Below are 144,179 nucleotides of genomic sequence, written 5' to 3'. Positions count from 1 at the left end.
GAGGAATGCGTCTAACACGGCCTTGGGGATACTCGGAGCGTAGTTCCTCAGCTCGCTCCTTAAACCGAACATCAATTCGAGTGGCCAAGGTGATGAGGTCACTCAGAGTAGATGGAAGATCCCGAGCTGCCAGTGCGTCCTTGACCTGCGCAGAGAGCCCTTTCTTAAATGTAGCGATGAGGGCTGCATCGTTCCACGCAAGTTCAGAAGCCAGGGTGCGGAATTGAACTGCGTACTCTCCCACCGATGAGTTGCCCTGACGCAAGTTCAACAATGCAGACTCCGCAGAGGAGGCTCGTGCTGGTTCCTCGAAGACTGACCGGAACTCTGACAGAAACGCAGTGAGGTTAGACATAACCGGGTCATCTCTGTCCCAAAGCGGAGTAGCCCAGGCCAGGGCTTTCCCGGAAAGAAGGCTGAGGACAAATGCCACCTTGGACCGCTCTGTGGCAAATTGCGACGGCATCAGTTCTATGTGCAAGGAGCACTGGGTTATGAAGCCCCTGCACATCTTTGGATCTCCATCATACTTGCCGGGCAAAGAGAGGCGTAGCCTGGGTTCAGCAGCAGGAAGATAAGCCGGGGCAGCAGGGGTCGCAGCGGCCGCTTCAGGAGACTGTTGCTGATGTTGGGTAGCAAGTAGTTGTTGGAGCATGGCGGTGACTTGCTCTAGCTGATTCCGCTGTGCTGCAATCTGCCGGGACTGGTGGATCACGATGGTGGCGAGATCAGGCTGACTGGGAGAAGGAGCCTCGGCGGGATCCATGGCCGGATCTTACTGTTAGGATCAGTGGATCCTCTGGACCACCGCGGGAGATGTAACTAGCCAACACCCGGAACCGGAGCCTAGCGGCACCTGGTTTTCACCGGAGCCCGCCGCAAAGCGGGTTGGACTTGCTGCGGCAGGATACCACTAGGTCGTTCCCAGGTGTGACTAGCCCACGGTGGCAGCCGAGGTCGAGGTACCTTAACGGATGACAAACTCGTAGTCGGGTCCAGGCACAGGGTCAGGGCAGGCGGCAGAGATGCAACGTCAGGTTCAAGTCCGGGGTCAGCAACAGGAGGTCCAGGCAGGAGGGAACGGGAACACAGGCACACAGCAACAGGGAGGAACACAGGTAACACGGCAACACAGGACTCAGGAACGGGAACACACAGGAATACACTGGAACGCAGGAATACAGGAATACGCAGGAACACAGCAATACTCGCTAGGAAGCTTTCTCTAAGGCTAAGAGGCACAAAGATCCGGCAGGGAATGATGGGAAACAAAGGGTTATATACAAAACAGGAAATGACCAATACTAATCACCTGTGCGCTGGCCCTTTAAATCTTGAGGCAGTGCCGCGCGCGCGCCCTAGGGAGCGGGGCCGCGCGCGAGACCCAGTCCGGACGGGAGCGGGAGCCAGGAGAGGTGAGTGCACCGGAGCAGCACTGGGGCAGCGGAGGGAGGCACGGGTGCACCCGCGATCCGCGATATGGATCGCGGGGGTGCCCGCAACGGAGGCACGGGTGCACCCGCGATCCGTGGTATGGATCGCGGGGGTGCCCGTGACAATATCATTGTGCCACTCTGTGGCCTACCATGTTCCCGCCTCCTCCACACCTCTGACCTCATACTGCTGCTGCTGGAGCCACCTTTGGAGTTCTTTTTTGTCAAAGACCTGATATTTTCAGGAAAAGTGTATTGTATTATGGATGTGGTGTCTCTAATCTACACATTAAAATGGAAAATTTCAACTTCTGATTAATTTCAAACTTCATCATTGTGCCACAATGTGGCCTCCTCTGCTGTTGGCTATATGGGTTCCTGCTGCCGCCACCTCCAGACTCTATCATTGTGCCACCCTGCGGGCACCTGCTGCTACTGATGCCACCTCCACTCTGTGGCCTACCATGTTGCCACCAGCTTCATACCTCTGACCTCATGCTGCTGCTGCTGGAGCCACCTTTAGAGTTCTTTTTTGTCAAAGACCTGATATTTTCAGGAAAAGTGTAATGTATTATGGATGTGGCGTCTCTAATCTACAAATTAAAATAAAAAATTTTTAACTTCTAACTCATTTCAAACATCATCATTGTGCCACAATGTGGCCTCCTCTGCTTTTAGCTATATGAGCTTCTGCTGCCGCCACCTCCAGACTCTATCATTGTTCCACCCTGCTGGCTCCTGCTGCTACTGATGCCACCTCCACACTATATCATTGTGCCACTCTGTGGCCTACCATGTTCCCGCCTCCTCCACACCTCTGACCTCATACTGCTGCTGCTGGAGCCACCTTTGGAGTTCTTTTTTGTCAAAGACCTGATATTTTCAGGAAAAGTGTAATGTATTATGGATGTGGCGTCTCTAATCTACACATTAAAATGGAAAATTTCAACTTCTGATTAATTTCAAACTTCATCATTGTGCCACAATGTGGCCTCCTCTGCTGTTGGCTATATGGGTTCCTGCTGCCGCCACCTCCAGACTCTATCATTGTGCCACCCTGTGGGCACCTGCTGCTACTGATGCCACCTCCACTCTGTGGCCTACCATGTTGCCACCAGCTTCACACCTCTGACCTCATGCTGCTGCTGCTGGAGCCACCTTTAGAGTTCTTTTTTGTCAAAGACCTGATATTTTCAGGAAAAGTGTAATGTATTATGGATGTGGCGTCTCTAATCTACAAATTAAAATAAAAAATTTCAACTTCTAACTCATTTCAAACTTCGTCATTGTGCCACAATGTGGCCTCCTCTGCTGTTGGCTATATGGGCTCCTGCTGCCGCCATCTCCAGACTCTATCATTGTCCCACCCTGCTGGCTCCTGCTGCTACTGATGCCTGCTCCACACTATATCATTGTGCCACTCTGTGGCCTACCATGTTGCCGCCACCTCCACACCTCTGACCTCATGCTGCTGGAGCCAGCCCCCCTCCTGTTATCCCGGTGATATCTTTTCATTTATTTTGCCATTTCACAGCATATAAAACTTTGATTGTATTTATTTATGCTTTATATCATACTAGGAAATTGATTGCATCGTGCGGGCATTACAGGGGAGAGGGTTTTACAGCAACCACTGCTTATTCTCTGCACATATCTACGTGGCTGCTATTGTAATCCTTGCATCATTTTGCACATATTTGACTAATTACATAGGACATGAATTTGCACATGTTGGTGCTTTTAAATGTTTTTAACTTGTCTGTATTATGAATTTAAATAAAGATATTTGATATTTTTTCAAAAACTATATATTGAGTCGGTACCTTTAACATGTCACTCTGTTTGTTTGCACTGAAATGCTTGTTTTTCACATGTGGTACCAACATTGGCTATTAACTGGTTTCATGGCTGTCATGTGCTTGTCATACTAAAACACAGCATTGTTTGAAGACCAAACCATGCTCCCCATGAATATTTAAGCATGGCACAATGTTCTACAACACCCTAGAGCAGTTATGGCGAACCTTTTAGCGCCCAAACTACAACCTTATTTATTGTGAGGTGCCAACCAAAAGTTAAAGCAGTAAGCAGCTCCCTGTTCTTCAACAACTTTCAATCTTATTGGCCTCCTGAGGACAGCAACACAGTAGAAAGATGAAAAATTTGCTTCATTTTAGCTTATATCTAGTGTCCCTCTGTACACAGAGAAACGTGGGTCCAGCAGGAGGTCCTCCAAAGATAATTCGGCCCTGTCTACTCATCTCTCCCTCTTCCTACAGTTCTAAGTAGAGAAGTAACTATCAAAATATGTCTGAAAGTAGCATCTTTTAAGTTGCTTGGAACTGCAGGAAGATTCTTTGAGTCCTGTCTGTTGTGCTGGGGCGATGGCCCGGGTGCCCACAGGAAGGGCTCTGAGTGCCACCTCTGGCACCCGTGCCATAGGTTCGCCATCGCTGCCCTAGAGGCTCTCTGCAGCCAGGAAATACCTGTTTTTAATGTGATTCGTCATGATTTGATTCGGACCGAATCAAAATTTTTGAAAAAATTAGGCGAATCGGGACAAATGGAATTTTAACAAATTCGCCCATCTCTAGTAATGACAAAAGCATGTCGTGTAACTGCAGCATAGGTACTGGACACTCTCTCCCAAAAGGACTTTATCTTATCATACACCCGGGGCTAGTTCTAGACAAAGTGGGGCCCTGGGAAAAACCAAAAGTGGGGCCCCAAAATAAAACTGTTATGACCAGTCATAGTCAGCAAGAGGCTCCCTTTAGTATGGTAAAACAAACTGTAATATGGGCAAATTTTATAGGAGATAGATAGATGGTAGGGAATTAGATGGGCAGCATGGTGGCTCAGTGGCTCAGCACTACAGTCTTGCAGCACTGGTCAACATCTGCAAAGAGTTTGTATGTTCTCTCTGTGTTTGCGTGGGTTTCCTCCAGGTCCTCCAGTTTCTTCCCACACTCAAAAAAATGACTGGTAGGTTGAATAGATTGTGGGCCCCATGGGGACAGGGACTGATCTGGCAGCTCTGTGCAGCACTGCGTAATCTGTGTGCACTATATAAATAAAGAATTATTCATTATAATTATTATGATAGAAGATAAATATGAACGATGAGAGATTTCTAGATGCAGAACTATAAAGTAGAAGAGAGATAAAAGAATGATCCATAAATAGAGAAAAAGCGAGATATATAAATGGTCAGATTACAGGAAATTGATAACTAGACAGATGTGAAGCATCTTCACCCGGGAATCCAACCTAGGGGTATTAACCCTTTCACTATCAGGCATTTATGGATATTTTGTCGCGTTATTGACCAGAGCAATTTTTACAATTTTGACGTTTAAAATATCAAATCAAAATTTCAGCAAAAAGAATTAAAGTAAACCCAACAAACCATATATTTTCTGACAGCAGACACTTGCCCCGTCTTCAAAAATGCATTAAACAGTTTATAGACATAGATGCCTTCATGCAATTTTGATTCAAACTGAAACATTTTATAAAAAATACTTATTAATATTATTAATACTTATTAATATTGACTTTGGTGCTCAAACAGAAAATATTTACCTTCACATCTCCTAAATGTAATAGATGGACATGTGTAGAGTTCACAAATGCATTTGGCAATTAACATTAAAATTTCCTCTAAAATATGTATCAAATCCAGAATATTTATATAAAGAATATATACTTTCCTAAAACAGCAAGATATGAGGAGATCATACAGACCCCACCCCAATATATTCACCAAAATATGCAGCAAAGGGAACGTTCAATCCACAGGAACACCAAACTATTTTTGCAGAAAATTGCACTGATCATTATATGCTTCCTTACACAATGCTAACCCCAATAAATGACTATATATCCATAAACCAAGCTAATGAGATAATAATAGTCACGTTTAAATGTGCGCCAATGTATTATCCGCACAATAACAGAACCCTCCGCGCTTCATAAGAATGAGAGTGAGAACGTCATAACATGGGTGTAAATAATGGAGGATGGTGGGAAATAAAAACTTTATTCCAGAACATGTGTGTGTTTTTGGTGTTACATATAACTTTATGGACATGTTCTGGGTCGCTGTCGCCACATTAGGCGAAGAGGATCGAATGTTCATCGTATCAGTCAATTTGCTCAAAAAAAAAAAAATCTATCACATATTAAAAGGCAATAAGAGAGAAAGTGTGTTCTTAGAAAGTCCTTCATAGAGAAGGGTTAAAAACATGAATATTAGTTGATATTATTCCTTCTCAAAATGTCGCAACATATAAAGTGAATATTTCCATTATCTGTGAGGTGCAGCAGCTCCTGTGTGCAGCAAATTCTCCCTGTAGCCTGATGGCTAAGAATCTGGAGGGGGCTACACTTCAGGGGGCTGTATCTCTGTGACACATAGAACCTCACTTCTTTTTCAATTTCACATCTTTATATGAATCTAAATTTGTGTTTCTAAGTGTCAGGAAAGCGGAGATATTAACTGTTAAACTTCAGTCGGGAGTGAATTTTATATATAAAAATGGCACCTGATATTCTTACTTTAAACCTCAATATCTCTGGCTTTATGGCACCTAAAAACAAAATTCAAGATTCATTTGAAAGAAGAGATCTCCCCTTTCAGGGGGGGGGCACTTTGCCTACCCATAGCGCAGGCCCTGCACACTCCCACCATATATAAATCATTGATCCACCAGATGCTCCGCAGCGCCAGCAAATGTCCGGGATCTGGTTCATTTATTGATCAATTATTTTGTCCTGTTCATGTGTTATACTACATGTTGTTATGTGCATTAAAAGAGTATTCTAAATTTTAAATGAATTACAGCTTTTGGGGTTTATTAGATGGGGTATTTTGGGGTTTATTAGATTGGTGGATCTATCTGTGAAGTCTTAATTGCAGTCCACCTTGATAACCCTGCTTTTCCACATGTTATAAAACAAAAACAATATTGACAATTTAATTTTTTTTAAAAAAACAATTAAAAATATATTCAATTCACTTCTGGGTACTAGTCCATAAAAAGGATGCCAAGGGGTTATAAAGGTATAAAAATGAGTCACATATCTTGTACAACCTGCACCATCGCTATTTCTTTTTAGCACAAAAGCCTAATGCAGTTTAAAGATATGGTTCTAGTTGCTATAGTGTCCAAAATGGGGGTGAAGCTCCCCTATAGCCTCTAACCATTACTAATTGTTTTCACCTAATTTCTTTATTTTAACATAAAAGAAGGAGTGCTAAAAATGATATTACATGTCCTATATAAGGGTGATGTTGGTTTATTGGTATGAAATCTTGTGGAAGGTTCCCTTTAAACGTCCTTCTTGAAGTGATTTTCCCAACTTCACACTTCAGTACATGGGCACTGTATTATATTATAGTTATTATAGTTCTGTCATATTACTAATAGTGAGTACAATTTCCATAATTTGTTGCCGTTTGTACCTATAGCTTTGTAGCATCGAATCCTGTGGACTTAGGCATTAGTATTTGATCAATATTTGTCACCAGTTTCACCCATAGATCCTACAGAGAAAAAGAATAATGAAAAGTTTTCCATGTCTCTCTGTTTCTGCCCCATTTATACTTTAGGCTTTAAAATGCTTCCAAATCCAAAATATTTATCAAATACTGACCATATGAAACTGCCCTAAATATATAAAAAAAGATTTATTTAGATGAAACTTTAACGAAATTGAGTTTGACAAATGCTATATTTTATTTAAATGCATCTTTTATAGAATTTTGAAAATTTGCATAGCATTATATACTGTAGAAATAGCATTAGTCTTGATTAAAAAATACGTTTTTTAACCACTTCTGGTAAGTCAACCAGTGGTTCACCGGGACAGGTTTTCAGATTTGAATGCTCACTTGGGAATTCAATATTATCATGCTTTCCATCCTTTCCATGTTTTCCAGGATGCTGTGGTGGAGGTAGACGGACAATGGTTGGAACTGGCACTGTTTCCTCATCAGAAAGCTCATGCATCTGAACTGACCCTTTAGATCTTTTCTGGAATGGTTTGTGATCAGAATGTTCTTCAGATGAACTGCCATCTTTAGACGAGGTATGATTGTGATGATGATGATGATGATGGTGATGATGTGATGGGTCATGTCCATGGTGATGATGTCTATGACCTCTGTGGTGTGGGCCGTGCCTATGCTTATGATGCCCACACTTGCCAGGTGCATCTGCAGAACCTCCCTGTTGTACTTCTGCCTCATCTACATTAGGTTTTTCTTGCCCTTGTTCAGTTTTTGCATCATCTGATCCATGATGACAGTGTCCGTGTCCATGATGGTCATCTTGGTCATCCTAAAAAGGGACAACAATATAAATTTATTTCTCTACCTCATAAGGAACTTTAAAGTTATGTAAACACATTAGGAAATTAATTAATTTTCTGGGTTTATTCCAATATTGAGTAAAGAGGCTGTCCTGTAATGAAAACATGTTATTTATGGCTGAGGGGCCATAAAAAAATAAACCTCTTATATTTCTCCCTCACTGTAGTGACACCCATTACTGGTCTCTGTTTGTATACAAAGGCCGGCAGTGGAGTCCCGACCACAGCCACGTGCCTGCTGCAGACTGCACGTGCCTCCAGCTGTTACAGGCAGTTCATGGCAGCGGTCAGGGAGCGCCGGAAGAAGTTAGTAAAAAAGGTTTCTTTTTTTAATAGCCCCCTTCCCCCCGAGCGATATATTTAATTATTTTTCATTCCCAGAAACCCCTTTAACTTATTAAAATTAAACAGTATGGTAATGTCTTATATGCCTGGAAATTCCTTACAATCTTGAAACCTTCTAGTTTTTGTCAGTGAATGGAAATATTCTAGTTTACATTTTGAGACGAAAAATTTGTGAAAATCTTCTGACATAGTTCACTGACTCCATCTTATGTTTTTATTGTAAGGCCAGGAACACACTTGGCAAAGATTAAAGGTTGATGGCTGCAAATTTGCTGGCAGCTAACTCACCCATTTTACCAAAGCAACTGTTTCAATAAGCTCCATTCTTATGCTCTTTAGGCTATCTGCACGTGATGTGTGATGGCTAATCCTAAATATGTAATCCTTAAAACAGAAAGTAATGCCAGCTCACCATCACTCCAGTACTGTAATTCTGACAATGGGCCGGTTATACAACAAAGAAAAAGTATCATCACTTTCTCTGTGACTACAGAGGGAGATTTATCAAGCACAGGCGCATTGTCCCTGCCTCTGTAATCCTTTCAGATATAGCAAGAGGCTCCAGCCTCTTAATATTTTTGGCTCCCGACTGCACGTCCGGACAGTTCTGCCTGATGTAGAATCATGTAATAATATGTGCCAGGAATGAGGGCAGCCTATACCTAATGCGCTGGCACAGGATATCCCTCTCATAGACCACTTGGCATGGAGGTGGCATAAGGGGGTGAAAGTCAAAATTTATGGCCTTGCTATAGGAATTGAGACTTTATCAAGGCTTGTACATATATATCAAGTATTCTATGACTATAAATCTATTAATAGTATAAAGTATGTTTGGAGCTTACCCTAGGATTGTAGATTTCACAGGTCACATGTAAACCTTCTGTTTTGTCTATATTGGTGAAAGTACTACCTTTGCAGAAACCAATATGCTGTGGAAAAGAACACTGCAGTTATGTATGCTGTTTATTATGAAGAAAACAAAGCAAAGCCCTCATGTAAAACCATAGCATGCAACGTGAATATATATGTAGAGCATATCTATATATCTACTTATATACACAAATATCCCATGCTGGTACTTAATTGAGGGTTGACATTAATGGTGCCAAAAATCACACAAATCTCTGCAAAATAAATCTGTTGCTTGTGTGAAGATGGCCATTGAGTTAACAGTTTCAGGTGGATATGTCATAAATATTCCCTGAAACCTTTTTAATTTTATGAGTATTTTTAAGAAAAAAAGGTGTTTCTGGTGGTTTACAATGTGTTCAACTGCAATAGAAGATGCTCCAATGGTTTGCTGACTTACTGTTACTCAGTTATCGGTGGAAAAAAGCTACAGACCTAGAAATGCTATGGGGGAAAGGGGTGTTACCTGTACTATGTGCTATGTCTTCACAGGCTGTTACACTGTGTAATAGCAAGTCCTAACCACCTGCACTGCTTATTCAGCACTTCCCCCTCCCTCTGCCTGTTGTAATCTCATGCCAACAGCACACAGAAGGAGAGGGGAGGCGCTCCTGCACATTTTAACAGCCTGTGAAGACATAGCACTTATGGCTTATTAACATAATTGTAAAAAGTGATTTGAAATGAAAGGAGGTCATGCATAACAAATATAAGAGGATTTAAAGGTCTCGGTACCTTGAGCTATGAGTATATGCCCCTGGTTTATCATACGTGATGATAAATTTCCTTTAAATACAAGCTAAGATGTCATCAATGGTGTAACAAGTGTTATGTTATTCACATTTTTCTGTTGTCTTAAACAAACATGTTGAAAGTGACATGGGAATTGCTAGAACTTACTGCTTCATGGTCTTTGAGGTAATTGCAGTTGGCAAGATTTACTTCAGTTTGTGTTTTTAAACACTCTGTTTCCTTAATAGTAAACTGAAAGAAGTAAGATTGTCCAAACACATACTGTAAAATAAGCAGAAAAGAAACATGAGCTCATGGGGAACAATGCAGGCCCAATTGGGGTTGTTCAGGATTGGCTTTGTTGTAATGACTTTCGGTATATTTACTGTTCAGCTTTCATCTCTTATTTTCTCATTACAGACATTTTCATTCACAGTATGGGTGAAACCCACTGCGAGCTTCAGAACGTGGGTCCTCACTCTGCACTTGTGACTTGTTTGGTTTACTTTTATGGGAGTTACAGAGAGCCATGCTTTTGGCATCATGTGAACTGGAACTACAGAACTAGAGATACAGGAAGTTAAAGACATAGAATGAGAGCAACAGATAAAGGTCCAGTTCCTGTTATTGTCTTTATCTGCTTGTATCTCTGGTACTGTAGCTCCCAGAGCAACAATCTGATTGTGGTTGGAAAGATGAAATTCTCTTCTTTAAAATTATGCTACATAGCCCAAAAGTGATGCCCCCTTCAGCCTTTCAGCGTGTCTCATCTCAAAAAGTAACTCAGTTTTTCTCATTTGCATATTCCAAACAGGCAAAATTTTACATTAAAGAGAGAATACCAGAAAGGAGATTTCATACCTCAACTAAGGGGGCTTTCTAGTGCTCCAAAATATACAATACTCCTTCCCATTATGAGATGTGTCATTGTAGACTAAGCACAAATATCCTGTCTCAATGATTGCAGTGTACACTATATTATCTGCTTTGTTTGCATGGCATTCTACTTCCTATCACATTTCATTGCATTACACTTCATAGTATAGGTAGATAGATAATGGCTAGTAACTGACCAATAAAGTTTTATGTGTATTGTTCATCATTATATAGATGATGACTAATGCATACCTCCCAACATTTGTGAAAGGGAAAGAGGGACAAAATGGCGGCACGCTACGCGTGCCGCGGCGATCCCCCTAAGCCACACCCCCAATCACTCCCTGGCCATGCCCTAAATTTTAGCCATATTATAATAATAAAAATCATCTCAATAAAAAAAAAATAATCATCCTCATTGGGATTTGAACCCAGAACCTGCAGTGTCCATGTACAATAATGTCACAGCACCCCAACCAACTGAGCTATAACCTCTGTGATTATCTAGGTGTAGAATTTTTGTAACTAAGAACTATGACTACTGTTACATTGTGACACAGATTTAATGCTTTGGTATATAGGGAGGGATCTTCTCAGAGATTATTGTAATTATTGAGACTATTATTATTATTATGGAGATTATTATTATTATTGAGATGATTATTATTATTTTTACTATTATTAATAATCGTCTCCATAATAATAAAAATAATAAAATTTATAATAATAATAATAGTCTCAATAATTACAATAATAATCTCTGAGAAGATTCCTCTCTATATATCAGGGCAGTAAGTCTGTGTCACAATGTGAAAACAACAGTGGCAGATAACACTTCTTAGTTACCAGAAATCCAGAGCTCTGTATCACTGGGCTTATAGCTCAGTTAGTTAAGCTGCTATCTACAGTGCAGAGGGTCCCAAGTTCAAATCTCAGCCTGGGCAAAACTTTACTTAATTTAATTACATAAAGAGCTTGTGTCTGGGGAAGCCCTGGAGACCATATACACTGGAGACAGACGCTGATCCGACCTGATGATGTGGTCCCTGCTCTCTCCCCTAAGCTGACACTTCTCTGAAAAGGATTCCCTGCCCGATGTCTGCTCTGGGGAACCCTAGGAGATGCAGTGACCATATATGGACAGATGGTGATCTGAAGCTGATCACGTGGTCCCTGCTCTCTGCTAAGCCTGACACTTCTCTGAAAAGGATTCCCTCCCGATGTCTGTAGAAGCCATTCTGTACTATCAGTTCTGGCTTTCAAAGTATTTACTATGCGGACACAGCGGGACCTGGGGGGAAAATCTGTGACAATCTCATAGCTGCCCGTGACACGGGGCAAAGGTAAGAAAAACGGGACTTTCCTTGCAAAATCGGGACGGTTGGGAGCTATGCTAATGAATTGTATCTCTTGTGTGGATTGTGTGAGTAGGGCCCTTTCCCTTATAGAAAATAAGGTGCTAGCAATGTGAGATTTTTTCTGTAGATGTACTTATGTAAAAGAATGCATATTATGGTGGTGCTATATATAAAAGATAAGATTTAAATAATCCGTACATTTCTGCATAGTACATAGTAAGAGCCAGTGTATTAAACTGTACACAGATCCCATCTTACCTGTGTTCTCACTCTTGCGATATTATCCACCTTGAAATGATGCGTCTGGTTGCTCTCTTTGTTAAACTGTTCAATTAGGCGATCAGCTTTTTCTTGAATTTTAGGGCTGATGTCCCTCACTAGAGCAGGACAGTCTGGACAAATCATATGAACTGCCCTGGCGGGAACTAATAATAATAGGGTCAGTAAAAGACTTTATTGATTAAACATAACTGCATCCCATTAAGGCATACTGTTTATACAATACCTTCTATCTCATGTTGCTCTTACCTGTACCAAGGGTGCAGTTGTAATTCACAAGTTTCAGAATTCTCCATGGCCTGGATATGAAAATGGTGGCTTTACAGTGGCCAAATACCTTTGGCAGAAAAATAAGTTCTAAGTAAGGAGAAATCAACTTGCTGCACAAACATTTCATGAACATGTGAAGTGTGTATAAGGCTGTACATTATTTTTGAAACAATGACCCCTGAGTGCCAAGTAAGTATATCAAAGGGATATAATCCCATGAATCTTTTGAGCAGAGCCAGTGGCGTAACTAGAAGCTGATGGGCCCCAGTGCAAAGTGTGTGCCAGGCCCCCGACTATAATGTATGGTTTATAGTAATAGTCTTCTCATATGGGAAAGTGACACTATAAGGGCCCCCTAAACCTCTTGGGCCCAGGTGAACCGCAACCTCTGCACCCCCTATAGTTACGCCCCTGAGCAGACCCCTTTCTTTTGTTTTCTCATTGATTTCCTTAATGCATGCTCTGAATGTAAAGTGATGTGAAGTTAGATCCTGAGACAAAACCAGCTGTGGAGACCAGACAGAAATTAGGCGTAATGAAAAGATTTTTTGGGGCTTGACCAGTTCACAGTGGTCAAAAAATTTATGAAATAAATGGGGTTCGTTTAAATTGATTAACTTGTAAAATATTGTAACTATGATAAAGACAATAATGGTTAGTCCACATGGGTTGCATTGTATGGTCTTGGTGGATATAAACTGCAAATTGCATCTGTGTACTCCCTCTACTTGTGCTCCTGGTGTCCCTGGTAGCTGCAGAGTCTTCTAGCACTTCAGATGATTTCCATATGACCAGGAGATATGCACATGAGTGCTTTTCAAAAGACATTGGTTAGAGTACTAATGGTAATACCCATTTATACAGACAATAAGATGTCTATGACCACATTGGGTGTTTTTTATAATATTATATGCCATATACTAGTCAGTGAATTTAACTTTTGAAAAGCGGATCACTATTAGTTACATGGCCCAATTGTAGGATCTGTAACAAATGATTCTCATGTTATTTCTATTACAATCAATTCATCTTCAATGTGAAATCAAGATAATACTTACCATTTCATGAAATGGAATATCAATGGAACAGTCTTTCCATGATTTTCCACTCACAACAGGGCATTCTGTTTCTATGACATCCAAATCCAAGTAGTAGATAAAAGCTCCTCGCAGTTTCACAGACTAAAATGTAAAAATAGGAAAATAAGCAAATACAACTATCCTGTAAATAATAAACATTTCTTCTTGACCAAACAACATTAAGTTATCATCATTCCAGGGAACTATGGAAAAATGTTGCTTTTGGCTTATACATTTCTATTTTAGATCTTTGAGTTTCTAATGGCATGTCTTTGGGTGTTAAACTGATATTTCTGTAACAATCTCTACTACTTCTAAAGAACTAGATTAAGGTAAAATAAATTGTTAGACCTAAGACATGCATGACTTGTATGATCAATTTTGCCCAACTATCCAAGTTCTGCTTCTGTCTATAGGCTGTCAATAGGCTGCTTTAAGGCTAGGGCTACACATGGGTAATGTTCATTTAAATTTCAGTCACAAAGATTTCTGCAGTGTTATGCAAAGCTGACATGTTGAAGATGTAACAAAGGAGATCATTCTATCATATAATCTCAATATATGCCATAACAATTGATAAAATCAATTATATACCATATATATTTGTGTATATGCCGAGTTTTTCAGAACAAAAAATTTGCTCAAATACCTCACCATGGCTTATACACGAGTCAATAAAAAAAAAATAAACTTACATACTCACCCTCCGGCTCCCCCGGTGCTCGGCACGGCTCCCGATCCTTGGTACGGCTCCTGGTGGCTCCTCTTCTTTCATCTCTATGCTGTATTAGCTGGCAGAGGCATTTTCATGCGATCTGCCGACTGGCGCACATCATGATGCAGCAGTGTCGCCACTGATGACGTCATAGTGTGCGCCGGCCAGCAGAGAGGAGCCGCATGGACCGGAACATCGGGGAGCTGCGCAGGGCATCAGGATTGCCCGAAGGTGAGTATGTAAGTTTTTTTTTTTATGTGCTCGGCGGGCTGGCTGTATACTACATGGGGCTGGCTGTATACTACTGGGGGCTGGCTGTATACTACTCGGGGCTGGTTGGCTGTATAATACTCGGGGCTGGCTGGCTGTATACTACTGGGGGCTGGCAGGCTATATACTACTGGGGGCTGGCCTGCTATATACCCTGTTTGCCCTAAAATAAGACATCCCCCCAAAATAAGACCTAGTACAATTTTGTTCAGGCTTAGAAATATAAGGCCTCCCCTGAAAATAAGACCTACTAGCAGCCATTGCAGCAGCTCCCTCCATGCCATTCATTCTTATTAGGAAATCTTTTAGATGCTGCAGAAGGTTGTGACATGGAGAAGAATTCATGGCATTAAATCACTGACAGTTGTGCTGCAAATGTGATACCAGCAGCTACCAGGATAAGAAGGGTCATTTATGGAAAGTGCTTTTACTAAACATGAGAGATTGGGGCCAATGATTCTAATAGAATTGGAGTCACAAGAAATACAGCATGAAATTCAGAGTTTGGAGAGTCATAAGGATGTTAGAGAAGTTGATTTTTTGTTCAACAATAATTGTAAATTTTTGTTCATGGAAAAATAAGACATCCCCTGAAAATAAGACCTAGTGCCTCTTTAGGAGTAAAATTTAATATAAGACACTGTCTTATTTTTGGTGAAACAGGGTAGTACTGGGGGCTGGCTATTTACTACTGGGGGCAGGCAGGCTATATAATACTGAGGGCTGTCTGTCTGTATTCTACTGGGGGATGGCAGGCTATATACTACTGGGGGCTGGCAGGCTATATACTGTTGGGGGCTGGCTATATACTACTGGGGGCTGGCTGTATACTACTGGGGGCTGGCTGGCTATATACTACTGGGGGCTGGCTATATATTACAGGGGCTGGCAGGCTATATACTACAGGGGCTGTAAGGCTATATACTACAGGGGATGGCTGGCTATATACTACTGGGGGCTGGCTAGCTATATACTACTGGGGGCTGGCAGGCTGTATACTACTGGGGGCTGGCTATATACTACTGGGGTTGGCCGGCTATATAGTACAGGGGGCTTGCAGGCTATATACTACAGGGGGCTGGCAGACTATATACTACAGGGGGCTGGCAAGCTATATACTACAGGGGCTGTAACCTCAGGGAGCTGCGCTGGGCATCAGGACCGCCCGAATGTGAGTATGTAAGTGGGATGGCTGTATGCGGTAGGCTGGCTGTATACTACAGGGGGCTGGCTGTATACTACATGGGGCTGGCTGCATACTACTGGGGCATGGTTGGCTGTATACTTTTGGGGGCTGGTTGGCTGTATAATACTGGGGGCTGGCTGGTTGTATACTACATGGGGCTGGCTGCCTGCATACTACTGTGGGGCTGGCAGTTTGTATACTACTAGGGGCTGGCAGGCTATATACTACTGGGGGCTGGCTGGCTATGTAGTACCGGGGGCTTGCTATATACTACTGGAGGCTGGCAGGCTATATACTACAGGGGCTTGCAGGCTATATACTACTGGGGGCTGTCAGGCTGTATACTACTAGGGGATGGCTGGCTATATACTACTGGGGGCTGTCAGGCTGTATACTACTGGGGGATGGCTGGCTATATACTACTGGGGGCTGGCTATATACTACAGGGGGCTGGCTATATACTACAGGGGGCTGTCTGTCTATATACTACAGGGGCTGGCAGGCTATATACTACAGGGGGCTTGCAGGCTATCTACTACAGGGTTGGCAGGCTATATACTACTTGGGCTGGCAGGCTATATACTACAGGGGGCTGGCAGGCTATATACTACAGGGAGCTGGCAGGCTATATACTGAGGGGGCAGTGACCAATGCATTTCCCACCCTAAAATTAGGGGTCTCGGCTTATACTCAGGTCAGCTTATATTTGAGTATATACGGTATGTATCTACTTAATAGTGTAATATTTATTCATTAATATTATTAATTATTTGCCATGCATTTCAATGTCCCTATCTCTATGAGGTGAAACAATACAATGAAATCATCATTAAGGAAGGTCACTTACCTCCTGCTGAAAAACGGATTCAACTCGAACTGGTCTCAACACAAAGCCCTCATTTCTTTCTTTATTAATGAGGTCCACTGCCAGATCTGTTTGTATCTGTGTTGCATTGCAGTCTAAAGGGATTATATTTGGAAATGGAGGGCTTGTGGCAGTACACACCGTAACCAATAAGGCTACTACAAGTATCCGCTCCATATTGATCAAGCACTGCAAATTAAATGCTTGGCCTGATATAGCATTAATGCTGAATGTCTTCTATTATATAGCCTTTTAATACAGACCCTTGCTTTTTCCTTGACCTTACTATTGGCAAACTACAAATAAAAGGTAAATGATTATGAGGCTGTTTGATTTCCAAATACTCACTATGCAGAATGGGTCATTGTCCACCTCATTATCTATTGTAAACTGACTTGCTCAACTGAATGACTTTTATCTTAACAGGTCAATAAGGTAGAAATCAGAATGTTGTACTAAAAATTAGGCAAAGGTGCATTTTATGTACAAATGAATTCTTATCACATATATCATTTATTAAAAAATACATTATTTGTATATACACATATTAACAATTAATTTTTTATCATAGGAACAGAAAAACCCGGAGCAGACTAGGGATACTTCTCATATCTTATGGATTCCAACTGAGTTATACAGATCGCTTCTAACTATAGGAGGCTTGGCTGGTTTTCCATTATGTTTTCCATTATTTTGCCAAACACAATAACACAGCTGTTAAGGTGGTTTTCATCCATCAGGCATTTTTTGTATATGCACCTCTTGGATTGCAACTATTTGCAAGGTGACTTTTGACTCTTGACTCTTGGACTTTTGACTCTTGACTCTTGGATTGCAACTATTTGCAAGGTGACTTTCAAATTAACTCTTTCATGGCTGCCCGGTACCGGGACGAGAGCACAAAACCAAGACACACCAGTCTCTTAGTAAATGTAGAATCTCCAATCTTTATTAGCGCTCAGCTGCATATATCAAATACAGAATCATCACAATAGGGGGCATGACAAGGAAATAGAATACTGTAATGCTATTGGCCTTAATGAATTTACCAGGGCAATCCTCAAAAAGGTTAATAAATTGTGCACTGTATTGTCAGAGACCTTTCTCACAGATATGTTTATATTATCCCAGCTACAGAATTTACTGAGAATGACTCACACTCAAATCACATAACTGAGCTTCTATAGTTCACAGGCTGGTTCTCCAACAGGCAGCATCATCCTCCACTCAGGGCACTTCTCCTTTGGTGGTTCTTACCCTTCCAATTCCCCAACCACATAGTGAAGGACAAATGGTCCACTCCAGAGTTTCTCTTGAGTTCCCTGGACAGTCCTCAAATCTTTTAAAGAGCTTGGATCCATACGGGGTGATGTCATCTGGGATGTACATGCAACATCTTACAGACACTATACAGGCTTTCAGTAGTCTAGTGACAGGAGTAGTAATGCCCGAGGAAAACCACTGGCGGTTTATGAGCACTAGCATGGCCATTTCGGATATGTGTGTGTGTCCGTGGGCTTCTTGACTTACTGTCGGGTACCGGGCTCCAGGCGGGCACACCCTCTCTCACAGCATCCAGGTCCCATCGGCATCTGGGCTCTAGCTTTCCTCCACACCTTCTCTTCTGATGACACTCGGGCCACCAGGGACTGGAACACCTGTGGATCAAACTTTTAAACTCAGAACTCACAGTTGAGACTTCAGGACAGTCTCTGGGTTCCATCTGTGCAGCTGCCTTCGCCACCCTGTCAGCCACATGCTTGCCCTGTCGGCCACACACTGTGCAAGTCATGTGGGGTTTGCACAGTAACTCAGTGATCTAGAATCAACTCACTGGTCTTGCTAAGCAGATTGCTAGCTGCAGCTACTGACGCACGAGAGGCTCCCCCCATGACTGGCCAAACTGCAGCGCCTCAAACAGAAGTCAGGTACACTTAAATGAAGTGTTGGTGTTTGGTCAAAAAAGAAAACAAATTTGGAGCCCCCCCCCCATCTCCATTTTTTTACGCTACAAACTCCCAAAAGCATTTACCAGAGATATTGCAACACTTTTCATAGTAATTTTTCTGTAATGGTTAGGATCAAATAAGTTTTACCTGGACAATAATAAACCAACCAACTTCCCACTCCAAGAATTCTCTAAGCAAAGATCTGGAATTGGTGAAAACCTTCACCTCAGCCGGCTTGTATGTAAGATATCTGTCAAGACTCACCAGTTTTTTCTACAACTATTATCCTCAACCAACCTTTATGGCTGCCAACAGAGTAGAGTCATGGGCAATTAACTGCAGGGACTTGAAAAAATAATAAAATGTTCTAAGATGGCCGCCGCTGAAGGATGGTAGGGCGTGTCATCCTCTCTAACCACCAGGTACAGGGGTGGAGTCTAAGAGGGTGCTGGTCTGGATCCTAGGCGCCATTTTTTTTTCCTTTTTCCAGGGAGGAAAATATAATAAAAGCTCTTTTTTTCTCAAATTCTCTCCACAGAGAGACCTTACACAATCCATTCAGCCACTGAAACAGAAGTGACTGTCAAGGCAGACAATAAAGTAGACCTACTCCGAGCCCTAATTGTAAATTGCAAGGTGACTTTCAAATTAACTCTTTCATGGCAGCCCAGTATCGGGACAAGAGCACAAAACCAAGACACACCTATACAATCTCCAATCTTTATCAGCACTCAGCTGCATATATCAAATACAGAATCATCAGCATTGGGGGGCGTGCCAATGAGATAGAATACTGCAATGCTATTGTCCATAATGAATTCACCAGTGGGGGGTGGGCTTCATAAAATATGGAGGGGAGTGGGGCCTTAATGCATTGTGGATGGGAGGGAGGGGGGTGGCCCTACTAAAATATGGAGAGTAGGAGGGACCTTAATAAAATATGGAGGGGAGAGGGGCCTTAATAAAAAATGTAGGGTTAGGGGGGGCTTATTAAATATGGAGGGGAGGGGGGGCCTTAATAAAATATGGAAGGGGGGAGATGGCAATCTGTTTGGGGTGGGGGCTTTAATAGAATATGAAGGGGGGGGTGGTAGCGTGCATGTGGGGGCCTTAATAAAATCTGGAGGGGGGATGGTAGTGTGCATGGAATTGTTTTAGCCATTATACTGTAAGTAACTGTGGTATTTTTAGGGACACATTGAGGGGGATCTGCTTCCCAGAGCTGAACACATCTGACAGAAAATTCTGCAACCATGCTTTACGATGATTCTGAACGTGAAGGAGAAGACATGACACCTGTGAGGTACTAGATCCTACTTCTTCCTGTTTCAGATCAGTGTTCCCTGACTAACCTTCTAGTGTGAGACAGCTCTCAGAGTATGTACTGTTATATCTATAGGGTCAGAGAGACAGGTGTGACTTGTCTATGTGGTGCGGGACGCCAGAGTAGGGTTGATGTCATCAGTTCCTTTAAAGGTTGTAAGCATTTCCTTATTGGAAGGTTGGTGCAGTGCAACCACTTACATCCCTAACCACAGCCCAGCCACCAGCAGAAAGCCCGGGACACCAGGGGTAACTCTTATACTATCCCTAACATTAATGCCCTGAGGTAACATAACCACTGCAGCCCCTGTACACAAACCAAGAGACGAGCTCTAGCAAAGAGGGAGGGAGAAAGGGATTAGCATATCCTCTGCTTCACTGCCCCCGCTAGTGCTTACAAATTTCCTCATCCCATAATATTTATATGTAGTAGTAGGTGGGCCCCCAAAATCAATTTCACTGGTTAGCCCCAGATACCCCAGTCCGACCCTGGTGCTAGGGTTTGACTCAGATATTAAAGTGAACACTTGGAATTAGCTGCTGTTTGCATTAGGGAATGGGTGCAATAGAGTCCAATTTAAAAGTTGCACATTCCCTTCTCTAAAGCGGACTCTGATTAGATCCCTTCATTTTTAAACCTTTTTATGCTGGTCCATTTTTTATAAAAAAATTTCCAAAGTAACTAAATACAAGGATAAATATCGCTAAATGGAAAAGAATTATCATGCACGTAACACTATAGTTAACACTCTGTTATGTATGTGAATTACACAGATGTGTATATGCGAGATGGTGCAGGATTTCAGGCAAAAAAAACTGAAGGTCATGAGGCCCTTACCACCACACTTCATCCCAATAGTGGAAATGGTCTTGACCCACACGGCATTAATAAGCATGTAAACATATGAAAAATGAAGAAGGGGGGGACAGAGGGAGGGAATGCAGAGGCAAGGAGGGGGGTGGGGGACACACAGTTTGGCAAGAGGATTGACCATAAGACCCCTCTGTTAACTGAATAAATTGTTGTAATCCGGGGTATCCTTAACAAAGGAACCAGGGCTGCTATGGGCTAACAAACTTTTCGGTTGTCTTGTTCACCTCCGCAGCGAGCTCCTCTATACGACATATGTGGCTCATATCTTGTACCCAGAGGGCAAACGGAGGGTTGAGGGAGAACCTCCAAAAACGGGGGATAACCATGCAGGCTGCCCTTAAGAAAAAGTGCAGGATTCCCTTTTTGTGATCGATATGTGCCTGGGAGCATGGACCATAGACCTATTTTAGGAGTAATGACAACAGCACGTCTTGTAACTGCAGCATAGGTGCTGGAGACTCTATCCAAAAAGGACTTGATCTTATCACACTCCCACCATATGTGAAGCCTCCATCCAGCAGATTCTCCGCAGCGCCAGAAGATGTCCAGGATCTGGTTCATTTTTCAATTTTTTTTGTCTTGTTCATGTGTTATACTACGTGTTGTTATGTGCATATATCCGTGTAGTCTTAAATTGCTTTTGTGGAATTTTTTAGTTGGTCAAAATATCTAATGGTTTTGTGACTGTCCTTTTACAGGAAGGCAGACCACCTTCATAACCCTTCCGGACGTTATAAAACAAAAATCACATTGACTTTTCTTGTAAAGACAATTAAAAATATATTCAATTCACTTCAATGCACTACTCTGTTTGTAGTGGAAATGCTTGGCTATAAGACGTAAAAGCATTGGGCAAGTTGCCCTAAAACAAAATGACGTGGCATGATTGATCACATGATCGTGACCCGGGTTTACTGCTTTGTAATGAATGAGATGACTAAAGTATGCGCCGGAATGATGCAAGCGCCAAAAAATGGCGCATGCGCCTAAAAGATGGCGCATGCGCAAAAAATGGCACAGCTTGCTCTGGTGGTGGTGGTTTAATACAATGTGGGGTATATGATTGGTGGATGGCTCCCTGATGTCATAGGGCACACAAGCGCCCTTTGTATTTCTGAAAGCCGAGGGTGATAATAATACTGTCACCAAGTAACTAGAGGTAAATAATGGGGTTATAACACATGGCCATTTACTGATATTTTGTGATACACTAATGGATGTTGTTCACTGTGTTATATTTATGGATGTATTGTTATGTAATTTTTTTGTAAAGATGTACCTGATATGATCACATGACTTATGATGTTGTCCATATACCCTCACTGGCCACTTTATTAGGTACACCATGCTAGGAACGGGTTGGACCCCCCTTCAGAACCGCCTCAATTCTTCGTGGCATAGATTCAACAAGGTGCTGGAAGCATTCCTCAGAGATTTTGGTCCATATTGACATGATGGCATCACACAGTTGCCCCTGTTTTTGTCGGCTGCACATCCATGATGCGAATCTCCCGTTCCACCACATCCCAAAGATGCTCTATTGGATTGAGATCTGTTGACTGTGGAGGCCATTTGAGTACAGTGAACTCATTGTCATGTTCAAGAAACCAGTCTGAGATGATTCCAGCTTTATGACACGGCGCATTATCCTGCTGAAAGTAGCCATCAGATGTTAGGTACATTGTGGTCATAAAGGGATGGAAATGGTCAGCAACAATACTCAGGTAGGCTGTGGCGTTGCAACGATGCTCAATTGGTACCAAGGGGCCCAAAGAGTGCCAAGAAAATATTCCCCACACCATGACACCACCACAACCAGCCTGAACCGTTGATACAAGGCAGGATGGATCCATGCTTTCATGTTGTTGACGCCATATTCTGACCCTACCATCCGAATGTCGCAGCAGAAATCGAGACTCATCAGACCAGGCAATGTTTTTCCAATCTTCTACTGTCCAATTTTGATGAGCTTGTGCAAATTGTAGCCTCAGTTACCTGTTCTTAGCTGAAAGTAGTGGCACCCGGTGTGGTCTTCTGCTGCTGTAGCCCATCTGCCTCAAAGTTCGACATACTGTGTGTTCAGAGATGCTCTTCTGCCTACCTTGGTTGTAACGGGGGCGATTTGAGTCACTGTTGCCTTTCTATCAGCTCGAACCAGTCTGCCCATTCTCCTCTGACCTCTGGCATCAACAAGGCATTTCCGCCCACAGAACTGCCGCTCACTGGATGTGTTTTCTTTTTCGGACCATTCTCTGTAAACCCTAGAGATGGTTGTGTGTGAAAATCCCAGTAGATCAGCAGTTTCTGAAATACTCAGACCAGCCCTTCTGGCACCAACAACCATGCCACGTTCAAAGGCACTCAAATCACCTTTCTTCCCCATACTGATGCTCGGTTTGAACTGCAGGAGATTGTCTTGACCATGTCTACATGCCTAAATGCACTGAGTTGCCGCCATGTGATTGGCTGATTAGAAATTAAGTGTTAACGAGCAGTTGGACAGGTGTACCTAAAAAAGTGGCCGGTGAGTGTATATGGAGTGTTGGATTTATCACATTGCTTGAAAAAGAATCCTGAACAGGATGTGGATTATTATTGTCTGGTATGTTAACACCAGTATTTTTGGGATCTGCACCCACAGTTTTTTCATGCGTTTTGGTGCTGCTGGACTTCTAATGTTTTTCAATTCACTTCTGGGCACAAGTTCATAAGAAGGATGCCAAGGGGTTAGAAAGGTATAAAAATGAGTCACAGATCTTATACAGCCTGCACCCTTCTTCCCGCTCTCACTATCTAACATCCCGAACCCCTTATGTCCCCTCTTCCTCACACTGCCTTCACCAAAAGTTTCCCTCCTATTCACAATGCCTAAGCCTCGACATCTCTCTTCTATTCATACAGCCCACCCAACCCCAGTTCCTAAGTTCCTACTTTCTTGCAAAGCTTCCACCCCCATGTACCCTCCTTATTACACAACCTGAATGCCCATGTACAGAGACGTAATGATCTCAGCCGCAAGGTGTGCGACCACAACCGGGCCCACATCAAGACAAGGCATGGACAATCAATTCTATGTGTGTCATTAAGAGGGTTGTCCACTTTCAGCAAATAATTGATATTGTTTGTGTTAAGAAAATCTATACAACTTTCCAATATACTTTCTGTATCAATTTCTCAAGGTTGTTTAGATCTCTGCTTGCTGTAAGTCTATGAAACGCGTCACAGGAAATTGTACATGATCACATGATATGACACAGGTACACAGCTAGTTGGTCTCAACCGGCTCTGATTACTCTCTGTCATACTCTCTGTGTAACATCATATGACCATGGACAGAGCTCTATCCACTGAAAGTAAACTATGACGCTTAACTATAAACTAACAGCAAGCAGAGATCTATAAATCAGTGAGGAATTGATACAGAAAGTACGTTGGAAAGCCGTAAAACTCTTCATTACACAAAAAATATCAATTATTTGCTGAAAGTGGACAGCCCCTTTCGTCGGGTTTCCTGAATTTTTCCGTTTTGCGCCGAATTCCGCCGGGATTTTGGAGCACGTGATCGGATTGTGGTGCATCGGCGCTGGCTTTCACGCGACAGAAATCGGGGGTGTGGCTGTCGGACAACGCGACAGATTTGTGAAAAACCACAGAATTTAAAAAACGAAAAATGTCGCAAGATCAAGCACTTACATGCACCGAGAAGAAGCAGGTGAACTCTGGCAGACCTCGGCGCAGCAGCGACACCTGGAGTATATCGGGCGCACGGACCTTAGTGAATCCTGGCAGAACCCGAATTCTCGCCAGAGAATGCGCTGCTGGATCGCGACTGGACCAGGTAAGTAAATGAGCCCCATAGAATTGATTCAGCTACACTGGCAGAGACAGTGGGGCACATTTACTAAGGCTTCGCGGACCACATTTCCGCCGGGTTTCCCGACTATTTCCGTTTTGCACCACATTTAACAGGGGTTTTTGTTGCACATGATCGGATTTTTGCACAATCGTGCCTACTTTCATGTGACAAAATCGAGGGCCTTGGCCGTCAGACAACCCAACTGATTCGGACTAAGCGGGGGATTTAAAATTCAAATTGTGTCGCAGGACATGCACTTACATACACCGGGAAAAAGAAGGTGAACTCCGGCGGACCTGATCGGGGAAGTGACACATGCAGGAAATTGGAGCCACAATCTTAGTGACTTCATCCTCGTTGGACAACGCACCTCGGGGATCACGCAGGGTCCGGGTAAGTAAATGTGCCCCAGTGTTCTTGGGCAGAGCGTAGGTACGTGTCTCTGCCTGCTGCTTTAATGGCGAAAAGAAGACTAGAGAGGTAAGTTTTTTTTAATTTGCTGCTACTCGACTGATTTATACACTAAGTGATATCTATATCTGCCTTAGGGCAGCCCTGGTGTGCAATAAATTTTGGCACTATGTAGTAATGTACAGTTTATCCCCAGCTTTATCATGGTGTATTCATTACTGCAACATATTATTATTGTACCAGTATGTATTGTGTCACATACGAAAGTTACTGAGAGTCAGCTCACCTGGACATCAAGATTTGTGCAGAGTCCTGAAGGTGGTTTGCAGTGGATAACCCGGGTCATGGGCAGGTAACGTTAAATATGAAAAGGAAAGAACTCCAGCTCTCGCTTTTGGTAAAAATACTTATCTTCCAGCTTTACCTCTCAATTTAAAAAGCAGATACATGATAGGCAGAAACATCAGGAAAAATAGGAAACAGAGTTCAAGACCACTGCTAGCCTACGCGTTTCGAAAGAAATATCTTAGTCATGGCTTAGTGTACTTTACACCTGGCAGACATTTAAAAGACCCACCTATAGGAACACGTGAGATCCATACCCAATCAACTTGGATCATCGGGTTATCACAATATTACCAATATATACAGGTGATATTAGGAACAACACATACGATAATGCGCATGAATACGACTTAACATATCTAATAAAAACCAATCACATCTTGTTTTCTGTTTAAACCACGTGGGATACAAGTTTTCAAAGAAAAAATTCAAAAAGTTTCTCTATTTAAGAGTTTTCTTTTGTGATTGCCTCCTCAATTTGGTTTTAATACTCAATAGCACAAACTGTAAGTGAGCTGGTATCATTATTGTATATTGCGAAAATGTTTTGAAACTGCCAAAATATTGACTGAATTTTGATTTATAATATCCGATAAATGTCGCCTAATTCTTGTCTTTAGGGAGTTAGTGGAATTAAATAAACCACATATGTTGTGTTACAATTGATATATTATTTGATATTAAATTGCTGACTTGTAACAAATGATGTAAAAGTTTTGGTTGGAACAACATATTTGCAACACTTACAAGTATTGTGTCCACATTTAAATGAACTTATAGTGCTAAGCCAAGTATGGTTTCGGATTTCACCACTACAAAAATGACTAGGGGATAATTGTGTTCTTAGTGTTGGGACTTTTCTTGCAACACACTGCATTTTATTTTGCAAAATTTTAGATATGGTTTCATCTGTTTTAAGAAGAGGTAAGTGCAGAATTATTGTTTTTCTTTTTAATTGTATTTCTTTCGGAATGTTCGTGAATCAGGCTATTTCTTAGAATTTTTGAAACTATTTTATCTGCCCTGTCTACCATCCAAAACGGATAGTCTTTTTGTTCGTTTATTAAGGACTTTATTTTTTTCTTTTTGAAAAGTATCCACGCTAGAACAGTTTCTTTTATGCCGTATTAATTCCCCAGTAGGAATGTTTTTAATTACATGTTTCAAATGGCAGGAATATCTGCTCTTAGAATGGAATTAGTGGCTGTAGGTTTGGTGTATGGGCTGCTGGATATTTTATCATTACCTTCCATAGTGATATCTAGATAATTGATTTTATTTTTTTGGAGGGATGAGGCAAATTTTAAATTCATGTTGTTACAATTAAGATATTGTACAAAATTGATCGCTTCTGACTCCGTTCCCCCCCACACCAGGAGGAGATTGTCTATGAAACGTCCATACCACTTGATGTGGGGGAGGAAGGGATTGTCAGGAGAGAATAGCATGCACTCTTCCCATTATGCCATATAGATGTTTGCCAGATATGGTGAGCATTTGCCCCCCATCGAGGCTCCGCACTTTTGGAGAAAAAATTCTCAGTCAAATTCAAAGTAGTTGTACTTCAACAGACATCATAATAAATTCTTTTTGTTGCATCATCATAGCTACTATATGTATGTAAATGTTCACCCAGTGCTTATAATGCAATGTCGTGCACCAAAGATGGATACAGTCCTATTACATCACATGTAAGCCAAAATTCTTCACCATTCCATTCCTTGTCATCTAACATGCTGATGAAATGTTTAGTGTCCCTGAGGAATCCCGGTAGTGCAGTGACCAGTGGCTGCAAATGGACATCCACCCACTCACCCAAGTGTTCACTGACCCAATACCTGCAACTATTGGTCTAAATGGAGGGGAGAAAAATTTTTTGTGAATCTTGGGGAGCGATTGGAATATCGGAACCACCGGGCACCAGGTAATCAGCAATTTATTTATCAATGATTCCTAAATGAAAACCTTCTTCAACCAACTTATTAAGAATGGAAGAAAAGCACTTAATAGGGTCATTTTTTATTTTGCATGTGTGGTGTCTAATTGGCGCTGGCTAATCCGACTTGCCTTTATAATCCGGCACTTCCCTTCACTCTCTGCCGAATCTGTTCCTGTGGCATGCCTGTGTTCCTGTGGCGGTCCTGTACTCCTGTGGTGGTCATGTGTTCCTGTGGCGGTGCTGTGTTCCCTTGGTGGTCCTGTGTTCCTGTGGCAGTCCTATGTTACTGTGGGGGTTCTGTGTTCCTGTGGCAGTCCTGTGTTCCTGTGGCGGTCCTGTACTCCTGTGGTGGTCCAGTACTCCTGTGGCTGTCCTGTATCCCAGTGGCCATCCTGAGGTACTGCCATCCCGAGGTCCTGTCATCCAAAGGTCCTGCCTAGCCTGCTTCCCTACCTGGGCTGCCACCGCGGGCCTAGTCGCACCTGTGGAACGACCTGGTGGCTTCCTGCCGCAGCAAGACCATACCGCTTTGCGGCAGGCTCTGGCAAAGACCCATCACATGACTTGCAGGCTGAAAACAGCAGGAGGAGCTGCAGGAGGAAGTCCCTGCCCCCCAGTGCCCATTAAAGGCATCGGTACTCAATCGAGTACCAGTGAAAGGTTTCAGCGCTAAGGAGAGGGGGCCCCGGGCCTTAATCCCCTAGTGTTGTGATCAGTGTCCACACCGTAGTGAGCCGATGCGGGTCCCTCCCTCTAAAGGGCCCAGTCAAGGTCGCACCTCTTGCGACCGGGATTGTTACTTCCCTGCCAGTAATACATCTATATGGAGCCGCTTCACCCCCAGTAATATATCTACATACAGCCGCCTCACCCCCAGTAATACATCTATATAAAGGTGCCTCACCCCCAGTAATACATCTATATACAGTCGCCTCACCCCAGGCCAGTAATACATCTAAATACAGCCGCCAACCCCCTAGTAATACATATACATACAGTTGTCTCACCCCTAGTAATACATCTATATACAGATGCCTCACCCTCAGTAATAAATGTATATATAAAGCTGCCTGACCTCCAGTAATACATGTACATACAGCCACCTCACCCCCAGTAATGCATCTACCACAGTAATACATCTTCATACAGCCACCAACACCTCCAGTAAAAAAAAACCCCTGCCCAGTAAAATCAATCAACCCCCCCCTACCTACCTAGTAACATCAATTACCCCCCTCACAGTACAATCAACCCCCCTACCTTGTAACATCAATCACCTCCTAGCCCAATATAATCACTCTGTGCCCAGTAACACCAATCATCCCCCCCCCCCTGCCCAGGAACATCAATTACCCCCCCCCCCCATCCCTCGTCTAGTACAATCACCCTCCTTGCCCAGCAACATCAATCACAAACCTCCACCAAGTACAATCTAGCCCCCTGCCCAATAACATTAATCACCCCCCATCCAGTAACATCAATCAGCCCGTGCCCAGTAACATCTTTAATCCCCCACCCAGTAACATCACCCACCCTGCCCAGTAACATCACCACTCTGCCAAGTAACATCAACCCCCCTGCCTAGTAACATCAACCGCCTGCAAACATTTTACTCAGCCTCCCGCGTTCCCCCAATGAGTACTGTTCCCCGCTCTGCCTCAGACACACCATTTAATACAGCCCTGCACTTAGCCTCCAATTGGCTGCAGTGGTGCCATGACTTTTCTTGACTCCCTACCCAACAAATTGTAATGTGGTGAAGCTCTATATCAGTGGTGGTGAACCTACGGCACTGGTGCCAGAGGCGGCACTCGGAGCCCTTTCTGTGGGCACCCAGGCCATCACCCCAGCATGAAGTTCACCAGACAGGACTCAAAGAATCTTCCTATAGAATCTTCCTACAATGATAGGTGAATTTGCCCTCCTCCTTTTAAATGCATTGGTGTCTTTAGGAGGCTGAACAATTAAAAGTTGTCAAAGAACGAGGAGAAATAAATTACTGCTTAAATTGCTGCCCTGGCACTTTGCACTGCACTGGCACTTTTGGTTGAAGTTTGGGCACTCAGGCTCTAAAAGGTTCGCCATCACTGCTCTATATGGTACAAATTTATTTTAATTTTGTGTTTATTTTTATAGAAAAAAATTGTTTTGTTTATCATCTGAGTGCTGGTTCAATACTGTATACTGCAATAATGATATAAAGGCTGTCACCCAATGTATGCACATAAAGATACAGGGTACCTGTCATAAGGATTTCTGGTCCTTCTATTTAATGGGAGATTTAACTTGATTTAACTTTAAGCAAGAATAGATCTTTGAACACTCTATTTACATGACTAGTAATGTGTCAAGGGGATGGAGTAGAGACATGCTGAGATGTTCCCTCCTGGCTTAATTCATGTTCCACAATCCAGGTCATCATTATAAATCTGGGTGGGTCTGCTAAAGGTCCCTTATGATGATGCACTTGTCCTACAGGAGACTAAGGAAGCATTACTCTCCTTTTCTGTTTTTCTGTTAAAGGGGTATTCCAGGAATAAGCAAAATTCATATTCAAATGGGTCATTAAAAAAAAACCTAATGTGTTATTTATAATTTTAGTCCTGTTAGCATACAAATGTTGTGGACATAGACTATGATGATGAATTAAAATCGTACTGGCTCTTTAATCGGTCCATTGATTTTGCCCCTGTGGAGAAGACATAGGAAGAAGATGGGCGCTGGTCACATGTTCATATCACATGTCCTGTGAAGACAGCTTAGTTTGGCTGTAGGTACAGTACTTGCTTGCAGTGCAGCCAGTATGGCCAGTGTTGTGGTGAAACTCATCTCGATGAGGTAATTTGCAATGGCAGTTAGACATCATTACTAGAGATGAGCGAGCACTAAAATGCTCGGGTGCTCGTTATTCGAGACGAACTTTTCCCGATGCTCGAGTGCTCGTCTCGAATAACGAGCCCCATTGAAGTCAATGGGAGACCCGAGCATTTTTTAAATAAAACTGAACAGTAAAAGAACAGTGCAAAAAAAAAATTTTCAGATGTTTGCAGATGTTTTACTTGTAAGAACACATTGAAATAACACTATTCTTCACTTTGCAGGTGTTCGCGCGTGTCTCCCGCTAAGTTAGGAGATGTGCACGAACATCTGGAATGTGAAGAATAGTGTTCTTTCAAGGTGTTCTGCACTTAAATGGTCCTGTATTCACAGTTTTTAATGTTTTAATTCTATTCTTCACTTTGCAGATGTTAGCGCGTGTCTTCCGATAATGTCGGAGATGTGCGCGCACATCAGCAATGTGAAGAATAGTGTTATTTAAATGTGTTCTGCACTTAAATGCTCCTGTATTCACTGTTTTTAATGTTTTAATTCTATTCTTCACATTGCAGGTGTGCGTGCGTATCTCCCAATAGGTTCGGAGATACGCGTGCACAGCTGCAAAGTGAAGAATAGAATTAAAACATTAAAAACAGTGAATACAGGACCATTTAAGTGCAGAACACATTGAAAGAACAATATTCTTCACATTCCAGATGTTCCGAACATCTCCGAACCTAGCGGGAGACACGCGCGAACACCTGGAAAGTGAAGAATAGTGTTATTTCAATGTGTTCTTACAAGTAAAACATCTGCAAACATGTGTAATATTTTTTTTTTTACAATAAAAATACTTTTATTCAATTTATTTTATTAATTTACTGCTCGATCTCGAGCCGGCGAGATACTCGTCCGAGTAACGAGCCGGTCCGAGTATGCTAATACTCGACCGAGCAGTATACTCGCTCATCTCTAATCATTACCATACCTCCCAACATTTGTGAAAGGGAAAGAGGGACAAAATGGCGGCATGCGTAGCGTGCCGCGGCGATCCCCCTAAGCCACACCCCCAATCACTCCCTGGCCACGCCCCAAATTTTAGCCATATTATAATAATAAAAATCATCTTAATAAAAAAAAAAAAAATTATCCTCATTGGGATTTGAACCCAGAACCTACAGTGTCCATGTACAATAATGACACAGTGCCCCAACCAACTGAGCTATAATCTCAGCAATTAACAAGGTGTAGAATTTTGGTAACTAAGAACTATGACTATTGTTACACTGTGACACAGATTAATGCCTTGGTATATAGAGAGGGATCTTCTCAGAGATTATTGTAATTATTGAGACTATTATTATTATTATGGAGATGATTATTATTATTATTATTGAGATGATTATTATTATTTTTACTATTATTAATAATCATCTCCATAATAATAAAAATAATAAAATTTATAGTCTCAATAATGATAATAATAATCTCTGAGAAGATCCCTCTCTATAGATCAGTGCATTAGTTTGTGTCACAGTGTAAATGGCAGATAACACTTCTTAGTTACCAGAAATCCTCAGCTCTGTATCACTGGGCTTAAAGCTCAGTTAGTTAAGCTCCTGTCTGCAGTGCAGAGGGTCCCAGGTTCGAATCTCAGCCTGAGCAAAACTTTATTTAATTTAATTAAATAAAGAGCTTGTGTCTGGGGAAGCCCTGGAGACCATATATGGACAGATACTGATCTGACCTGATGACGTGGTCCCTGCTCTCTCCGCTAACCGACACTTCTCTGAAAAGGATTCCCTGCCCGATGTCTGTAGAAGCCATTCTGTACTGTGAGTTCAGACTTTCAAAGTATTTACTATGCGGACACAGCGCCGGGACCTGGGGGGGAAATCCTTGACAATCTCATAGCTGCCCGTGACGCGGGGCAGAGGTAAGAAAAACGGGAAAGTCCCGTCAAAATCGGGACGGTTGGGAGCTATGTCATTACTATGGTAACATAGCAGGCCTGTCTATTATATCATTAATGGGAGCAAAGCATGAGAGGGAAGAGCTGTTACAGAGAAATGAGGGATCATAGGACTTGTAGTTTCCAGTGGCGGCCATCTTGGTGATAACTGTAACTACTTGTCAAAGCCCATAAAATTTTCTGAATCATAAAAACAAACCATTTAAGCTCCATTTTCTGATTAATGACATTGAGATGTATTCACTTATTTATAACATTATGGGTTTTTGTAGCAGATGTGGATATTCTCAGAATACCCCTTTAAAGAGAACCCGTCATGCAAAATAACCCCCCTAAACTAAATATATTTTCATAAACTGCAATTAGAGAGCATTGCCTCTATCCCTTCATTGTCCCTCTACATGCCTGTAAACCTAAGCAATGAGGTCCTAAAGCTGTATGCAAATGACCTGTGAAATGTCCAATGAAGCATTAGCATATTCAAGCTGTCCACTCTATTCATGAGTGGGAGGCACAGCCACACCCCCAGTGCATGACTGACAGCCTGTATAATGATGTGAGGCTGTATAATGATGTGCTTCCTGGTGCTGGTGGCCACGCCCCCTGCAGCCTGTGTGTGCATGTGTGTGTGTTTAGGAGAGATACAGCAGCTCCAGGCAGCCATGTTACAGCAGAACATGTCAGATTCATGTGTAGCTGATGTTTGTGTCTCTCACCTGTGTATTAGGAGGATGCAGCATGTCAGCAGATAAAGTACAGACACTAGCCATGCTTTACTATACATTACACACAGACATGAGCAGGGGGAGGAGAGGGGAGGGGTAACAGGGGTGACATCACTGCCTCTGACCATGTGACCAGCCTCATTTACATGATAAAGAATAGATGATTTTGCAATGATTAATGTATGAATTGACTACATAAAGGCTGGGATGGATCCTTGTGATCTGCTCCAACAGGTAGTAGTGACAGGACAAGTGACACAGACCTGATGACAGGTGTCCTTTAAGCTTGTGAGATAGTTCTTTTAGTTCTACTGTGCCTGGTAAGAAAACTCTCTACTACTGTTGAGTGAGGCAATGTATCACTCTATAGCTGACAACAGACTCTTCTTCCCCTGCCCTCTGAATAGAACTCTGTGGGGGAGAAGTATCAGGCAGTAGCGCATGTACTGCCACCCTGTGATGTTCCCTCCTGCCCCTACCGCCATGCTGCATATTTAAAGAGGCCCCCGTCTCCGGATAAATCTGGTGGGCGGCAGTACTGACCTTAAATTCTACACTAGGTCCTCCCTGTAGTTGAATTGTGCTCTATGTCTTTTCCCACTCCGCCAACTCCCACGTTCACTTAGAAAGGAGTTGGTGTAAGGGGGGGAATCCTAGCCGTGCACCAGGAATTATTTCAGGGCTTGTAAAAATATACACCACAAGGTTTCTTATATTCACCTTCACTATTCAGTTATACAAAGTTGAAAATGCAAGCTGTTATTCTATAAATGAATAACATTTCCCATATAAGTGATGTATTTCATGAATCATACAAATTGGATTTAATTACCGTATTTTTTGGACTATAAGGCGCACTAAAAATACTTTGATTTTCTCAGAAATCAAAGGTGCGCCTTATAGTCTAGTGCGCCTTGTATATGAACCATACGTACAGACAACAGCTGCCTTGAACTGTGCACAGGTCTGCCGCCTACTGGTCATTCACCCTTATAATCAGGTGCGCCTTATACTCCGGTGCGCCTTATATGAACCTAGACGTTTTAGCAGGCATTTATTGATGGTGTGCCTTATACTCAGGTGCGCCTTATAGTCCGAAAAATACTGCAATATGCATTGCAGAATCAACCTTAATTCATGCCGAACTTCTGTTTCCATTTATCAAAAAATTAGCAAATGCTTAAGTTGTGTAATTCAAATATGACTCCATTATATCCCTTTTTATACATTTATTTTTTACCTAAAACACAAACTAACAGGTATTATTTCACAAAAATAGGATACATGAGATAGTTTTATCATGTGGAGAGATCATATCTACTTTGGAAGTGGTGTGGTTTTTGGAACTACTTCTACATTGGGAATGTTTTCAGTAACTGGAATATTCTTGGCGGGTCCAGGGCATTGGTTTGATGTTGAAGCCTTCTCAGGGAAAGGGAGAATAAATGATTTTGATGGTTTGTCTTGTCCTTTCTTGCCTGGTTTTGCTCCTTTATTCTGTTTATCTTGCTCTATAGGAGAAGCTGTTGTTGGTGCCTGATCTGGAGAAAGATATGTAATGGTGCCAACTGTTTTAGGTGGATCTGAGGGAGGACCATGAGGCTGTTGTGGTTGACCGTGATGATGCTCATAATTGTGAAGATGCTCATGTTCATGTTCATGATCATGCTCATGCTCATGACTTCCACTGTCATGGTCATGATCATGTTTGTGGTCATGTTTGTGGCCATGTTTGTGGCCATGCTTAGAGTGACCATGTCCATGTCTGTGGCCATGCTTTTTTCCTTTTCCCTTGTCTCCTTTCTTTCCATGATCTTTTTTGTCATTTCTTGGATGATCAGCACTGTGGCCTTCATTATGCCTCTGCTCCTCCACATTGGCCGCCTAAATATAAAGGCAATATCATTTTTAAGTAAAACTACTCTTCTAAGATCATTGTAAAATATGTGTATTGTTTTTAATTTTGAAAATCAATGCATAAAAGCAAAATGAAAAAGTGCTAGTGATTAGTAATAAATAGCTGCCACATATATGCAGTTCCAAATGCCTGAACGAAAATCTTGCTACAAAGCTAATGTTTTTGGAAGTGATCATTTCACCACTATACCCACAGCTATAGTACAGCTATAAGTAGCAGCAATAAGTAAAGAGTAATGACTGTAAGCAACCATGTATTGATGTATCTTTGACCTCTGATATGTGCAGCCAATAGCTTAGAGTATTCCACTAAATTACCAAGGTCTTTCCTATACAGACCATCATGGAAAAGCATTTACTGCCAACTATGACAATTTAAACGAAATCTACAATCAAAATCAAGCATGTTAAACTTGGGGTTTTCACTCATTGATCAAGGCACTGTGACTGTGGTAATCATTTTATATTTGTTATGCATGGCCCTATTTCTTATAAAATCAACTTTTAAAATTATGACCAGAGATGGGCTCTGGGGGTGTTTTTAGAGCCATCCTGTGTTGTAGCTTCATAGGCTATTACACTGCACTTCCCCCTCCTACTTTGTGCTGAAACTTCCACTGCGGTCTTGAGATTACAGTAGGCATAGTGGTAATAAATAAGAAGATTACCACAGTCACAGTGCCTGGATCTATGAGTGAGTGTTTCTGGTTTATCATGCTTGATTTTGATGGTAGATTTCCTTTAACAGCACATGCAAAGCAATATGCAGGGGGATTGGGGGTAGTGAGACATTGCAAAAAATATCTCATACAGAAGTATAAAGTGGAGAGTACTGATAGGCCAATTATCCTTTAACATGTAATATAATCATATTTTTTTTACCTTATGTAGTGTAATTGTAATGTGGTCTTGTTAACTTGTACTGTCCTGTAACCGTTTGTTTGCAACTGAAGAACTAGCAACATGTAAGAACCCATCTGTCGTAGTGTATGTATGTAACTGTAACGTTAAGCCTGTCTCTGTGTGTAAGAACTGCCGAAACACTGTGTACAAAACAATTTCCCCCAGGGGATCAACAAAGTACTATAGTATTGTATTGTATAAAATTTTTGTCATACCTCTGGTTCAAATATGTCACAGGTGACATTTAGAACATTCTTCTCATCTGGAGTGCTCCAATGTGATACTGCTTTACTCTTGCAGTAGCCAGTATGCTAGTGAAATAAATAAATTGAAATGTTACATCTAATATACAGTAAGTTTGTGGCATTAATATACAGATGGAACTCCGTTATACAACATCAGGGCTTAGACAATACCACAAAACAAATAGATAACACCCATGCTGACCACAATATAGAGAGAAGGAATATTACTGGGTTCAGCATTGTGCACCGTCCTACTCAGCTTTCCTATCTTATTACATGCAGAAAAGGCAAACATTAATAACCAATAATATTTTCATATACTTACTGCAAATTCACAGTCCAAAGGCTCACACAGAGATACATCTTCAGCTGATTTGTTACAAGTAGACTCATGAACTGTAAATTCCACATGGTAAGCTCTTCCTGCTACCACCTAAACAAAAAAACGGTGATCATAATGAGTTAATGTGTGTATGTCAGAGATTGCCACATGCAAAGTCAGTCATTTGTAGATGTACCTAGCACCACCACTATCACCCAAAATTTAAAGAAGGTTTTCATTTCAGTCCACTTAAAGTCTTCATTTGCCCTACAAAGGATGAATGGAGTAGTAGTGCCTATGCTTGAATGCTGCTACATTTACATAGCTCAGCACTGTGGTTGTGAGATAAATAGGGGACTACTGAGTGATTGTGTGGGTCCTAGCAGTTTGGAATGAAGATAAATATATTTTGTTAGAAACCCACCCCCTAAAAAATGTCAGCAAATTAAACTTTTCTCAAAATATAAAAAATTATGTGCACATTACACAAAGACTGAAGCAAAGTGGAACCTTGGCTTTCTCCTGTGGACAGCTATTTACAAATTCATTACAATTCATTATAGGGGAGGATTACTGTATGACTAGACCAGTGATGGCCAACATTTTGGTAGCTGCTTTAAGATAATGACCAGGGTGTAAGAAGCACACACCGCAGATGATTTTCCTATCCCTCCTATAGTCTCTGAAATGGACCTTTCTCTGCCGCTGACAGGACAAGAATGGGACACAGTTCTAGTGTTACCAGCTGTCTAGGTGCATGTCAGCAATAAATTTAGTGCCGGTGGGAGCTCCCACTCCACTGCCAAACTAACTATCTTTACTAATGAAGATAAGATGGCCATTGTTCGCACCACTCTCTCAGATGGAAAATTACCTTAACTCTGGGTGCTTATGCCAAAAAAACGAGATGCTTAAAGGCAGAGCAGCAAGTAGACAGTGTCAGCATCCAGAGGGAACAGGGGCTCTTTTACCTCCATTAGTGAAGGGGCTGAGTGGCTCTCTCAGCATGAGCATTGCTCCACTTATGGATGCTGTCAGCAAAAATGTTTCGGCATGTCATAGGTTAGCCAACACTGGATTAGACACATGCACTTTAAAGGAAATCTACCATTTGTTTTCAAACATTGTGAACTAAACATACCTTGAGATTGCTGTAGCTACACTGTTGCAGAAACACATTGTTTAATCCCTGATCCAAGTGGTTCTGCTCAAAAAACAATTATAAAATTCAGGATGTTGGGAAAGCTGGGTTGCATGCAAAGAGAAATAACGTAGCTTCCTAAACTGTCCAGACAGCACTAATCAACGTGAGCAGGATGACTCATACCCAGCAGCTGGGGGAGGGTGCACCGATTGATTACTTCTGACTGTCAGGGACAACACAGTGAATACAGCATTCTCTGGAGCAGTGCATAATTAGGGGAGAAGAGCCTGGGCAGCCACAGGAGCGACAGAGCCTCATTATCATAATATTATAATTGTAAAATCAGTAAAACACTCAGTTGAGGGATTAAACAAGATATGTTTCTGTGTAGCTTGAGTGTAGCTACAGCAGTCTCAAGGTAGGTTTGGTTCATAATGCATAAAATCAAATGGTAGATTTCCTTTGAGGAATAAATTATGAATTATTTCCTGATTTTATTCTTTCTTTACCTGCTTAGCTCCTTTTGTAACATTTCCAAGGCTAAAATATTTGTTGTAGTTACTCTCTTTATTAAATTTCTCCAGGCTCTTCTTTGCAACCTCCTGGATATCACTATCATTTAGCGGACTGTAAAAATGGCAGCCGGCACAACCAAAATCCAACCGAGCAGCTACAGTATAAAACAGATAAAATGTCAGATGATACATTTCAAAAATGTTTATGAATTTCAGGACTTACATAACTTTTCCTTATGTTAAATATGCTATGTTAAATAAATTAAATTAAATTAAATGTAAATGCCCTGATGGGAAGGCAGAACATAAACAGTTGATTTAAACAATTGAATTAAATGAGATCATTACAAAAACAGGGGATCAGTCAGTCATAGAGTCACTGTTTAAAACAACCCCAGATAATACCAGAATAAAAATTAAAGGGGTGTTCCCATTTCAGCAAATTAATGTTATTGTTTGTTTTAAAAAACATTATACAGCTTTCCAATATGCTTTCTGTATCAAATTCTTACGGTTTTCTATATCTCTGCTTGCTGTCATTCTAAAGAAAGCTTCTGCGTATACTTCCAGTGGACAGGAATCTGACCATGGTCACACAGGTGCACAGCTTGTTATATCATAGAGAGTAATCAGAGCTGTGTGTTATAACGAGCCATGCACCTGTGTAACCATGGTCAGATTTCTATGCACTAGAAGTAAACATAGAAGCTTTCTATAGAATGACAGCAAGCAGAGATATAGAAAAATGCAAGAAATTGATACAGAAAGTATATTGGAAAGATGTATAACTTTTTATAATACAAACAATACCATTAATTTGTTGAAATGGGTACACCCCTTTAAGTTCAGTTTAAAAACAAGGATGTGACAAGGGATGATGATAGCTGTATAGTATTTTTCCAAAGTGTATAGATATGAGTTTTGTATCATCTGAAGGGACCTTACCTGGACTCAGTGTGCAATCATAGCTGTGGAGGTGAGCAATTCTTTTTGGTTTATTTAATTGAAATATTACTTTGCACTGTCCAAAAACCTGCAACAACAAATGCAAATTTAGAAATTATCAGTGACATGAATGCAATATTTTTCACCACAAAATATCATTCACTGTATGTTGTATTACAAGGGTTGTAGCATTATTAAAAAAATAATAAGCCATATCACAAATGATAATATTATAAACAGGGTGAATGCCTTAGATTGTAAGCTTAATTGTCTTGCAAGGAGTGTAACATTAAACATATAATAAGCAATATTCTAGGACAGTGATGGCGAACCTTTTAGAGATCGAGTGCCCAAACTAGAACCAGACCTAATTATTTAAATGCAAAGTGCCAACATAGCAATTTAAGTGGTAACATCTCACTACCTGTTTTGTCAAGGCTTTTTAATTGTATCATCGCCCTGATGACACCAAAACAGTTGCAAGAAAGAGGAGAAATTCAGATTCATTGTAGCTTCCTTCCAGGGTCCCCTGAACAGGATGAGTTGCTGGGCCCAGAGCAGGAACTACAATTATAACACAGCCTTGTCTGCACCTCCTTGCTCCTCCTGTAGTTCCAGGCTGCTTTAGGATATGTAGCTTTAAAATAGACCTGATCACAGCATGTCCTAGGTGGCCAGGGACTGCAGGAGGAGGTTTGAGTCCTGTCTAGGGTGATGGCCTGGGTGCCCACAGAGAGTGCTCCGAGTTCCACCTCTTGCACCCATGCCATAGGTTCGCCACCACTGTTCTAGGATAATATTATAAAGAGGGTGCATTCCTTAGTTTGTAAGATTTATTGGAGCACAGAGGCAGTAATTATAACTGCCTACCCATTTTCTTGGTGCTAAGTCATCCATATATATATGGATATATATACAGTATGTTTTGTTTCCATTTGATTAGCATGGACAGCGGTGTAATGTCTTGTCTCTTACATCTGAATAAAAAAGCTATTTGCTTGGTCAAGTCTAGAATTTATTGGGAGGTCAAGAGACGTATCAACACACGTCAATTGGCATGGCAAACATTTAATCTCCAATTCCTAGGCAATAGATACAAGAATATAGGAGGAGTTTAATAAACAGTTAAATGTTGTCTACTTACGGCTTCATGACGGGGTTTGGCTTGACAGTCTGTCCACAGACGTCGACTCAGGACATGGCATTCAGTTTCTAAAACATCCAATGTCAGGTAAAATACAGAGCCATTCTCCTCCTGTGAATCAAAAACAATGTATCATAGTAAATAAGGTTACAAGAAGCCCATGAAGTCCAATATATTAATTGATCCATAGGAAGGGAAAAAAACACTGCAAGGCTGATGCCAATTGTCCCAAAACAATTCTTTCCAATTATTGATCAACAGAATCAATAAGTTTTGCCATACAATGTTATATTATTGCTCTCTAGAAAGGCATCCAGGCACCTGTTGAACACATCCCAATTATCAGCCATTACAACATCTTGTGGCAGAGAGTTCCATAGTCTCTCTGCTCTTACAGTAAAGAATCTCTGTCTATGGAACCACCTCTATTCTAGGTGTAGAGGATACCCCCTTGTCTTGGCCTAGGTCAGTGATGGCAAACCTTTTAGAGGCCAAGTGCCTAAATAACAACAAGGACCCACTTATTTATCGCAAACTGCCAACACAGAAATTTAATTTGTGATTTATACTCCCTTCTCTGTCACAGTTTTCATTGATACGAGCACCTGAGGACACCAATAAAGCAGGAAATAGTCCCAGGTAGAGCTGTCACTGTAAAATACCTCAGTGCACAGCAAGTCCTGGGCTGTCTGGGACTGCAGGAAGATACCTGGAGTCCTCTCTGGTGATGGCCTGAGTGCCCACAGAAAGGGCTCTGAGTGCCACCTCTGGCACCAGTGCCATAGGTTAGCCATCACTGGCCTAGGTAATAAAATGTCTCCCCTTAGTTGTCATAGCCCTAATCTTTGTAATCTGTCAATTTATTCTAGTCGTGTGTCACTTTCTCAAATTATCCATCAATATCTAAAACATACTAGATTTCACTAAATCCACCCTTCCTTATCTACCCAAAAATGTCTTACCAGTGATTTGGCAACATTTACAACAGATAATCATAATTGGGGATATTTATAAAATTTTCAAGAAGAAAAGGATTTCTTTGTTACTCATGGCAACCAGCTGAAGCTCAGCTTTTATTTCCTATAATGCTCTTGAAAAATTAAAGAAGTGCTTTGAATGGTTGCTATGAGCATCATATGAACAGTTTATTTTGGGATAATTGTAAATACAGCACTCAGGCAAATGATGTCATATGTATATTAGATACTATCATAGATGAGCGATAGAACTATGTAGGTTTCTACTAATGAAGGTATTTTATTTTCATTGCATTGCTTAACCACATAAAGCATAGGCTACAAATACTATAAAATACGGATACCAGCAGTGAGTGGATAGTATTAAAAAGTTAAAAAGTCTGTGCCTACTATAAAGACTACATTGCCCCCTAGTAGTCATCAACATGAGGAATAATGAAACTATAACTGAACTTGTGGAACTAGGGGTTTGGTATGATTTTGACAATTATTCTTCAAATCATTCATAATTAAAGCTGATTGATATTATTGTATGTGTGCACTTTATGTAATTGTCTATACAATTATATTGTCTATAATCTGTCTCAGCTTCTGCACAAATGATTATGGCGATTTCCAGTAAAATAAGAACAATATTTGATATGAATCACGTGTACATCATACTTACATCAAACTGTTCTTGCACATTGGAAATTCGTTTGAGTCCAAAGACAAAACCTTGTCTTCGGTTGGCATTTAGCTGGCGCAGAGACAAATCAGCAGCGGCTTCTGCTGCATGGTCATTACAGGCAATTGAAGTTAACACAGGTTCTTTAGCCCCCCGGGATGGTCCAGCAGTAGCTAAGAACACCTGGGCAGAAATCAGCAGTAATGTAGCAACCTTCATCCTTCCTAGAAGAAGGAGAAAGAGCAAGACTTGGTCAGTCTGAGTGCCACAGTATGCACTATGGTCACTGTACCCAGCTAATAAGTCATGTTACCAGCTCACTTATATACTTAGTTAACTTCTGAGAGGGTATATCACCTTTAACCCTTTCAAACCTTCAGCAAACAGGAGAGTCAATGATTAGGCAAATGTCTAACACTATATTGCAAACTTAGTATGAAACCTTAAGCAAAAAATCAATGTTTTTACCATGAATGACCTTGCCACAAGATACAAAGTGTACTTCCACTTGCTTAGGCTTCTACTGCACTATTCAGATCAGCTATAGTCACCAAGAACTCACCTGCTGCAAATCACTGAGAAAACCAACAAAATTCACCAATAAAAATGCACAAAAGCAAAAATTACACAATTCTTCAGAAAGATCAAGACAAGACTATCAGGATGGCGCAGGGGAAACAAAGAAAAAAAAAAAAGAATGAGCCAGTGAGGGAGGATAACAGACTAAGTGTTCCATTCATTACTGACTACACAAAAGATTTGCATGTCATCAGGAAAGTTATCAAACAAAACTGGCATATTTTGAGACACGATCCAGCCATAGGACATCTTTTAACAGAACCAAAGATTGTCCATCGGAAATCAAAGAGTCTTAGGGATTACCTAGTACAGAGCAGTATTAGCGTGGACAATCATTTGGGGGAGGAAGCACATAAAGGTTTCTATAGATGCACACAATGCAAAGCATGTAGAAGCACGGGAGAATCACCCATGGGGGGGTATACAAAGTTTCACTTCATCTGATAATTCACAAGTATATAATTTAAAGCACTTCGCCACTTGTGATGCCATAAGGGTAATATATATGGTTATCTGTCCTTGTGGCTTAAAATATGTGGGGAGGACTATAAGAAATTTAAAAACCAGGATTGGTGAACACTTTAGAAATATCAAAAATGGAAAATTAGACCACTCTCTGTCTCCTCATTATGCTAGATACCATCAGAAAAACCCTAAAGGTGCCATTTTCCTTAGTCTAGAACAAGTGTCCCCACATTGGAGAGGAGAGGATTTGGAGAGAAAAATGAGCCAGAGAGAATCCTTTTGGATTTTTAAATTAAAGACCTTGATCCCACTGGGACTCAATTCCGATTTTGAAATTAAATGTTTCCTTTGAAAAATATTCCTTGAATATAGACCTCCACATTATAATATATTTCCCTTTATTAAATAATTTTGTTACTTTTTCTTACTCACAGTAACCTAAAAGAAGTCAAATTATAGCACTTTTCAGCACTGAGCACTTTACTTATCAAAAGATTAACGTTCACTCGTTTTATGTGTATCTCTGTATCATAAATGGAAATTCATCTACGGTTTTAGAAAATAACCTGTTTTTCAGGATATTTTAATGTCCCACGATATTTTAATATGTGACATAATGTATCTTATTTTAAAATTGTCTCTTGAATTGTACCAATTACGGTAGCATAGTGATACATATTGATATATTGTTAACTCTGTGATAGACCAATTGCTATAAATAGTTAACCATATACGCACGCCAGCAAGCCCTGGAAGAAGCTGTGAAGGCGAAACTGTCAGGCAAGGAGGACTGAACGTGCGTTTTTATATCTATACTATTGAAGGCCTTTTTATTTTTATGTTTGTAAGTAGATCGATTAAATTGTTTTTACTCAATTACAAAAACTTGCTACACTATTGCGTGTCATTTCCTCTATGGGAACGGAGCCGGAATCAGTCGGAGCTTGGCGGAACTAACAGTAAGGAGGTGTGGGTTGCAAGTCTGAAGACTGAAGATGTACACTCGGAATTAACCGCTTTCCAAGTAATCCATCTACCGGTGATGAAACGCTAACGCGGGGACACGAAGTGACGGGAGTACGCCCCCTTAACCCCGTTTTGGATATAAAGCACTAGAGGTACTGTGTAAATTAGTTTAGCACTTTTTAAAGTGTGTCTGCCTTATATACACGTCAGAGCTGACAGAGACGTTGATGCGGTGAATGATTATTATCTTGGACTATTCAGATCACAATGCAATATATACAAAACAAATATTAGAATAATGCCTAATATATTCAACAATGTAAACAAATATTTATAAATATGGAACAATACAAAATTATTCTAACTGGAAAACAGTTCTTCTAGAGAATTGGTGTCAAATACAAGGCCTTGTGTTATCTGGCCCGGCTCTTGTTTCCCTTCCCCTATGTTGTGTTCCCAGGAAAGAGGCAGGGTCTGATGCTCACCTTTCCTTACTTCCACAGAGCAGCATTCCACACTTTTTGGGCCTGCTTTACCGGGGAGCACTGAAACAAGACCACAGCTGCCGATGAGTACATTTTTCCCCAATATTGGAACAGGGGAGGGGAAAGATTTACTGGGGGCAGTGTGGTGCTCTGGCTACTCAAGGGTAGTGTGAGGGCTCTGGCTGCTGGGGGCAGTGTGGCTACTGGGGGGGTACTGTGGCTGCTTGGAGGAAGTGGGGGGCTGTGGCTGCTAGGGGCAGTGTGGCTACTGGGGACACAATGGCTGCTGGAAATATTATGGCTGCGGGAGGGGAACTGACCCTTCCATTTGCTGATTAACCCTATGATGAGCAACAGGCTCTCTTAAAATGTATCTGCTATTTGAAATGGGGTCTGGACATGTGACCCTGCTCTTATACTGCAGATTCACATGTCCAGCACAGCCAATCACAGGCATGCCTACAGGCTGGTCAAAAGCAAGTCCATTTGTCATAGCAACATCTTGCTGACAAATTATAAGGAAAAAAGAGATGCGTTTTCCTCACATCCATTCATGCAGACTGCAGCACCCATGTCTCTGTTAGAGGAACCAATACCACAGTACTGAAGTCGGTGTGCATACAAGAGTACAACACATCGGGGAGGGGGGGGGGTTGATCTCGCTGATCAAATGCTACAGCCATATAAAGCGATTCTAAAGTCCCACAGAAACTGCAATGTTTAACCCATTAAGGACGCAGCCATTTTGCAGGTTAAGGCTCAGCCCGATTTTTTGGATTCTGACCTGCGTCTCTTTATATGGTTATAACTTTTGAACACTGTTACTTATCAAAACGATTCTGAGATTGTTTTTTCCCCACATGTTGTACTTCATTTTAGTGGTAAATTTTGGCTGATAAGTTTTGCGTTTATTTACAAAAAAAAAGAAAATATGATAAATTTTTTGAAAAATTTGCCATTTTCGAAATTCAAAATCATTGCGTTTCCAGGCAGATAGATTTGCCACCTAAATAAGTTGCTGAATAACATTTCCCATTTGTCTACTTTACATTTTCATAATTTTTGATATGTCTGGATAATTTATTTTGATGTCACGCGGCTTACAAAAAGAATAGCGCTTTTCCGGATTTTCAGAATTGACTATTTTGGGGATAAATACAGTTTGGAATGAAATTTTACATATTTAGCATCAAAACCCCTATATAACCAACCCATTTTCAAATCTGCACCCCTCAAGCTATCAGAAACAGCTTTTACGAAGATTGTTAACCCCTTGAGATCTTCATAGTAATTGAATCAAAATGGAGGTGAAATTTAGAATGGTCAAATTGTTCCCTTATACGTTCATTTAGCACTAAAATTTACACATTTCCAAAATATAAAAAGAGAAAACCCACCATACAATTTGTTCTGCAATTTCTCCTGAGTACAAAGACCCCCCACTTGTGGCTGTGACTTGTTTTATGGGCGCACAGCGAGACGCAGAAGGGAAGGAGCGCCCTGCAGCTGCCAGGATTTTAGTTTCCTCATTGGCCCCTTTTGAAGGCTATAAAATTTTCGCTTTTGCGTTATTGGGGCCATGTGATGCCATTTTTTTTGCGCGATGAGATGCTTTTTCCATTGTTACCATTTTGGGGTTGGTATCACCTATTGTTGAAAATTTAGGAACTTTTTTTGAGGGCAGGAGTAGAAAAGCATACAGCCATGAGGAAGGACGCATTGTGCGTCTGAAACGCTGATGTATATATATATTTTTTAAACAATTACGCTGGAAAGAGCTTTGTATATTTGTGACCAAGGTCCGCCAATAAAGACATGAAGTTTTTAACTTACGAGCATTGATGTCTGAAATCCTGTAGCTGGGTCCGGAACCGAATAAATAGCTTTCAGCAAGATCTCCCCGTCCAGGAGTGGACCTACAGCACGGACAGGACACCTACATGCAATATTCGGTGAGCAGACTATATATAATTTTTTTTTCTTCTATCTAGTAGAAAAGCATCAATTCTGTACTGGATGTTTTACTCTTTTTTTTTTTGGTGTTCACCGTATAGACTAATAATCATGTTATCTTTATTCTATGGGTTGATACGATTACGGGGATACCAGACTTGAATATATTTTCTTACGTTTTACTAAATTTGTCAAACAAAACCCTAATGTGGGGAAAAATCTATCATTTATGTATTGCCGTCTTCCAAGTGGCATAACATTGTTACTTTTTTGGCTACGGAGCTGGTTGATGGCTTGTTTTTTGCGGGACATGTTGTACTTTGCACCAGTATCATGTCGGAGTACACATGGTTTTTTGATCGCATTTTATAGCATTTTTTGTGGGATTGAATAGCTAAAAATCATAATTTTTGGAAGGTTTATAGCAGTTTTTTTTTACGGCGTTTATCGTGGGGGTTCAATAATGATTTACTTTTATTCTACGGGTTGTTACGGACGCGGTGATACTATATATGTGGGGTTTGTGTTATGATTTAGACTTTTTTTTTAGTTATATGTCTCTTTATATGTTTTGGGGGTTTGGGGCATTTTTAGTGATTTATTACTTTATTTTTTTATTGAATAACATTTTTTTTTTTTACTTTTTCACTTTTATACCATGGTACATGAACAAGAAATCCTCTGATTGCTTGTTCATGATAATATTCCGCAATACTCATGTATTGCAGAGTATTATCAGTGTCAGCCTATACACTTGCATAGGCTGGCACTGTGCCAGTAAGATGACGTCACAGACGCCATCTTACTGGCAATTCTTGCAGGTAACTCTGGGGTCCAGATCGGACCCCAGAGTTACTATAGCAACGATCGGCGCACCCCGAAAACGGTTCGGGGGGGCCGATCGTGGGGGAAAGACCCCCCAGATACATGTTAGATGCCGCGGTCGCGCTGACCGCGGCATTTAACGGGTTAAGCACCCGCGATCGGAGACAACTCCGATCGCGGGTGTTACACTGGGGTGCCGGCTATCAGTCACAGCCGGCACCCCGTCTTTCCCGATGCCGGTTCGGCTCAGATCTTGAGCCAAACCGGCATCAGCTCCGATATATCGGACGCTGAGCGCTAAGTCACTGAGCTCAGCGTCCGATATATCGGACGCTGAGCGGGAAGAGGTTAATTAATTAATCATTTACTGCAAGACTAGGCATCAAGTAACTTATCTGGAATACCAAGAAGTAATTACTTTTAGCAATTACTGTTCTAAGAGGGTCCTACCACACCCCTTGCTATTGGGGCCAGCAGAATTGTGCTGCTACAGCATTTTCCATCCAACATTCCCCCACAGAAAAAGAAGGCCATACAAAAATTTCTGTGTGTGCTACAAATACATAACATGCAAAGATTCAGCATAACCCCTTTTGTCATTTTTATATAATCCCAAACTACATTTCAATGTTGGTCATTTATAAATCCCATTTAGTTTCATTATACCTCTATGAATACTGAAGAAAAATGATTTCTTCACAACATATGCAAATACATTTTGCCCGGATTTCATTTTACTAGGCCCCAAAACTTTTTTTATTATACCCCTAAATTAATACTTTCTGCTATCATTTCAATAAGGGTCACTTATGGTAGTCTTGCATCATTCTGTTGCTATAAGTCACTAAAGCTATGTCCTGAAAGCCTTAAGAAGTGTAATTTTCAAAATGGAGTCACTGGTTGGGGTTTCCACTGTTGTGATACATTAGGGGCCCATCCAATCCATCATGAGAACTAAAATGAATCCAACAAAAATCTTCTCTTCAACCCCTTGTGAAAACAAAAAAATTGGGACTGACATCATTTTGTAATAAAATGTAATTTTTCATTTTCACGATTCAATTCTATAAAGCAGATGGGGGTCAAAATGCCCACTACAGCTCTATAAAATCCTCAAGGGATATAGTTTCCAAAATGTGGTCACTTAGTTGGGTTTTCTATTGTACTCATAACAAAGGGGCTCATGAAGTGTGAAATAGAACCTGTAAATGTTTCCATAAAAATGTATGCAAACTTTTGAATTGGTACTGCAGTTTATGATCACAAAAAATTGTGGGGTGTGTTTTTCCCTTTAACGCTTTGTAAATTATAGGGCCAAATTAATGTATTGATGAAATAATGAAATTTTTAATAATTTAAAAAGGAATAGGTAAAAAGGTAATAGCCCAAGGTAGTGCACTCTCCTTTGTGTTCCCTAAAAGCAGTTTACTACCAGATATGGGGTATTTTTATGCTCAGTATACATTGTCCAATATGTTGAGGGAAGAAGGTTCTTTTAACCCATTTATATATTTAAAAAAATATATTATATATAGTATTATATATTGTTTTAATTCCTGTGAAACACTTTAAGGGTTAACAAACTTTCTAAAAGTGGTTTTAAAAAGCTGGAGGGGTACGTTTTTGAGAATGGAGATTTTGATGGGAGTTAATTGAAAAATCTTTTTAAAAGCCCGTTCATAATTACAGTGCTCTATAAACATGGTTTTTATAATTTTGCTAAAATGGCTACTACTATTGTACTACTACTATTATAAGCCTTCTAAAGTCTTAAAAACATTCAAGGATGTTTACAAAGTGAAGCCAATATAAAGCATATCTGTGGTAAGTGTTAGTTTTTAACTAATTTGAATGGCAAGATGGATTTGTCTAAAAATCAGAGCATATTAAAGAAGGAAAATTGAACATTATAAATATTTTTTGCAACATTTTCTTTTTTTTCATAAAAAATCTTTAATCACATCAACTAAAATGTACTACTTACAAAAAGCACAATGGCTCAGATTTCCGAGGTGAATGTAGAATGAGTATGAATGAATGAAGTAGAGGAGCTGTGCTGTGCGTATTTGCATACTGGGAAGTATGCAAATATGTTTAAAAATGGAAAACAATGTCTCCTTTTGCTACCTTGAAAGGCAGCCCCTTTAACACCAAGTATGACCTACAAGAAGTCTAATAAAATGGTGTGGGATTAAGACAAACCAGTATATCTATTCCAGAAGGAACAGACTCTCAGCTGTAAACAGCACTGTTTTGACCTGGTTGGGTCTCATCAGTAGAGCGTAGGGAACTGGATTGGCTGTGTGAGAGGCTATTGACTAGGGTCAGAAATTAGGTGTTCTCCTTATGGGGAGATTGCCAATTGTCAATTAAAGCCAACTTAAATGACTCCATGAAAATACCACAGTTATTGACAGTGTGGTGTTCTCTGTTTAGGCACACTTAGAACATGTGCAACACCCTTGCCAATGTGTAGGCAGGTGAGAAGTTGCGTATAGCGCCCTCTCTAGGTTAGGAGCTGTTAGTGAGACTGATCACCTCTCTTGAAAGGTTCTAGAATATAGACATTGTGTAATTGCAGCTGTGGGTCCTGCCTGGAAAGGCCACAGTTAATGCTGTTATTTGTATTGTCCAATTTGATACCTGTAAAGCAAGCTGGAAGCTGCTTGGAGGAGTGCTACAACCTGACCAGGGGAGTATAAAAACATCTGCTGGGTGGAAGCACATGGTGTTGGAATCCAGTAGAAAGAGAAGCAAGTCCCTCCAGAGCTGCTGTCCAGGCCCACTACAAGGAAGAAGAGGTATCTCAGGCCGCTGCCTGATACCTGAGGGCGAGTAAAAAGACTCAAGCCCAGAACTGCAGCTTCCACTATTGGACACAGTTCCCCCTACATCAACCCAGCCTGCATCTTCTACCAGGTTGAGAGTAACCTTCCTGCGGACCAGCTACCTCCCACTAGCTCACCAGCTTGCGGAATCTACTGCTGTTAAGTTTGGCTGTTGTCTGCTGTTCAATAAAGAACTGTAAGTTGATTTTCACAATGTTGCCTCTGTCTGATCCCTGGATACAGCTGTCTACCACCATACATTACTCAGGGACCTATCTTACAGACACTCAGGGGTTGCCCCAGGGAGAACTAGTACATCAGCCTCTCCCTCCATATTTTTTTCACACACCACCTGCTGGAGACCTCCCATGCTGTAGTACAGCCCTCCTATCCCCATACCAAGCACCGTGACATCTACGTGCCCTAGGCCGCAACTGCCAGCCACTACGGTATTCTGAGCCCCGGCTCAGTTTCTTGTTGACATAGGGGCACATTTATTGTGGCATCTACACCTGAAAACATATGTACAAGCCATGATTTGCAATCCCCAGCATAGTGCCGTAAATTCGCCGGTTGGGTAGAGGGGGGACAGTTCTGCACCGTGCAGTGGGCCAGCGCCAGGTCAGACCTGGTGTAGAAGAGCCCTGTAGGAGCCGGAGCCTCCTGATTGATCTGGCGAGTGCCCAGGGGCATCATCATTTACTGGAATACTTAGCACCAGTGCATGATAAACGTTCCCCATAGTCCTCAAGCACTCTGGCTGTATCAAATACTATAGCAGTTGGTTACAACACTAAGAAAAAGGAGCGTGGCAATAGGCTCCCTTTTCTTATCACTGTGACTAGGCTCGTGACAACAGTACTGCTAGTATTGCCCTGATGGCAGCCCATGGAGTGGGTATAACTTTTTCTATTTTCCAACAAATGCAATCCTTTAATACACTTTTCTGCAAAAATAGTAAAGCATTTTAAAATCTATCAGTGCAAAAATAAACTCCACCCATAAAGGAATACTCCAGGAAAAATAAGTATTTCTAAGGGCACCTCAAGACAAGTGCATGACTTTAAGCTTTGATTTTTTTAATAACTACGTCATTATAGTAGTACGTCACATGTCGGGTCCCGGTACATGGAGAGGGCTCGCGAGCCGATCCCTCTCCATAACCGGTAAGTCTTTGCTGCATATTGCAGCAAAGGCTTACAGGTAACACCCGCGACCGGTGCCGCCACCATCTTTCCGTGGATCGTCGCTCCCTGTGACGTCATCGGGGAGCGGCGATCCTTCGCGATGGTAGCTTCGGGTTAACCCATTCATTACAATGTGCTGTCAGCACATTGTAATGTATGAGTAGTAAAATCCCCATATACTGCCATACTGTAGTATGGTAGTATATGATAGGATCGTACAGACACCCTAGGGTTAAAGTACCCTAGGGAGTCTGAAAAATAGTAAAAATAAAAATAAAAAAAAAGTTAAAATAAAAAAATTATAATAAAAAAACCTAAAAATTCAAATCACCCCCCTTTCCCTAGAATTGATCTAAATCTAAATAAATAGTAAAAATCATAAACACATTAAGTATTGCCGCATCCGAAAATGCCCGATCTATCAAAATATGATAACGTTTTTTCACTGCCGTAACCCCGTAATGGAAAATCACGCCCAAAGTCGAAAATTGCACTTTTTTGCCATTTAAAAAAATTTAAAATTCTATAAAAAGTGATCAAAAGGTAGTACAGTCCTAAAAATGATAACATTGTAAATGTCATCAAAATCCGCAAAAAACGACACCACCCACAGCTCCGTACACCAAAGTTATTAGCGCCAGAAGATGGCAAAATCCCCCAAAAAAAATTTTGTACAGGAGGTTTTAATTTTTTTAAATGTATGAAAACATTATAAAACCTATTCCCGTAATTGTACAGACCCAAAGAATAAATTAGACATGTCATTTGGGGTGCACAGTGAAATCCGTAAAATCCAAGCCCACAAGAATACGGCACAAATGCGTTTTTTTACCAATTTCACTGCATTTGGAATTTTTTCCCCGCTTCCCGGTACACGCATGGAATATTCAATACCACCATTTTAAAGTGTAATTTGTTACGCAGATAATAAGCCATCACACAGCTCTGTACATGGAAAAATAAAAAAGTTACAGATTTTTGAATGTGGGGAGTGAAAAATGAAAAATGAAAAATGAAAATGCTAAATCGGCCGCGGCGGGAAGGGGTTAAGCAATGCCCATAAAACGCTCTACGCACATCAGACTATTGCCGAAGCCACAGATCTCACCAGGACCAGCTAATCGTATAGGTATGGTTGCTTTCCAATTCTCCCCCAAAAGGTGGATGTTTGCTAAGATAAGAAAATGGGCTATTGATTTCATCTGCCTTTTGCTTCTTTTTCTTAAAGGAGACAAATTATGGCCAGTGCATGCAAATTTATGCACGTAGTGGTGATTGATAGTTTGGCCAACAGTTCCCTGATGTGTATAACTAGCCTAAGATTTTTCACACAGTTGCTATAACTACATTATTCCAGTATACACACAAACAAATGCAACATCAATAACTATACCTTTCGAGAAAACAATAAGATATTTCTACTTAAGAACATTATCTGGTTGGACAGTATAACAATCCAATCCAAGCTAGTGCACGCTTTATTCTACATCTATTTAATACTACACTTTGAGTAGTAGGATTACAAACTTCCCATAAGATTTGGTTTTGTAGATTTTGTCAGAAACCCTCAACCTCAGACAACATTTTTATCATTTAAATCAATATTAAACATGACTTGCAGATGTGCACACTGATATGTGACCTTTCAGCTTTTGTAAAACTAACATAATGGTTATCTATTAACAGAATGTTCTAGGAAAATGTCCAGTCTGGAGGCAAGCCATTAGTAGGGTAGAATAAACACAACATCCAGGTAAATGGCTAGGTGTATGTCCGTCTTTATGCTGATATAACTTCTCATAAGCTCAGATAGTAAGTATAGATCCATCATCATAGAGGTCAGCGTGACAACAAATTACTTATTGAAATGCTGACCTTATACGGCCCTCACTTCTTCTAGATCAGATTTGGTTCTATGGCAACTCAAATATAGTCAGCACATAGAGAAGGGTAGAGCAGTACAGTGAAAATGGATTATCTGGTCCTCAAAGGTGGGTGCATTCCTAAAGAAGACCCAAATTCTTGTTTAAATCCAGAAAAACGTAACAAAAGGTAATTTAATCTGTTTATTCACTGATGGTGCAAAATACAATGTGGAGTGTCCTAAGTGTAAAACACCAGAGACATACCACTACCAAGGATTGTGGGATTGTCCTAGATCAAAAGACTATTGGGAGGAAATATAGCCAATGGGAAATAGGATGTGGGGTTATGTGATCCCGATATTACACCTATTTTATTACACAGGGGGGAGAGGAGGAGGAAGAACACACCTCACCAACAGTGATACCGAGATTCCCTCACACCCTATGCCTGATAGTAGAACGATGTCTGCTGCAGAACTGGCTAGAACCTCAGACCCCAACACTATTCAGAGTTCTAGAGCAATTGAAAAACTCTTCTACCTGGAGAGACTGGATGCAGAAAGACAGAAATCTATATTGACTCAGAAACCATTCCTTAAATGGAGATGGGTTTTCCCCACCTACTTTACACAGGCTGAGAGATCCTACTGGGTGCAACCCTTCGCCCTTAACCAGTGGTACTTAACAGAAAGCATTAGGTAGATTTGGTTTAAATTGTTATCGAATTGCCAACAATTGTGATTATTATTATCACATTTACGTTCCTGTCGGGCGCCTGTACGCTCACTGCAGCTAGCTAACTTTCACAAAGTGCTGGTGCTATGCCACGTGGCGTAGAAATATATGCTTTGTACCTCCCCCATTAGATACATCAGAAGGCCTAAAAGCCTGTTGATGTATCCTGTGGCACCGAAGGGGCAGGGATTTAATCATATACCAGCGCATGAATTCACAGATGAAATAAAGCTAATCTATATCAGACCGCCCCACCCCTACCCCACTGTGATTCACTTGCTTGCATATTTCAGGAGTGGTAGTGACACCCCTCATTACAGGAATGTCAATCAGAAGGGGCGTGACACTCACCTCGCCGCGATCCAGTGTCAACTCCAGGTGCGTGCTATTTTTCTGTGTTTTGTATATAGTTCCTTAATGTCTAGGAACCAAAGATCATATAACATAATACAAACTCTGTGAAGGAAGGTTTATCATGACTGGGCCCGTCGTTCATCAGTCATGATTTTCCCCAAACGGCACGTGATGCGCCAGTTATACTGAGAGGTTGCAGTTATGTTAAGATGCTTAGGCTTCTAGCCGGGGCGCTGGCAGGACCTTGGGTACAACTATGTTTGTGTTGTAACTATTTATTGTGTTATAACTATTGTTATTGTGTATTGTGTTATAACCATGCGCAGGCTATAGTTTCTGCACCGGGCCAAGACTTTCCCATACACCATTCCCTGAAAACTAGTGCACAAGGCATAGGAACTTACATAAATGCCCCCCCCCCCCCTGCCATTTATTTACTGTGTATTTGATTTAGAGTAGAGGTAAAAATTTAGTATTATTGACCCTTATTTACTAAGGGTCCCGCGGCAGCATTTTCGGTGTGTTTCCCGATTTTTCGGGGATCGCACGGGGGATTGTGTTGCACGCAATCGGATTGTGTCGCAATTGCAACGGCTTTCACGCAACACAAATTGGGGGACAGGCCGTCGGACGATCCGACGGTTTCGGACTAAGCGTGGGATTTGACATTCAAATTTGTGTCACTTACATTTACTGGGAAGAAGAAGGTCAACTTTGGCGGACCTGAGAGGGGAGCGACACATGCAGGATATCGGGCGCAGGATCTATGTAGATTGCGGCAGATGTGCATTCCAGCGGACATTCCGGATCGGTGATCGCGACTCGGACTGGTAAGTAAATTTGCCCCATTGTGTTTCAACCCTGCACCCTGAAGGCCACATTGCATTTACCGTATTTTTCAGACTATAAGGCGCACAAAGATCAAAGGTGCGCCTTATAGTCCAGTGCACCTTATATATGAACCGTACTTACAGACAACAGTGCACAGGTCTGCCACCTGCTGGTCACTCATCCTTATAATCAGGTGCGCCTTATAATCCAGTGCGCCTTATATATGAACCTAGATGTTTTAGCAGGCATTTATTGATGGTCTGCCTTATAATCCGGTACGCCTTATATTCCGAAAAATTTGGTACATCACATTTACATTGTGTTTATGCTACATGTAATGTTAAGGCAATATCAATGCAATGCAAGTGCAGCCTTACCCTAAAATACTTTTGTATGGAATCCTGATTATCACATGCCTTTTTGTTTTTGAATTTCTATTTTATACTCCCCACCTTCAAAAGGCCATAACTTTTTTCTGTTTACAGAGACGTGTAAGTGCTTGTTATCTGCCGAACACATACCATTTTTAAAATGTACTGGGAAGTCAGAAAAAATGGGATAAAATTGACATAAAAATACAATTTCACAATTTTCTTGAGGGTTTTATTCTTACAACATTCAATGTACAGTCAAAATGACACATCCCCTTTATCCCTTGGCTCAGTACAATTACATAAATGAATTTATATACTATTGTTATCTATTTATGCCATTAAAATAAGGTAAAAATCTTTGCAAATAAAAAAAAAATCCTTGTAATGCCATTCTCTGAGACCCATAACTTTTTTGTACTTTGGTGTACAGAGCTGAAAGGTGTAATTTTTTGCGGGATACCAGATTAAATATTTTGCGCTAATCTTGAGTTTGGAGCCCGTGGTTTTGACAATAATTATCTATAAGACCTCATGCAGATGGGCTGGAACCTGGGCAAGCACATAGTTGGGAGGAAGGAGGAGGAAAGGTGATAGCTCCTCACCCCTCCCCTCTTCATAGAAAGTCGCCCGGCTCTGTCAGTATGCGGAGAGACACAGTTGCCCTACTTTGCCAAAGGTGAGGCAAGCTGCCTGGGTTTGTCTAACGAATGTGCAGGGTGTGCTAGATAATTGAATATTGGTCAATTATCTGGCGCACCCTGCACTGTTTGGGAAATGTGCACCATTTATGTAATAAATGTTTTGCAAACTCTGACTAAGCACTGGCATACCCTTTTAGGTGCACATTTTTCTAAAGTGTCGTAAACCGTGACACAAAACTGGCATAAACACCCACTTTCTAAACACATGTGCAAGCTCCAAAAAGGTTTTTACAGTGCAAAGTCAGACAAAAAACTGGCGCAGCCAGAATAATATATCTGACCAGGTACCATTGACCTCTATATGGGATGTGATCTTTTCCTGATCACGGCCCCCATTACGGTCGTGTGCATGAGGCCTTGGGAAGGTTGTGCACAGGACATAGAATAAGCACTTGATTGATGAAGCGCCTCAAGGCTGGATAACAGCTGCACATGTTTCCCTACATATTCAATTCTGGGGAACCCGGATCGTTAGTATTCATAGTAGTCAGTTTTCTATCCTGTTGATGGGTGGAAAAAACATATTTTTGGCACCAACCAGTTAATTGTTCATATATTTTAGAGTAAATAAAATCAGGATGATTTTACTTATGTGGTTGCGAAATTTATAACAAAAACAAAAACACTTTATTGACAAACTTTATTAGCAAAGAAAAGAGCACCATATTCTTGGGTTTTTTAAAATTAAGAATAAATGTAGTATAGGTTAAACATTATGACATATTTAGAAACCTGCAGTAATGAATGTTAGCACCATTACTCTAGCTGTACCTGCTAGAATCAATCAAGTAATGAACCAAAACTTCCAAATTTGCTAGAAAGTAGATTAACATGCTAATACATGTGTATGTGAAGCTATGGAAATCTCTGTTGCTACTGATGGCAACTAATGGCAAATCAATGTTCACTTTTACATGATATTATTCTTGTGGAAGCAAGGTTATATCCATTTAGCAACTGTATATAAAATTTTGATTTAGCAACTGATTTGTGAATGTTTGAGTTTTGTATGTTTTTTATCACTTGACTTTTATTTATCACTTTTTTATTCACCCCTATGTTACACTCACAAAAACTGGTAAAAAAAAGGCGTATAAAGAATGTTTTCACTGAATTACCCACCAGAAGCAGAGGTTACTATGTGCAGTTTTGAGAAAACTATGTTTATAACAAAGGAAGGTATTGTAGACTAAACTGTTAAAGTTAAACTGTCTACCATCCCATAACATGGTACATTAAAACTAAAAAATCTTAAAGCTCCTTGATTCAAATTTGTTATGACACCAGCAGAACCTGGTCATAGTTAAGTTGTTGTAAACCCTTGTCCTCGGGCAGTCACACATCAAAGTTAACATGTTGGAGAAGAAGCATTTATAAGATACTCAGACTGGCATCAGGAATAAATTCATTTACTTTTAATTCTTTCTGTTGCAAATCTGAATGCTCATACTAGCTTGCTTACAATAAGTAAGGGCGACCCTCAATATAAGATTAACAACTAAGGACCATTTGATGTTTATGGAAGTACCCAAAACTTATCCCTAGCTCTAACTTACTTGGGAAGTAAGAGACTTCTTAAGGACTGTGAAGTACCAAAGATGATAGAAGCAAGTATTGATTTGTCGGGAGAGGATTTGGTGTCAAGGTGTAATGTGTGGCAGTGGTCATATAACTCTATCTTGTATGGTATGAGTGTCCAGTTTCTACACTACTGCTGCACAGCATGTACTCAATCGATCATACAGGTATGCTAAAAGAAGGAAGAAGAGAGCTTAGCCTGTATGGGTTAAATGGTATGTGTCCGGGATACCCCTTTTCATGCATTTGCCCTGTTATTTTCAGAGAAGATCATTTTAGCTCCCTTCGAAAACACAAGTATGGTTAGTCAAGTTGAACGTTTATGTGTAGGGAGGAGTCAGGGGAAACAGTGGTTGGCTAAAGATCTAAAGAGTATTACACGCTTAGCACTATGATGATGATGCTTCAGGAGTACGACGGAATAAACATCTGTATTAAAGCATTTCAGAGAGCACCATGTATATTCCTAGGGAGAGGAAAAATCCCTTGTCTTGCAAAATCAAAATTGTTATCTTATTGTATCTGTATATCTAGAGCAAAACAAATTAACAGCTGGTCAAGGTACATTGTTTTCTCCAAAACCATGTCTCAAACTGCATTTTAGAAGTGTATTTTCCTGCCAGGACACACGGGACGCAGTGGAACATTGGGGGGAACAGGTTCACCAGTAAGTGATCTCTTAACAGCATGTCCTGCATGGGCAGATAGATGTTCAGCAGAGTTGGATTCAGATGAATGAGGGCCCATGCTTGGATGATGAAGGTTATGGTGGAAATGTGGTTGCCCAATATTAGTCTGTGAAGGTGCCAAGGGGACATGTGGTGCACCAGCCTGTGACACTATTCCAGGCTAAAAAACAAGATTTACAGAAGAAATTAGATAATAGATATTACCTACCGGAGATATTAGATACATAATATACCAAAAATGATAGATCTGGGATAGATAGATAGATAGATAGATAGAGTGAAAGTCCAAGGCAGCACTGTGTAATGAATGAGGTTGGGTGTAGATCCATGGGTTTAGGCATAACCTCTTCACATAAAAATAGGCAGCACTCCCAGATTTCAGTAAAAATACAGGTGAAAAATGTATTTCAAGGCAAAGTTTCGGTGTAGCACTGAAATCTGGGAGTGCTGTCTGTTTTTCCTTTTTTAGACAGATAGATGGATAGATAGATAGATAGATAGAGATCTGGTGAAATAGTTTGATAAATTTGGAATAATTTAGATTACAAAATGACTGTATTACCTGATTTTCATATATTGTACATTGCACAGAGACGTCTTCATCTACTGTTCCCTGAATTTTTACAACTGATCCAGAGCAAGCTCCAAAATGCTGTGACACAGACAAAGAAAAAATGTAGGAATTTATTAGTGTAAACATAACTATATTATAGGTTGAAACTGTTTAGTATATCCAATCTATATGAAACATTTGAAGAAGCAATAACCATAAGGACTTCAGCTTACCATTTGGTTACTAGTTACTATGAATGGTAAACTGAACCGACAAAATTGGACATTCGCACTTTGGTTGGTCATTAAGCCACCTGCTAAAGAACCTCCCATTCCATTGCTTAAGGGTTTGTCCAGCGGTGCATCTGGAAAGCGATGACTTTATATCCTTGGGTTGAGTGACCTTACTAACGTAATGTGTAATTTATGTCAAGAATACACGCGGTGTGTTCAAATAATAGAGCACTCACGGTGTGCACCACCTATTAACGTAGTCTCAGAAAAGAAGAAGGGAAGGGGAATATGTAGGAGAAAGAAAAAGTTGTGAGTGTATTAAAAATAAACTTTTATTATTGTTTTTAAAATTTAGAGTCTGTACTCTTTATTAATATAAATGGTCTAACAAACGTGGCAAAATTATCGTTGCCCCGCTGTTGCCCCAGCCACAAATAATACAGAGTGGCTCCTAGGGATAAAGATACAGGTGGGAGTCCCCTTATGATTTCTTTAATCCCTCCTGTAGAATAGCTGGATCCCACTTCTATTCGGTAGTGGGGATCTAGGACAGTGCTATGTGGTTCACTCTTAATGAGAGATCCCGAGGGACCTTAGTTGCTGCCCAGCGCGACACCGCTGTGTGCATGTGTCCGCTGTGAAGTATGAGGGGATCGCGGTGGTGCGCCACACCGCGCCTCCTCTCCTCTGGCACTGCACAGCTTGTCTAGTCTCAGGTACCGTGCTGTACGATACCGAGGCTGACAGTAGGTCCTATTGTGATCTTAAACGGCGATCTAACTGTATGTCAGTATCGCTACTGCATCTGTCCCTCTATTATTCTTTCCCTAAGTTGTGGCTGCGGGCATAGATTGTGTCCCGACACGTGTTTCGCCGAGTCTCCCCGGCGAGAAGCCGGGGAGACTCGGCGAAACACGTGTCGGGACACAATCTATGCCCGCAGCCACAACTTAGGGAAAGAATAATAGAGGGACAGATGCAGTAGCGATACTGACATACAGTTAGATCGCCGTTTAAGATCACAATAGGACCTACTGTCAGCCTCGGTATCGTACAGCACGGTACCTGAGACTAGACAAGCTGTGCAGTGCCAGAGGAGAGGAGGCGCGGTGTGGCGCACCACCGCGATCCCCTCATACTTCACAGCGGACACATGCACACAGCGGTGTCGCGCTGGGCAGCAACTAAGGTCCCTCGGGATCTCTCATTAAGAGTGAACCACATAGCACTGTCCTAGATCCCCACTACCGAATAGAAGTGGGATCCAGCTATTCTACAGGAGGGATTAAAGAAATCATAAGGGGACTCCCACCTGTATCTTTATCCCTAGGAGCCACTCTGTATTATTTGTGGCTGGGGCAACAGCGGGGCAACGATAATTTTGCCACTTTGTTAGACCATTTATATTAATAAAGAGTACAGACTCTAAATTTTAAAAACAATAATAAAAGTTTATTTTTAATACACTCACAACTTTTTCTTTCTCCTACATATTCCCCTTCCCTTCTTCTTTTCTGTAATTTATGTCAAGAAACCTGTGATTGGTTCAGTAAGTGGCTAAGTCACATTAAGGACAATTGTGACATCCTCAGAGATGGACTCATGAGCACTGGAAACCATAGTGAGTAGAGCTTGTAGTGCTGAAATGACATGTGGGCTGAGTTGTTTTTTTCCCACCTCTTTAAGCATAGTATGTAAACTATAAATAATAAAAATGACTGGGGTAACAACTGACAAAAAACATGAGGTTAAGTGGCCAACCCCTTTAAATTTTACATTTGAATATGGTAAATGTAGGAAAGGCATACTTAATATGGCTTTAATACCCAAACCCAGGGGTGTAACTAGGAGAGACAGAGCCCCACAGCAGATGTTTGAACGGGGCCCTCTAGCCCCTCAGAAAATATACATATTTGGATACTACCACATTTATACACTGATATATACATTTATACACTTACACAGATCTGTCCCAGTAGCTGCTACCACATGGGGAAGTACACGGCAAGAATCAGAGATGAGTCATCCCTAGTCCTGTCATTCTTCTGTCCCCTCCCTCTCCCCCTGATGTTTCTTTTTCAAGCTGCTGGCTCTGGTATGTACTGTGGAAGATGTGTACTGTTATATACATATTCGCCAGATTCAGGAATTGTGGTCCGTGTTCTTTATGAATCCGGTGCCCCTGTACTGCTCTGGAAGTGTGGACCATTTTTTTGGGTGTTCATGCTGCAGAATTGTGGACACCGGACAGATTTGTGGCGTCCAACTAAGCTAACATGCCCCTTCAGGTGCACATTTTCTCTGTCTTGTTGGACACAGTGACCTTAAAGGACACCTGTCATCAGGTCTGTGTCACTTGTCCTGTCACTACTACCTGTTGGAGCAGCTCACAAGGATCCCATCCCAGCCTTTATCTAGTTATTTCATACATTAATCATTGTAAAATCATCTATTCTTTATCATGTAAATGAGGCGGGTCACATGGTCAGAGGCAGTGATGTCACCCCTGTTCCCCCTCCCCTCTCCTCCTCATGTCTGTGTGTAATGTATAGTAAAGCATGGCTAATGTGTGTCCTGCATCTGCTGACATGCTGCATCCTCCTAATACACATGTGAGAGACACAGACATCAGCTACACATGAATCTGACATGTTCTGCTGTAACATGGCTGCCTGGAGCTGCTGTATCTCTCCTAAACACACACACATGCACACACAGGCTGCAGGGGGCGTGGCCACCAGCACCAGGAAGCACACCATTATACAGCCTCACATCATTATACAGGCAGTCAGTCAAGCACTGGGGGTGTGGCTGTGCCTCCCACTCATGAATAGAGTGGACAGCTTGAATATGCTAATGCTTCATTGGACATTTCACAGGTCATTTGCATACAGCTTTAGGACCTCATTGCTTAGGTTTACAGGCATGTAGAGGGACAATGAAGGGATAGAGGCAATGCTCTCTAATGGCAGTTTATGAAAATATATTTAGTTTAGGGGGGTTATTTTGCATGACGGGTTCTCTTTAACACTGCGGGCCCCATAGCAGCTGTTATGGCTGCTACTGCTGTTGTTACTCCCCTGCCCAAACCTCATACAATTTTAAAGTAACCTAATTTTATCATAGACCCTGAAATGTTGTCATATTATGGCACACTGAAATGTATCTTTTATACCAAGTAGATACAAGAACAATAAAGAATTATAGAATCCAAACTAGTATAGATACTATGACCGTGCACTACATTTATAATGTGCTCTACGTAAACTTTTACTGCAGCTTGCTGGGAAAGAGGAGTTATGTAAATGTAAATTGTAAATAAACTTTTAAAGCATTTTTGATACATTTCAAATAGTACAGTTTATTTTAATAAACTTTGCTATGTACCTTAATTAAAGATATAAAGCTTTTCTATCCCATTGTATGCAAGCCTTCTTATGTCTAATAAGCTAAAGAATAAATTAGTTAGTCTGCCTTAATATTCTTACATGTATCAAAACATATACTTACAGCATCAGGTCCAGTTTCCTCCACACATGTAGCATCTCCAGAACTGGCATCATCTATACTACAGTTACTTGCTGCAATAACAAACTCAACATGTACCGAATTACTTATGCCAGACTAAAAATAAAAATGAGAAAAGTGGATTTGTGATTCATTTTAATTATAGCTTATTAATATTTTTCATATAAAAATTACATTTGGAAACACTTAAAGTACAACTGGAAAGTATAAAAACTTTTGCCTAGCTGTGCACTAAGCCAAAATAAGCAATTCTCTGATTTACACTCATTAGCTATCTGCAGCCATTTCTCAGCTAACATACTAGAAGCTAGCAGTTACCTGGTCTGTCTGACTGTCTTTATTTGTTTGGTTGGTTGCCATGAGATCCATAGCTAGATAGAGGACAGGAGGGTGTTGTTGGGAGAGGTTACCAGCTCATGCACACTCCTGATCAGTAGCTGCTGGGTGCAGGATTATATCAGTCCTGGCAGCATGTAAAAAGCTCCAGGACATGCAGTGATGTTATAAGCATGTGACTGATCACATGCTTCTGGTCATCCAATTACATACCAGAAATGGTATGTAGCAGGGCTGTTTGTGTTTGAATTTTGAATATAGTAGAAATGTGCATGTATGAAAGTGTGAATGCACAAATAAAGCCAGAGATCAGGTCACCCTTAGTTATAATGAATGTCATCAGATCCTGCACACACAGAACATTATACATACAGTGCAGATCACAAAGTGTTTTAAGGTATGACATTGCAGAGACTAGACTAGACTTATTCTGCACAAGTGTCTGGTTCTGGGTGATAAATCTGGCGCAGTATAAGACTTTCTAGTCATACTCTGCATTTCCTATTAGTTGATTTACATTAATCCAGAAAATTAGGACAAAATTCTATTTGGCGCACAAACCTTTTTGGTGCAAGGACACACCCCCTTTTCACAGGCCATGCCCATTTTGTTGAGCTAGTCAAAGGAAGCCAGAAAACTGTCTAAATCCCTTTATAAATGTAGTGCAAACTATGACATAATCTCCCCCAATGTGTTTTTATTGCATTCTGAAATGCACAGCATATGCATCAAGCAAAATTCATTGCAAAAAAACATCACTATTAATGGTGGTTAATGTGTAGATGTATTCTAAGTTGCATTTTCCTGTTGTGTTTTAATACAAAATGCAAACACATAGGCCCACATTTACCAATAATTGCAAACTGCACTATGTGCAATTTTGACTGTGCAGAGGGCGCCAGATTCAGGATTTGTGGCCCCTGTTCTTCATGAATATGGGGCTCCCTGCACTGCTCCAACAGAGTGCACCACTTTTTTTTGGGGCACCTTTAACAGAGGGCTTCCGACAAAATTCTGTCAACATTTGTATGTTAGATATGGAGCATGGTCCTACTGAGCACTGGAAACCTCATTTCAGTGCACAAATATGCGTTGCATGAAGAGTAGTGCAGCGTACGTCACAAAGTATTGCGTGCACCACAATTGAGTCACGTGTGCCAGAAATGTGTCTGGGACACTTCGTAAATACATGTGCAAGCAGTTTGCACTAAAAGGAATACACAAAGCCCGACAGAAAACTGGCACAAGGACCTCAGTAAATGTGGGCCATAGTGTGAATACAGGCCATAGCCATGTTTACAAGATGCAATTGAATTGAAGTTAAAATGCTGGAGAATCTCCACCCTAAATGTAGATGTGTTTAGAGCTAAATGCTTGCATTTGGTAAGTAGCCACAAATATTTTGATTTGTGAAAAAAACAGCTGTGTTTGAAATGCATTTTAAAATGCAATTCAATCCCTTTGTGTGAACATGATGTTAACTTCTAACTTTAGGTAGAACCTCTACCCCTGCTAGATCCCCCTAATGTAGTGGCCCCTCATCTCCCCCTCAAATTGAGGCCCCATAACCACCCTATATAATGTCTCCTTATCTCCCCCCCTTATATTGTGGTCTCTCATCTCCCCTTCCTATTGTGGCAACCTCCCCTTAAATTGGGACCAGAGATACTCACCTTTACCCATTCCCCAGCAGCTTCTGTCTTCCTCTGTTGATGTTGTGTGCATCACTGCACCAGCAGACAAGATGAAATCCAAACATGGACTTCAGTCAGAAGTCCGGTTTGGGTTGTACATCATGTTAACAGCCATTACCAGAGGAAGGGGGTGTTTTAACCTGACTCAGCTAAGGAACACCCGGCTGACTTAATTCACAGGATGACAATGCAGACTTTTATATTTCACAGGAGCCGCTGACTCATTTCCATATCATGAAGAGCAATTCACTAAAGAAAATGAGGAAGGACTTTAAGTTTGGGGGGGATAGATGTGGCTGACATGTTCCCTTTAACATGAATGCGGTAATTCTAGAAAGGAAATGTCATACCCTACTTGTTTGCTTATTGGGGTACATTATGATAATGTACGTACATTTGTATGAACATACCTCCTTGTTGCATCTATTTAATGCATATAGCAAGCATAGAATACATACCATTTACAACGAACCATTTATCCAAAGTTATTACATTTTCATAAAATGATATGTGCTGTGTTAGCCAGTGGTTAACACTTATACACAAAAGGACATGTTAGCAAATAAAAGGTATCAACAACTTTAACTTTATTTTTATCTACATTCTAACCTGAATTTTTCCTCGACCAATCTCACGTAGTAAGTAAAATGCAGTGTTGTTTCCACCATTAAATTTGTGAAGGGCTACATCAACTGCATGCACAACTTGGGTATTGTTAAGTGGCGCCAAAGGTGGGCAATCAGGGCAGATTCTTCGTATATTTTCTGCTGAATCTAAAGAAAGTAAGTCATAGTTTTATACATTATAACAAAACAGTAAAGTAAAAAGTTTCAAAGGGAATCTGTCACCAGATTTAACCCCTTTAAACTACCGTATTAACAACCTAAGGTAGGGTATGACATTTTTTTTTTCTAGAATTCCCTCTGGTGTTTAGCTATAAAATAATTTCATCCAAAGTTATGTGAATATGGGTCAACAAGAGTCACATTTTACCTCCGATGAGTCAAGTTTTAAAGGCTGCTGGGGGAGTTTCATTTTACCCCTATCTTCAGTGCTATTGTACCTGAAAACAATGTTTTGGTGTAATATTAAAGAGAACGATCTCATCTTTAATATTACATCAGAGCCAGAGATAGAGGCAGTTAAAGACATAGCTGTAAATGCCAGCTACAGATAATTTTTTTATCTGATGCAACCTAAAAGTTGAATATTTGTATCTTTAATATTACACCAAAATCATCTCTCTAGGTACCATAGAAGGGGCAATTGAAGTTACACTGCCTATGCAACCTCTCCTCTTTTGTGGAGAATTTTTATAAAGTAAACAAGCAAGGTTTCACATAAAGGGGGGGATGGATTCTAAAAGGACATTTCATAACCTACCTTTGGGTGCAAGTAGTTTAATGAACTAGAATCTAGTGACAGGTTCTGAGAAAAAGCAATAAATACAACAAACAAAATAAAAGAGTTTACTGTGCATATTCCTTACTTTCAGAATGGCTTTTTATTGCTATTTCACTATTTTGTTCATTATATACCTTTCTGAAATGTATTGTTTTTACTGTATGCTGTTAGTTTTTGGTTAGAAAACTTTCTAAATGTTTTTTTCTATTAATACCCAAGAGTGGCTTCCGCAATTTTACATTTGGCTCACTATACTCTTGTAAATGTTAATTCTTTGGTCAGTGTTGCTGGCCATTCAGTTTACGAAAGTTTAGTTTATGACATTCTGCTGAAAAAACGCAGAGGTATGGTAAGGGGTGTACCCATCTTTGTCATCTATGGCTTATTCACAGAATGGTCCACATTTATCACAAACAGTGCAAACTGCACTATGTACAAATTGTCTGTGTAGTGTGCAATTCCAGATTCAGGAATTGTGGCGTCTATTCTGTATGGATGTGTGCACCATTTTTTTTTTGGCACACTTTGTTCATGTTGCAGAATTGTGGCGCAGACGCAATTGCATTGCACGTCAAACAGAATTGTGGCGCACAGTCCAACTAAGCTCTAATATTTTCAGTCTTGTCGGACATAGTGCAGCCACCACAAAAAACTGGCACAGACACTTTATAAATACATGTGCAAGTTCTTTCTAGTGCAACCCAACTCATAGATCCAGTGAATGGAGAAGTAGCTATGCATGTGAAGAATTTTTTTTTTGGAAGTAAATTCCAAAGCTTTGCAATTGTGCTTACCAATTTTCAGAACTGACACAATTCAGAACGCAGTGGGGAGCATTTATTAATTTGGGCAGGGGGTGGCACTGGAAGTGTGCTATAATTTTCAGTGGGATGAAAGTTTGTGGGGAAAGGGATTAATGATATGGCGCATGAACCAAAAGATCAAGAACTGTCTCCTCATTCATGAAGGTAAAATAGAACTCTCTAGACTTGCTTTTAGGTCCACAAATTGTGTCACAAAACACTGCTAAAACACATTTTTTACCCAAAAACAGAGCAAGTTGTCCTTCATAAATAAGGAGCAAGAGGCGCAGCAAATAAATGTACACCAGTTTTCCAATTGAGTGTTACTCAAAGTTCCCATGTAACAAGGTTTTATACATGTTATAATATACCTAATTTAACTATAATTTAACTTAATAAACATTAATAAGTTACCTAGTCCAGATTTGCAGTTGGCTTTAGTGATTGTATAGGTTCCATTGTGCTTAAAGAGTTTCATGTCACAGTCGCCTTCCACTGCCTACAATTAAAAATACATTATGTGATGTTTGTAGCAGTAGCATGTTGGAGACAAAGGGAAATATCACAAAATATGATAGTCAATGCCTGCAGTACATAGAGAAAATATAAACTTTAAATTAAACTTGAAGTACATGACTGCTGGGATGCACAACTATTACATGATCTTTTTTATGAAATTAGAAAAAAATGTACTGTGAGATAAACATAGTAGATCTACTAAGGTCCGCATTAGTCCACTACTTTACATACCTGATCAATTACTGGTCTCACATGGCAGTTCTCAAGAGGTGTTGGACTCAAAGATGGACATTTTGTCTCCAAGAGATCTAGTTCCAAATATATGATTTCTCCAGTTGGCTTAAAAAAAGACACAAACACAATTCCATTCAATTGTATGTTATATGTTGCCATATATTTTACATCACTATTTGTTTAGTTACAAAAAATATAGTAATGACAAGGCAACTTTCAATATCTACTTCACTCCATCTTTAGTTTTAACGTTTTTTATTTACATATTTTAATAATGGTAGCAAAAAGGCACAGAGCACCAAAATTCTGCACGCAGGGGAAAGAAACATATATGAGAAATATATATAAGATATATATATATATATATATATAAGATATATATATAAATATATATAAGAAAAATATGCAATATGTAAGTGCCTGGATTCTCTTCTCCTTCAGGAGAGATTAAAGGACATCTACATCCAGGATGAAAGGCTGTATGCATATAAACCTGAGAGGCACCAGGCTCCATTAAGACCTATGGAACCTGGAGCCCCTCTGGGTCATTTGCATACAGTCCTTCATTCTGGTACTATTTCTTGCAACTCTTGTAAAATAACTGTACTTATGTACATAAATGAGCACAAATTGACTTCTATAAATACAATACAATTCTATACATACAATACAATTCTATAAATACAATAATTTGACCAAAAATGCTAAAATGGAAAAATTGCAATCCTTCCAGGACATGTATGTCCATTTTTACATGTTTAACAATAAACACTTACAATCTAGTTACTGTAGCATGAATTAACACATTTTTTAATTTGTGGCTTACCACAGGTTGCACGATGATATTGTCAACAGCGTTTAAGGCAAACTTATATCCAGTTTTGTGAATGGCATTAACATGCTGAAGGCCTATGTTTGCCACTTCATGGGCTTCGGGATCATCACAGTTTACAATGCGTCTAGGCAGTGACAGAGAGAGTACCACCGCCCAACAAAGGAATAGCGAGGCCAAAGCAATCAGCAGTTTCATGATGTTACAGTGTTCCTGGATTACTTCTGGAGATTGGGAGATAGGAATAGTGCTGTACATGGCAACTTCCTTATATAAAGCAGATAAATCATATCATTGCCAGGGAAAATATTTGCTCTGGCATTTCAGAGCTGTGCACATGAAATAGAAGGATAAACATTTGGAAAATCAATTTGTTTTGCTGGACTTCTGAAATGTAACCTTACAGTCTGCACAAAGGCATAAATATTCAATGTGACAGGATCATATATCCATCATACTACATAGGTATAATAGGGCATCCATTTAGTAGTTCAAAAGTTTGGATTGTAGGAAGTTTCTGCATAAGAAACATATAAATTGCCTATGAATTTAAATGCACGGGCTTTTCATGTATTCTTTTTAATTGTATAACATAGATTTCCTTAGTTTTTCTCTAATTTCAGCTAGTAATGAGATCAAAGTACAGTTACTATGCACAATATGATTGTACTTCCTTTTTTCATACTTCTGTATTTTCAGTTGCTGTATGTAGACTAAAGCCAGTTACCCATAAGCAAGTTTGGTCCAACAAACTCACCCCATGTACTTTGTCCCTTTGGTTCAGTCATTTGGAACATCTCAGTGGTGGGCACTTGGCTTAAATGCTATCAGAAGGAGTATTCCAGTATTATTAATGGGGGGTTATGGGTTTACACCAATGGCAATAGTGGCAGGGACAACATTTATTGACAACTCAAAGACAACATAAAGGTAGACTTAGGTAGATATAAGCTATAAGACCTTCACAGTTTTTCTCTAAAAAAATAATCATCTGCAAACACAGACTAAATATTTGACTGCAAAAGACACTTCTCCGATAGTGCCTCCAGGGGTATATAGAAAGTGGGTATGGTATATACTGTAGGTCAGATCATTAGGTACTTCCACAAGGGCTAAAGTACATTAAACTTCTTTGCAACCATCCAACACAGATTTAAAGGAAATCTGTCACCATTTTATTGAGTTACCCATGTCCCCACAGGCATTGATCATCATATTCCCCATAAGTTGGTATAAAATTTCTGCAATTTATTGTGGAAAACATAAATTAGATCTCAATTTTATCTGGCTCCCTGCCAGCATGTTTCTCTTGTCCCCTGGGCGTAGTTGCAGCAAGCAGCAGGTTCGCTCACCCACCGTGAAACGCTGGTCACACTGCATTTTTTTTTTTAAAACTCCCTTTCACTCCTGCCCCCTCCTCTTCTTCCAGAACATACTGATCGCACAAAGCGAAACTCACACTTGCGCGATCAGCACCTTCTTCTGCAGATAGAGTGGAGAGGGCTTATTCACATTTTTTGGTGAAATCCTAAGTGAAGACCCTGGTATGAGACGGGAGTAACAACAACTTTTAACATCTATGAATGAAATCAGAAGGAGCAGTTACTTCTCGTACTATACATGCGGCTCAATTTGCAATAAGGACTGTAGTTTTCTTTGGTGAAGACAACAAACTACAAATAACTTGGCTCCTGTTGATCATGTTGAAGGAAATCTACCATCGTAATCAAGCATGAGAAAATCTACTCATAGATCCAGGCGTCGCGGCAGTGGTAATCTTCATATATTTGATATCCATTGCCCCTTCCTCCTAAAACCAACTTTTAAAATTATACGTATACGATACGTAAGTTACCTCGGTGCTGAAACTTCACAGACTTGCACACTGTAACAGCCCATGAAACTGCAGTATGGGGGGACTCTGGTAACACATATAAGTAGATTACCACAGTAATGGTGCCTGGATCTTTGAGTAAGTCACTAGTTTATCATGTTTGATTTTGTTGGTAGATTTCTTTTAAACCAGTCAGACACCAAAACTCGGGATGAATTCATTCTAAGGCAAATGTATCACATTTTACTATCAACCACACTTTAAACTTTTTCTGCCTTTTTTACTGTATCTTGTTTCAATCTTATTGAAATAAAATAGCCTTTTGGATTGATAAGATACAGGTAAGAGTGGAAGATCTGCTTTCCTCCTTTATAAATGTTTTTCGTCATGTTTCATATGTTTCTACTTTCCTGGACTTGTTCCTCTACTACATATGCTCTGTGTATAGTATAAGCAGTGCCTTAGGACATCATCTATTACTATCTGAGGATGAGAGGAAAGTACAATATAATACAGATGTGCCACCTGCCTTGTGTAATAAAGATGTGCATGATTTCAACTATAAAATCAATAAAAATAATATCTAACTTTGCGCATATCCCCTCTTTTCTACACAGATCGCATCTATCTAGATAACATTTTGCAGACAACATTCTGCAACCACTGTACAAAAATGGCATTCAGCAGTACATCTGTTTGTTAACTATGAATCTGGGCAATATCCAATGATCCAATATTACACAATTCTGGTGATTTATATAGAACTCTATGTATAAAGCTCAATTTCACCAATATGTTAATAACTGTGAAGAGTATTTCCTAGTAAAATAAGATATACAGTTGGGGAAAAAATATTTAGTCAGCCACCAATTGTGCAGGATCTCCAACTTAAAAGTCCTGGAATTGACATCATAGGCAGCTGTCAACTAGTAGAACAAAATGTGAAATCAAATCCAGAAAATCACATTGTTTGATTTTTAAAGAATTTATTTGTACATAAGTATTTGGATACCTACAGATCTCAACCCCATAGAAAACCTTTGGAGGGAGTTGGAAGTCTGTGTTGCCTCAAAACATCACTTCTCTAGAGAAGATCTGCATGGATGAATGGGCCAACATACCAGTAACAGTATGCACCAACCTTGTGAAGACTTTTAGAAAATGTTTGTCATTGCCAAAAAGGATCTATAACACAGTATGGAGACTTTTGTTATTGACCAAATACTTATTTTCTACCATAGTTTGCAACTAAATTCTTTAAAATTGAGACCCTATGAGTTTCTGGATTTGTTTTTACATTTGTTGAGGTCCACCTATGATGTCAATCACTGGCCTCTCTTTTTAAGTGGGAGAACTTGCACAATTGGTGGCTGACTAAATACTTTCCCCCCACTGTAATAATGCAATATGAAGTTGTCAGCAAGGGATAGTCAGAAAAGAAATGGGCAGAAAGAGGTAAGCAGAAAATGTTATTATCAGAATATAATAGTAGCTCTTACAATTAGGTAAATACAACCTACATATTTTACAGACCCAATGCTAAAATGCAGAAGCAGTGTGTGAGACTGATTTGGCAAGCTCTGTGTTGCGCTACGTAATCTGTGCGCTATATAAATAAAGAATTATTAGTATTATTAAATTAACCCCTTAACGACTTGGCCTTTTTTAGTTTTTTCACTTCCATTTTTCACTCACCAACTTCAAAAATCTATAACTTTTTTATTTTTCCACATAAAGAGCTGTGTTATGGCTTATTTTCTGCGTAACAAATTGCACTTCATAGTGACGGTATTTAATATTCTATGGCGTGTACTGGAAAGCGGGAAAAAAATTCCAAATGCAGTGAAAATGGTGAAAAACCACATTTGTGACGTTTTCTTGTTTGCTTGGATTTTACAGCTTTCACTCTGCGTCCCAAATGACATGTCTACTTTATTCTTTGGGTCGGTACGATCATGTGGATACCAAATTTGTATAGGTTTTATAATGTTTTCATACATTTAAAAAAATTAAAACCTCCTGTACAAAATATTTTTTTTTTATTTTGCCATCTTCTGGGGCCAATAACTTTTTCATACTTTGGTGTACGGAGCTGTGGATAGTGTAATTTTTTGCGAATTTTGATGGCGTTTTCATTACTATAATTTTTGGGACTGTGCGACCTTTTGATCACTTTTTATTAATTTTTTTATATTTTTCAAAATGGCAAAAAAATGCCATTTTCGACTTTGGACGCTATTTTCCGTTACGGGGTTAAACGTAGTGAAAAAACATTATCATATTTTGATAGATTGGGCATTTTCAGACGCGGAGATACCTAACGTGTTTATGATTTTTACTGTTTATTTAGTTTTATATCAGTTCTAGGGAAAGGGGGGTGATTTGAATTTTTAGTTTTTTTTATTATAATTTTTTTTTTTTAAACTTTTTTTTATTTTTACTTTTACTATTTTTCAGACTCCCTAGGGTACTCTAACCCTAGGTAGTCTGATCGATCCTATCATATACTGCCATACTATATGGCAGTATATGTGGATTTTACTCCCCATGCATTACAATGTGCAATTAGCACATTGTAATGCATGGGTTAAAACGAAGTAGCCTCGGGTATTCGGAACACCCGAGGTTACCATGGCGACGGATCGACGCTCCCCGTGACGTCATCGGGGAGCAGCGATCCACGACAAGATGGCGGCGCCCATGCGGTGCCATCTCTTTGAAGCTGCCGGCAGCATTGCCGGCGGCGATCGAGGTGAAAACACCCGCGATCGGTGCTAGCACCGATCGCGGGTGTTACCGGTAAGCATTTGCTGCAATATGCAGCAAAGACTTACCGGCTATGGAGAGGGCTCGGCCCGCGAGCCCTCTCCATGCACCGGGACCCGGCGCGCGCTGTACTAGTACGGCGCACGTCGGGAAGGGGTTAAAGATCCAAGGAAAGAGGTGACTGCACTCCAGGGTATCAATGTGAAAAAGATGAAGTCTTTCATTCACCAAGAATACTGTGTAAAAATGCCATATACTGCAATACAGTAGTATTGCACTATATATTATGTAAGGAACGATCAGACCATCTAGGGTTAAATTACCCTACAGGGGCTATAAAACAGTAAAAAAAAGTTTAAAAAAATAAATAAAATTAAAAAACCTACAAATTTAAATCACCCCTTTTCCCTAGAACTGATATAAAAGCAATAAACAGTAAAAATCACAAAACATGTTAGGTATCGCCACTGCTCAAAATGCCTGTCCTATCAAAATAGGAAAGTGGTTATTGGCGGCGGTGAACCAATATGTACCACTATGTACACAGTGTGAAAAAGGTTTTTAGCGTCAGAAGATGGCAAAACTAATTTTCTTTTTCTTATTCATTCTTTTAATTTTTTAAAATGTATTAAAACCCAATAAAACCTGTATAAATTTGGTATCACCGTTATTGTACTGAACCAAAGAATAAAGCAGACGTGTTATTTGGAGCGCATAGTGAAAGTCATAAACTGAGCCCAAAAGAAAGTGACACAAATGTGTTTTTCTGCCAATATCACCACATTTGGAATTTTTTCCCAGCTTTCCAGTATATGGTATACCTGACAATGTTTCTTTGCACTGTTTGTACCTAAATGTAATGTTTATATGGAGGACTGTTTGTTACATTTTAACAATGTAACTTACTAAATGAGATTCAATAAAGATTGTGTTTGTGAAGTCAATTTCCTGCCCAATGTTCATTGCTTATTGCATTTTTAGGAGAAGTATGGGATAAACACCATTATGACCATTTATTATAGGTTACTGACACCTTCCATTCAGGTCTATGGGAGCGCCAAATATTTAATTTAAAAACTGTATTTTCAGCACTTTCGTTGACCCCCATTCTCTTACTAGTTGCGACTCCCATCTATTTTGTATTTATGATATATCATATATATATTTCATAAAAATTGAACATGAAAATAACATTTAAGTATACCATCACTGCTATCAAAGGATTTTAGTAGGCAGAAAGAAGTCCGGTAGTAATAAATTTGTTCATATATTGATCAACAAAAAGTTATAAATTGGAAAAAAGAAAAACATTGCATTTCACATATGAATATTATTCTAACAAAAACAATTGAGGATTTCTCATATACTGTATATGAACCTCTCCTTCATACAATCCAGCAAGCTGTCATTTGTCACCTTAACTTCAAGCTGATATCTTCCATTAGTGACTTTAATAGAGAGTACAGGACAAAGTTCAGGTCAGCTAGAGCAGATCAATCACTGATGTGTCCCCTGCACCTTAAGACAGAGCTAATTGTTACCAGGTTTCCAACACAGATGATCCTATTTTGATGCATATCGCATTTCCTCTCCACATAATTAACCTTTTAATCTGTTTGGGACACAGTTTAAGCTATAATTAGAATGTTCTATATACAGCATTACAACAGCAGCTACATGGAAGCATTTATCAGTCGTGGTGATTAATTTACATTATAGATTTGACTTTTCATATTTGATTCTTTGGTTAAAATGTCATCCCCAATGAACATAAAAACACTACATTTAGGCATAAAGGTACCAAAAAAAGTCACTGAGGTATAAAAATCTAAAATTGCTAAATAGTGCAGTGCTAACATACAATGCAAATAAATCCCACAGTAGAACATCTGCAACAGAAATTAATGAAATTTTCTTTAAAACTTATTTCCTAGAGAAAATTTTAAATGCTATTTTGACTCGACTTAGCTGATTCCCATATATAAAAAACTGACGTTTTTTAATAATTTTTCACATCCTCATGGATGTTTTTAAGCTATAGTCTATGAGTGAACTTAGAAAATTTGATCAGATCAGATCATGCTCTACTTTTTAATGTTACAGACACATTGTGGGGGATTTACTAATTCTGGCGCAAGAACGACTGTCGGCATTGGAGATCAGTCTCCGGAAAGCACAGACCGATGTTTTAAAGTGGCGCTGACATCAATGAGATGTGCGCCAAAATCTTACATGGACTGCACTGTAATTTTGCTCTCTGACCATTTTATTCCTGGTCTATTGTGCGCCAAAAATTGCGCCTAAAAATGGCGAAAAAATACACATAAATGTGACAGATAATGTGGAAAAGTTAGGCCATGCACACTTGTGCCAATAAAAGGAGGAGAAAGAATTGTTGATCCACAACAATTATGTGCCCAAAATAATAAACAAAAGATCCCAGCATTTTTTAGGCACAGATACGATATACATGTTCCCCATTGACCCGCATATATCAAAATGTGTAGTGTGCGCCAAATTCATGATTTCTGGCGCACGTTCTTCATGAATCTGGGGCGCCGTGCATTGGTGCACCTTTAACATAGGGCAAGCAACACAATTCTGCCGGACTCCTCATGATAAATGTGATGCACGGTCCAACTGGACACCGTACGCCCCTTTATATTTGTTTCTCAAACACTTCTTAAAGGGAACCTGTCACCAGGCGAATAGGCCTTTCTGCCTTTTCTAAGCATTTGCATTACAATATAATTGTGTGTTATAACTTACCTTGCTCCCTAACAAAATCCTGGGGTAGTCACAGGGGCTGGACTTTGGTTTGGATGCATTTCAAAAAACAACATGTGGCTTGTCTGTGTTGCCCACTCCTCAGAGCTTGGCCCCCACCTTTGTGCTCCTGTCTAGCTCCACTTCCTGCTTCTTCTCAGAGGTCACAGCTTGGTCAACCTGACATCAGTGGGGGAGGGACAAGCTGTACAGGAGCACAAACATGGAGACAGCCTGCAGCTCAAACAGGTCACATGTTTTTTGAAATGCATGCAAACCAAAGTCCAGCCCCTGTGACTACCCCAGGATGCAAGAGTAAGTTATAACACACAATTATATTGTAATGCAAATGCTTAGAAAAGGCAGAAAGGCAGATTTGCACTGCAGGTGTCATGGGTCTTTGACAGCTGTCTTTAGTGAAAAATGAGGTCCCTGGTGACAGGTTCCCTTTAAATACAAAAGAAACCCAAAATACACAGAATTATCTGGTCAATAATTAATACTGCATATTAATTACATATTAAATACACATACCTGTTAGGACTCCCTCCGCTTTCTCAGAGGGCTTGACCGTACCCCCATTATGTGCAGAATTGTGTGTTGCATTGAGTATAGTGTGGCATATTTGTGTCTCGGACACTTCTTGAATACACGTGGAAGCAGTTTGCTCTGAATAGAATGCGCAAAGACCTACAGAGAACCGGCGCAGGGGCTTTAACAAATCTGGGCCATTGTCTGTTAAAAGAAGTTTTTCCATTAAAAAGTATTGCATATAGTGTAGACCATTTTGTGCTGTCCATTAAAAAATACTTATAGAAGAGCAGTTGTTTCACTCTTGTGTCAACAAACTTTTACTTCATATTTCCATCGTTGCTGCATACATGAAATGATACTGGAAATTAGCAGCTGTGCCTTGTTCATAAGAGCACACATCTAAGAAATGCTGCTATGGCTGAGGATACAGGGTCCAAATCATTGCAGGTTAGAATGCCAGCCATATGCTGTGAAAATATACACATATAAAATATGCACCACAGAATTAGAATCCAAAACAGGTTAGTTATTGCTGTGGATTAAGGATTTGGAATTAAAATGTTGAGCTCCACCATCTTAAAGTAAGCATATGGAAGCACCTGAGGAGCTCCCAGTTTCCATGTCACACTAATACTTCTGTTTTTTAATACTGCACCCTGCCAGGATTTCTTGAGGAGAGAGGGAGACCCTAACCCAATGATTGGTGATGAGATGACCTGTTACAATTTTGAGTCTGGTTTGGGAAGAAGCATTTGAAGAGTTAACCCCCTTGATCGGTTTGAGCACGGGTCATGTGATTAACAAAAGGGTTTGACCCAGTCTATAGACTTTCTGAGATATCATCATGATAAGCTACCCTATGTAATAAGATGTGATGTAGTACATGTATACAGTTGGTAATACTAGTATGCTGAAATAATTTGTGTCTAACACACAATAAACTTAATAAAATTCTGCAAAAGTTATGCAGTTGGATTTGCTTTTCTCCATGGAATCCCTTTTAATGGTAACTAGAATGGTCACTTTTGTAAGAATGAAAGGGTATCTAATGTATGCAAAGAATGTGACCAAACCATAATACATTTTTCAGTTGTGCCTGTGATAATGTTTTTATGCAGTGTCTCTGATGATATCTTACATAATGCTGACATTGTCAAGGTCGGATTGAAGCAAGTCAGCCAACTCCAACATTTCCATTTCATCATTGTTTTTTTTATCCAGTTACTAGACATCAAAGGGTGGCAGAAAAGCTGTGGGTCTGTGACTTATCAATTGGCAGGGTGTTCCATCTAGTTAGGGTCTGTGAACTGCAGCACAGCAGAGCACCTGAAAGTGACGAGTACACTTTAGTTTACTTGCAACAACTGACACTTTAAGTTCCATGGTAGTGATATTGTATTTACAGCTGTGTCATTCACAATAATAGTTTATATAATGATTGTAAAAATGAAAAAGATTAACGACAAAGACATAGAAGCAAGGTATTGGTCACAGAATTTTTCGGACTGTAATGTTGTAGTAAAATTTCAATATTGTTATGCATAGAATTAAAGTTTTCATCCCTAATTTTAATACATGTGTTTAATGTATTAAAATTATCCAAATTAAAATTAAAATTATCCAAATGTTTTATTTCCATTCACAATACCTGATGCATCATTATATATCTAATACTTTTTACTCATATAGAATTGAATTACTGTTAGTAAAATTTAAGTTTGATATTCTGTTCACCATTTTGGATCTCCTTCCGTGTGTAGTATTGGGAAAAGTAGCTGAAGCACTAAGTTTTGTATTTTGCATGAAAAAAACAGCAATTCTGACATAGTGCAATTTACATCACCATGTGAGATCTAAGCTTCTGACACAATTTCCAAAAACTTGGACTTGGGGAACTTAGACTTGATCTTGGAGGATGCTCCTTGCTTTATTCACTGCTGAAGTAATGGTACACTTCCCAAAATACAGGCTCATCTGCATAATATTTGGTGCACTAACTATTTCCTGTGAATCCACGTGCCCTTTTCAGAGGCCACACACACTAGGTGTAAAAGTGTCCAAAGACTGTTTTAAATCCTTGATAAATTTGTCACACTGCATTTTTGGTGTAAACTATGAGATTACAGGTTGTAAACATTTTCATATACCTTACATATTTTCCCTGTCTTCCCTGTTTCTGCTACTGGTTTGATTTTTTTGTGCAAATGTTTTTGTAAGAGCCCCAGAAGACTAAATATTGGGTTTGCACAATCTATTGCAATTGAAAAGCCCTAAGTTTATGACTCCCAACCAGTCTGGATTCGCCAGGGCAGTCCTCATTTTATTTGCACTGTCCCCAGAGCAGGGACTAGAAGTTTTGTTTAATACCAAGGGACAGGGGAAGACAGGAGGCTACAATATGTGGGGAGGGGGCCACTATATCAGAGGGATGGAGGACTGGAGGCCACTATATGAGGATAGATGGAGGACAGGAGACCACATTATGAAGGGAGGGGGCCACTGTATAAGAGACATGGGCATCAGAAGGCCTCTATATAAGAAGGAAGGAGGTCAGGAGGCCACTATATAAGGAGAATGGAGGACAGGAGCCCACTATATGAGAGGGATGGAGGATAGGACACCATTAGATTAGGGGAGGGGGTCACTATATAAGAGGGATGGAAGACAGGAGGCCTCTTTATAAGAGGGAAGGAGGTAAGGAGTTCACTATAAAGGGATTGAGGACATGAGGCCACTATATCAGAAGAATCGAGGGCAGGGGTCCATTATATGAGTGGGATGAGGACAGGAGGCCACTATATCAGAGGGATTAAGTACAGTAGGCCACTATAAAAAAGGGATGAAGGACAGGAGGCCTGTATATTCGGGGAAAGGAGGTCAGAAGGCTACTCTTTAAGAGGTATGGAGGACAGCAAGCCACTATATCAGAAGGGATGAGAACAGGGGTCCACTATATGAGAGGGATGGGGGTAAGGAAGCCACTATATGAGAGGGATGGAGGACAGGAGGCTACTATATAATCTGGATTAGGAGTGGATGCCTCTATATGAGAGGGATGGAGGACAGGGGGCCACTATATAAGAGGGATGGAGGAGGACCGGAGGCCAATATATGAGAGGGATGGATGTAAAAAAGTAAGGGGAGGATAAAATTAAAGAGGGGGTATCATATGTTGCATTAGGGGTTATTACATGGGTTCTTAGGGGGGAATGGCCACAGGAAGGGGGCATTTTACTATGTGGAGGTCATTAAGGTGTGTATGGTTGCTTATTTGTGTGTAACTTAGATTTGTAAGTAGACAAGTATGGATATTTTTACGAATGAATAGGGGCCCCATATAGAAGTCTGTTATGGGACCCTCCCTCTCCTAGTTACCTCACTGTGAAAAGGCATGCTGAAGTCCAGTTTTAGAGGGGACCAGAAATTGATGGCTAGCCATGCTAGGAATGAAGATCTTGAGAGGTGCCATGCTTTGGACCACAAATGACGTGGCCTTTCTAAAGTAGAAAGTGTATAGGTTACAATGATGACTAATAAAGAAATGGAATACCCTAAGGTAATGTGTGGGCTGGGATAACTTTTGTTGAGTATCAAGACTTTTTAATTAGTCCAAATCCGAGCTTGGATCTATGCTAATGTGATATCAAACATGAAATATATGACTTCTTGTTTTTTGTATGTTTAGGTAGGTGTACATCCCTGTGAAAGTCTATGTGTGCAGATATGGATGGTCTACTCAATGTATGTCCCCTAAATAAAAATACCCCTCACAACTCCACACATTGGGGGAGATTCTACAAAGTGTTTGTGAATAGATCAGTGCACAGCTATACTCTATAGCAGTGATGGCTAACCTATGGCACTGGTGCCAGAGGTGGCCCTCGGAGCCCTTTCTGTGGGCACTCAGGCCTTCACCAGAGAGGACTCCAGGCATCTTCCTGCAGTCCCAGACAGCCCAGGACTTGCTGTGCACAGACCTATTTTAAAGTGACAGCTCTACCTGGGACTATTTTCTGCTTATTGGTGTCCTCAGGGTGCTGGTATCAATGAAAACTGTGACAGAGAAGGGAGTATAAATCACAAATTACATTTCTGTGTTGGCACTTTGCGATAAATAAGCGGGTCTTTGTTGTAGTTTGGGCACTTGTTCTCTAAAAGGTTTGCCATCACTGCTCTATAGTCTTATTCTGTGGCAGATCAATGGGCAGGATGTCGTGCTTTATATCAGATATTAGTTGGTCTAGTTAAAGGCTGTATTTTCTGGTGCACAGACTCAATTTTCTGGCACCCATAGTAGGCCATGTCCTCTTTTCCTGAGGACATGTCTTCTTTTAGGACAAGTCAGTGAACCATATAAAAATTTTATAAAACTCTCAATAAATGTGATGCATAGCATTTCAGGTACAAAATACTCCAGGATTCTGGAGTAGACAGATGGATAAATCTCCCTCATTATGTCCCTGATTTAAGGACACACGAATTACAAACAACCCCTAGGTAGAGACGGTTACAAACAACTCCTAGTAACTCCTCCTTCCTCTCATGCTCTGCTCCCAGTGATGATGTAATAGACTTTCTTGCTCTGTTACCATAGTAATGAGGTGTAACTGCCATCACTGCACATTGTCTCACTGAGCCATACTGGATGCACTGCAACCAATTGACTACAGCCAAACATAGTGGTGATCACATGACCTGCCCAGGCAGATGCAGGACGTGTGATGTGGACATGTGACAAACGAGGCCAAGTAGCAATGGGACAGGCACTACCAATGTGAACAAGTTAGATGTAGTCCACGTATCCAAAATATAAACTAAATCACCAAAAGAGAACAAAAGAGAGGATACGTATAGTGGACTGAAATAAATAAACAAACTTTATTGATACAAACATGAATGTATAAATCACAACAAGACCACATATGGATAAAAACACTAAAACCTGCACCATATAAGGTGCACTGAACCTCCCAGGACCAAACGTGTCCTGGGCTTCCTGACCCAACCGGCCAATAAATATATGGGGTGTGCAATCTGAGACAATGATTGCTGGGTATAGCTGAGCCAAGAATAGACTGTAACCAAACATCTAGAGCAGTGATGGCGAACCTTTTAGCGGCCAAGTGCCCAAACTACAACCCAAACCCCCCTTATTTATCGCGAGGTGCCAACCAAAAATTAAAGCAGTAGCTTATTGCTCCCTGTTCAACAACTTTCAATCATATTTGCCTCCTGAGGATAGCAACACAATAGAAAGATGGAACATTTTCATCATTTTAGCTTCTTTCCAGTGTCCCTCTGTACACAGTGAAAATCGTGGGGCCAGCAGGAGGTTCTCCAAAGATAATTCGGCCCTGTCTATTCATTCTCCCTCTTCCTACAGACCCAAGTAGCGAAGTTAGTATCAAAATATGACTGAAAGCAGCATCTTTTAAGTTGCTTGGAACTGCAGGAAGAGACCTGTCTGGTGTGCTGGTGTGCTGGGGTGATGGCCCGGGTGCCCACAGAAAGGGCTCTGAGTGCCACCTCTGGCACCCGTGCCATAGGTTCGCCACCACTGATCTAGAGGTTAATAAAGTGATAAATGCAAAACATGTGCAAAAACATGTGACAAACGGCCATCTTCTCTCCAGTGACTGCTCAATGCGAAGAAAATCACTGGACTGATTAAAGGGGCAGTAGCATTTTAAGTCTTCATTATAGTGTATGTCCACAGCATTTTTTGGGGGAGAAAATGTTTTACTAATGACTAATTACATACTAGCTTATATTTTAAGGACCCATTTGTATATGAATTATGCCTATTCCGGGAATAACCCTTTAAGCCTCTATTGTTGAGTGCAATAAAAGGCCAATGAAAAAGTTTCAAAAAATCCCTATATGATTTTATTGACACGAAAAAGTCAAAGTCAATATTGTGATTAATATGTTTTTCTAATATGTTTATGCAATACGTTTATTTATGTACGGTATATTATAAATACATTTTACTTCATGAACACTTTGTAACATATTACATTCTCAGATTCCTTTTTTTAGACTTACATTCTACAGATCCAGAGCATGACCTTATGAAACATAAAAAATGACATTAACTACAAAGACTGTGCACATCCGGAACAGAGAGCCATGCATGTAATGTATTACTAGCATATTATGCAAAAGGTTTTGATCCCTCTTATTCAATCAAATGTTTCAATGAGAGATCTTGAGCATATTATACCCCTTCCTATTGTTTACCCCACCCATCCATAATTAGGAAGTGAATGTAAGTTCCAGGTGCTAGGTATTACTTTATTAATAATTTCCGAGACTTTAAGGACCACTTAAGTAAAGTACCGGAAAAACAAGCTAAGCACAAACCATCTATAAGTGCCATGGTTGTCACTGAACTGAGTCAGCTATAAAACAAAAGAAGAAGCCTTACATGTGTTTAGTATTCTACAATAAAATGGATGCAGTTATTTATCAAAATATCCTGCTGGAATTGATAACGGTGTTATGGTTTATGTATAGCTCATTAATACAAAATGGGACCAAAATTATTCCATAATTTGAATATGAAAAAGCTAATAAAAAAATTCCAATGTATATAATTTAATATATAAAGCAGCATAAGGATAAAAAAAAAATCAACTGGAACTGATAAAGGAGGTGCATAATCTCATAGTACTATACTTGTAAACTATGTCAAGAAAACATGTAACAGCTTGGACCATTTGACATCAGCAGATACTCCTTTGGCTATGAATATATGCAAAAACACACATATACAAATGAAAAACCTTTCTCTAACACGTACGGTTCCCTAAATCAATATAAGAGACGACGCAAAAGAAACAAGGTGGTAAGGTCCGAAACACACCACCGAAAAAACTCGAAAACAATATGAATGTTCTTATGCTTCTACGTCTTCCACTTTCTTCTTTAATAGTCGAGTGATTAAATGCAATGGAGGCACAGTACTTTTTCTGCTGTGGGACGCAACTCATGAGTAGAGGTAGTTTACCATCGCAGATTCCTTATCCTGGGGCGGCATTCATTCGGACATTCAGCAGTGTATGATCTCTCCGCTCGGAAACTGAGCTCCTCCACCTTTTGTTCCGCTTTCTTCCTATCTCTGCCGACTGAAATCTCAGGAAAAAAAGAGGAAATCGCGATGGTGCAGCAAGTTTTAACAATGCTAAAATTCTTTATTTCTCCATCAATATACTCACAAAAGTAAATATAAAAAGGCCTTGTATAAAAGATGCATGCTCAGTAAGAACTTGCTCAACTCTCAGTTTTGCCTAGGACGACTTCTTCTGGGGCTTGTGTCGTTTATACAAGGCCTTTTTATATTTACTTTTGTGAGTATATTTATGGAGAAATAAAGAATTTTATCATTGTTAAAACTTGCTGCAACATCGCGATTTCCTCTTTTTTTTCCTGAGAGTTCAGTCAGCAGAGATAGGAAGGAAGCGGAACAAAAGGTGGAGGAGCTTGGGTACCGAGCGGAGAGATCATACCACATGACCATTGAATGTCCAAATGAACGCAGCCCCAGGATAAGGAATCTGCTATGGTAAACTACCTCTACTCGTGAGTGGCGTCCCACAGCAGAAAAGGTACTGTGCCTCCGTTGCATTTAACCACTCGACTATTAAAGAAGAAAGAGGAAGACGTAGAAGAATAAGAACATTCATATATGCAAAAACAGTTGTTGAGTGCCGATGCATTTCTTTTTTTGATGTTTTATAAATTATCTTTATCTGCAATATGGTCGACTACATTGTTCCCTGATAATTTATCACACACAACCTAAATTAAATAAGTTCTAGAATATAAAATGCATTGGACGGACTTGAGGATCACTGCAATGGTCACATGAACAGATTCTTAGTTCAGCATCATATATATTCTTTTACAAGTCCCTCTTTTACCAAGAATAAGAGGGTTAAAAAATGGAGATATCTCCAGGAGAATCCCTAGATCCAAGTAGAGAAGCAGCACTCCATAAGTTTCAGCTAACTCCATGTAGCCATTTTGAAGCTAGCTGAAACTTGGATCTTCTGATATCTGTAGAGGCCTTGAGTCGGACCTCGTGAGCCTGCACCCACACGGATTGTAATCCCATTTAAACGCACTGTGCCACCCTTCTGCTCTTGAATTCTCCAGGAGAATCCCTTATATAATTGATACAGTGCAAAAAAGAAATACAGTGAGGATGCATCAATAAGGATCAAGGAGCAGACAATTTAGTAGACAAATGAATAGACAACTTAAGTTGTTTTTATAGAATGCCATTATGGACATTTATGCCACATGTTAGACATGGACATCAGGGGGAGGGTTTTTCATTGACTATATCATAGTATATAAGGCTGGAAAAAGTCCACCAAGTCCGACCTTTAAGAATTAAAAATAATTATTTCCCTATAATCTTTGATATTTTTGCTCTCCAGAAAGGTATCCAGGCCTCTCTTGAACATGTACATAGAGTCCGCCATAACAACCTCCTGCGGCAGAGAGTTCCATAGTCTCACTGCTCTTACAGTAAAGAACCTTTGTCTAAGTTGATGGTAGAACCACCTCTTCTCTAGGCGCAGAGGATGCCCCCTTGTCCTGGTCACAGGCCTAGGTATAAAAAGATCTTTGGAGAGATCCTTGTACTGCCCGTTCAGTTATTTGTACATTGTAATGAACATGTTATTGAACATGTTAAAGGACATCTACCACCAGGATAAGAGATTGTACACCAGGAACACTGACATACTGGCGTGTGCCCCCTCTGGCAGAATCTGCTCTTCTTTTAGCTTATTGTGCCCTTGTTGTTAAGAAAAAAGACTTTAAAATTATGCAAATGAGCTTGATTGCCTTTAGGTTCCATTATCACCTATGGACCCCAGAGCTCCTCGGGCTCATTTGTATAATTTTAAAATCCTTTTTTTATAAAAACCAGGGCATAAGTTTTCGTGAGGTTTTTTTAAAATAAAGAATTATTGACACATTTTAAGTGAATGAGGAAACATCCCTTTAATGCTTATAAACTATGCAGTGAATTTGCAGCTTAATATTGGAAAAGCCTTGACTATACAATGAAAGCAAGGTGTTTACTTTGTACTAGCAGGTACCGTAAATAGGAGCCAAATTACAGTATTCATAGGTTCAAATGTCATTCTCATATGTAGCCTAGTATCCATCAATCACTCTCTCTCAGGAGGGGCACAGACATATGAAAACAATTAGGCCCAAGTCATTACACAATGCAAACCTCCAAATTTAATGAGCAGAACTCAGTGTCCACATATCCTTGTCCTATCCATCCTAGACCCCTAAAATAGCAATGACACATTCCTGTGAGTGATTAATAACACAAATTATACAAGGTACATAAGCCACGCTAATATAAATATCCCTTCATCATGATCTAAAAGTATTACTGATTAACTAGCTTGTCTAAAAAAAACTTTTATAAAACATTTATAACTTTGTAAATACCGTATGTATAATCTTATAAAAATGTATGCAATCTATTCAAGTGAACAAGTTTATTATTATAGATTGTGCCATAAATTTGATCTCCAAGCTGTGAACCACATTTTTTTTCAAACATATCCTCCTCCTTTTCATAGTCAGGAGGGTCATCCCCTGCAAATTCAGAGATAACATGATCATTTCCTACCCTGGGCAGCTTTCAGCACCTCCTGAGGTTTTAGCAACTGTCCGTTCAGTTGTTCAATATGTGTCGACAAAGGTGCTTGCATAGTTTACTACCTACGCCCTTACACTGATATCAACTCCAATTTTTGCAATTTCTTTGTGTAATTTTTTAACACTTACCTATTCTGTTTTGCCTTTTTTGGTGATCATGTCTGTGTTGAGTGGTTGCATTAGCCACAGATTACTGCCACAGGCTCCACAACAAAAAAAATAGAACAACTCTATTTTCATCAAAGATTTTTTTTTGTGTGTGATATCACAACACACCTGTTTTCAGGTTCAAATTAAGAATGGTTACATCTGCACATCTTAGACCTTAGCACAGTGATGGCGAACCTTTTAGAGACCGAGTGCCCAAACTACAACAAAGACCCGCTTATTTATCGCAAAGTGCCAACACAGAAATTTCATTTATGATTTATACTCCCTTCTCTGTCACAGTTTTCATTGATACCAGCACCCTGAGGGACCAATAAAGCAGAAAATAGTCCCAGGCAGCGCTATAACTTTAATATAGCTCCGTGCACAGCAAGTCCTGGGCTGTCTGGGACTGCAGGAAGATACCTGGAGTCATCTCTGGTGATGGCCTGAGTGCCCACAGAAAGGGCTCTGAGTGCCATAGGTTAGCCATCACTGCCTTAGCACATTAAAGGACATCTACCACCAGGATGAAGGATTGTAATTGTAAGCTAAGAACTGACATACTGGTATGTACCCCATCTGGCAGGTTCTGCTCTTTTTTATCTTCTTAATCTTTAGAAAAAAAGGGTCTAAAATTATGCAAATAAGCCAGAGAGGCTCCAGGCTCCATTAACACCTATGGAGCCCGGAACCCCTCAGACTCATTTGCATATTTCTAAAAATCCTTTTTTTGTAAAAACAAGGGCATAAGAAGCTAAAAGAAGAGCAGAAACTGCCAGAGGGGGCGCACACCAGTATGTCAGTGTGCTTGATTTATAGTCCTTCATCCTGGTGGTAGAAGTCCTTTAAATATAGGGGCAGATTAACTAGTGCCTAAAAACTGGCAATTTATTTAGCTAAATTTTGTGCAATCATGCAATGATTAGTCCTGAAGTTTAAACAGCCAACAATTTTGTTGTTCCCATGCAATTATTAACTGTTAAGAAGAACTGGATTTTTGGGGGTTATCAAATTGGGAAATACCTGGTAGAATTACCAAACTCTAATGGCATGTGCTAAATCTAATTTCTGACATTTACCAGGCACAAATAAAAGGCTATCCTTATAGTAGAGTAAAAATGTCAAGTCTGAGAATTCCATATGATGAGTCTCTGGTGGTTTTATGTTGCCTAATTTCAGACAATTACCATTGAACATCCGCCAACAAGTGGCTAATGTTCATTACAAGTGTTACCAAAGTGAACTTGTAACCTTAAAACGATTAAAAATGTCAAGGATTGAGACACCTTGTCTATTATGGCTATTAAAATGCTGTTAGTCAGTGCTTTGTTTGATGGTGTGACTCTGCTACTTGATGTTTTCCAGGAATGGACAGCTCCTCTACTTGGGGGTAGGACATATTAATCATATGTGATAATGCTTTGTATGAGGGCCAGTTTAAAAGGTCACAGGTTCATGAGCAGGGGTATGGAGAATTGGAGACATCCTCTTTTGTGTCTCACTTTTGGGATGAGCTAGCAGTCTGTATCCATCTCCTTCCATCAACAACTCAAAAAGACAGATTATATAGGGTGAACGTTTTTACAAATTATCTGTTTTTCCGCTTTCTGTCCTGCATAATCTATCTGTCGTGGAACTAATAAGCTGCCATGACAGACAGAAAAGAAGAAACAGCTGATATATGTATGGAGAAGAAGAGTCAATATTAATGTACTTACTTCACAGTAAAGAGTAAGAAAAAAAAGCAGATGGGTGGTGTGGTTTGGACTTTTAAATCTTAGTACTTGCTCATACCAGTGATAAGCAGTGATGTCAACAGCGCTCACTTTGACGATTACTGGCAAAAGATGTAGGTTGCCACTGGATTGAGCTGTTGGCATAATGTCAGCACTGTACCAACAGCGGATGTTGGTGATTGGTGGAGCCATGCTGGACTGGAGGTAAGGACTGAGATAAATATTATTTATTATTTGTAAGCTACCTGGGGCCAATGAGTGATCACCAATACAGTGATTTCAATCAACCCCTTTAAATATGCCACCTGAACTGCACTTTTACATATATAAAATAAAAATATATAGCCAATAATAAGAGAATAAGACAAAGACAAATTTTGTAGACTCGAGTTTTCTAAAGATGTCATACCACTTAATGCCGCTCATAAGCTAATTGCATACATATTACTTGTCAGCATCTCTGAATGCTTATAACATCTCCCACTGCTGTAAAACAAAGCAAAATCACTAAAAAAAAATGTTTTTTCTCTAGACCTGGCATGCAGTTTAGATGCCAGGCCTAGATGCATGTCAAATTCTTTTACTACAATAGAGAATATTGGGGGGGGGGGGGTCCTTTTTGAAGGCTGGGGAGACTTACTTGGGGGAGTGTCCTAACTGGAGGGATCACCCTGTCTCATAAACATTGTGTGCCGAATGATACAAAGGAACAGAACAACACTGAGAAGGATCTGAAATCACTTCTGACTATGGCCAAGGATTTACTAAGTGCTAACTTTGCACTCTTCCTGCTTTATGGTGTTCTGGTTGTTACTGCACGCAAGAGAATGGAGAAAAAGGATGGAGAAGACACTGATAACAAAATAATACTAGCCAGATGTACATCCCGCTGCCTAACCCTACACAGCACACAGCTGGCTGCTGCCTTCCCCAGCCTACAGGTAATTCCATCATTTTCTCTTTTCACATTCTGAAGCTGTACTATTTTATTCAGAGTAATTCATACAGTGGCCGAATATTCTGATTTATAACTTTAAATACTGCATTTAGATCTTCATAAATGTATTTTATACACAATAGCAGTAGTTTTTTTGTCCTGTTCTTTGTGTTCCTTTTTGCTTTATATATTGCTGCAATAAAACTTTGACAACATTTTTTTATATATTACCTTACATCATATAACTTATAATTGATTATTATTATTATTATTATTATTATTAATTGTTAGATGTTACTCAGTTCTTTCTTTGCAATTGATGACCATGACACATCACTTTAACTATAACATGACATAAGAAAGACGTAAGACAGTCCAATATATAAGACAGTGTGGGGGTAAGACTGTTGACATGAATGTTATACAGATAGGTTGGAATGGAAACAATAATGCGTTGGTGTATAGTGCATTTTGATGGTAGAGGTAGTCTAGGACAGAACAAAGATTGATACATACATGATAACGGAATTGTTCCTGCAAATTTTAAGTGAAAGTCATTTCTATATTTTTACATAAAATATAACGTGCATTTATTCCTTTTTTTCTCGAGAATGATGACATTTTGACATGGTGTGGAAATAAGCGACGTTGCTCACAAGTAAGTACACATGCCAAGTGACTAAATCTATCAGTTTAATATGGTACTTCTTTTGAATCTTTTTTAAGTTACTAATAAGTAACAAATCTTTATCAATTTGGTATCTCATTCGACCACACAGTGGAAGCCATAGGAAGTACAACTTGATCTGCAGATAATTTATGCAGTTTTGTAAACAGAAAAATAAAAAGTTTACTCCTCTTTAAAGGAAAGTAAAAAAAAAATTAAAAGCATAACAAAAAAGGGCTGCATCTTTAAATGGTTAAAATCAGACTAGACTGAAACTATCAAATCCAGGACAGCACTGTTTAAATTTGCATCTCCTATTTTTTAGCTTTGTTCTTGCCTTAAAAATATGCAAGATGTTTGCATAATGTTGAAGACTCTGGATAAATGGCGAACAAGTGAAAATTAAGACAGATTTCTGTTGTCAACATATAATCCCCATAAATCCCCATAAATCAACTGTAATCTATGGAAAAACTGGTAGTAGATGTTCAATTTCACTGCACTCATTCAAATCAATGGTTTGTCTGACTAATGCAGGATATGATGTACCCTCCAGATGAATATCTGAAACAGAAAAATCCTTCTTTAGAAGGGGCTGTGCTAAGTTTGACTATTATCCTTTATTATGAGAGCTGGGTATATCCGAGCCCTGTGTTAGCCAAATATGGATCCTCCCATAGTATTAAATAGTCTGGCAGGATGTATGCTGGGCCTGCTACTCCATCACTTAGTAAAAATGGAACCCCCTTGTCGTGATACGTCTCTTGGGGATCCCACAACTATATCCTGTGTATGGGGATAACAATAAAACTTGCTTACAATCCCTTTTAGCACATAACATTTATTACAATACCTTAATTTGTTTTTAATGGGATATCTGACAACACTGTCCAGCAGGCAGCTTGTATGGATGATGGTTAGTATTTATTACTTGCACATTGGGGTACAATCTGCTACAAGGCTTTTTCCAGAGCTCTTTAAATAAAGTGGAACTTGTGGCAAGCTTTATTGTGTCATCACGTCCTCCTGGATGATCTGTTGAATACACAGAAACACATGAATCTGTTTCTCTATAGCACATGTCAGCACAGATTAATGTAACAGCTTGACATCAAGATTGTGTGACCAGATATACAGTCACATACATAGTGAAAAAATCTGCATTTAATCCTCAGATCACTTTGCATTGTATATGGATATGTGTCCTTTTAATATTCTGTTTATTCCTTGAGGCCTTTCTCTTTTTATGTTTCTGTGGTCTGAAACAGGGAAACTACATCTTTTATGAGACTCCTAGGAGCAATTTAAAGGGTCATTATAAAAAACTACCCCTCCTCCAACATAGGGTGTCCAAAAGACATTTAACAGGTGAAATTAGAATTACCATAGGGCATGTTTAATGTTGAAAGGTTTTGTCAGCAATTTCACATGTTAATTATTTAATGATTTGGAGTTTAAGAAGAGTGTCAAGTGAGTCAGCATACTATAAAAATGATAGACACAGCTACTTCCACAGGAGTGGAAGTTAATAAAATGAATCCTTCCTGGGTGTGGAGAGTTGGTGCAGAATGGGTAAAGAGTTGAGTGTTAGTGAAGACTAAGGGGCACATTTATCATACGGTGGTGCTTACATGCTGCCCCAAGGTAATATTTTGTGTGCTACAGCCACAAGTTTAAGGGAGTAATGCAGGCCTGACCTACGGCCTGCAAGCAGCCAGATCTACTTCAGCTCAGGCTATCAGTCACCCTGCACTTTTAATTTTGGTGGCTTTGGATTCTGTGAACTGTGAGTTGGAATTAACTGTTTCCACATGTTTCTCTGGCCCAGCTTCCCTGGACCGTTACCAGCCACAAATACCCCAAGGGGGTCCTTACAGTCTTTTAAACCATCTCCTTATAGCATTCGTATCAGCTCTGATGGGTGTGAAAAGATTATCAGCAGCCAGGAGAGGACCATCCTGACCAATCAGCTCTAGTCCTGGAATGTAACTTGCTGATCCATGTCAGGCACTAGTGAGCACATTACACATATATTTGTGGAAACATTTCCCTACTTGAAACTCAAAATAGTCCTAAAAAAGCAAATGCAAAGCTGTAGGTTCCATAATAAAAAGTTATCGTGATGACCATTCGCTCAGGGGAAACTAACATTTTGTTTAAAATGATTTTAATATGACAAAATATTGTTTTTCTGCATATTAACTTCTGCAAATTTCATTTTATTCAGTGTATGCAGCCATGCATGAGTGAGTGGGATGTCATATCTAAACAATGCCATAGGAAATGTGAGGTAAAATCAATATTTAAGAGCTAAAAGAACATTTGTCATATTGTAAGGGGTTAATTGTGAACATTAGTGATGGGCTACAGTTCAGATGTATATTAATAACTTACAGAAAAGAACATTTATTCATATAAAGTATAATAAATAGTATCATGTTTTCATATACCTCATTTACATAAAAACCCAAAATTTTTACAAGCACTTTTAACCATAACGAATGCTGATCCATCACCAATGATTGGAATTTCCATAAACTGGGGCACATGTCTTATTATTAGGGGATTAAACGCCTGCCTTTTTATTTTCCTGCTTTTCTGCCTGTCATATGTTTCGTAGTCTTTGATACATTTGGCATTTGAGGTGTTAAGAATTTTTATAGTGAAATTGCAACTTTTTGTTAAAAGGTTGCAAGAAAATCCACAATCTACTCCAGTCTATCACCAGGGCAGAGTGGCAATGTAACCCAATGAGAATTTTTCTGCTGGGTCCACTGGGTCTGGGCCCCTCAGCTCCTGGATAGCAGTCCTGTGTAAAGTGTGCGGCTACTACTGTGTAAAATGTGCAGCTACAAGGAAGCAGTCCTTGTTTACAGTACGATGTAGCTGGGGAAGACAGAACTCCATGCACTAAGATGCAGAGTCCCCTCTAAACATGTCCAGTCCATGCACAGTCCTGCAGAGGCTCGTGTGAAATTGCCCCTAATTAAGCAATGAAATGTTACCATAATCATAAATAATAAGACTAGTTTACACTGAGTGCCAAAATGAATGGATTATTGCTTGTAAACATTTATATAAGAAGCAATATGCCAAAGAAATGTATAACTGGATAATAAACTAGAATATGGCCAATGGTCTTGAGAATAAATCCAAGGAGATGTATGTAATTATAAATGAATAAATGAATCCCTGACCAGAATTATGTTTTACTGCTTTCCACAGAACCGGCACGAGTGCATAGCCAGCTGTGGGTTTCTGAGATCTCTGCGAGTGAAGAAGCAGGGCGACTGTCTTCCTGCACATAGGGCATCAGGGTTTGCAGCTGCTTGTGTACTGAGCTGTAGTGGGGATATAGACTGCCCAGGCTCCAAAAAGTGTTGTGCCAATGGATGTGGCTTCACCTGCCAGCTTCCAGTCAATACGTTTAAAGGTATATTCAACTTTTTTCTTATACTTCACATAACACAGGAAAATATAGTTTTTTCTGACAGGTTCTGCAGTGTGGCCACATATTTTAGTATAGCTCTACTTGACCTTGTAAAGGCACGGTTACCTCCGTTCATGTCTCTGAGGAGAGATCAGCAGCGTCAGTATCTACTAGTGGGGTACTGAAGTTACCTGGCAGTGCCTATGTTTTAGCAAAAAGTGGGGTCTTAAATTCATACCTCCCAACCGTCCTGGAATCAACGGGACAGACCTGATTTTTGGGCTCTGTCCCATCGTCACGGGAGGCTGGGAGAATGTCACAGTTCCCCCCTCTCCCCTGGTTTGTCCCGTCTCCTCCTGGTCCCGTTGATAAGAGCTGAAGAGCTGCCAAAGATGGAGGCGGGATCAGCCTCTGCTACCTCCTCACATGATGTTTGCTGCAGGAGTAATGCTCCGCTCCCAGCTGGCCCCGCCCCCTCCATGAGTCATTCGGAGCCAGGGAGAAGAAATTGTGGTTCACAACTTCTAATATTTCACTGATGTGTCATAAAAAATATGTCACATAAAATAATATATGTCCCCTCATTTATGCTTGGCTATTGTTTAGAAATGGACTATGTGCTGTACAGAGTTATATAAAGTCTATGGAAGTTAGATGAATCAATGCACTGCATGCAAGACTCTCTGAGGTAACCTGAGCAGATGTGAAGTACACGGGCAGAGATACTAGGGCATGTGCCCGGGTGATGGCTGTGGATGTGGAAGGCAGGCGTCAACAAGACATTTTTATGCATTAAAGGGGTATTCCCACGAAGACAAGTTTCTTATATGTACTCAGGATAACAAAATAACGCACTCTCTAATTCACTGTTATTAACAAAAAATGCAGCATTTCACAGATAAAAGTCCAACCTGTCAGTCCTGGTGTACAGTGTACAGTTCAGTTGCCCCTAGACACGTAACTTCTGACTGAGTTGGGCCGCCATCTTGGATTTCTGTGTGACAGCCTGCAAATGAGATTTCTGTCTCTCTCTGCTCTGTGCTTGTAGCCACGTCCCCTGCATGTAGCTCAGAGACACTCACTGATCACTTCCTGCCAGGACATTGTGGGCAGAGAGAAACTACAAACTACACGGAAATAAGTGAAGTCCGGGGGAAGGGGGAGGCAGGCACATAACTGTGAGATGTAGCAGAGCTCACAGTGTAACAGTGTAAAAGTATGCAGCCTCTGTCTTTCAGCCTCTGTGTAATCTCATGCATCTCATCTCTGATCTGTCTCATCTCTATTTATCAGTGTGTTAGTACAGAAGCCAGATGAAAGTGTATATTTACATGTACCCTGATAATGTAACCACATTGTCCCCACAAAACTAGATGGGTCATAATGTGTCTGTTTAGAGAGTCCCTGTCCACACCCTGGAATAGTAAACCAAGAAGCCTAGGGAGTGATAGGTGCTAAAACGGCAATAACACTGAGTAAAATTGTAAAGTAAGGGGTTAAAATGATCTTTATTGTGTTAAGATCACTATGGGATTGAAATGTTAAAATTTTCTTTCATGGGAAAAATCCCTTTAAGATGCAGAAGGTGGTGAACTGTACCTTCACCCCAAAAGAAAGAAAGCCTTGCCATGGCTCTGCTAAGGAGCACAATGCTGACTTGAGTGCTTTTGCACCTTTGTTTAACCAGGGACCTGATGTGATGTTATACAGTTTAAAGAATTTTATTTACCCCTAATTCAAACTTTGGCATATATATTCCTGTTGGTAGCTGAAAACAGGTCAGAGGTCTGAGTATTATTTACATGGTATGAGCACTCACATACTGATTAGCATGAGATTTTTGGTGTAGTGATCTCAACTGTTACAGTATTCTCATGTATGTTCTCTATCTTACAGGTGTTCCCTTAAAACCCCACAAAGAATTCATAGTTAATGAGTACTCAAACGGAAGTATGAAAATAACATGGAAATCTAGATTCAACATATCTGCTGAGCCAGTTTTGTATATCCTGCAAAGACGATGGAATTATGGCATTCAGCCTAGTGAAGATCAGTCCACTCATTGGCAGACAATAACTGTGGTCAGTATACAATCCATCAGTGGTGTCACTATTAACCATGCGGCCACTAGCAAAACCTAGAATGGGGCCTCCACTACAACATGACACTTTCAGCAGCATATAGGAAAAGGCTTAGATAATCCAAACTATGATGTTACAGTACATAGGTAATAAGGAAAGTGATGTCACAGTACAGGGTTAATACACAACGTGATGTCAAAGTACAAGGTCAATATCCACGGTGACGTCACAAAACAGGCATAATACACACAGTGGTGTCACAGTACAGGGATAATACACACAGTGGTGTCACAGTACAGGGATAATACACACAGTGGTGTCACAGTACAGGGATAATACACACAGTGGTGTCACAGTACAGGGATAATACACACAGTGGTGTCAAAGTACAGGGATAATATACACAGTGGTGTCACAGTACAGAGATAATACACACAGTGGTGTCACAGTACAGGGATAATACACACAGTGGTGTCACAGTACAGGGATAATAAACACCGATGTCACGATACAGTAATAATACACACAGTGATGTCACAGTACAGGGATAATACATGCAATGATGTCAGAGTATGAGGTAAACAGGTAAGAGGTCTCCTTACGCAGACTTTACCTATAAAGGACACCCTGCATCTCCCAGAATTGCCCAGGGCATCAATGGCTGTACATCTCCACATGCCTCCAATATATGCCTTTAATAGCAAAGTCTTCTGGTCACAATCCTCCCAATCTAAGAAACCAGTTCCCTACATTGTACTGAAGAAATGCAAACATATTTGTTCCTCATGGATATAGGATAGATATAGTTGTTTTTCTTCTCATCTAGCATCATGTCATTAGGCTTTCTGAAAAAGTTATGCTCGATATTGCGTAGACTGCATGATAATGCAATGTTTTCCTTCTCCCATCCTGGAAGGCATATTTCCAAGTCACAGGATAGATAATACACACAGCGATGTCACAGTATGGAGATAATACATACAGTTATTTCACAGTACAGGAATAATACACTCAGTGTGTAATGTTCTAAACTGAGTTAATAACATACACCATGATATCTTAGATCAGAAATAGAGAAGAAAAATCATAATTCTACAGTGAATGCATACTTAATACAATAAAAATTAGTATAGACATATTGGGGCAGATTTACTTACCCGGTCCAGTCGCGATCCAGCGGCGCGTTCTCCAACGCTGATTCGGGTTCTGCCAGGATTCATTAAGGTCGTGCGCCCGATGTCCGCCTCGGTGTATGTGAGTGCTATTCTTGCGTCACAAATTCTTTTTTAAATTCCGTGTTTTTTCCGAATCCGTTGGGTTTTCCAACGGCTAAGCCCCCCGATTTCTGTCGCATGAAAGCCGGCACAGATGCCCCACAATCCGATCGTGTGCGCCAAAATTCCGGGGCAATTCGGCGCAAATCGGAAAATTTTGTGAAACCCGACGAATATGCGCGATTCGGACCCTTAGTAAATGTGCCCCATTTGCTATACCACTACATGCATTAAAGGGGTATTCCCACTTCGGCATATTAATGTTAATGTTTGTACAAAAATAATACACATTTTCAATATACTTTCTGTATCAATTCTTCACGGTTTTCTTGATCTCTGCTTCCAGTCATGTATAAAAGGCTTCTATGTTTTCTCCCAGTTAACAGAAATCTGACCATGGTCACACAGGTGCACGGCTCATTAGTATCATAGACAGTAATCAGAGCTGTGTGATATAACGAGGCCTGCAAAGGGGCGTAACTATAGGGGGTGCAGAGGTTGCTATCGCAACTGGGCCCAGAGCCTTAGGGAAGACTATTACTATAAACCATACATTATAGTCGGGGCCTGGCACAGACTTTGCACTGGGGCCCATGAGCTTCTAGTTAAGCCACTGGCCCTGCACCTGTGTGACCATGGTCAGATTTCTATCCACTGGAAGTAAACATAGAAGCTTTCTATAGTATGACAACAAGCAGAGATCTATAAAACTGTGAGGAATTTATACAGAAAGTATATTGGAAATGTGTATACCTTTTCTAGAAACAATATACATTACTTGTTGAAATGGCCCTTTTAAGTATGCATTCACTATAGAATTGTGTTTTTTTATTATTCCTAATTTAGGATGTCAAAGTGTATGTTATTCCTGTATTGTGACATCTGGTGGAACATAACTCAGTTTGTAACAAAAGTCTTTAACTCCCTATGTAAGTAGAATTGATGGAACCAATAACAACTGCACCCCTCCAATTTATAAAAAGTTTTTATGTTTTAATAAATACTGTAGCTTTTCTTCAAATTCGTTTTACAAGTTCATCAAACTAAAAATCAGCTTGTTCTCTTTGTCAGACATGATGTTATGCATGAAACCGAAAATTCACAGCATTTTATGCACACTAGGCAGTGATCATTTAAAGGATCCTTATACTCAGTCCTAAATAAGTAATGTTGTTTTTAATATTTTGTTTCAATTCATTATTTGCTTATAATTCACAAATCCTATAATTTCCATAATTCCATGATTTTTCTTTCTCTTTGCAAAAAAAATATAGTGTACAAAGTTAAAATGCATCCAATATACAAACATTTATATTTTTGAATCTCTAATATATGCAATTTCCTGTATTTATCAGACAGCAGCTCATCATTTTATCATGACAGATATAAGACCAGGCAGATGGTATCAGTTTCGGGTTGCTGCAGCTAATATGCATGGAACCCAAGGTTTCACCATACCAAGTAAACATGTCTACACTAGCAGAGGTAAGACCTAGATGTATGTGCATTGTAAATATACTTAAAGCAATACCATTTTTCTTGCTCAACTTATAAGCCCCAAATGAACCCCGAGTCAGTATAAGTAAATCTATAACTTGCTCCACAACAAGAGAACAAACTAACCTTTGGATTTTGTAACATGATTTCCTCATAGTACTTAAAACATACATGTCACATGAGGTGAAAAAAGGGCAATCACAATTTATATCGTTCAGAATGTTTGAGGATATGTGAGTTTCCGCCATAACTATGATTGCAAAACACTGGTTACTATATACATGTATAAGCATAGATATTTTAGGTAAGGAATATTTAATTGTAAAATCATATTTTTACTGCATATATACACATCACAGACAATTAGCTTTGGGCTATGTGCACACTGGTTATTTTAATCTGTAAATGCTGCAGAATTCAATCTATAGCCCGAAGAATGATGCCAGCTCCCTAGGGATCACAGATCCAATTAAAACTGTTTTTTCAACACATTGTGAAAAAGACAGTCTGACTTCTGGCAGGGCACAGCCTAGAGCTACAGCAAAATCAAAATTCAGGGGTCATGTGGCCTTGCCTCAACACAGATCATATGATTGTATTCATTGTGTGTTATTAATATTAGGGGAAAAATTATTTTTGTTTTGCATTCCTGCAATGTAAACTTTTATTTCTAAAAAGACTTGTAGCTTTTCATCATACAGTTAATATGATGCTTGTACATCACATTTTATGGAAACAAATAAAATGAAAATGTTGCCAACGAGACATTCAATGCATGCTACCTTATTTTAAAGGGAATTTTTCAGCAGAAATAGACTTAATAAACCACTATCCATTTGTTGTGAAGCAGCTTAACTCCATCCAGATCATGTTTCATTCATGGCGTGAAATTAACTTTAAATTGGTTGTGTAAAGTCAAGGAGCACTGAAGTAAAGCACTGAAATAAAACTCAATATATTATTACACCTACAGATCTGTATGCCTAAGAGCCAAACTGCACAAAGACATTGTGCCATTTGGGTACAGGCAGCGATGAGAAAATGCACATAGTTCAGTCAGGGATATTGATTCAAAGAAAATGTGTCCTCCGCTCAGGGGCGGTTTAAGGTTGGTGGGGACCCCTGGATACAAAATCGGGCGGGGGCCCCCATTTAATGTAGTTCATACAGGGTACAGCAATCGCCAGTAATAACTATTTACAGCCCACCGTAATCACTATATACATCCCGCCAGCAATAACTATATACAGTCCCCCAGCAATAACAATATACAGCCGCCAGTAATCATTATATACAGCCCCCAATAATCACTATATACAGTCCCCAGTAATCACTATATACAACCCCCAGCAATAACTATATACATCCCCCAGTAATCCCCATATACAGCCCCCAGCAATAACTATATACATCCCCCAGTAATCTCCATATACAGCCACCAGTAATCACTACATACAGCCCTCAGCAATAACTATATTCAGCCCCCAGTAATTACTATATACATCCCCCCAGCAAGAACTATATACAGCCTCCTAGCAATAACTATAAACAGGCCCGTAATCACTATATACAGCCCACAGCAATCATTATATACAGCCCCCAGCAATAACTATATACAGCCCCTAGTAATCACAATATACAGCCCCCAGTAATCACAATATAAAACCCCCAGCAATAACTATATACAGCTCCTAGTAATCTCTATATACATCCCCCTGTAATCACTATATACAGCCCACAGCAATCATTATATACAGCCCCGAGCAATAACTACATAAAGACACCAGTAATCACAATATACAGCCCCCAGTAATGACTATATACAGCATCCAGCAATAACTATATACAGTCTCCCAGCATTAAGTATCTACAGTCCCCCAGCATTAACTAAATACAGCTCCCCCAGCATTAACTAAATACAGATACCCCAGCATTAACTATATACAGCCTCTCACCGCATTAATTATATACAGTTCCCAGTAAAATAATAAAACTTTGCTTCCCTTCTCCTGCTCCCTTGCTGCGCCAATCAACTTCCTTCTCTCCCGGTAGGTCAAATTTTCCGGCCTGACTACTGGTGGATCGGCACGCGTGTAGTGGGCAATATAGTGGGCCTTGCGACCGCCAAAACCGGCCACATTATAAACAATTGGTGGGGCCCCCTGTAGGAGCAAAGTGGTGGGGCACATGCTCCAGATGCCCACCTTATAATCTGGCCCTGCCTCCGCGAGTGGAGTGCTCGCCTTATGAATATACCAGGCTTACTGGGGGAAGGAGGGGTTAGCATTTTTCAGGCTGCTCTTGATACACCCTAACCCTGGCACAATGTATGCCAAATTCATAATGGGGCACAGGTCTTGTCATAAATTAGGAACACAGACTATGCCTATGAGTAATCAACTTCAACAAGAAGGTAAATCCTTTTCCTTGCCTGGAGTAAATGGATTAAAAAGTAGAGCTTTCTATTGACTTTACTCAGTTCATGTAGCCACAAACTTATTAGTAGGTGTCTTAAATATTCATTCAATCAAGACAATGTAGACAGAGGGTAATTTCTAAGAAAACCTATTGTTCCGTATGACTGTTTGTACTCGTTATTTATATATATATATATATATATATGTATATATATATATATATATATATATATATATATATATATATATACAGAGAGACAGAGAGAGAGAGAGTACATATTTGTATAAGTCCCCTAAAGCGCTATAAAATATAATGATGCTATATTAAAGTTTCTATATATATATATATATATGGCCTTGTAGATGAAGTGGCCTAAATCATTACTATGACTTTCTTGAGAAAATCTTTAGCCTGAAGGTAGCAAAGTCATTTTTCTGTATATAGTTTATGGGCTTGACCAATAGGTCCAGTGTACTGTCTCTTGCCTTGTTTCACAATTTAGCATCTCCCACTTAGCCTTCATTGACAGTGCTGTGCTCCCCTTGTGAAACTGAGCAAGAAATGGGGCACAAGACCTTGTGACAATGCTCATTGTTCACCAGAATGCTCCATAACGGAGAGTGACAAGCCACCTTTCCAGAGAATTCTGTTATCATGGTTTTCATAAAAGATTTTCATGTTTTATTTAATAAGATCCTTTACATAATTTTAATGAAATATAATGAAGTATCCAAAGAAATAGTTTTCCTTTATAAACTCTTCAAGCTTTAATGCTATTACTTTTATGCTATATAATTGCTATTAAAAATATTCTTTTCATGTTTTAATAACGGGTATCTGTTTTTAATGAGATTGTCAATATGTAAAATGTGATAAACTTGAAAATCTATGGGGTTCGTTTATCTTTAGTGAGGACATTTGTGTGTCTTTCTTGTCTGGGTTTTGGACTTGTTTGATTTATCTTAGAGGGTGATATATTAGGCAGCTAAGTCTGTGGATGTTTTGCTAATTTTTTTTTCTTTAACCCCTTAAGGGCGCAGGGTTTTTTCGCTCATTTCTTGCTCTCCACCTTCAAAAATCCATAATTTTTTCATTTTTACGTGTACAGAGCTGTGTGAGGGCTTATTTTGTGTGTAACACATTTTACTTTCCTTTAATGTTATTTATTTTAACATGCCGGGTGCTGCGAAGCTGGAAAAAAAATCCAAATGTGAAAATTTTTTTAAAAAAATGTCACGTTCTTGTGGGCTCAGTTTTTACGACTTTGAGTGTGCGCTCCAAATAACACCTCTTTAACGCTTTATTCTTTGGTTCGGTACGATCGTGGTGATACCAAATTTATATAGGTTTTATTGTGTTTTAATACATTTTCAAAAATTAAACGAATGTGTACAAAAAAGAAAAAAAAATGTTGCCATCTTTTGATGCTAATAACTTTTTCATACTTTGGTGTACGGAGCTGTGTGAGATGTCATTTTTTGCAAAATGAGCCGACGTTTTCATTGCTATCATTTTGAGGTCTGTGTGACATTTTGATCACTTTTTATTCCATTTTTTATGTGATGTAAAAAGGTGTAAAAGTTTGGACATTTGGGCGCCATTTCCCGTCTCGGAGGTCACCGCCGGCCGTAACCGATTTTAGATTTTGATATATTGGGCATTCTGGTACGTGGCGATACCTAATATGTTTGTGATTTTTACTGTTTATTATGTTTTATATCAGTTCTAGGGAAAGGGGGGTGATTTGAATTTCTAATATTATATTTTATTTTATTTTTTTAAACTTTTTTTTTCTTTTTTATCACTATTTCTTAGACCATCTAAGGTACATTAACCCTAGATGTTCAGATCATTCCTACCATATACTGCAATACTTCTTTATTGCAATACATGGCATTTTTGCATGTCATTCATTACAATGAGCCACTGGCTCATTGTAACGAATCTGCAGAAGCCATGGCTACCATGGTAACGGATCGCTCAGGTAGCGACGATCGGAATAAAGATGGCGGCACCCTCACGCCGCCGTCTTTTAAATGCCGCCGGCGACTTCCTCGGATACGACCGCCTCACACTCTGTCAGTGGTGGCTAGACATGTGCTCTTGAGTCCTGCCTGACCACCTGGCTTCAATGTTCATTACTACAACTACTTTAGTTGCTACTTTAATAGCATCTAATTGAAGAAATGTTTATATATGGCAGATAAATGAAACAGAATGTGAATGCCCAGACGAGAATACCCCTTTAACATCTGGATATTAAAGATATCTCAGGCGCAACACTGATAAATTCTGCCATAGCTAACTTTGCTATGTAAGTGGAAATTAGAAAGAACTTTGAAATCATATGTTTCCAACTTTTTGTTAAAAGATATTTAAAGATCAATATTGTGATGTAGTATTACATAAAGTGTAATCTGTGCAATATGACGTTAGTATGTAAAGATCACATGTCATTTAGCCTTTTTATACTATAGAATGATATTATTTTACATATTACTTTTTAATCTTCACTCTTCACTAGATCCATTGCCTCCAACTGCTCCTGCTGGTCTTAAAAGACATAACCTCACTGTTGCCCATGATGGCACTGTATCTGTAAACATTACCTGGGCTGTACCACCAGAACATGACCTAAAAATTCATCATTACAGAATATGCTGGAAAATTAAGAATACTGGAAAAGGAATACAGGAGAGGAACGTGGAGAGTTGGGTTTCCACAAATGGGGTATGTTAAGATCTTATTTAGTACCCTACCTACAACTTCTTCTCCTTGAATATCAAATGCACTTGCATTATTCTCCAATTTAGGCAAATACAGAATTTACACTACAAGGCCTGCTGGGTGACACTGAGTATCTTCTGAAAATACAAGCTGTATCCTATTGGGGGCAGAAGAAGATGAAAAGCCCGCAGACACAGTTCATCTTTAGTACAGCACAGCAAGGTGACACCATAACTGATTCTGTACCTGAGTGTTCACTATTAGGAATGATCTATTGAACAGGTTGTTCCATTTTATTAATACATATTTTATAACAGGTTTAAATCCATCAACCATGAATCCTGCATTGAATCTAAGTAACAACCAAAGCAAATTATCCAAAAGTCGCAAAAATTATTTACAAGCATTTTGTTTTAATGACAATAATCAACTGAAAATACAGTTATACTGGAAGCAAATGGCAGGTGAGAGATACTATACTACTTTGTATTCAACAACAGTTAAAATCAGAATGTCCTAAGGAAATTGGCCATGATGTTATTATTAATGAAGAGTAGAACATTTATGAGTTTCACCTAGGTCATCATTCAAGTTCCCCTAAACTTTAGCACATAACTCAACTTTTCGTAAATCAATAGTCCACATGACTAAAGTGGACCTGTCATCTCAATAAAACAATCTAGCCGCACATACTAAAGGAAGAATACCGGACATACCGAAAAGCTGTGAAACACTGAGGTACCTAGTGGTCCGATCAATGGACCTAGCTTTAAGTGGTCGAGCGTATTCATGAGAGGGCGGTCTGAGGCCGCCTGAGAAGGTGGCATCAACCTGGCAGTCACCGCTGGCATCTAGTGTGGGAGTGGCGGTCCGGGAAAGAAGCTGAAGAAGGGGAGTACCTCCCTGGACCTCTGGAAGCTAGATCCGTTGATTGGACCGCTACATACCTCGCCTTTTTACAGATTTTCGTTATGTTCTGCTAAAGCTCGAAATTTAGCAGTGCGATAACTGGCGGTGGTCTAGAGATATTCTCCCTTTAGTATGTCTAGTAAATCTATGTCTAGATTGTTTTATTGAGCTGACAGGTCCTCTTTTAGGTCTATTGTCTGTTAGGTCTATTGTCTATTCCTGTCTGTTCGCATGTATTTTTTTTTTATCTTATGTATATGTATGTATTAAAAAAATTCTATTCTACTCTATTCTATTATTTTGAAGTCAACCGTTTTAAAAAGCATAACAGGACAAAAGTGGAGATATAAATGGAGAAAAGGGGCGCTCCTATAGAGTAGTATTGTAGTGGATAAAAAATGGTATAATAGTCATAGAACTACTAACCTTCTGAAGTTGTGCTGCTGGGCACAACTCCAATATGAGCTTGGGGTGTATTGTTATACAAGTGGTGGCGTGCTCCTGCTGCCTCGCTCCTGGGAACGTTCCGTCTCCAAAGTGGATAACAGTTCCCGGCAAGAAGATCCAAATGGTAGTAGATGATGAGCGTTTAATCAGGCGCTGGATACTTCGCCAGAAGTAAATTACTAATGGCAATATTTCCAGCAATTTTAGTCCTTGTTTGTGGCCTGTAAAAGCTCTTGCATGCATCAACTTCAATTAATGTGGGTATGTGGGTGTGGAGGGCGTGCACAATCAGGAGACAGCGAGAGCTGCGCACGCCGTACGCCCAAGCGGGAGACGGATCATATGCCTAGAGTGATACCATCCTGCAACAACTTTGAGATTTTGTCAGAAACATTCGATGTGGGATCCGATCTCAAAGGCTCACTGTGACGGATCCATTTAATTGAAGTTGATGCATGCAAGAGCTTTTACAGGCCACAAACAAGGACTAAAATTGCTGGAAATATTGCCATTAGTAATTTACTTCTGGCGAAGTATCCAGCAACTGATTAAACGCTCATCATCTACTACCATATGGATCTAACAGGACAAAAGGATAGATGTCCTCAACCAATTTGATCCAAAAGGAACCTTGCAGTAATTAGACTGGTTGAAAGTGTGTGACCTATGACCTAAATAGAGAAAGAGAAATATAATGAGCAAAAATAGTAATATAGAATAATAATATAGAATTGTTATCTCTTGTCTACAGATAATTATGTGGAGCCCTATACTTATTTAATAAAATGGAAAACAGTTGTGTGCCACAATAACAACACCTCTTTAGGGGGGGAAACAGCTGTAAAGGTGAGTGAATGCAGTCTGTGTTTACACAATAAGAATATGTGTGCTGCCTTCTGTTTTTATGCATGTATGTGGTTATTAATAGTATCGCTACAGGTGGGGCTCAGGTTGCTCTACATGGTAATACCAGTAGTGATACTTAGCTATAAATACTGTAAAGGCAGCCGTTTATAAACACTGGCATCTTATTTCTGACAGTTCCTGTAATACGTAGCTGGTACATGCTTCCAAAGGGCCCACAATCTATCAAGCTTTTTCTGGGTCAGCATACACACAGGCCATATCTACCCCCCTGGGGTATTCAAGGCTCATCCCTTAGAGCTAAAAGGTGATTAGTATATTGCAAAGGTATATGTCATACTTCTGTCTGTATTTTCACTTGTGTTACCCAACTACAAACCGCTCTCTCTGTCCAGACCTCTGCCCGATTATTGTACTGAGACTGTGCTGCCTGCTCTGATCTCTGCCTGATTATTATACGGAGACTGTGTTGCCTGCTCTGACATATACCTGATTATTATACTGAGACTGTGCTGTCTCCTCTTACCTCTGCCTGATTACTGTACTGAGACTGTACTGCTGATCTGATATATACCTGATTATAGTACTTACACTCTGCTGCCTGCTCTAACCCCTGCCTGATTATTATACTGAGACTGTGCTGCCTGCTCTGACATATACCTGATTATTATACTGAGACTGTGCTGCCTGCTCTGACATATACCTGATTATTATACTGAGACTGTGCTGCCTACTCTAACCTCTGCCTGATTATTGTACTGAGACTGCGCTGCCTGCTCTAACCTCTGCCTGATTATTATGAATAGGGAACTATCTTCCAAAAATCCAAAAGTTAAAAAATCCTTCTGAAACAAAGCTCATTATTAAAGATGTTTCTACCACTGGGCGGGATGTGTGAATGCCCAGGGAGGTGATCACATAGGGGGGAGCCAGCCTCCCCCTGCTCCAAATTACCCAAGAATAATGACTGTGCTGCACAGGGCTCCATGTGTGGGATCCCATGTATCGCCCTCTCTGTATGATGACAGCATCATCAGCAGAAGCCGAGAGATCAATCGTAGTGGGAGGAAGTATATAGGTCTCTGTGTTGAGGCACCATATATAAGTCTCTGTATATTGGGGTACAGTATATACCTCTCCATATTGGGGTACTGTATATATCCGTCTGTATTGGAGAAAAGTATATATCTCTCTATATTGGGGCACAGTACATATCTCTCTGTATTGGTGCACAGTGTATATCTCTCTATATTGGGGCACAGTATATATCTGTAAGGGGGTAGAGTATATATAGATTTCTATAATGGAACACAGTGGGGCACATTTACTTACCCGGTCCCTGAGCGATCCCCGATCCGGACTGTCCGACGAGGATAAACTCTGCTGTGATTCTTGAAGATCGTGTGCCCGATATCCTGCATGTGTCGCTTCCCCGCTCAGGTCCGCCGGAGTTCACCTTCTTCTTCCCAGTGCATGTAAGTGCATGGCTTGAGACACAATTTTTTAGTTAAATCCCACGGTTTGTCTGAATCTATCGGATCGTCCGACGGCCCGCCCCCCCCACGATTTGTGACGCATGAAAGCCGGTGTGATTACACCAAAATCTGATTACGTGTGCCAAAATACCTGTCCCAGCAACGCAAAACGTAAATCGCCAGGATGTCTGACGAAAGTGCGGTCTGTGGGGCCCTTAGTAAATGAGCCCCAGTATATATCTTTATCTCTGAGATGAAGCACTGTAAGGATAGATATGGGTAAGGGGCACAGCATATAACTATAATTCTCTGTAAGAGGGCACAGTACATATAGATCTTTCTGAAATTAGACACGGTATATATCTATATATACAGACGAGCGCAGCACAGGGCAGGGAGCTGGACAAGATAACACAAGGTAGCCCGGGGGCCTTGTGTTTGACAACCGTGTTCTAGACCAATGTAGTGGGATGGAACTGCATTCATTATAATCTATAAATCTGGAAGCACCATATGTAATATCTTTTATTTAAGGGGCATTGGTATTCTACAATTGCTATCATTTATTTTGCGCCCCCTCCATTTTATACATTTTAATCACGGTGGTGGGAAGGGGGGCTTTTTTGAGATTCGCTCTGTATTGTAAGTTACCTAGAAACTGCCCTGCTCATGATATATCATAAAGAATGTTATGCCAGTTTTAAAAAAAAAAAAACAAGAGAGGATGTTTTCAGAGATAGCTTAATAGCCTTTTAATTCCTGAGTAAAATTTCAATATGCAGAGCATGTTTTGCTGCCAGCTTGTCTATATTGAAGTGTTAAATAAGGTCTTCTGTATTTTACTTTAGGGATCAAGCTACATTATTACTGGCCTCCAGTTTGCATGCACATATAAAGTAACAGTGCGGCCGTTCACCCTTCAGGGACCATTGGCTAAAGACGTGACATTTGTAAAAACACCCAAGTGCAACAACATGAAAGTTAAAGGCCTGAAAGATTCATGTTGTCCAAATCAGGGTGAGTGACCGACAAAGTACCATTTAAAAGTATAGTTACAGTACCTGGAAATCAAGAGACATATCATTATCATTGAATTAAAGAATATTTATATCTAAAATATAATACTTCACATAAAGACACTTAAAGTAATGTGTAATTTGCAAGCAGCATGTTGTAGAGCTGATTGGGGTAAGTAGACTGATAAATAAAATAAAAGTCCCATAATCTCCCCAGTTACACATGAAATGCAAATAAAGTATATAAAACACAAAAACACGTACATATTTGGTATCACCGCGTCCATATCAATCTGTACAATAAATCTAAATCAATCTTGAACCCGCTCGGTGAACGACGTAAAAACGACAAAAAATGTTCTAAAAAGTGATCAAAAAAAGTTACGTTCCCTAATATGATACGACTGAAAATAACAACTCTTTTCGCACAAAATAAGCCCTCAACGAGGTCTGACAACAGAAAAATACAGAAGTTATGGCCCTAAAAAGTTGTCAATAGTAAAAACAATGCGATATTCTCCAATATTGGTTTTGCTCAGGAAAATTGAGCAAAGATAAGAAAAACTATATAAATGAGGTATCACCGCAATCGTAGTGAACCAGAGAATAAAGATAAAATATTAATTGATGATTTTGTTTGTGTCCCCTTGAAATAGTTAATAAAATCTCATGAATAAGCTATAGACCCCCCCGTACATCCCGTACATAATAAGCCCTCATATGTTTACATTACCAAAAAAATTAAAATGCATAGGTTGTACAATGATGATACAAATCTGCTGTGAATGGCGCCTCCATTCATTCTATACTTGGCCGTGCGCCCGTACAGAAGTTTACCACCACATATGGGGTATCAGTACACTGGGGAGGAATTGGGCATCAAACGTTGCAGTGCGTTTCATCATTTAATTTATTCTGAAAATGTCAGTTTTGGCCTAAATGAATGTATTTTCCAAAAAAATTCCATAGTTTCTAAATCGCAGGTCCATATTGTTTTAACCCATGTGAAACACTTAAAGGGTTAATGGACTTAATAGAAGTTGTTTTACATACGTTGAGGGGTGAAGTTTCTATAGTTGGGTCATTTATGTGGTTTTACTATTATTTAGGCCTTTCAAAGTCACTTGGAAGCTGAGTTGTCCCTCAAAATATGAGTTTTGGCAATTTTCATGAAAATGAGAAAAATCGCACCTAAAGTTCTGCGCCTCATAACATCGTAGAAAAATGAGAGGACGCATAAAATATCATCCCAACATAAAGCGGACATTCTGTAAATGTTAATTATCAAGCTTTTTGGGTAGTTTTACTTCCTGTCTGGAAAGCAGAACATTTCAAACTTGGAAAATGAAGAATTTTTACAAACTTTTGCCAAATTTTCACTTTTTTTCAGAACGAATCGCAAAACTTATCACTTAAATTTTATAACTAACATGAAGTACAATGTTTCACGAGAAAACATTCTCAAAATCACCAGGATATGTTAAAGCATTCCGAAGTTATAACCAATTATCGTGAGACATGTCAGATTTGAAAAATCGAGTCTGTATCCCACTTATCAAACATGACAGGGCACACCTGTGATGTGAAAACCTCTTCTGGTGACTACCTCTTGAAGCTCATCAAGAGAATGCCAAGAGTGTGCGAAGCAGTAATTAAAGGAAACCTACCACTTTAAAATGCCACTGATAACCCACAAATACCTTGAACCAGCTCAGGGTGAGCTGATGCCGGAGCATATCTTCATTATTTACAGAAACCGCTGTAGTCCTTTTAAAACTGTTTTATTCTTTATATTCCAACCCCCCTTCAGCGCTCCACGATATGTCCTCGGCGCACCATGCGCGCGACCGTGCATGCGCCTTATTATGAGGTCCCGGAGAGCCGGTGACGTCACCGAGCTCTCGGGCACACTCTCGCCTGCGCAACTTCAAGTTTTTATCCTGGCCGGCTTCGTACGGTCATGCGCATGGAGCGCACATCGATATGGTGGAGCGCCGAAGGGGGGTTGGAATATAAAGAATAAAACAGTTTTAAACGGACTACAGCGGTTTCTGCAAATAGTGAAGATATGCTCCGGCATCAGCTCACCCTGAGCTGGTGCAAGGTATTTGTGGGTTACAAGTGGCATTTTAAAGTGGTAGATTTCCTTTAAAGCAAAATATGGCTACATTGAAGAACCTAGAATGTAAGACATATTTTCAGTTGTTTCATACTTTATAGTATATAATTCCACATAAGTTAATTCATAGTTTTGATGTATTCAGTGTGAATCTACAATTTTTATAGTCATAAAAATGCTGAAAACTCTTTGAATGAGGTGTGTCCAAACTTTTGGAATGTACTGTACATATTAGAATACTCACAAATACAAGTTACAATCACTTATACACTCATGTGCACACATATAGAGCATATACACACACATAAAGTGCCATATACAAATGTACAGCAGATATTAACACATACAGTATATACACACACCATACACCATATATGCATACAGCATGTACACAGCAGATACAGCATATATACATCAACTATATATTACATACATATTATTCTATGCAATGTGCAGCATAATATCTGTATAATGGTGCACATTCTCCATTCTTTAGTGTGGCAGGTAGCGATGCGGGGGGGGGGGGGTCCCATAGCAGCAGACATGGCTGCTACCACTGTAGTTATGCCCCTGGTTCAGTCAGCAGCTACACTCTGATTTGTCACTTTAGATCTAAAGTTTCCATACAAGTCTTTGTGATCCATACATAATGGTTTGTCCCAACATCATATGTACTGACTTAACTTTCTGTGTCTTTTACTCTGTTACTTGATTGATCGAATGTGTGCCTTATTCGGATAATTGTTCTGGTTAGGTTTTGCTTTTTCCTAGCTTTTTTTTCTTCTCAAATTGAGTTGATTAAACATAAAGTAGGTAAATGAGGGAAATCTACTGTTCTTAGGTACAAAGCTATGGTATTAGCTCAGTCATAAAATGTGTATTTATCTGCAACTCTAGAGCGCCACCGTCTGTCTAGAAGTTTGAGGCACACATCAGAAAAATTAAAAGTAGTCTTCCAGAGTACGAATGGGAAAATAAAAGGAAAATTTCACTGGAAAATTCCAAATGATCAATTCTTGCCCATCGAAAGCTTTCTATTCAGCTGTGCAGAGATGTCACAAACCCATACATTTTACAATGTTCTCTCACTTCCAGCTGTAAGTATAAAGAGATATAACTTTACCAATGCATGACAATATTTTTTTTAAGCTTTAGTATGTACGTTCTCCATCTGTAAACTTTTCTCAACACATTAGACAACTGGATAAAATGTATTCCATCTTTATCAGTAAAGCTATATTATATTGGTGCTTATGGGCCAACTAGGGTTACATTAATAATGTAACTAATAATGTAATTAATAATGCAATTAATAATGTAATAAGTCTTTATTTATATAGCGGCATTATATTCCGTAGCCCTTTACAAATCATGTTACATATACAAATAAAATAAGACATTACAGAGGAATAACATGGTCACATGGTTGCAATAACTTATAATCTATGATATATGTTGGGAAGAATAGGACTGAATCAGTCTAACATAGTTATTACAGTCTACTGCACTTGATAGATGACAAATGTTTGGGGGTCTGTATGAATATATTTGCTGGTTCCTCCACTGATCACTACAATGTGGGCCAGTGCAAAAAGCAGAGCCTCTATTATTGCCCTATTTATGGAAATATTCACCTCATACACAATTAAATTCGACATTGATGAGTATTTTGACCACTTTTTCATGGACTCATGAACAGCTTACATCTCCCACCATCTCGGATTTACCTAAACATTTCAGGATATTATGGGATTATGCCATTTAATTTTTAAGCTTTTGTCCCCGTTTCCATGATATGGTAATAGGTAAGGGTGAATCTGATGAACAGCTATGTAAACCCGTGCTTACACTGCACACAATACAATTATTATACTATGTTTGTTGCAGACTCATAATTCAGTAATTATTGAAGACCTGAAGCCCTCCACATTCTACCATATTCTAGTCCAAATAGTGGGCCTTAATGGTTCATCTATAGAGAAAATCTTCAGCACTCCTGCATTGAGATTGTGAGGTGAGTTACAGAGAGGGGATGGTATACATTGTTAGTATTAGTGGGGTTTAGTTTATGTTGCCGTTATTAATGGGAGGGTAGTATATATTACATCTGATATCAACCAACAGGGTTTACACAATATTCCAGCTGGCAAACATATAGTAAATGTAATAGTAAGCAATGTTACTACCATCTAGTAACCAGTTTTGGTGTATATATGGCTAATCAATGGCAGTGGGCAGTTGCATATCTATAGGGGTCTGAGAAGTTAAAGTTGTGACTGGGCCAATAAGCTGTCCACAGAATACTCTGACAGCACTATAATCACTTCTTTTGTGTGCCAATTATGATATACAAGCAGGTATCATTAGGCAAACATCCTTTGCATCTTGGTCTTGCAAAATTTGGGAAAAATTTGGCAAAATCAGACGAGGGAGAAATGAGTTCAGGCAGTTACCTCAAGAACATGTTGAAATAGAAGTTATGTTTGTGTAATAAGTAAAATTCCATTTATCAAGCTGGCTGCGCTAGAATTCTGGAGTTATTTGTGTAAAAAAAATTGAAATGCCTTGAGCCAAATTTATTAAGGGTTTTACACAATTTTAGGGACTTTTCTAACTAGTATGAAGGGTGTGGTCTCTGAAATGGGTGTGGCTTTGTGACAGAAAGTCACAACTAAACCAACTAACATTTACAGAGTCATAAAGGGGTTTCCCCCTTAAGGTTTTACATTTTAATCCCCTAGTGATGTTTACACAAAAAGGATCATTTTAACTTTACAATTTTACTCAGTTCTATTGATATTTTAGCTCCTAGCTCCAGGTTTATATACACTTTCATTTAGCTTCTGAACATTGTACTAGTATCTGACACATAGAAAAAGAGAGATGAGACCGATCAGAGATGAGACCAGGGGCGTTGCTAGGGTAGAAAAAGATCCGGGGCACGGGCCCCAATGCATGTGTATCGCACTTTCACTATTAGGGTGGTGGCACACGTGACGGTTTGAACCCGCTGTTAGTCCGGTCTTAGTCATGCGTTTTCAGTCAATTACTTAAAAACGGGCCAAAAACGTGTTTAAAACGCCACGTGTAACATCACCCTAAGGTTGCGCTCACCCGTTTGCATTTAAACAAATACAAGACACCAGGCGCTCGTTATCCATCCCATGCATTTCACTGGAAACTCATATGAGATCAAACCTAGGCTCTTCCTACTGTCACGTGTGAACACACCCCAAGGAATGTCCCCACAGCCCCCAGTAATGTCCCCACACATCCATCCAGTAATATCACACAAAGCCCCCTTGTAATCTCCCTCAGTAATGTGCCCCATACATCCCCTCCTGTAATGTCCCCCAGTTATGTGCCCCACACATCCCCCCCTGTAATGTCCCCCAATAATGTGCCCCACACATCCCCTCCTGTAATGTCCCCCAGTTATGTGCCCCACACATCCCCCCCTGTAATGTCCCCCAATAATGTGCCCCACACACAGTCCCCCTGTAATGTGCCCCCCACCGATCCCCCTGTAATGTGCCCCATACAGATCCCCCTGTAATGTGCCCCACACAGATCCCCTGTAATGTGCCCTATACAGATCTCCCTGTAATGTCCTCACACAGATCCCCCTGTAATGTGCCCCACACAGATCCCCCTGTAATGTGCCCCACACAGATCCCCCTGTAATGTCCTCACACACATCCCCCTGTAATGTGCCCCACACAGATCCCCCTGTAATGTGCCCCACACAGATCCCCCTGTAATGTCCTCACACAGATCCCCCTGTAATGTGCCCCACACAGATCCCCCTGTAATGTGCCCCACACAGATCCCCCTGTAATGTGCCCCACACAGATCCCCCTGTAATGTGCCCCCCACCGATCCCCCTGTAATGTGCCCCATACAGATCCCCCTGTAATGTGCCCCACACAGATCCCCTGTAATGTGCCCTATACAGATCTCCCTGTAATGTCCTCACACAGATCCCCCTGTAATGTGCCCCACACAGATCCCCCTGTAATGTGCCCCACACAGATCCCCCTGTAATGTCCTCACACACATCCCCCTGTAATGTGCCCCACACAGATCCCCCTGTAATGTGCCCCACACAGATCCCCCTGTAATGTCCTCACACAGATCCCCCTGTAATGTGCCCCACACAGATCCCCCTGTAATGTGCCCCACACAGATCCCTCTGTAATGTGCCCCATACAGATCCCCCTGTAATGTGCCCCATATATATCCCCCTGCTATGTGCCCATATAGATCCCCTTGTAATGTGCCCCATATATATCCCCCTGCTATGTGCCCATATAGATCTTCCTATGTTCTCCCTCTCACCTCACTCCTGCAGATCCGTGCACTGCTTCCCCCTGCAGGTCATGTGATTGTGACATCATCCTGCAGGGAAAGCAGTGAACACTGTGCCTGTCTCATCACGATCTATGTTCAGAGGACTTGGATCGTGAAGAGAGAGAGAGGAGATCCGGGGCACTGGCCAAAACATCCGGGGCACGGGCCCCGGATCTTTTGACTTAGCAACGCCCCTGGATGAGACAGATCACACACAGTCAGCTCTGCTATGCCCCCCTTCCCTAGAATAAAGACCTTGATGGTTATTTATCATTAGGCAGGCTCCTGGAGACATGTCTATTTTTGGAGCTCCACTGCACATCAGATTAATTAAAGTGGCTTTGGCCCTTTAATAAACGTTCATATGATCTATTTTCTGTCTGGTATTTTTATTTCAAAAACTCCCAAAAAGTCTCAAAATGCATAGAAGATCCCAGTAGGGGACTGAAGTAACTATGAGACCTTTTGCAAAAGTGTAATGAATCTGGTTTTGCACTGTATTGCACGGCGTTGCACTAGCAGTTATTTGTTTACACCAGATTAATGAAGATGTGTAAATAGCTCTGTGAGACTTTTTAGCAGTGAAAACTCAAAAAACCTCAATGCGACTACTTTGATAAAAAAAAACCCTTATCTTGCCTGTAGCTGGTAGAGTAAGTTTCAGCACACTGCTGCTTGCTGGCATGAAGTGCCTTTGTCTGAGCTGATCTTGTAATGCCGGAAGGGGGGGGCAACAGGCAAAGAGCACTGCAGTGTGCAGACAAGAGAAGCTATTCGTGAGAAGAATAGTCAAAAGATTTGCGGTCGGATCCAGGGACAACCAAAATTGTAAACACCAGGACTGATAGACAGGTTGGAATTATATCTGTGAAATGCTGTATTTTTGTTAAGACTGTGAATTAGAGAATGTGTTATTTTGTTATCCTGAGTACATTGAAAGGGAACCTGTCATCAGAAATTGAACTAATAAACCACTACCAGTATGTTGCCAAGCAGCTGAACATGACCCAGTGTCATGGCATCATCCATAAAATCTACTTTGAAGTAAGATGTAAATTGGTTGTATAAAGTCAAGGAGGAGGAGATTTTAACTCTGAAGTCAAGCTCTCTCTTCCTCAGAAAGCCCCTTCACTGTAATTGATGCACCAGATGAGCAGAGAGGATCTCTTGAAGTCCGATGAATGATGTCAATCACGCAGAGCTCCCCATTTTGACTTTAGTGTTAAACTCTCCTCCTCCTTCACTTTATACAACAAATTTACATCTCACTTCAAAGTTGATTTTCTGGTTGATGCCAACACAGGATTATGAAAGAAACAAAAACTAGAAGGTTTTACACTGCCTGATAATATAGTGGTAGTGGTTTATTAGGCCAATTGCTGATGACAGGTTGAAAAATGTAAACAATTTTTTAAAGTGTTATTTTTTATCTCTTTTCAGGTTTATGGCTCCATAAGAAAAAAAAACGATTCTATAGTATTTCTATTGATTTAAAATACAATTTAGACCATGTGGACACAAAGAAAACAAGTAGAAAGACTGCAATTTTCTTTAAAAAAAAAAGTGTAATAATATACCTTAACAAAGCCACTACCTTCAGCATTACTGTAATGTAGTATGTTTGAATCCTATACACAAACCCATCTAGTACATTCAGTTAAATGCAAATCCATCTGTAAGTAAGTAGTGTTTATCAATTTAAATAGACATTATGGTGGTGTAGTCACAAGAAATTGCAATTATTTCAGTGCTTCTACGCCAAACTGGTGTAGAAGCACTGAAATAATTGCAATTTCTTGAGCACTACAAGAAATTGTGATTATTCTTGTGACTACGCTACCTCCATGCCATGTGAGCCTCAGTAGTGGGCCGACACGTGGCCTTCCTGCTCAGCACCTGTGCATTCGGTAAACATTCACAGCTGAATGTTTGCAGGTTTTTATGCAAAACTACGACTGGTCTGACCTGATGGTCTAAGCCTTGATGTATTTACCGCAGCAGGTGGTCAGGGCCATAGACCATGCACGGGGAGCACCAGCTATGACAAATATCCCCCTATGTTTTTTGTGTACAGACAGATTTTTAAATTATCTTGGAATAATTGTTTGTATATAGTTGTTTCTTAATTTTTTATTACAATGTACATTTAATTCATTAAAACATATTTATGGAAAAGAAGCATTTCATCAATCTATTACTACTCAAATTTCATTTACGTCTACACAACAAATGAATGAAGGATGGATGGATGTAGAAGCTAGAAGTTTGACATGGGCACTGGTATCATATACCTAAAAAATCATCAATTTGACAGTAAAATAATCGGTTTAAGGCCTCATGCACACAATCATTGTTTCCTCAGGGGATAATGCAGAGGTTTTTGTGCCTGTCTCACAGCTCCATGTATTTCTAAGGGCTTGTACACATAATAATAATAATAATTCCTTTATTTATATAGTGCACACAGATTACACAGTGCTGCACAGAGTTTGCAAATTCAGTCCCTGTCCCCAATGGGGCTCACAATCTAATCAACCTACCAGTATGTTTTGGAGTGTGGGAGGAAACCGGAGGACCCGGAAGAAACCCACGCAAACACAGAGAGAACATACATACTCTCGAAGATTCCTCAGGCCACAGGATTCCTCATCCCCGTGGCCACATGATCTAACTAAGAGGCAATTTATTTACATTAACAACAACCATAAAGGAAAAAAACATATAGTAAACAAGGATGTGCTAACCATGAGGTCCTCCTACCTTGCAGTCAGAGCTGAGTTCTCCTTGGTAGGTTTTCATCTTGAGAAAACTATTTGAAATGTAAAAAATAATCAGAAAGCTGTATTCAATATTGTCTGGCCAATACACTAAACTATTAGACCTCCTATTCACAGAATTCTAGTAATCTCCAGCTCCATCACTGTATTCGCCCCATTTCCAGAACAGAATATCTCCATGAACCCTACATCCTTTGAAATAAACTGTTTAAATTACGTACGTGCTATGGGTCTTATTTTTCTGATGGGCAGTGGACATTAGCTCTACACTAACTGGGGGTGTTATATATTTGTTTGTTTTTTTGCCTATGTGTTGCATTGCTTAGGCCCATCTGTGTTACAAATGCTGTTTTGGGAGTTTCCATTGCTCCAAACGAACATAGGACAGTGCAGAGTCACCTTGACAAAGACCCTGTTTGCACCAAATGTATTATTTGCGTAGTCTAGTTTTCACAATAGGACTGAATTCATGAATTTCTGTTTAGGCACAAGTATTGGTGCAAATTGACTCTAGCTCCCACCCTGGTCTATGTGCTTTGACTTTTGATCATAGTTTGCAACTTTTTTTGCAACTGTCGCAAACAATCCCAGTAGCAGAAGAACACTGCTGGCAGATTTATCAAGGGCCAAAAACTACTTTAATGAATCTGATGGCAGCAGAGCTCCAAAGGGTGCTCTCACACAATAGCGTTTTGATTCCATTTTGAAACTGAATCAAAACGCACAGGGGCAAGCTACGGTCGATCGCATATGTGTTTGAATGCAAACACAAGCGATCGGCGATCAGTACCCAGTGTCTTGCATTTAGACAATACAAGACCCTGGGTGCTGATTGCCAATCGCATGTGTTTGCGATCAGCCGTGGCACGTCCCTGTGCGATTTAATTCAGTTTCAAAACTACATCAAAATGATATCGCGTGACAGCACCCAAAGACAGACATGGAAGCCAGTCCGATGATCAATTACCCCTGTGACTCTCAGTGGGGGTAGATATGAGAACCCTGTGTATTACATACTTCCAAGTGTCTGACATAAACGGATGCAGGAGACGTCCATTTCTACTTCTGAGGTCCCCTCTTGGTCCCCTCAAGAATAGCACACACGGTAGCTGGATACACCCCACCTGCTTCAGAAGTCTATACGGTGGCAGGGGACATGCCCTGTCCTAAAGCCTAATCTCTCTGGATCAGAGTATATAACATTTTTAATTCTGTCGGGGCACAAGCTTTGTAAATTACTACTCCTTTGCATTACTACCTTAGTATCCTTATACATCACTGCAACCTGTTTCTTTTCTCTTTTTTTCTGGCTAACAAATAGGCTACAGCTGATGTTCAGAATATGGTCATAATTGTGGTATTATCCTCGCTCTTTCCACAGTGCAACCTCCCTTCTCTCCATCCAGAACATTTCTGTTGTGGCTTAACCATGCTTGAATTCCACACCCGGCATCAAAACCCCTGTACCCATGTGATCAGCAGCAAGAGTACATATTTACTGAACCTGGCCAGGCTACATCTATTTGGCCATGGCATCTAAGTGGTTAGACACAAGGAAAGACTTTCTGGCATGCAGCCAATTTCTTCACAATGGCCTCTGGGTCTGTCATCTATGAGAAACTACAAGGCTATGTTAAAACTGCATATAGGCTAAACATAATATATACTGTATATATTGAGTAATTTTAACACAAAAAAACTGGGAAAACCTATTGACTCAAGTATAAGCCTAGAATAAAACCTGCCAGCTCAAGCCCCCAGTATATAGCCAGAAGCCTCATGCCCCCAGTATACAGCCAGCCCTTTGGCCCCAGAATATGTCCAGCAGCCCCTACCCTTGTATATAGCCGGCCCCTGGCACAGTATATAACCAGCAGCCTCTGTCCCCAGTACATAGCCTGCCAGCCCATTCCCCCCTGTATATAGCCTGCCAGCCCATGCCCCCTGTATACAGCCTGCAAGCATATGCCCCCAGTATATAGCCTGCAGCCCCTGCCCAAGCATATAGCCTGCCCATGCCCTCTAGTATATAACCAGCAGCCCCTGTCCCCCTCAGAATATAGTCTGCAGCCCCTGCCCCCCCTAGTATATAGCCTGCAGCCCCTGCCCCCCCCCCACAGTATATAGCCAGCTCCCTTTGCCTCCCCCCCGTTTATATAGCCTGTAGCCTCTGCCCCCATTATATAGCAGTAAAATTTTGTGCTGAAAAACTCTTATATACTAGCTTATACTCGAGTATATACGGTAATAATAATTATATAATGGTTTGCTTTATTTACACCTTCTCCCTGGTAGCACTGTTACTTTTCACTGTGATCAAAGGGAAATGTGTGTGTGGTGCCACTCTGTTTTCTTTATGTTCTGAATAAAACAATTTTGACAGTAAAAATAGAAAAATAGAAACTACAAAAAAAACAAGCTCTCATAAAGTTAGGTTGATGAGAACTGGAACATGAACTGCTGGAACAATGTATTGAAATCTATGCTAGTCAGTTATATTAAATTTTTCAGGCCCAGACCTGCCTTCAATCCCACCAATTTTTCCAGTCTTTGACAAAAGTGAAGAAAGGGAGGTAAAACTCAAAAATATTGCAGATTTTTGCACAATTTGTACAATGCCAGGTGGCCATGGAAGGGGCCAGCGTGTGGTTATTCCTTCCCCCAGACCAGCACACTAGCCTGCATCCTTCAGGCCTGAATTGGCACAGGTAAAAGTCAGGATTTCAGATGGGAGCAACCATCCACTGTATACATGAGAAAGCAGGAGCCTACAGATATAAATGGCATGCATGAGGGGCTGGGGATATCATATGCGCAAGGATATAAGTAACCCCCAATGTTGAAGGAAATCTACCATTTGCTTTGTAAATAAAAACATTCCTTGAAAGCGGTGTGGCTACACTGATGCAGAAACATATCTTGTTTAATGTCTGAAACAAGTGGTTTTGCTAATAAAGCAATTGTAAAATTATCATAATGAGATTCTGAAGCTCCTGTGGCTGCCCTGGCGCTCTCCTATTACCCAAACTATGCCCATCTCCAGTCTTGTCCCACCCCGCAAAAGCCAAGAACACTGTAACACTGTAATCACTGTGTTATCCCTGACAGGCAGAAGTAATTAATCGCTGCACCATCCCCGAGCTGCTGTATATGAGTCATCCAGCTCAGGCTGATTAGTCTTGTCAGTGCAGAAAGTGCAGACAGCTCAGTGTATGTGGAAGTAATTGTCAGCCAGCTTATGGGGGAGGGGCAGGATGAGGCAGCCTTATGCATGCTGGAGGAGTGCATAATATGGATAAGAGCCTCATTATCATAATTTTATAATTGTCTTTTGAGAAAAGACACTTGGTTCAGGGATTAAACAAGATATGTTTCTGCATCAGGGTAGCTATTAACATATAATAATACACAATTAACACATATGCATTAAAGTAATGGACAATTTACATGTTTTTGGTTTATTATTTGTTGTTCTTTTATCATTTTTTTAGGTTGACAGAAAGGTGGTCCCATCGCTTCTAAGTGGCAAGTACAGCTTGCATACAGCAGCTCCATTCAATGTCTAAAGGAGTTTCGGCTATCTGGATCTCTCTGGACAAATGCTTGACCTGCCACTTTATCATTTGAAAGGAACCGGACCTCATTTTAATAATAATGTAATGTAATGTAATAACAGTAATGGGTCCCAGTGGTTGCTGTCAACATAATGCAACCAATAATAATGGATGACAAATTAAGGTTTTTAAAAACGCATTACAACCTGTGAGCTAACAATAACAATTAACATCGCGTTAGCGCTTGCTTTTGCACAATGTTGACAACAACGTAATTGGGCACATCTCCTCTTCTCAGATTTTGTGATGCGTTTGAAAACTCATGCGTTAAGGCAAATATGTGAGTGTGGCCACAGGCTCTGATCTACTATAATGGAGGCCTATGTGAGGTGAGCCGCCTACCGGCACACTTAGGTACTGCTGTTGAATAAAACATAAGTGTGAATACAAGTTTATTCTTGCTCTCCGGTAACCGCACACGCTCACTGCTTGCCTAGGGATGTCATTGTGACGTTCCCTGCATAGAACCAGCGGAGATCTGCTCTCCACAGGGAACCGACGCCCGTTCTCTGGTAAATTTTGGAATTTTCTCCATCAACCAGAGGGGGCCGCACGCGCGGCAGCTTTAGCTCCACAATTCCGTGATATCCGCCGGTGATCCTACTAGAGCCGTACACCCGCGCCGCCACTAGGGGGCCCATTAGTCGAGGAGCTGTCACGTGATCGCAAATATTACCACCCCCATGTTTTATCCTTAGAGACCCTGTGAGAATATTAGCGCATCTGCCTCTTTTACGGCCCGTGACTGGCTCGGATAGGGGGCGATGGAGAGCGCAGCGGGTCAGAATATAAACCACGACACTCTCCTAGTTATATGCAGTAACTGTAAAATGAAACATTCTCATTCCCTGGGAGTCCCCGTCACTTCTGCAGGGGTGTATTGCTGCGGCCTCCCTCCAGACTAGGGGCAGCCCCGGGCCAGTGCTCAGGCGGTCACGTGCCCCTCCCTGGCTGCGCTTCGCACTCCACTGGTTGTTTGTCCCTTGTGATGCTCCGTACAGGAGGCGTCGTGCTGTGTGTTTGGCCAGGAGGAAGCCAGAGGATTGGGGCTGTGAGCAGAGTACCGGGTGCCCCGTCCTGTAGACCCGGCAGTGGCGCTCTCAGTGACTGTGCAGCGGGCAGCAGCCGTATGGGTCTGGGCACTGGGCGCCTGTAGTGCTCTCCATCCAGCAGCTGTGGCCCGGACATGTGTGCGAGCATGGATGTGAGCTGGATACGCCACATGGCTTGCTCTGCTGAGGTAAATGGCTTCATGCCCTGTGTGTCCCTACTCCTAGCACCAGTCAGGGGGCTCTGAGGCGTCCAGGTAACGTGGGGACTTGTTGCTGCGGGTTACATCACATTATACACATCTGCTGAGGAGCCACTACTTAGAAATTCCCTTTTTACTTATTTATTGTGTTAATCTGTGAATTTGTGGAGAATCTGTGGTGTTCAGCTGGTTTGTTGGTAATTGGGAAATGTTATGTAAACCAGAGAAGCCCCAATATAGATCTCCCCCAAATACTGAAAGGTATTTAGGTAATAAGGTAATAATCCAGCCGCGGAGCTAAGCAATACTTGCCAATTTCCTCAGCTGTGTCTCCTGCCTTGTATCCCCCTGACCCTCCCTAGGCATTGCCACTTACCTGCACATATGTATTTGATGCCTTGGTGTATGTTTACATCGCAGTAGATGCCCACCACAAGGTCCGACGTACAGCAGTTTGGCCACAGATTGTAGATGGACACACTGAGCCACATTTCCAGGACTGAAACCAATGGGACTTGTTCACACAAAGCTCTAAGAGTGATCTCTGCTGGAAAAACATGGTAGGCAATTTCTAGCTATAAATACAGACTTGTATATCATTGAAATCGGAGAGATTGCGCTTTCCTGGATACATTGGGATGGTTAGCACCTCAACACTTAGAAGCAGCAGCATTGCTCCCATTGCAATTATACTGAAAGCTAGTGCCATTTTAAGGCACTTGTTATATTTACCATTTCTAACTGTAAGGCATAAACAATATTCTGGAAATCAGTGTTTTGCAGTATGACTGCAAGTCAGCACTGTTTTACTAGTGTCTGGTCACTTGCTCACACTGTGTCATCTCATATTGATCAATTGCTAGAAAGTTCATTTCCACCACTACAGACTGACATTGTGCCATAGCTTTTACCAAGGGGGCCTTTGTTGATGGCACACTTCAGTAGACATTGTACCTTATCGCTGGCACATCAGTCTTAGTAAATCTTTACTACTGGGTTATTGATTAAATGGCAACTGTTTAATATAAATGGGCCTTGTTTAGAAGAGAGACAACACTGCATTATCCCTATCTAGTTTACCAGGAATAAACATTGTAAGGCTACATTCACACAATGTACTACGGTACGGTGGGCATACATTGGCACAGGGGATTAGCCATATATACACCCCCCCCCCCATATGTTTGTGTGAATGTAGCCTAATTCAGTATCGCTGCTTATGGGTTTGATATATCGTGGTATATCTGTTAGAAAAAATATCCTCCTTATATGTCGGAGAAATAGCTACAAGGTGAGACTAAAAAGAATAGAGTTTTGTAAGGATTGGTTCCCACTAGTGTTATGACCTTCTTTTATTATAGAGCATTTTCTAGTCTTTAGAAAACCTAAGGATCAGACAGGGGGAAGAAATAAAAGGTACATGTGCAGCTGCATCCATCCCTGCTGAAGCCCCTGAGGGCTTTACCATACACAGTGTTAGGTTTTGGCCCCTGCAAGATGTTTAATTATACAGAACCTTTTGTGTATGTTTGTTACTACAGTATGCTACTGTGCTGTTTGTAATCTTACAGAAAACAGGGCTGGATTCTTGCAGACTATTGGTTCATAGCTACTTGCAGGTCACAGCAAGATGATGTGCCTGTGTATATAAATATTGCTTTATCACCTTTTAGGAAATAAGCACCAGTTATAAAGTCAGTTTTCAGGTCACCTTACTCAGCCTTTGTTTCCTTTCTTTCTTAGGGTAGCATCCAGCCTTCTTGGCCAAAAAATGAGAGAACGTAAGTTTTCCCACAGCCAAAAAAAGCCTCCTTCCTTGCCTGCAAAATGGTTGCGATCGGTTGGAGAATTTAAATCCATTATCTCTAATAGACAAGAAAATCTTGCACCCAAAAAATGGAAAAATGACAACCAAATTGACCATGACATTCAGCAGATTGAGGGCAGCAAAGCCAAATCTTCCAAGAAAAGAAAGTCTGCTGATGAAACCTCAGGAAAAAACTCTGGAGAAGACGCCGTAAAGAAAGGAAAATTTGATAGTTGTAAGAAATGTGACTCTTCTTCGAGAGTCACAGAGACCCCAGTGCATGCCACAAAAGAGAAAATAGAAAATAGTTCTAAAAACTTGACCTCAAGACTCTTGTCCCTCAATCTTTCTGTAGGTGAAGACTCACAGATTTTAAAGGCACAGAAATACAAGGATGAAGCCGCCTGCAACCTCGTTGCAGTCAAAAATTGGGGAAAGAGACCTTCTCCTTTGTTACAACAAAGATGCTCTAGCGGTTTATGGCTGCTGAAAAGCTGTGATTTGCTTAAAATTGGAAGAGTACCCTTATTTATGATGCAGAGAAAACTCTTTCAGATTGCAGATTGTGGTAAATTACAGTCTGGGAAGCTCAGAGCAAGAAAGACAAGCTATAGACTACTGGATTTTAACTGGATGTGGTTTCGGAAAGGCTTTTGGAACTGCTGTAAGAAGACTCTGAGAAGCAGGATTCGTAAAGTGGTCTCGTATTTGAAGTTGAAACTTCAGAGACACATAAGAGCTGGGCGCAGGTCATACGATATGAACAATAACACTTCAGGAATTTTATATGAGATCCCACAATGCACAACCAAAAGCTGCCTACGAGGTGATGCTGCTGTCAAGCTGCAGAGTGTGGAAACTCCGTATGGAAATGCTGCATCCAGTCAGCAAGCACTGCTCTGTACACCCGCCCAGTGGTGCAGCACAGACACCTTACCCAAGAAAACAAGTGGCGCTCCCGTTCTTAACAACCAGCCAGATGACTTGTGTTTATTGCTTACCGAAAAAGAAGTCTGTATATCCTGCCAGGAAGATGCAACTGCTCATGGCGAGAAGGACAATGAACAGATTCCCCTGACTCCTTACAAGTTGCAAGAATGTGCAAATGACTCTTTTGGATGTCAGGAAAATGCTTCCATGGACATGGTAGAAAATGGGGATGGATCCTGCCCCATGGATTTGGAGGACAGTACAGACTCTGACATATACAGTACAAAGCTTTTGGATCATCCGTACTGTAAAAGTCCCATGCAGCAGGCTACTGGTGATGCATTGGATACACAGGACTTGCAGAATGGACAAAGAATCCTCAATGGTGTCCCAGAAGAACAAGTAGCAGCCAGCATTTGTGGTATGTGCCTAGAAATGGAATTTGTCTTTTATGACATGATAGTTTAACAAGACCAGTGTAAAAGATCTAGATTTGGTCAAATAGTCTATTTGACGTTTTAGATTTGCTGTCAAGGTTTAAGATATGGATGACCTATTATCATTTACAGATTACTTCGGCTCTAACACTCTAAAACTTCTGTTAGCTGTTCTCTCTGTAGTTGCTGGTTTCTGGATCTCAGTTCCTGTTAAATTGAATAGAAACTGCTGTACTGGCCATTACATAGAACAGAGCTGGACCTGTAGCTCCATTCTGGTCTCGTAGATGATTGCTAGAGGTCCTGGCTTTGCCCCCTGTATAGCTTTTCGTGCTGGCAGCTTCCTGGGAACAAGTCATTTGGTTCACGGCCTTCCTTTTCTGGTGCTGATGACCAATCCCAATTGTAAAAATTGGCCCCCAGCTCAGAAATTGCCTTTAACAGTAGGATATTGCTGCTGTGTGAATGTGTATTTAATATTAAATGTTTCAAGTTTCCCATATTATTTTTTAATTTATTTATTTTTTAGATTTCCTAAATGAAGTTGTGAGAAAATACGGTAGTTTGATTCCAATGACTGAAAAGGACGTCATTACTCGACTGAAGGAAGTTTTTAACCAGGACTTCTCCAACAGGTATAATACTAATTTTTCACAGTTTTGTGGGCGCTGAGCAGGTTCGCAACTACTTCTGACCCCCAGTACTATTTATATTTTCGAAACAAAAATGTCTGTGAAACCTCATATCTTATAACATTACAGTTCTTTAACCACATTTTTGCCAAGTATAGTAGTAAGTTTGTGAAAGTTTGTTACCCTAGTGACACACAGTCGTCTGTTTCATTTCGCCCATTTTTTTTTCTTTTTTTGCTTGTTAATGTACATTCTGCACACCAACTTGACATAAAAAAAACAAATGTAGGCATTTTTGCTAATTTATTATACAAGAAAAACTGAAATACCACATGATCATTAGTATTCACAGCATTTGCTGTAACACTCAATTTACCTCACATACTCCCCATTTAGTTTTGATCCTCCTTGAGATGGTTCTTTAACCCCCGTTTTTGCATTCCTATTTTTCACTGCCCACCTTAAAAAAACCGTTGGCTTGTTTTCTGCGTAACAAATTGCAATTCATGGTGACGGTATTTAATATTCTATGCCTTCTACTGGGAAGTGGGGGAAAAATTCCAAATGCAGTGAAATTGGTGAAAAAAAGTTTGAGTTAATGTTTTCATACGTTTACAAAAACGTAAACCTTTTGTACAATAAAAAATACTAATCTTTTGGCACCAATAACTTTCATACATCAGTGTATGGAGCTGTGTGTTCATTTTTGTGAAATGAGTTGTTTTGGGGGCTGTATGGCCTTTTGATCCCTTTTTTTTTTTTTTTTTTTTTTTTTATATGTTGCAAAATGTCATTTTCTAATTTGGGCGCTATTTTCCGTAAGGGGGTTAAACACCAGGAATAACCGTTATTACATTTTGATAGCTCAGACATTTTGTGATGCGGCAATACATATCCTGTTTATATTTTTGCTGTTTATATTGGTTGCAGGGGAGGAGATTTGAATTTTTAGGATTTTTTTTTTCACTATTTCAAATTGCACATTGTAATGGGCTAAAATCGGACCATTACAGACCAGAGGCTGTCATGGTAACAGATTGATGCTCCCCGATTACAACACTGGGAGCGACGAACTAAGCCGATTTGCGGCGACCACATGCTGCCAGCTTTTTATCACTGATCGTGGGTGTTACCGGTGGGTGTTTGCTGCATACATCCATTTGTCTCCATACATCTGCAGTTGACGTGTGACGTACTCATAGGTCGCACATCGGTAAGGGGTAAAACTGATTGGACTTGGAATAGGAAAGGCACACACCTGTCTATACAGTATAAGCTTACAGTGCATGTAAGAGCACATGAGAATCATGAGGTCTGAGGAACTGCCCAAGGAGCTCAGAGACAGAATTGTGGAAAGGCACAGATATGTTAAAGGTTACAAAATAATTTCTTCAGCAATCAAGGTTTCTAAAAACACAGTGCATTTGGGACAACCACAACTCAACTACTCACTACTGAGCAAAGTGTCTAAATATTGATATTGCAGTTTTTCCTGTTAAATAAGTTAGCAAAAATATCTACGTTTGTTTGTTTTTTTTCTGTCAAGATGGGGCGCAGAGTGAGCAAAAAAAAAAAACTTTTCTGATCTTACCACTTGGCTGCAGAGAATGAAAAATTTAAATGAGTCTGAATACTTTCCTTACCCACTGCACATAAGAATAATGTGGAATTGTCCTTTTGTTCTACCTTACTTCTTTCACTGGATCAAATGTTAGAAAATTTAGTCTAGTCTTGCATAATACAAAAAATAGCCAAAGTAAAACCTGTCTTGTTAGATGCCACTGGAATGAGGCTTTATGTTTGTTTATAGAACTAATAATTTCTGTTCTCAGGATCACATTCATTGGCAAGGAAATGGCAAAATATAGAGCCAAGAGTTCCAAGAATATTGGTTGTGGTTTCCGGATTTGTTACAATAAACACACACTTTACATGGAAGATCTTGTGACTCTTGATGAACAACAGTGGCTTAATGATCAGGTAGGGAAGAATGTATCCAGTGGGTTTATATATTTTTGTTTGTTTTTTTTAATTTATTCTATTGCAGAAAAGGTACAAGTAATATTATAAACTCCTTACAGCACTTGAACATTTGGGATCAGTGATGGAGAACTTACTAATTGAATGCATTTTTGTGTAGACATTGTGGCATGAGCACTCCAAGATGCTTCACTGCCTTGCCAATTTTCATTTATTTATTGTTTTGTAGGTCATTAACATGTATGGAGACCTGATAATGGATGCTGCACCAGATAAGGTGTGTATTTATAATATTTTCTGTGTAACCCATTTGTTGACATTGAAGTGTTTTATTTAGACTCCTTTAGTTTCCGTTTTATTATTAGGTCTTAAAGGTTCCCATTACAGCAAATTAATGTCATTCCTTTTATGATAAAAAGTTATACAATTTTCCAATATACTTTCTGTATCAAATCCTTACGGTTTTCTAGATCTTTGTTGGCTGTCCTTCTATGGAAAGCTTCAATGTTTACTACTAGTGGATAGAAATCTGACCATGGTCACACAGTTGTGCAGCTTGTTATATCACACGGCTCTTATTACTCTCTATGACACTAACAAGCTGTGCACCTGTGTGACCATGGTCAGATTTCAGTCCACTGGAAGTAAACATTGAAGCTTTCTATAGAAAGACGGCAAGCAGAGATCTAGAAAACTGTAAGGAATTGATAGAGAAAGTATATTGGAAAATTGTATAACTTTTTACGGTATAAACATTAATTTGCTGAAATGGGAATATCCCTTTTAAAGTTGAAGAATATTCTATTACTGATTGTAGTTTTTAAAGGAAACCTACCACTTGAAGTGGCAGGTATAAGAAGGAAATACTGAGCACCAGCTCAGGGTGAGCTGGTGCCGGAGCTTATTCACTCGGCTCTCCTTCACTTCCTATGTAGCCACGCGCACGGTAAGCACCGAGCACGTACTTCCATGCGCAGCTTCGGCTATAAAGTTTAAAAAGTGTTTTAAACCGCAGTACAGCGTTTTAAAACGCTAACAAAAATAAGCTCCGCCACCAGCTCACCCCCAGCTGGTGCTCGGTATTTCCTTCTTATACCTGCCACTTCAAGGGGTAGGTTTCCTTTAATGTTGTGCACAAAATATGAAGTCCAATATGTATGAAAGTTTTCATAGCTTGTGCCATGTGTATTTTTGGACCACATGCTAACCTTCTTTATCCTTTTGGCAGATTCATTTCTTCAACACATTTTTTCATAAGCAACTTGTGACCAAAGGATATGATGGTGTGAAAAGATGGACAAAAAAGGTAAGGTTTTACACACACTCGCTCACACACACTATATATTTTTATTACAATTTTTTTCGCCTTCTGCTTCATAAGAACAACTTCATATCTATATAATATGTGTTTTCTAGGTGGACCTCTTTAAGAAAACCTTACTGTTGATTCCAATACATTTGCAAGTCCATTGGGCCCTTGTTGGTGTAAACATCCCAAATAAGACCATTTCCTTCTATGATTCCCAAGGCTTACAAATAAAACTTTGTACAGAGGTAAGAGGAAGGCAGTAAAAAGTTTTGGGGTTTAACATATTGGGGTAATTTTACTAATCCTTGTTTAGTTCAGTTTTCTGGCGGACAGGGCTCATTAAAATCGGTGTTTCTGGTGATTTTAGTCTGGTCATTCCCCTTTTGCTAATATAGGCGTGATGGGGCAGGGAGCCGACCACGTAGGGTTGCTAGAGAAAACTGTGAAGAAAGTTCCTGATTTGTAGGCAAGGTTTTGCTTGGTCTAAACCAGACGAACCTGTTGGAAATTAGGAGCAAGCATTGTGGTGCATAGTAAAGCCCCCTCCCCCAAATGTTCCTGTTACCTTTTCTATCACTCCAAACAATTATTGAGATTTTATGTGATCTATACACACATACATGTCAGGGAATATAAACATGAATATAAACAATGTCAGGGAGATTATTCACTGCTTCTACGCCATTTTTCTGGTGTAAAAGCAGCAAAACAATTGCTAATTTTTCCACAGTGCTAAAATTGGCAATTGAAACCGCGACTATGCCACCTCCACACTGTGGGCATAGAGGGGCGCAAGAGCTGTTGGAATGGGCAGGCATGGCTTTCCCACCCCCGTTCTTGCGTTCTTTAACTTCCATTCATTGGTTTTTATGCAAAACTATGCAAGGTCGGATATGGCGTAGTTAAGGGGTTACTCCAGTTTAGAAATAATTTAGGTCCGGGCTGGGCGGGCTATAAAAGAAGAAAAAAAATATGTGTACTTGCCTCCTCCAGCGCTGCTGATGTCCCACGCGCGGTCTGTCTGATCTGTGCGCCGGTTTGTTACAAGTGTTGCCGTCCTTCCATTCGGAAGGAAGCTCCTTGTGGGCTCTTATGTGCCCCTGTAAACAAACAGGTGCATGGATCAGACGGACCACGGTGCGGGACATCAGCGGCGCCGGAGGAGGTAAGTACACGTTTATTATTTTAAATAGCCTGTCCCAGCCTGGCTCTAAGTAATTTCTTAAACTCGGATAACCCCTTGATGCCCGGCGGCCTATCTGACGCGTCAATATACGGCGATAAATCTCCCCCCTGTATGTTTATTTGCCATAGTCACCATGCAAACTACTGTTTTGGGGACGTATATAAGTCCCCATAGATAGCAATAGGCTTCATGAGCAGTAAGGTAACCACAACCGCACCCTGCCGTGGCCGCAAAAAGATAGAGCAAGTTTTATCTTGCTCTATCTTCTTTGGGTCGGTGCGATCATGAGGATTTCAAATTTGTATAGGTTTTATGTTTTCATACATTTACAAAAATTAAACCTCCTGTACCAAAAAAAAATATTCATTTTGCCATCTTCTGGTGCCAATAACTTTTTCACACTTCATTGTATGGAAATATGTGTGGTGTAATTTTTACGACTTTTAATGATGTTTTGAATGCTACCATTCTAAGGACTGTACGGCCTTTTGATCACTTTTTATTTAATTTTTAATATTCTTAAAAGTGGCATTTTTTACTTTGGGCGTTTTTTTTTCCATTGGGGGGTTAAATGCTGCGAATAACTGTTATTATATTTTGATCGGACGTTTTGGGACGCAGCGATGCTGAACATGTTTATGATTTTTACTGATTATTTATATCAGTTTCTAGGGAAAGGGGGTGATTTGAATTTTTAGGTTTATTTAATTTTTTTTTAAAAACTTTTATTTTTTTCATATTTTTCAGACCGCCTTAGGGTACTTTAAACCTAGGTTCTGTCTGTCTGATCCTAACATATACTGCAATACTAAAGTATGGTAGTATATGAGTATTTTACACATCATCTATTACAATGTGCAAATCGCACATTTTAATAAATGGGTTAAAATCTGACAGCCTTTGGTCTTTGTATGGCCCAAGGCTGTCATAGTAACTGATAGCTGTACCCCTATCACCTTACAGGGGGCATCGATCAAATTCAATATAGCGGAGGCTGGAGGCTTTTACATGGTTAACACCTGTAATCAGGTCATGTAATGTTTACACAATAAAGATCATTTTAACCCTCTTACAGTTTTACTCAAAAACTAAAATCGCAATAAAATTATCACTTAGTGATGGTCAGTGTCAAATTCCAGAGTGTAGGCGGGGACTCTAAGCAGACACATTATGATCCCTGTGAGCTGGCAATCTGGTTACATTATCAGGGTCCAGGTTTATCTACACTCTTATTTAGCTTCTGAACATTTAGCTAGTATCTGACACACAAAAAAAGAAAGAGATGAGATCCAGCTCAGCTCTGCTAAATCTAAGCTATAACACGAACCAAGTGCTTATACAAGCTGCAGATAAAGTAAGTCTTTGCAGATGCTGCTTGCCCACAGGAAGTGTCTTTGTATGAGCTGGACTTATAATGGAGGCAAAGAGGAGAAGCTATTCATGAGAAGAATCTGTCCTGCCCGACCATAATAACCAGAAGATTTATGGTTGGATTCCTTGGCAACGGAAATTGTATACACCAGAACTGAAACACAGCTTTGAATTATATATGTCAAATGCTGTATTTTTGTTAATAGTGGATTAGAAATCATGTTATTTTGTTATCCTGAGTACATTTAAGTATCTTGTCTTCATGGGAATATCTCTATAACAGTGATGGCGAACCTATGACACGCGTGTCAGCACTGACACGCATAGCCATTTTCAGTGACACGGCGTCCACCATGCTGTAGTGCAGGGGCAGACTGATCTGGGATGTCTGTGGCCGGTTGCCGTTGTCTGGGGGCGGTCCGGCTGGCGATTGTGCTCTGCAGCGAGCGGCTGCATCTCAGTCAGAGATCGCAGCTGCTGCTCCTTTGTTCCTGTCCTGCTCTGCGGAGGCCGCGCAATGACGTCAGAGTGGAGCTTGGAGACAGAGCAGACCCGGCTCGTACAGAAGCGGGAACATCTTCTACACAGGAGCTGAAGCGGCCTGAAGAGGAGTAACGGAGGTCCGAGGCGTAGTTGGAGCCTGTGCCAGTTAGGCGAGTTAATTTATTGAGTTGAGCTCTGCCGGGCTGGGATGTGATGTACACTGCTATGGGGGGGGCACTTCTCAGGACACAAATGTCCTTAAAACTAGTTAAAAGGTACACTGTTTTTTTGTTATTTTTTTTTTGGGGGGGGATCTTAATTGAGGAATTGAGCACTGCCAGTCCCGTCTCTGTCTAAGGGTGTTAGACAGAGGGGGTAATGTGCAATGCTTTAGAGAAGGGGGTAAAATTGTGTCGGTTATACGTTCATTTAGCCTAAAATTTACACATTTCCAAATGATAAAAAGAGAAAATTTGTTATGCAATTTCTCCCAAGTACAGAGACCCCCCACATTTGGCCATTACTTGTTTTATAAGGGAACAGCATGTCGCAGAAGGGAAGGAGGGACCTGCAGCTGCCAGGAATTTAGTTTTCTCATTGTCCCCTTTTGTAGACTATAAAATGTTTGCTTATTCATTATTGGGGCCATGTGATGGCATAAATAATTATACATATTTGTTATTTAAACTCTAAATATCACAAAATTTGTTTTTTTTTTTTCTAAAGGTGACACAACACCTGAGTTATGCTCGGTTTTTTGGTGAATTTTGACACACCAAGCTCAAAAGGTTGCCCATCACTGCTCTATAAGGACATTTCTCAATTTAGTCTACAGGGTTTCATAAAAATCTGATGTAACTCAACAATCATAAGACTTATTTGTTTACTGAACCAAAAAGAATAAAACAGTACCAGGTGCCTCTCCGAGCCCCACTGATCTGATGTTAGGCGCATCTAACATTTGTGGCTCAAATTGATTTATGTAATCCTTACATATTTTCCTGCAGAACATCCTCAAGTATCTTCTGACAGAAGCCAGGGAGAAAAATCAACCTGAATATCTTCATGGATGGCAGACTACTGTAAAAAAGGTAAAAGGTTGAGGTGTCATAATTGACATTCCCGTTGTCGGGGGAATTTGATTTTTGTAGCTTGGAATGCCTTTATCCAAAGTAAATAAATAACATTTGTTTTCTGTCATTAGCACAGGAGTAATAACTTCTGGCAAAAGCCAATATTTGGATATATGTCCTGCTCTTTGTTGGTTGTGCTTTAAGAAATCCTAAAATGTCTCTTTTAATATGTTTGTCTTGCAGTGCATTCCACAACAGAAGAATGACTTTGACTGTGGTGTTTTCATGCTGCAGGTATGTGTTTGTGCTTCATATGAAGAATCCAAGGAGTTCCTATATGTATATATGTTTGTGACAGATCACAGCACTATATCACAATATATTCTTTTTAGAAATGTATTTACACAATATAACTGAGGTGTCACAGTATTGCAGTAGAAGATGTAGGTCTTTCTCCACCAGTTTGAATCCTCTATTACATATATTCAAGTGACATCTAATGCTTCATAAATAACACAAGTTTCTTTTTTTCCCTCTTTCCTCAGTATTGTAAGTGCCTGGCCCAAGAGAAGCCTTTCCTTTTTACCCAGGAAGACATGCCTAGCATCAGAAAGGGGATCTATAAAGAACTGTGTGAATGCAGACTCCTAGATTGAGGAAAAAAAAACTATTAAAGCTGCTGTTTTGTGGCCCGGATAGAAACATTCAAGCTGTACTTGAATTATTTAATACTTCCACAACTTTTAAACATCACTTTAGAAGGGTGGCTGGCCCTCCATTGTTACCTCAAATTCTCCTCTTATTTTGATAAATTCATCTGATTTGGACATCAATTTGGTCAGCTTGTGGGACGTCAAGCAAAGCTGCCCAGAAATCTTTGTGGCTTAATTTTGATTCTGGTATTTATTATTTATTATGTGAGCATGCAAATATGCAAACGCATGCAGCAGTAAAACAAGGACTGTATATTTGATGCACCTTTGACTTGTAGATAGAAGTGACAAAGAATTTTAATTTTGTTTAAATATATGAAATAACAGGTACATTTTTTTCCTGTAACTATTAAAGCTGTATTTACTTTGAAATGTTTTTCCAATGGAAAAATTACTACATATATTTTGTCTAGATGGGTTTTATTTATTGTATTATCCATGTTGCTTTATTACACTTGTATATAGGAAGTTTCCCAAATTATGGATAATTATGGACTTGGTATTTTTATTAACAGTAATTTTGTGTTATGTGCCTCCATTTATGTAAATGAACTTCAGTAAGGGAAATGGGTTTCTTCTTAAAATAATGTTATAGTTTATTTTTTTCCACTGATGGGAATCCAGGTGTTATGTTTTCAACGGATATGGAGACTAAATGTGCAACAAAACACTCAAGCAAACTAGTTTTGGCTCAAGAGGAACATAGAATATCCTGCTTATAATATCAAGACCTTAACTCAGAATTAATTGGAAGACATACAGGTTTATGAAATTTAACTTCGATTTTCCTTTTAGCCAGAAAGCATAACATTTTTAAATGAACCCCAAAGATCTCCTGGTGGCAAGATTAGAGAAAGACTGTTCTGCCCTTTAGGAGACTCTCACTGGAAAAATCCAATGGTCACAAAAGTGGGAAATTTTCTTAAAAAATCTTGGTAGTCTTCCTTGGCATTTATTATAAATTTAGCCTCCACTTTCATAGCATCTACTACCCAGTCATGTTCTGCTAACTTAAAAACTTTAAACCCACCCTAAAGAAAATATTAGCCTCTCTTGCTCTTCTATTATAAAGTGTATGGTTCCTTCCTTAGGTAGCAACTAAAATAGAATTGCACTTTAATCCAATTCTGCCGAAAGAGCCTTAAGGCTGAAAATGTTAATGGAGGATAACTGAAGTGCCATTTCATTGATAGAACATCCTAGGAAGTGGCCTCAGAAAAGAAAGTCTCTTCCAGTACCTAAGCAGCAGAAAGTAAAGTCCTACATGATTTTGATCCTACTAAATCACAGAAATGTATAAATGTATCCTATGGCTTTGAGATTGGGTTGGATGGAGCATCTTAAGTGATTCCAAGGAATTGTAAAAGATCTGATCAAATATTAAAAAAGATACAAAATGGTTACAAAATAGAAATTTCTCTATATCCCTGTCATAAGTTAGTGAATACTCGGTAGATAGGTGGTCATCTGCAACAGGAAATGCTATCCAGAATCTTCTTCAGATGCAGTTAAGGATTTTCCTGTTATGGCACCAGAGATGGGTTATTCCCATACATATAAAATATTCCACAGGTTTTTGGTAATGGGATGTCAGAACACTACATTTCCCTTGACCACCCACCCATTCGGAATAATATTTGATTCCAAGTTCTTCCTGAAGATCATAATGGAAATATCACAGTGACATTCAGACCGTAAGCATCATCCCTAGAGGAGTGGTCGTTTTTTTTTGGGGGGGGGGGTTCCCCTCATCTGTGCAATGCATACTCCAGAGAAGGAGGGATAAAAACTGAGTTATTATAATTTATAGTCCAAGAACTCAGCTTAGTTAAGTATAGATGTAATACGTAAATAGCCATAAATTACTTTTTTTTTGCATATTTTGAAAAGCCTTAAAAAAAAACATGGCATAAAAAGCTGGGATCCTGCCAGAGGACACACACAACTGCATGTAGGTGTACTTGGTTTACAATCATTGATCTTGCTGCTAGATTTCTTTTAAGGTGCATCATCCCATCAAAGATTGGTCCTACAAATCATATTTGTTGGTCAGTTTTATGGGGGTATGTGGATGAATCTCTTTTTCACTTTGGGGTACTTTTGCTTGAGAATGTTTAGAAACACAGATATAGACAGTCTACTATTGACTGCTGACTGCCACCACTATTATGTCAAATTCTTTAACAATTGGGATGGACTATTAACAGACAAAATGGGGCTCATTTACTAAGGGGCCGATTCGCGTTTTCCCGACGTGTTACCCAAATATTTCCGAACTACCTTAGTGAATCTTGGTGACCCGAATCCACCGCAGAGAACACGCCACTGGATCGCGAATTGAGCGAATAAGTAAATTTGCCCCATTGTATCTAGATCCACCAACATGTAAGGGTTTTGTGGGAATCCTCTTTGACAGTATTGGAGCATACATGTTCAAGAACTCAACATGTCATCATAGTAAATAAATCTAGGAAAGGGTATATCTTGAAATCTAGTATATATAATGATCATCATGATGACCGAAGCCAGCAAAAGAGGTTGGGATTGTGAGTCTTAAAACTTAAAGGGGTTTTCCCACGAAGGAAAGTTAGGCCCTATCCAGGGAATAGAGCCTAACTTGCTGATCAGTGGGGGGTCTCAGTGCTAAGACCCCTGCAGATCCCGAAAACGAGAGGTCCGTAGGACCCTTGGTGCTCCATCCGATTAATGGTCATCTCCGTCAGCGTCATACAAATTAATGGAGCGGAATGGTTTTCCCGATCTGCTGGGGTCTCTGCACTGGGACCCCCACTGATCAGCAAGTTATTCTGAGGATAGGGCCTAACTTTCCTCCGTGGGAAAACCCCTTTAAACCCTTCCCGACATTTGACGTAATAGTACTGCATGGCGGGAGGTGCGTTCCCGCAAAATGCAGTACTATTACGTCAAGCTTCTGGCCCCAGCTCCTGAACGGAGCCGGGGCCAGAAGCTGTGGGTGTCGGCTATATATTATAGCTGACACCTGCCTCTAACACCCGCGATCAGAGATTTCTCTGATCGTGGGTGTTAACCCCTAACATGCCACGGTCAGGCCGACCGCGGCGTGTTAGGGGAATTTCGCAAGAATCGGACAGCCCCCCCCCCCTCTGCGCTTACCGGGGCGGTCCGCGGTTCCGATCGCGGCTCCGGGGCTGCGCGATCCTCCTCGGTGAGCCGGGTCCTGCCAGGCTGTAACACACTGAGCATGCGCACACACTGTGTAAGGTGAAGAATAGCTTGAACAAGCGATCAGTGGATCGCTTGTTCAAGTTCACCTGTAAAAGTGATAAAAAACAGTTAAAAACATTTCCACTTCGTCCCCCATGACGGCCCACCTGGGGGATGCTCCTTGACCTCTGCAGGGACAGGAAGAAGAGAGGTTAAAAGTTCCCTCCCCGCATCCTCCCGCCAGTGTTCTTCCTGTCCCTGTTGAGGTCAGGTCAAGAGAGGTGCCCTCTCTCCTCCAGGGGGGGAGGGGACGAAGTTCTTACCACCAGTATGCCGTCCTCGGCGAAATCCGGGCGGGCTGGGGTCCTCGGTCGGCTTCGGCCTTCCCTGCTGGCTGCCATCCGGTTCGCGTTGGGGCCGCCGAAGAAAAGCTACATATCCCGGCGTCCTCGAGGTCGAATTCCGGCCACGACCGGAAGTGGCGCATAGCATCCCTGGGAGCCGGGAATGCCAGCGGTAGCCTCTTCAATGGGGGATGGGCGCCCCATTAAGGTATTTAAAGCGGGCTAGTTACGTTGATCTTAGGTCTAAGATCTCTGCATTACTGCTGGTTCTCGTGTCTCCTGCGCTTTGGTAGTCTCGTTATGGCTGATGAAGCAGACCTGACTTTCCTGCATCCTCCAGTCTCAGTAAGTGGGGTAAGTTTTGCAGGAATTGGTTTTACGTTATGTAAAAGATATCGGGTCACTTATTATCCTCCTATTGCCTTTTAGGAAAAAGACCAGGGGTCTAGGGGAAAAGGCAAGGAGGATAAAGGGGATAAGGCTAGTAGGCCTGAAAAATCGGAGAAAAGCACAGTAAAGAAATGCAATATGCGTTTTCATTCTAGGCCCGAATCTTACAGGAAGCCAATATGCAAAACCTGTATAGATAATTTTATGAGAGAAGAAAAAACTTCTTTCCTGGATGAACTTAAAGGATTTATTGAAGAAAAAGTAATGTCTTCAGTAGCTGCAGCTACATCTAGACCTCCCCCAAGTAAAAAAGCGAGAATTGAACCCGACTCATCGCTATCTGAGGAAGGGGAAGATTCTGAGGTTCCGTCATGTTCCATGTTTGAAGGTGATGATCCGACAGACTCGCAGGAGTCAGTTAAAACTGTGGATTCAAGACACCTGTTCCAACTAGAGGAGTTGGACAATCTCCTGAAAGCCATCAGACAGACCCTAGAGATCTCCCAGATCTAAGGAAGAGGAATTGTTCGGTAGTCTAAAAACAAAACGTCAGAGGGTATTTCCTTTAAACGATACTCTAAAGGAACCGGAGAAAAGGATAGTCTTGTCCAAAAACTTCAGGAAACGGTTAACGTTTGAACCGGAGGAATCAAAGCTATGGGATTCCTGTCCCAAGGTAGACGTTCAGGTCACAAAGATTGTGAAAAAAACTGACCTCCCATTCGAGGATTCAGCGCAGCTAAAAGATCCTATGGATCGAAAATTGGATTCCTTGTTAAGAAAGGCCTGGGAGACGTCGATGCTAAACTTAAAATCAAACCTGGCAGATACATCCGTAGCAAGGAACCTACTCTACTGGCTCAACAAGCTAGAATCTTACATTAAGGAAGGAACACCGAGAGCAACTATCCTGGAAAATTTTCCATTGCTTAAGTCCGCAACAGCCTTCCTAGCGGATTCTGCGGCAGAAGGGATTTGGTTTTCTTCCAAAGAAGGAGCTCTTACTAATTCAACCAGAAGAGCACTGTGGTTAAAACAGTGGAGTGGGGACATGCGATCAAAAGTGAAGATGTGCAGCCTACCATTCTCTGGAGAGTTTGTGTTTGGTCCAGAGCTGGATACGATACTTGAGAGAGCCTCAGACAAGAAGAAGGGAAACTGCCCTTTCGGGACAAAGGAAACTGCCCTTTCGGGACTTCAAAAACCAAAAAGACAGAGACAAAGGAAAGAGGGGGCGCTGGAGCTACCCAAAAGGAGGTAAAGGAAGGGGGTTTCTCTTCTCCACTCCCACAGATACGAATAGAAATAGAAAACAATGACGCCAGAGTAAGAGGAAGGTTGTTAAAGTTCAGAGAGAAGTGGACAAAAGTTACTTCAAATCCCTGGGTTCTGGATATACTACTCATTGGATACAGAATAGAATTTATCAGTCTTCCTCCTACGAGATATACATCACCATCTTCTTCTATGTCCGTTACATCCCACGGTTTGATCTGGCAAAAAGTGTTGTCTTTGTTATCAGCTGGCGTAGTGACTCCTGTTCCAAAAGATCAAGAACAATCTGGATTTTATTCTTCTCTTTTCTTGGTGAAGAAACCAAACGGTGCAAACAGATTGATCATGAACCTGAAGCGCCCCCAACGACTTTATCATCTACAGGAAATTCCGGATGGAGTCGGTAAGAGCTGCCACACACATCATTCACAAAGATGCGTTAATGTGCACTATAGATCTAAAAGATGCATATTATCATGTGCCTATCCACCCACTTTCACAGAAATTCCTAAGGTTTTCGGTCTTATCTCCAGGGGGTTCTACACTTCACTTCCAGTTTTGTGCACTCCCCTTTGGCATATCCTCAGCCCTAATAACCTTCACCAAGGTGATGGTAGAGGTAGTGGCATTTCTCCGGCATCGAGATGTACTTATCGTTCCTTACCATCATCTTCTGGTCTTATCAGACAACATGACAACCGTATCTTATATAAAAAGACAAGGGGGGACCGGATCTCCGCTTCTGAGCGCTCTAACTGAATATTTTCGTGGGCAGAAGATCACGTCCTGTCGATATCAGCCACTCACCTAAAAGGTACAGAGAATATAAAAGCTGACTTTCTCAGCAGGAAGACAATTCTCCCAAACGAGTGGTGTCTGAAAAAAGAAGTCTTCCACTACCTGGTATCCCGCTGGGGAAATCCTCAGATAGACCTATTCGCTACGAGAAGGAACACCAAGTGCCATCACTACTTTTCGCTAGAAAAAGGGAAGAACAAAGAAAATCTAGATGCATTCTCTCATTCCTGGAACGTTCCCCTAGCCCAGTGGTGGCGAACCTAGGGCACTAGTGCCAGAGGCGGCACCCAGAGCCCTCTCTGTGGGCATCCAGGCCATCAACCCAGCATGAAGTTCACCAGACAGGACTCAAAGAATCTGCCTACAGAATCTTCCTACAATGATAGGCGAATTTGCCCTCCTCCTTTCAACAATTGGTGTCTTTAGGAGGCTGAAGGATTGAAAGTTGTCAAAGAACAAGGAGAAATACATTACTGCTTATATTGCTGTGGTGGCACTTTGCAATAAATAAGTGGCTTTTGGTTGAAGTTTGGGCACTCGGGCTCTAAAAGGTTCGCCATCACTGCCCTAGCCTATGCCTTCCCCCCTATTACCCTGATCGCCAGAGTCCTTGCAAAGATAAGTCAGGAGAAAACGAGAACTATATTCATCTGCCCGAACTGGGCAAAGAAAAGCTGGTACCCTGCTGTTAAAAAGGATGTCACAGCAGGATCCGATAATTCTCCCGCTGTCAAGGGACCTGTTATCACAGGGTCCGATACATCATCCGAACCCGGGAAGGTTACAGCTTGCAGCCTGGATGCTGAATCCAGCTACCTATGGTCTCAAGGACTTTCCAGTAAAGTTACCAAGACTCTAATTTTTTACAGGTCCTTGATTTCCTCCAGAAAGGCCTGGAGTTGGGACTATCTACTAGTACCGTGAAGGTCCAGGTATCGGCTCTTAGTGCCTTTTTTGACCAGCCGCTCATTGAACACAGGCGGGTTAAAAGGTTTATTAGAGTATCCTCTAGGTTAAGACCTCAGGTTATTAACAAAACTTCTTCCTGGGATCTGTCCTTAGTTTTGAACACCTTATCAAAAGGACAGTTTGAACCAATTGACTCTTCTGATATAAAAAACTTAACCTTAAAAACTGTATTCCTGATTGGTATCACCTCAGCCAGAAGGCTAGGTTAAATACAGGCGATATCAATCAGAGAGCCTTATATGAGAATTCTGGAAGATAGAATTATTATTATGCTAGATCCTAACTTTGTTCCCAAAGTAAATTCTAACTTCCACAGGAACCAGGAGTTTATACTCCCCTCCTTTTGTGAAAATCCGTCCTCCGAGAGAGAACATGAATGGAACTTTTTGGATGTAAGACGCTCTGTTATCAGGTACATAAAAGTTACGGAGCCTTGGCGTGTGGATCATAACCTCTATCCAATTTCAGGGGAAAAACAAGGGGAGGAAGGCTTCAAAGGCAACCATTGCGCGATGGCTGAAGACGGCGATATCCTTATGTTACGAGATCCAGAAGACACCGGTCCCTGCAGGAATACGAGCGCATTCGACCAGGGCTATGTCCACATCCTGGGCAGAGAGAAGAGGAGCCTTGTTGGAGCAGATCTGTAAGGCTGCAACGTGGTCCACCCCTTCTACATTCTCAAAGCATTACAGACTGGACTTACCATCTTCAAAGGACCTAGCTTTCGGACACAAGGTTCTGCAAGCAGTTATCCCTCCCTAAATCCTTACTTATTTTGTAAATCTCCAGGTGGGCCGTCATGGGGGACAAAGTCAAAATCATGAATTAGTTACCTACCGGTAATTCCATTTCCATTAGTCCACCATGACGGCCTTTTTGCTGTTTTTTGCTGTCTAGGTTTGTGGATGAAACTTTGTATGTGATGATAACATACTAATAAAATTGTTGTATCCTCTTCAAGTGTGGTTATTTTGGAATCACTGGTGGGAGGATGCAGGGAGGGAACTTTTAACCTCTCTTCTTCCTGTCCCTGCAGAGGTCAAGGGGCATCCTCCAGGTGGGCCGTCATGGTGGACTAATGGAAATGGAATAACCGGTAACTAATTCATGATTTTTTAATAAAAAGAATTAATTAAATAAAGTTAAAGTTCCCTAAACACAAACATTCCCTATACAGGCAGTCCCCGGGTTACATACAAGATAGTTCCTGGAGGTTTGTTCTTAAGTTGAATTTGTATGTAAGTCGGAACTGTATACTTTATAATTGTAGCCCCAGACAAATTTTTTTCGGTCTCTGTGACAATTGGATTTTAAAAATATAAGATTGTCATCAGAACCAGGATTAACAATAAAGCATAATAGCAGACACTTTTAATAACTGTTATAGCTGTTTATTATAGCCTAAGGCTAAAGTACAGTAAATTACGAAAATCCAGAGGTCCGTTTGTAACTAGGGGTCGTATGTAAGTCGGGTGTTCTTAAGTAGGGGACCGTCTGTACACATGCAATAAAGGGAAAAAAAACACAAGATCGCCAAAACCCCCCACATATTTGGTATTGTCGCGTCCATAACAACCCGTACAATAACTCAGAAACATTATTGGGCCCGCTCGGTGAACGCCGTAAAAGCAAAACCCAAAAAACTCGCCAGAAATGTAAATTTTTCATAAAATCTCTTTGCAAAAATGTTCTAAAAAGTGATCAAAAAAGTTATGTGCGCCAAAATGGTATCAATAGAAAGGACAACTCAACACGTATAAAATAAGCTCTAAACTAGCTCTGTCAACAAAAAAATATTAAAGTTACGTCTCCAAAAAGATGGCGATGCAAAAACAAATGAGATTTCGTCTATATTAGTTTTTTTTTCCAGTAAAATTGTAAAAATAAATGAAAAACTATATAAATGCGGTATCACCGTAATCATAGTGACCTATAGAATAAAGATAATATAGTATTTTTAGTGTACGGTGTACGACTTCCAAAAAATACAAAAAGAAAGGAAACCAAAATTGACAATTTCTTTTCACCCATACATTCAAGAGTTAATAAAATCTCACCAACAAGCTGATGACCCACTAAAATGAAGTATTTGTAAAGTTCATCTCATGTCGCAAAAAATAAGCCCTTATATGTCCAAATTGCCAAAAAAAATAAAGAGTGTATAGCCAATAAAAAGTGACAATGCATAATCTGCTCTGAATGGCGCAGCTTCCCTTCGATGCCCTGGCGTGTGCACATATAGCAGGTTACCACCACATATGGGGTATTTTTATACACGGGAGGGATTGGGTATCAAATTTTGTGGAGCGTTTTGGTATTTTATCCACTGAGAATTTGTACATTTTTTGAAAAACACATTAATTTAGCCAAAAAAAAATGTACTTTCAAAACTGTATCCGATTTTGTTTTAACCCCTGTAAAACAATTAAAGGGTTAACAAACTTCATAAAAGTTGTTTTACGTACATTGAGGGGTGTAGTTTCTATAATGGGGTAATTTATGGGGTTTTACTTTTATTTAGGTCTCTCAAAGTGACTTGAAACCTGAGCAGGTCCCTCAATAGCAGGATTTTGCGGTTTTTATGAAAATGTGAAAAATCGCACCTAACGTTCAAAGGCCCATAACATCCTACAAAAATAAGAGTATGCACAAAAAAACCATGTCCACATAAAGAAGACATTTGATTAATGATAGTTATTAAGTTTTTTGGCTGTTATGACTATGTGTTGAAAAAGTAGAACATTTTGAAGTTCGAAAATTTAGTATTTTTCCAAATTTTCACCAAATATCTGATTTTCTCATAAATAAATGCAAAACATACCACCAAAATTTTTCAACTAACATGAAGTACAATGTGTCACGAGAAAACAATTTTAAAATCACTTGGATATGTTAAAGCTTTTCAAAGTTATAACCACTTATAGTGACACAGGGCAGATTTGAAAAAATGGGCCGTGTCAGGAAGGTGAAAAGTGGCTTAGGGGTTAAGAGAGCTAAAGACCATCTGGGTAGCCATTTGGACTATATGATATTTGTAGCCTACATTTGACATCAAGGTGAAAAAAAAGCACAAAAAATGTATTGTTCCTATCAACAAAAATATTTAATTGGGCAGAGAACAATCTCTTAACCATCAATTCTAGTATTGGTATCAGCGACATCCTCAGAAGAAGCAACCCAAGTCCAGGGAATAGCACCTATCATCCCAGGCCTTCCCGTTACAGCTCAACACAAAAGGCCAGATCTTTCCTCACTCAGTCCGATAGATTCAGTGATGAGGACAGTGGTCTCTGCTGGTCTTGCACACAACAATTTATTATTAACAGCTTTGCAGTTCTGCACAATTACATTTTTGGTATCTACGTAGAGATCAAGAACTATAATCCAAGCTTCAGTGCTTAGGCATGTGCATTTTCACAAAACACTTGGCTTGTAAACTCAGTAGAGATAAATTTGTAACCTGTTTGTGAAAAACAAAACAGTTCTATAAAAAACTAAATTTGTTCAAACCCCACCAATTTTAAAAGGCAACATAAATGCACTGTGTGTGTGTGTGAACAGAAGTTGAAGGGATACTCAGAATAAGTGCTACTTCCATCTTGGTTTACACAATGTATATGGATCATATTTTAAGACTTGTGCAGCCCAGTGTCAGAAAGCTTGGTCTCAGTCACAGGTTATGGGTCTTGCAACAGGATAATGACTCAAAACACACAGCTAAAAA

At 40.3% G+C, this 144,179-nt stretch overlaps 4 protein-coding genes and 2 long non-coding RNA genes across 14 annotated transcripts; 3 read left to right on the top strand and 3 right to left on the bottom strand.

The window, feature by feature from the left end:
- Positions 1–7,150: 7,150 nt before the first annotated feature.
- LOC140122880 (uncharacterized) lies at positions 7,151–41,989 on the bottom strand. Its single transcript, XM_072144125.1, has 16 exons — positions 41,686–41,989; positions 40,042–40,152; positions 38,898–38,985; positions 37,947–38,107; positions 36,297–36,404; positions 35,942–36,037; positions 34,228–34,790; positions 18,909–18,949; positions 17,953–18,071; positions 16,678–16,932; positions 13,639–13,761; positions 12,560–12,647; positions 12,290–12,456; positions 9,966–10,079; positions 8,999–9,085; positions 7,151–7,777 (listed from the first exon to the last, which is right to left on the bottom strand). The coding sequence occupies exons 1-16, from the start codon at positions 41,902–41,904 to the stop codon at positions 7,250–7,252; spliced, it is 2,868 nt and encodes a 955-aa protein (XP_072000226.1). The 5' UTR covers positions 41,905–41,989; the 3' UTR covers positions 7,151–7,249.
- Positions 41,990–55,339: 13,350 nt separating this feature from the next.
- Positions 55,340–68,509, bottom strand: AHSG (alpha 2-HS glycoprotein). The gene is made up of 7 exons (XM_072142699.1): positions 68,231–68,509; positions 67,402–67,509; positions 67,066–67,150; positions 65,054–65,217; positions 62,397–62,510; positions 58,663–58,752; positions 55,340–58,260 (listed from the first exon to the last, which is right to left on the bottom strand). Exons 1-7 carry the CDS (start codon positions 68,492–68,494, stop codon positions 58,012–58,014), a joined length of 1,074 nt encoding a protein of 357 aa, XP_071998800.1. The 5' UTR covers positions 68,495–68,509; the 3' UTR covers positions 55,340–58,011.
- Positions 68,510–76,077: 7,568 nt separating this feature from the next.
- LOC140122160 (uncharacterized) lies at positions 76,078–116,881 on the bottom strand. 4 transcript variants are annotated; one of them, XR_011854261.1, is made up of 4 exons: positions 116,687–116,881; positions 90,173–90,354; positions 77,362–77,462; positions 76,078–76,337 (listed from the first exon to the last, which is right to left on the bottom strand). It is a non-coding gene; the product is annotated as an uncharacterized lncRNA (long non-coding RNA). The 4 variants fall into 4 exon arrangements; XR_011854262.1 differs by lacking the exons at positions 90,173–90,354; positions 116,687–116,881 and adding an exon at positions 77,980–79,500 and having other exon boundaries at positions 76,083–76,337; XR_011854260.1 differs by lacking the exons at positions 90,173–90,354; positions 116,687–116,881 and adding an exon at positions 80,652–80,717 and having other exon boundaries at positions 76,084–76,337.
- On the top strand, positions 88,386–91,609 carry LOC140122161 (uncharacterized). The gene is made up of 3 exons (XR_011854263.1): positions 88,386–88,656; positions 89,263–89,310; positions 91,547–91,609. It is a non-coding gene; the product is annotated as an uncharacterized lncRNA (long non-coding RNA).
- Positions 92,447–116,364, top strand: LOC140120775 (anosmin-1-like). Its single transcript, XM_072139719.1, has 12 exons — positions 92,447–92,485; positions 92,545–92,752; positions 94,646–94,830; positions 97,460–97,589; positions 102,544–102,749; positions 102,833–102,968; positions 103,064–103,210; positions 104,854–104,948; positions 107,290–107,458; positions 110,474–110,673; positions 111,464–111,590; positions 115,367–116,364. The coding sequence occupies exons 1-11, from the start codon at positions 92,447–92,449 to the stop codon at positions 111,587–111,589; spliced, it is 1,641 nt and encodes a 546-aa protein (XP_071995820.1). The 3' UTR covers position 111,590; positions 115,367–116,364.
- Positions 116,882–120,720: 3,839 nt separating the features above from the next.
- Positions 120,721–133,893, top strand: SENP5 (SUMO specific peptidase 5). Of its 6 annotated transcripts, none has more exons than XM_072142693.1 (11): positions 120,721–120,829; positions 121,990–122,129; positions 123,313–124,727; positions 125,273–125,378; positions 127,208–127,355; positions 127,585–127,632; positions 128,584–128,661; positions 128,772–128,909; positions 132,712–132,795; positions 133,021–133,071; positions 133,323–133,893. In XM_072142693.1, exons 2-11 carry the CDS (start codon positions 122,041–122,043, stop codon positions 133,431–133,433), a joined length of 2,268 nt encoding a protein of 755 aa, XP_071998794.1. In that variant the 5' UTR covers positions 120,721–120,829; positions 121,990–122,040; the 3' UTR covers positions 133,434–133,893. The 6 variants fall into 6 exon arrangements, with proteins under 6 accessions (XP_071998794.1, XP_071998797.1, XP_071998795.1 ...); XM_072142694.1 differs by lacking the exon at positions 120,721–120,829 and adding an exon at positions 120,866–121,097; XM_072142692.1 differs by lacking the exon at positions 120,721–120,829 and adding an exon at positions 121,123–121,557.
- The last annotated feature ends 10,286 nt before the right edge of the window (positions 133,894–144,179 follow it).

The sequence above is a fragment of the Engystomops pustulosus genome, chromosome 3 (genome assembly GCF_040894005.1).
Source record: "Engystomops pustulosus chromosome 3, aEngPut4.maternal, whole genome shotgun sequence".
In the NCBI taxonomy this organism is placed as follows: Eukaryota; Metazoa; Chordata; class Amphibia; order Anura; family Leptodactylidae; genus Engystomops; species Engystomops pustulosus.
This window is presented reverse-complemented; position numbering and strand designations above follow the sequence as displayed.

What these genes read in the sequence shown, in the direction of transcription:
- SENP5 (XM_072142693.1), top strand. Translation starts at nt 122,041, where the DNA reads ATGGACACACTGAGCCACATTTCCAGGACTGAAACCAATGGGACTTGT. An exon ending in TGGATGCTGCACCAGATAAG is followed by an intron (nt 127,633 to 128,583) that starts GTGTGTATTTAT and finishes TCCTTTTGGCAG; the next exon opens with ATTCATTTCTTCAACACATT. An exon ending in TGAAAAGATGGACAAAAAAG is followed by an intron (nt 128,662 to 128,771) that starts GTAAGGTTTTAC and finishes TGTGTTTTCTAG; the next exon opens with GTGGACCTCTTTAAGAAAAC.
- AHSG (XM_072142699.1), bottom strand. Translation starts at nt 68,494, where the DNA reads ATGTACAGCACTATTCCTATCTCCCAATCTCCAGAAGTAATCCAGGAA. An exon ending in CAACTGCAAATCTGGACTAG is followed by an intron (nt 65,218 to 67,065) that starts GTAACTTATTAA and finishes TACTTTCTTTAG; the next exon opens with ATTCAGCAGAAAATATACGA. An exon ending in AGGAAACTGGACCTGATGCT is followed by an intron (nt 58,753 to 62,396) that starts GTAAGTATATGT and finishes TCTGTGTCACAG; the next exon opens with CATTTTGGAGCTTGCTCTGG.
- LOC140120775 (XM_072139719.1), top strand. Translation starts at nt 92,447, where the DNA reads ATGGCCAATGGTCTTGAGAATAAATCCAAGGAGATGTAT. An exon ending in CTTTAGTACAGCACAGCAAG is followed by an intron (nt 102,969 to 103,063) that starts GTGACACCATAA and finishes ATTTTATAACAG; the next exon opens with GTTTAAATCCATCAACCATG. An exon ending in GGGGGGAAACAGCTGTAAAG is followed by an intron (nt 104,949 to 107,289) that starts GTGAGTGAATGC and finishes ATTTTACTTTAG; the next exon opens with GGATCAAGCTACATTATTAC.
- LOC140122880 (XM_072144125.1), bottom strand. Translation starts at nt 41,904, where the DNA reads ATGAAGGTTGCTACATTACTGCTGATTTCTGCCCAGGTGTTCTTAGCT. An exon ending in CTTTGGACTGTGAATTTGCA is followed by an intron (nt 36,038 to 36,296) that starts GTAAGTATATGA and finishes TTATTTCACTAG; the next exon opens with CATACTGGCTACTGCAAGAG. An exon ending in GTGAAATCTACAATCCTAGG is followed by an intron (nt 7,778 to 8,998) that starts GTAAGCTCCAAA and finishes GTCCCTTTTTAG; the next exon opens with GATGACCAAGATGACCATCA.